The following is a 144,179-nucleotide window of genomic DNA, read 5'->3' on the forward strand; positions in this document are numbered from 1 at the left end:
TATACCCTCCACCTCCCCACCCCACTTCTCCCACACCAACAACCTTCCCCATCATTGCGGCGTACTCATCGCACTTAATGAACACATTTTGGAGCACTGCTGCACCACATGGATAATAGTTAACCCTTTAGTTCACACTCTCCCTCAATACATTCAGTGGGTTATGGCAGGATATATAATGTCCAGCATCTGACACTGCAATATCATTGAGGAAAACTCCAAGTCCCAAAAATGTCCCCACATCATATCTCTTCTTCCTTCTCCCTGCCCTCAGCAACTACCATGGGCACTTTCTCCACCTCAATACTACAATTTCTTCTATTACTAGTCACAATAGTTTTATAGTAGAATGTCTGTAAGTCCACTCTAATCCATATTTTATTGGTCCATTCTGTGGACGCTGAGATGGTGATGTCCACTCCACTTCTATATCAAGAGGGGCCTTAGATTCCACATGGATGATGTATATAATTCTTCTGCTTGTAGTTGTAGGCACTCTTGATTCCCTCGTGTGGTGATTGACCATCTTCACCTCTCTGTTAGCTGACCTGGGTAAGTCCAGCAAAGCGGAGAGTGGGAGTTGCAACTCTGCTGAGGCTCAGGGCCCAGATGGCACACGGGCAGTCCAGAGATTCAAGTCCCCTGAGTATACACCATCCCTAGAGCCAACCATAGGTTCAGTAAAAGTGACAGAAGAGGCATGTGTAGAAAGGTCACTTCTGAGTCTAGCTCCATCACACTCAAGAGCACAAATTCCAAAGTAGGGTCCTCTGACATGGCACAGTACTCCAAATCCATCTGCCATGGATTTGGCCATGACCATATAGCCTGTGGATCTCCATAGCCTTCAGCTGAACCAGTACCTAAGGTTATATCTACTTTGGCGTTTTCTGAGGTCCTGCTGAGGTATGTGTAAGCGCAACCTCTCTGATGACCTCCTGACTCTTTTTTGAAGAGTCTTAGCCATATAAACTCATTTGTCTTTGCCATTTCCCCCTTTTACTCAAGGTCAAAAAACAGCTTTTAACACATGGTCTTACATGTAGGCTGAGATATTCTGCTGGTCTGAGTTGATCCTTTTATTCAAGGTCTCTTTCTAGTTACATCACCAATTAGTAATTGGTAATAATCCCTTGACGCCAGGAAGGCTCATTCCTGGGAGTCATGTCCCATGCTGGGAGGAAGGCAATGCATTTACATGCTGTTTGGGTTAGAGAATGGCCACATTTGAGCAACATGGAGGCTCTCAGGAGGTAACTCTTAGACACCCTGCAGCTCTAGACCTAGTGCATATTTCAGGCACACAGGCTCATAAGCATACTCATCAGTATCAAGGGCTCATTATTGGACCATCCTTCCTTGTTGGTCTTTGCCATTGCACTTGGGGGATTATTGTTCCATTGGGGAATGTGACAGAGCTCTCCTGGGTAGAAATTCCCCACTCCCTCATTTGACATTTTTATATCCCCTATTTATGTGCCCTGGAGAACTCCCTCCCAACCATGTGCCCCCCATCAATAACACCCCACACCAGTGTTCCTCCCCTGCCATAGTTGAACCTATCTGTGGTTCAAAACTTCTTCAACAATGAAGCCTAATATATTGCCAAATTCAAATAATAGGAAATTGAAATATAGTGATGGGTTTAAAGTTTAGAAATAGAATACACACTAATTTAGAAATACTAAAATAAAGTAAAAATAAATTGGTGTATTAAAAAAATGAAAAATATAATAAAGCTTTGTTTTTAATATTTTGCCTTTCATCACTATAATATGCGTTGCCCTGTATGTACAGTGGCAAGACATTTTCTTTCATTTCTTCCTCAGTGTCTACATCCTTTCCTTTTTTTCTCTAATTTTTAATTTTGTCTTCAAAAAAGTTTAGATCATAGTAATTCACACATACAATATAGGGAACTCCCATATATCCAACATAAAACCCTTTTCCCCTTTCCCCAGCAATGTTCTTTTCACATGTTCATGTTATATTTGCTGCAGCTGATGCACAGATTTTGAAACAGCTATCAAACATGGTTCTTTTTTGGTTTACATTATGGTTTATATTTTAGACTGTACACATTAAAAAATTTTTAGTTTCCATATGCTTTACATTATGGTTTACATTTTAGCTTATAGACTTTTATACACTTTTGGTGTAAGTTAACTTGTCCTATATCCATCATTACATGATCTTGTGGAGCATTTCCATCGCCCACCAATTGCCCTGCTTCCATCTATTCTATACCTCTCTTCCCTTCCTCTCAGGGCCCACAGTGACAATCAATCTTCCCTACTTGAGGGACCAGATTTACAGATACTTGCAACAATGCTGAGGGCTTGACATAAAGACTGCCCTAACTGATTGGGAGCCCCTGATCCTCTCGAGAGACACAATTCCCTCTGAGAATATCAGGTCTCCCCAGGATGTGAGTACACCTTCACACTCATTGTATGGGTCTACACCCAATGATATAACACACTATGACAAAATGAGCACTCACACACTTCCTAGAATCCTGCCCCCGTACCAGAGGCCCCCTTAAGCACCTTAAACACGTAATCCTTCCTTATTTGACCTCATTTTTAAAAGTAGCTGTGGCTGAATCCATGCGTTTTAACTTTACAGATAGGTCTTTACTCAGAATCTGATATATTTTAGAGATCGAGTTATGTCTTTTACACTCAGTATATCCATTCTTTAATGTCAGAGTTAAAAAGAAAAAGGAAGGAACTTGTTTGTTTTGTTGTTGTTTTTTTCCAGTTGCCACTAATTACTACTATCCTGGCTAAAAAATAGCTTGGAAAATAGATGATTAAATTTCATTAGAAGTATTATAAGCAGTCTTTCCTAAGGACCCATGATTACATGATCTGTGTTAAAATAACCTAGTCTTTTAGAAGTTTTAATGTACCCCATGGTCTGCTCCCTCTCTTTATTTCATACCCACATGCCAAGGGCTTAATTTCCTTATCAACATAAGCAAGAGCTTCAGAGTCTTTCTGTTTTAGTTTCCTAGACTGCTCTAGCAAATACCATGAAATGGGTTGGCTTAAACAATGGGAATTTATTTGTTTGCAGTTTTGAGGACAAAGAAATGTCCAAATCAAGGCATCTTGAAGGCAACGTTTTTTTCCCAAAAACTGGCTGCCACAGTCCTTGGCTCCTCTGTCACATGGTGAGACCCATGGCAGCATCTGCTGTTCTCTCCTTGTTCTTCTTGGTTTCCTTGATTTCAGCCTCTGACTTGCAAGGCTTTCTCCTTCTCCATATATTTGTTCCATTTTCTCCATCCTAAATGAGTGGGTCACATCTTAACTGATTAACCTCATCAAAGTGTCCTACTTACAGTGAATTTTATAACCACAGGGATGGGTTAGATTTAAGAACAAGTTTTTATGGATACAGTTTCAAACCACCAATTTATCATGTGAATATAATTAGTTGGGGCTGTGAGATAATCTTTCCTCTGGCCGGTTTTAGGTAACTAATGGAATAAATTTTGTGTACTGACTCTACCCCTGGCTATAGCTTATTATTTTGTATTTATAGTCTTTGACCTCTTATTTTTTAGTTTATTTCATTCTTTCCAACTCACTTCTATAGGCCATTTAAAATCCTTTTTTGAAATAATGAGGATTGCAAAAAATGTCTAAAGTCATGTTATAATTCTAAGTTTTCACAATATGTAAAATTGATTTACTTGTATACCTAATTTACTAACAAGTTGATATAACAAGTGCATTGTAAATAATTTGTTTGGAGTTCTAAATGCCTTCTCTTGATATTTTAGTGGTGCTTAAATAAAAAACAGTACACAAAAGCATCTTTAACCTTTTATTTGCCTGAAACATGGCTATAGAACTAAACTTTATGTGTAGAAAAATAGTTCTCTGAGAAAATTTTCTGAGTTTCATTTTAAGATGGCAGTAACACATCTCATCCACCATACAGTGAAAGTGAGTCACATTCCTTGCCTATTTCATCTGGTTAGTGGATAGTAAGAGGGGAGAGTCTACTAACAGGAAAGTATTACTTATGCTTTTTATGACATGCAGTGAATGTACAAAGAGAACGAAGATCAAAACTTTCTCCAAAAAACCCTGGCAGGTGCTTCCCAATACAAATTTTCCTGGTCTGGCTCTTATTTAAAATGCCTGGCTTGTGGAGGACAGGGAAGAGGGAATTTTGCGGTTAATGCAGTGGAATTGTTTACAATGTCATATTTAGTTGCTTACTTGCTCTTCTCTCTCTCCCAGTATTCTGAAACACTTCAGGGCAAGAAAATATGTTGTTAATAATGATTTCCACAGTTCCTATAACAGTGTCTCACACATGTAAATGCAAAATAAACATCAGCAATCAATGCATGGTCGATGCAGAGGATCATAAATAGGATGATAGGGATGAAAGTCAGAGAATTTTAATGATAGGGATTCATGAAGATTAGAAATGACAAAAGTGTGGAGGTTCTTTTTCCCTGGTTATCTCCCTAGTTGCCCTCTTTTCTCTTTGGTGGCCTCCCATTCTCATATCTATACCCCATACAGGTTCCCTTCCCAGCAGACAGTGGTGCCACAGTAGCCACTTGAGTTCCTGTGACTTTACTAATAGTACCAATGAGGAAATGGACATAAGAACTAAGTCTCCCTTTTATATGTCTACCTTTTGGGGTTAATATTTAGGTTAGGAAGGGTAAGCAACACCCATGCTGCTGAATCTATCTGTATTCAAGACTGATGTAAAATTCAATTGCATTTCAGTGGGAAACCCTGGATCTGCTTTTCTGAGTATTTCCTCCAGATGTTGGACTAGCTTGGTGGATCAGAAGTGAAAGTAAGGTGGAATCAGGAGAGAGATTGCAGGTACAATAGAATAGTGTTCCCCAGTTCAAGCTGAAGGGTGTGTATGTGGGGGTGGGGGCTTTGTGTGCATATGTAGGTGTGTATGCATGTGTATGTATGGGTGTGTATAAGGAAAGGATATTTGCTTCTCTCTGCCATTCCAGTCTATCCTCCTCCCAGGTGCTTTCTTCACCACCTGTTGCCACCTGGTGGTCTCAAGTTGCATTTTTGCTTAATAGAATGAAGTTCCATATACATTGGTGTCCATAAAGGGGTGAGTAAGAGGAGATATGGTCTGTAGAGTCCTTTACTGCTTCATCTTTATATTCCCTCAGTAGCAGAGAGAAGTTGGGTGTATGCAGTATTGAAGGCCAGGATACAAGAAGCTGAGAAGGAAGATTTATTATGACTGGCCGTACTCAGTGGACTCCTATCCTAATAGAAACTGAGCCCCAAATAGGATTTTTGGGTCCCTTTTATACAGAGGATGTAGGAGTGGGGAGTCAAATGCACTGATATGCAAAAGTACCTTTTTGTTAGTTTCTTCAAGTGTTTTATTTATCAGATAGGTTATATCCTCCAGATGAGCTTGAATTAACACATACCCCCCACATTCCAGGTAAGCTTTAACACATACCCCACACATTCCAGGTAAGTTTTAATTAATACATTTAGTTTGCATCTTACCAGAATATCTAAAGCCTATAGACTTTGGCTTTCCAGGGACCTAGGCATACTTGGATATAGAATAAGTTTGAATTTATGCACAGCCCATATTACCTCCCTCCTTTGATGCCTGCTTAAAGTTATTAAGCTTCAGCATTACTATTGTCAGAGTCTCTCTGGACTGACTGGTATGTATATAGAACCATGAGATGGGCAGCTGTCTGCGTTTTTACTATATCATTTATTAAGGGCATGTATTCTGTTCAAGATGAAAGGGAGGAGGCAAGGAAGTATGGTGCATCCTCCTATGAAGAACGCAATTATTCTCATTAGAAGCTTGAAATTGTCTGCTATTGACTGCCAGTTTCCAAAGGGATTACTTAAATTCCAACCATTCCACGTCTGCACTGGAACATGAGCAGTTTTTACCATTTTGCTTATAATTTCATCAATAACTTTTCCAGTGTTGTCTAGTTTAAGGCAGCAATTAGAGAGACTGAATTTTCTGCAAACTCCCCCTTCAGCTATCAAGAGACAGTCTAGGGCAAGATGGTTTTTATAGATAGCATTTCTGAATTTAGTTTGCTGTTGAGCTAGTAAGTTTAGAGCATGGACAGTTTCATTAGTTGTTATTTTTACCATGGCTTGTAAGTGGATGATTCAGTTTAGCATATAGGTAGGGGTTCGATAACCCCACATGCCATCCTCTGCCCAAGTTGCTGGCCCATAGTATTGGATTGTCTGCTCAGGGGGCCATTCTTTACCTCCCCAGGTAATGACAGCCCTTTTTTCTCTTATGGTTTAGTATAATGGCTGGCTTAGCTCTTTCCCTTCTGCTAAGGGAATGAGGAGGAAGGAGGGTACTGAGCATACAAATACCACACCTATCCAGTACAGACCATTTGGGGCAGTAAAGGGATCCTTTGCAGTGGAGTTCCACACTGTGATTAATTTAGGGAAAGTACTATTTATGAGAATGAGGTCAGATTCATTCCACATTCCCCAAGGCTCCATATTGGTGGTGTAATTTTGGAATTTTCCCCTTGTACATGTTAGGTTTCCAACAGATACAGAGGAGTTTAGGCAAGCCCTTGAACCACAATATATTCCTATGACAGAAGGTTTCAAGGGTCACATACTATCTCGGGGGATGACTGGGAGGCCAGTTTCATTATATGGTTGACTGTAATTTTATTTTCTAGTTTCCCAGGGCCATTGGTCTCCCATATCAGTACCTCCACATATGTAGCAGGAGGAAACATTTATGGTTGCCCCTACTACTTCACCTAGGTTTATAAAGAGGTTTTTTTGCTTGTGGAATGGAAAAGGACTTTTCCATTTCTTCATAGAAGGAGTGGAACACAGTGTGGGTTTTACTTGTAAGTGGGTGTTCCTGATACCCAACCCAGGTGTAGGCTCCTGGGTCTATTTCTCTTCAGTCAATCCAGAGGCCCATTTGGACTCCCTGACTGCCAGGATTCAGGGTTAAGGATGGTGGAGTTTAAGGGGTTACTTTGACCGCATGGACAGTTAACCAGGGCCATTCATTTGGTGAGGATGGCTCTTTGTTTAGTTGTGTCTGTGTTCCAGTTGGCTCAGGTGACACAGAACTAGTAGGGGCAGTAGTATGCACCTATGTATTTGTACCAAAAGCCCCCTCCTTGGACTGCACTTTTCATTTCTGAAGCACACATATACTTATTGTTATGAATATATTTCTGCTTCCAGCTGAGCCCTCCATATTTGGTGTTCCATGGTATCCTGGAGTCTGTAACTTGACACGCATCAAATAGGAGGGACACTTGTTGGTTTCAGCTAGTGACTGGGGTGGAGTTAAATAGCTCTCCATTTTGATTAAACACTCTTATTTCTTATTTATGGGAGACTGTTGGGGGCTTGGGGTCATAGGTTATTTGGCTAGCTATGTTACAGACACTATAGGAGATTCCCTGAAACTGGCAGGTGGTTATATGGCCCTTGCAGGTATAATGGCTATGATATATTAATGTGCTATTGACATGGGCCCCGGTTCACACTTTTTGGATACATGGTTCACACTCTGTGGTGCCAACCTGGGACCAGGAGAGGGTCAGGGCTAGGAGGAGGGAGAATAATGAAAGGGGCATTGTAATTGGGATTAAACTGGATTCCTATTCTTTGGCTATGTGTAGGCCAATCAACTTCTGGGGTGTGATTGGAGCAGAGCTCAGTGTTCCTTCCTCAACCTTTGGCTGTGTGTGGGCCAGTCAGTTTCCAGGGTGTGACTGGAGAAGGACTTGGTGTTTTGTTCTTCCACAAGATGAGTTTGGTTGAGTTGTGGGTATCTGGAATACAGGTCCAGGACTCTGGGGCAGCTCACTTGACCTGGCTACAGTGTGTCCATGGGGTAATTTCAGCTACTTTAACTGCACTGGGAGTGGATAAAATGACAAGATAAGGTTCTCACCATCAAGAGGTTAGTGGAGCTGATTTCCAGTTTTTGACCCAGACTTCATCTCCGGGCTTGTATGGGTATATGGAGCTGCTTAAGCTAATGGAGGCCCTTTCTTACACCCAGTGATGCAGGTTTAATAGGGTTTTTCCAAAGCTGATCATTTGCTGAGCCATTGATAAGTTTCCTCTTTCTCTGCGATCCCCTTCTATATTTGGGATTAAGGGGGGGGGGGTGTCCCAAAGAGGATTTCATAAGGAGTTAGGCTTAGCTTTCAGCTTGGGCTGGCCCGAACTTGTAGGAGAGCACTTGGGAGTACTTGCCCCCATGTTAGTCCAGTTTCTTGGCAGACTTTGGCCATATAAGTTTTTATTGTATGGTTCATTCACTCTATTTTTCCTGAGCTTTGAGGATGGTAAGCGGTGTGCAGTTTCCATCAGATGTAGTGTTTTGGAAATCTTTTGAGTGATTTCAGAGAAGAAGGTGAGTCCGTTGTCAGAGCCAGTTGAGTGGGGTAGCCCATATCAAGGAATGATTTCCCTCAGGAGAACATTGGCCACTTCTTCAGCTTTTTTGGTTCAAGTGGGGAAGGCTTCCACCCAGCCAGAAAAGGTGCAAATGAGGACTAGGAGATATTTATAGCTTCCAGATCGTGGCATTTCAGTGAAATCAACTACTAGATCTTCAAGAGGCATAATGCTGATTGTTTGGATTCCTGGGGCTCCTGTGGGTTCCTGGCAAGGTTATTCTTTGCACATGTCATGCACTGCTGGCATATGGCATCGGTGATAGTGGCTAGACTTGGGATGTAGAAGAATATTTCTAACACTTCTTTAAGATGTTTTTTTTCCAAGTGTGTGTTTTTTGTGGTAGTCTTGAACTATGGTTGTGGCTAATGTTTGAGGCATGACTATTCTGTGATCGGGCAGTGTCCACTACCCATTTGCTCCTAGTGTACCACTCTCAGAGAGTATCCACTATTTCTCAACTTGAGTATATTGAACTTCCCAGTGATTCAGAGTTTGTGGGATGAGAGTAGGCAGTGTATACTGGAGTTTCTGATAATTAAGAGGTTGAGGAATGAGGGCAGCAGCCAGGTTTTCAAATAGGGACCCTTCCTGTACCAGTCTTTTTGCTTCAGCATCTGCCCTCTGATTTCCTTGAGCGACAGGGCTGTGGCTTATTTGATGTCCCTTGCAGTGCATCACGGCCACTTTGATAGGTTCCCAAACTGCTTCTAGTAGTTCCAGAATCTGTGTACCATATTTAATACTCTTTCTTCCTGAGTTAATGAGTCTTTTTTGTTTGATAAGGCTCCATGCATGTGCAGGGTAAGAAAGGCATATTTGGAGTCTGTGTAGACGTTAACCTTGGCCCCAGCTACAAGTTGTAGGGCTTGGGTGAGGGCAATGAGTTTGGCTTTCTGAGCTGATGTGTTCTCCAAGAGGCGCTGGGCCTCTACTGTAGTTTTGGAGGTTACTACAGCATATCCCACTTGCTGGGCACTGCCCTGAATAAAGCTACTTCCATCCATGAAGAACTCCATGTCGGGATTTGGTAGTGGCTGGTCTTGGAGGTCTGGCCCACAGGAATATACTTCTTGCAATGTTTCCAGGCAGTTATGGGTTGGAATTCCTGGCTCAATGGATAGCAGGGTAGCAGGATTTAGGTTTTTTTTTTCACAAGTTCCAGTTGGATGGATGGATTTTCACATAATAGGGCTTGATATTTAACCAGGTGACTGTTAGTAAGCCAGTGTGATTATGATTACTGCATGTGGAAACCAAACAATTATAGGCTGCCCAAGAGTTAATTTTATGGCTTCTAGTGTTAGCATTGCTGCAGCTGCTACAGCTTGCAGGAATGAGGGCAATCCCTGGGCTACAGTGTCCAGTTGTTTGAAGAGATAAGCTACAGGTGTTTGCCAGGAACCCAGTACTCCTACTGTGATGCTTTGGTGATTATGAACATAGAGGTAGAATGGTTTACTGAGATCTGGAAGCCCAAGGCTCAGTGTTTCCATCAGAGCCTGCTTGAGAGTGGTGAAAGGGCCTAACTGTGGGCTTTCCCAGAGCAGGGGATCATGATCTCCCCACTTTGTGGCTTCATATAAAGGGCATGTGAGGACCCCAAAACTGGGGATCTAAATGCAGCAGAATCCAGCTTCTCCAAGGAATTCTTACAACTTTTAGTGAGTGCTGGATTTAGGGAGGCTACAGATTGCTTCCTTTCTTTCAAGTCACAATTCATGGAGCCCCTGTGCTATTTTATAAGCTTGATATTTGACCTGAGGTGGACAGATTTGGGCTTTTTTCTTGGACACACAATAGCTTTTTTGTTGCAGATGTTTTAAGAGGGCATGGGTTCCACTAGCACAGTCTTGGTAGGTGGGACTTCCAAGGATAAGGTCATCTACATATTGGAGGAGAAAAACAGTTATGACTTTCTGGTTTAAAGGATTTCAGATCATTGGCCAGGGCTTGTCCAAAAATGGTGGGCACATTTTAAAATCCCTGAAGGAGCAGTGTCCAGGTTAGCTGTTGCTTTTTGCTGGAGCTCGGATTGTGCCACATAAAGGCGAAAATCGGTTGGCTCCAGGGCACTATCCAAATGCAAAGGAAAGCATCTTTAAGATCCAGGCATGGAAAGTAGACTGCTGATGAGGGTATCAAACTGAGGAGGGTGTACTGATTAGGCTTTGCCGGGTGGAGGATTATGACTGCTGAGTTAACTATTCACAAGTCCTGGACTGGGTGGTAATTCCCATCAGCCTTTTTAACTGGGAAGAGTAGGGTATTCCATGGAGACTGGCACAGCTTTAGTATGCCTTCATTCAGCAATCTCTGAATATGTAGCTGGACTTTTTCTTGTGCTTCACATGGAACTGGATATTGCTTTATGTTCACTGGCCTGGCTGTGGGCTTTATTTCAACAATAATTGGAGGAATGTCATGTGCCATTGCCATTGGGTTGCTCTCTGCCCATACTTTGGGCACATCTTTGAAGGGGAGCCATGCAGCTGTAGATTGGCCAGCTTCGCTGAGGCAGAACCGTCTGATTCCTCCTGCAGAGGGAGGGTTAGCACTATTTTCGGAGGGTTTGGTGGTCCCAGTGTTATTGTGGATTGCCCTGTGGTGTTAAAGGTAATTTGAGCCTATGGTTTAGATAGCAGTTCTCAACCCAGTGGGGGGACTGGGCATTCTGGGAGATACAGAAATTCATGAGTGACTTCCTTACCCCCAATGTTGCAGGTCCTGGCTTAGCGGAAGGGTTGCTAGGTGCTTTTACCAGTTGTCCATATGATAGTGGCTTGTCTTTTTGATAATGGCCTAATTGGCCTTGTCATTACAGAGTGTTGAGCCCCAGTGTCGACCATCACATGTATGGTGTGGCCCCCAATTTGGACTCCAACCATAGGATCCATGGGGCCGAGAGAATAGGGGCCCAGTCTGTCCTAATAATCTCCATCAGAGTCTTCTATTCCCACAAGTCCAATGAGCTGATTTGCACATTTTCCTTCTGAATTTTTGCAAACCCAGGGTTTAGTTTGCAATGCTGTGCTAGCTCTCCTGGCTAATGCTTTGGCCACATTTTTTGTGTCGATGGGGTCGAATGGCCTGTTGGGGCACTTCTGTTTCCAGTGCCCCTCCTCCTTGCAGTAAGCACACTGATTTCACCTGGAGGTTGGCCCCTTTCCCTCCTTGGGGCAGGGGTTTCCCAGTTTACTTTCCTTGACACAGGATTGCTTTTTTCAACTATTGCTGCTGCAAGAAGGTCTGCTTTTTTTTTTTTTTTTTTTTCATTTTCCAGTGTTCCTCCCTCCTGGTTTCTACATCACAGTTGACATAAAACTTGGTGGCTAATTACATGAACTGAGAAATATTCATAACAGTGAACCCATCTAACTTTTGTAGCTTTCTTCAGATGTCAGCCTGTTATTGGGCAACAAATGCTGATTTGACCATTGTTTGGCTTTTGGGAGCATCTGGGTTAAAGGGCGTGTGTACAAGAAATACCTCACACAATCTCTCATAGAATTGAGCCAGACTTTCATCAAGAGTTTATAGGATTTTTCTTTGATTATTAATTACAATAGTTCATGATATAGAATATGCATTTTTTGGGACTTGGAGTTGTCCTGGGTGGTGCTGCAGGGACAGTTACCAGACATTGTATGTCCTCCCATGGCCCACTGGTGGACTGTGGGAGAGTGTGGGCTACGGTGTGGACCACTGACCATGAGGTGCAGCAGTGCTCAGAGATGTATTCACCAAATGCAATGAATGTCTCATGATGATGGAAGAGGTTGTTGTTATGGGGGGAGGAGTGGGGTGAGGGGGATGGGGGGGTATATGGGGACCTCATATATTTTGAACATAACATTAAATAAATAAATAAAGCCCCAAAACAAAGAGTTTATATGATTTGAGTGTTTTTTGCCTTGTTTACTGCTTTTCAGCTCCCAGCTTCGAACCTTTCAACTAAGGCCCTATGGAAAGTTTCTAGTTGGTTGAGCCTGGTCGTGTCATTGTGATCCCATTGGGGGTCCTCATCTGGGAACTGTGTGCAGGCATATCGGTCACTGTCCAGGGATATTGCCCCCAGAGAGATCATAGCAGAGAGAAGTTGGGTGTTATGTGGAATTGAAGGCCAGGACACAAGAAGCTGAGGAGGAAGATTTATTATGACTGGCTGGACTCAGCGGACTCCTGTCCTAATAAAAACCAAGCCCCAAATAGGATTTTTGGGTCCCTTTTATATAGAGGATGTAGGAGTGGGGAGTCAAACAGTCCTTATATGCAAAAGGACCTTTTTGTTAGTTTCTTCAAGTGTTTTGTCTGAGTATCAGATAGGTTATATCCTCCAGGTAAGTTTGAAATAACACCTATCCCCACATTCCAGGTAAGCTTTAACACATATCCCCCAAATTCTAGGTAAGCTTTAATTAACACATTTAGTTTGCATCCTCCCTGAACATCCAAAACCTTTAGAGTTTATACCTCTCAATTGGCTTTCCAGGGAACTAGGCATACTTGGATATAGAATAAGTTTGAATTTATGCACAGGCCATATTAATACCACCATACAAGTCTGTATCAAAAAGTCAGTACTTACAGAAAAACTGGAAGTCCACTAGAGAGAATTACAATAGCAAGTTTACATAACAAAAATGAAAAATTAGATTTGAAGTGCCTGTTTAAAAGAACTTCCACCACCAAGTCTCTGGAATTTCAGACTGACCACCCATCCCCCAGGCTCCAGACTCTGACTGCCTATTATTTTATTCATCCCCACCTTGATCCTTTCTAACAGTCTCCTTTCCCTTGCTCACCATATCCCCAAAGTCTTATTTTGGCCTTGTATACAGTGGTTTAATTATCACTTTCTCTCTTGTTCGTAATGCTGTAATCTTTGAGCCCAAAACAGTCTAGCAAGGTCGAATTAATTTAATCCTTAAATTAATACCTGAATGACTCATTCATTAATATTTTTATCAGGCATTACTAAATTTGAGTTTGGTGCCAGGCATTGTGTTAGGTACTGAACATACAAAGGTAATAACCAGACATTAAGATGTACCCAGAGAAGTCATACTCTAAGAAAGAGAGAAAAATGGAAACAAATAATTTAAAGGTATATGATACAGTAGTGGTAGAAATATCCACTGGACACTGTATGCAACTAGAAAATCAGTAGTAAGATTCATGTTTGGCTTCCCAGAGGAGATGGCAACTAAGATAAATGTAAAAAAAATTAAGGCTTAGCTAGAGGAAGGGGAATGATGGTCGTGGGAAGGATAGGAAATAAATAACTTTATACATGGAGTCAATTCTTGAAGGGGAGAAATAGCATGGCCTGAAAAAAAATGAGTACAAGAGATTTATTGCCAGTGGAATAAAATTTTGGAATAAAGGACTCATGGGAACAAGAACTGAGAGTGAAAGCAGAGATAAGCTTATGTTTCCATTAAGTTTATGTCACATTGAGTAGCCTGGACTTTATACTATAGATATTTTAAGAAGGGGACTAAGTAGATTAGTTGAGTAGTAGTGTTTAGAGATGGACCTGAGGGGAAAAGAAATAGAAGTCAAGAAGCTCTGTTGATGACAGCTAGGTGAGAGGTGTGCAGTACTTGTGCTAAGACAGTGATAGTAAGGATGGAGGGTGAGGAACTGTATTTGGGTATTATTTAGAAGATAAAATCTGGATATACAGTGTAATGGCTGGGTGTGGGATTGAAGGGAAAAGTTATCTAAAGAAGATCGCCTGTGGTAGTGACTATCAGTGGATATTATGAGAATGGAAAAGATAAGTTCCTTTCAGATCCTTGGGAGAAATTGCATGCTTTCACATACAATGAAGCAGGTCCATTTTTTATGGAGAAAATTTGGCAACTGTCCCTTTCAAAATATGTTGTTAGGTTGTTTTTGGAATCTGCCCAGGACAAAATTGTATGCTTGATATATTGCTCAGTATTTAACATGGAATACATCAATATTTCTAATCACAAAAAATATGCTATTAAGACAAGTTCAATGCTTATCTTAATTGGCTAACAGATAATCATGTTCATGGTGCTGTTTAATCCATGAGCATTAACAAGGTAGAGGTAGGTTTTATCAACACTGACATTTGTTCGGATCCCTAGCCCTTGGAAAATAAGAATTTATAGTCAAAAGCAACACTTTGTTAACAGAAGTGTGTTAACCTTAATTGTTTCAGTCTGCCAGCATTCTAGGCCCTCACTGCTCAATTGTGCTCCATGGACAGTGGCATCCTTATTGCTTGGGAGCAGTTTGAAGATGCAGAATCCTCAGACACATCACAAATCAAAATCTACATTCTAGCATAATTTCCAGGTAATTCATCTGGGCACGAAAGTTTGACAAGCGCTTACCAAGGATACTGGTTCAGCTGAACATCAGAATTATGTAGTGACTTCTAGTTTCTGGTAATGGTAGAGAATCTTGAATCAGAAGTTTCTGCCTGCTAATGGCAATGATAAACTCTGGGAAACTTTCAAGACATAGGCAAGCAACCAAAACAGTCACATACTGGAGGGATTAGACTCTTGAAAGAAGAGCACAGGGAAAGGTCCACATTTATATAACTTCTCCCTGATCATACTACCCAATTAACACAATGTGCTGGCAGATAAAGGTCAAGCACAAAGCTAGAGTCCTATTGACCTAAGAAGTCAGAGGTCAAGGTAGAGGGATGCCACCGTGGCTGGAGATGGAGAAGATATCACAAAGTAAGGAATCACAGAAGAGTCCCAAATCTTCATATAAACCATTCTCAGATCCTTGGCTGATTTCTAAAATGTACTCAGAAGGGTTGAAATTCCAAATAGCAGAGGGCAAAACAAGTGAAAGGTTAGAAAAGCTTAGCAGAGATTTCAACTGCAGGTACTACAAGGGAAACAGAATTTGTTAATATTTTCTGTTGTTTGCATTTATTTTGTTGTTTTCTGACTTGACCTTTATTATTTCCTTCCTTCTACTCACTTTGGTGTTATTTTGCTCCTCTTTTCTAGCTTTGTCAAGTATAAACCTAGGTAATTGATTTCTTTAACCCTTTTAGCTACATCCAGAAGTTTTGATATGCTGTGATTCATTATCATTCAACTTGAAATATTTTCAAATTTGTCTTGTGAATTTTTTTTGTCCAATAGATTACTTAAATTTACGTAATTCAATTTCTGATGAAGTTTCCTAGACAGAATTTCATTGTTATTTTTTTATCTTTTTTAAAATTTAAATTTTTTTTTATTTTTTAAATGTATTTCTCTCCCCTTCCCCTCTCCTCCCTGCCCCCCAGGTTGTCTGCTTTCTGTGTTCATTCACTGTGTGTTTTTCTGTGACCACTTCCATCCTTATCAGCAGCACTGGGAATCTGTGTTTCTTTTTGTTGTGTCATCTTGCTGTGCCAGCTCTCTGTGTGTGCGGTGCCATTCTTGGGCAGGTTGCACTTTCTTTTTTGCTGGGGGGCTCTCTTTACGTGGTGCACTCCTTGTGCATGGGGCTCCCCTATGCAGGGAACACCCCTGCGTGGCACAGCACTCCTTGCTACATCAGCACTGCACATGGGCCAGCTCCACACGGGTCAAGGAGGCCCAGGGTTTGAACCGCTGACCTCCCATGTGGTAGGCAGATGCCCTATCCTTTGGGCCAAATCCGCTTCCCTTCATTGTTATTAATTTCTAATTTAATTCCTCTGTGGTAGGAGAATATACACTATATGATTTTGATGACTTTATGGAATGTTCTTCTCTATCTCTGGTAATACCTTTGGTCTTGACGTCTCTTTTATCTAATATAATATAGCCATCCCAGCCTTCTTTTAATTACTGTTTGTGAGATCTATCTTTTCCCATCTATTTACTTTTATTTATCTTATTTTTAAAGAAGGTTTCAATTACATAAATGTTACATCGAAAACAACTAATTTGAGGTGATGACAGCATCACTCTGATAAAATTGAAAGGCACTGAGTGTACACTTTGAATGGATTGTACAAAGCATGAGACTGTTTAACATAGGGAATCCAGTGGTGGAAGATGGACTGTGGTTACAGGGCAAATATGAGAACATTCTCTCATGACCAACAACAAATTTATATAATACTAAAATGGTGTGTTAATAATCAGGTGAGTTAGGGGGAAATACATCAAATGTAATATATGGGCTACAGTTAGTAGTAATATTTTGATGATACTCTTTCATAATATGCAACAACTGTTTCACAACAATGCAAGGTTTTGGTAGTAGGGGGATATGTAAGAACTTTGTGTGATGATATGTATGTTGGTTTTGTAGATTCACAAATATTACTATACATTTATTGTATGTCTTCTATACACACCAGCAAAAGATAACAGTAATTTTGATATGAGAGTAGGGTGCTGCCATAATAAAACCTAAAATGTTGGAATGACTGACATTAGGCACTGGGCTGTCAGGAGACTATCAGTGAAAGCTTAAAATGCCTAGAATAAACTGTTAACAGAAATCTCACGATATTCATTAGGTCAGCTTGTGAGGAATTTCAGGAAAGTGAGGCAATATTTTGGAAATTGGAGGATAAGTCATCCTTGTTACATAGTGACAGAAAGTTACCAACGCAGTCTTGATTTATTATGTTTGAAAAGAGAAAATATACCTAATGAACTGGATGCTCTGCCTAAGCAGATTTCCAGCCAAATATTTGAATGTGATAGTTGGTTTATTTTTGCTTCTTAATGTGACATGCAAAAACAGAAAAATAAATTTTAAAAGCATTTAAACATGAAAGAGCTAGAACTTAATGGTTTTGAAGTTTCTTAACCACTACAGGCAAAAAGCTACTAAAATTAAGTACAAGTCTTGAAACAAAAATAAAACCAGGGTACTAATGATAAAATCATAGTTTGGGACCTAATCAAGGAACTTCCAATATTTACCTGTCTAGATTTTACAATTTCTATGAACTCCTTTGGGATAGTGACTTTCTTTCACTCTCTATAGCAGGCTATAGCAGTTATTCTTTTCTTTTCTTTCTTTCTTTTCCTTTAAATGTTACATTAAAAAAATATGAGGTCCCCATATAATCCCCACCCCACCCATGCCACCCCTTCCAAATCAACAAACTCTTCCATCGTTGTGGCACATCCACTGCAGCCGGCAAATACATTCTGGAGAACCGTTGCAGCACATGGACAGTGGGCCACATATAGTGATTATTCTATACCTGCCCTACCATAGTATATTGGGTTTGTTTGGGACAGTTAACATGTCTTTTTAGTTCTCTAGGTCTACAAATCAAAAGGAACTGTGCTCCAACAGCTATATTTAAGGATCAGCATCCAAGAAATAATATCCACACTTGGATCTGATTTAGATGACAAAATTCTGACCTTAGAGCAGGTGTTACAATGCTATAAGATATATGAGGGTTTTCAAAAGGGAGAAATATATTTTACATGTGGGAAGAATTTAAAAGTTTGTGGCCAGTGGGTGGACTGTGTTAGTTTTAAAAACTTGTATGTAAATTATCTGACACTATTCTCCTTAAAAGGAAGCTTTTCATTTTCCAGCTATTGAGTGTGGACTGTACTTAATGAATAGATTATGGCAGAAATTATGGTAATTTATGCCTGCTCTTAGATTATAAAGACATTGCAGTTTCCATCTGGCATAGACTTTCTAACTTTTAGATCATTCTTTCTAGGGGAAGCCAAGTACCTTGTTATGAAATTGATCAGGCAGCACATGTAAAGTACCATGTGGTGAGGAAATGAAGTCTCTGGTTAATAGCAGCCTAAAACTAAGGCCTTTCAACTATCACATAACAGAATTTGGATATAGATTCTCTCTGGGCTGAGTCTTCAAGTGAGACTGTATGCCAGCTGATAGCTTTACTGATATTTAATGAAAGATCTTTGTAAGAACCATTTAGCTATGCCATTCCTGCATTCCTAACACACAGACACTTTGAGACAATAAATGTCTGTCGTTCTAAGCTTCTACGTTTTGGGGGTAAATTTCTATGCAGCATTAGATACTTAATACAAATACTTATATTAGAAAAGTAAAAAAGGCTGAAATTATTAACTTCTGCCCACTGAAACTTCTGTTTGTTTAGTTTAGTGGTAAGCTAAGAGTTGGCCAGAGATTTCCTTAAAATGCCTTTACCAAGGGGCTAAGTGTGTTAGGGCATTGCTTTAGAGCCCAAGTGGTTTAAGAATCTACGTTATCTTTCATTACCTGCTTGTTTAGTACTTCAAGGTCAGGTACTGCTGAGAGACTGGAACCATATCAGGTCCTTCTTGGGCTTGCACACAGCCTCGCACATGAAAATGTCCTTCTTCAGTCAAATGACTATGTCAGAACGTAACAAAACTCTCTATAGACATATCATTTCATATATCTTTCTTTATAGATTTGTCCAGGTTCTTGTTTGCCTCAACTGGTATTGCATCCTCAGGTAGCTGCAAAGTTTAAAAAAATATCATTGATTTATTTCTGATAAACCACCACAGAAGTAGGGCTTTTTCCTATGGAATGATCTCTGAGTCTGATTCAATAATGATAATGCTCTATAAATGGGTATTTTCTAAATTGCTTCAAGGCAGGTATAATAGTGACAATGGAAGGACTTTTTGAGGAGTTAAAAAACTGGTCTGCTCCCTCCAGCAGTTATAAGGCTAATATTTTTCACCACTATTGTGGTTGTAAGCCTGCTTATATTCAATGCTACTATAAAGCCCTTAAATTAGATTAATAAGTAACTCCTTGGAGACTGTAATGGGAACAAGGCAAGTTAAAAAGCTATAAGCCCTGTGTCCATACTGAAGCTCAACAGTTTTTGTTTTTCTTTTAAAACAATATTCCTATTGCTGTTGTAGTCCATTAGTTAATTTCCAGAGTTCAGAAAGTTTATTTTGACAATTTTTTGCTAACATTTCCATTTCTTTTATGAAGAAGCAGATTTACAAATGTCCTTAATGCAACACTCGGGAAGCTCACCTCCTCCACCCAGTCAAGTCTTAAAAATATAAATTAAATTAATCAATTCTTAAATTCACATGGAATTGCAAAGGCATAGAATAGCACAAAAAAATGAGAAAGGAGAGAAAAGTTGGAGGAATAATACTGCCTGAATTTAAACATTATAATGCAATAATAATGAAAAACCATGTGGCACTGCTACCAAATAGGTCACTGAAACAATATAGAGACACCAGACATAGACCCACAGGTCTATGTACAATTTATTTTCAACAAAGATCCAAAGGCAATTCACACTATATATAAAAACTAACTAAAAAATGGAATATAGAACTAAAGATAAAACCCGAAACAGAACTTCTAAGAAAAAATACATGAGAAAACTTTTGTGATTTTAGGTTAGGGAAGATTTCTTAGATATGACACCATAAGCATTCTTTGTAAAAGAACAGTTTGAAAAATTGAATGTCAAAAATTAGAAGTTTTTGTTATTTGAAACAAATTGTTAATGAAAAGAAGTGCTTTATAGTCTGGGAGAAAATATTTACCAATCTTACATATGATATAGAATTTATATCTAAATTTACAAAGAACATTGATACAAAAAATAGATAAAACAATAAAATTTAATATGAACAGGCATTTCACCTTTAGAAAAATAAAAATTAAAACCACTGTGTGTTACTACTACACAACTATTTGGATGCCTAAAATGAAAAGCTTGAACATACCAAATGTTGGCCAGTATGTAAAGAAACTAGAACTCGCATACTCTGCTGGTAAAATTGTAAAGGATGCAACCACTTTGGAAAATAGTTCGGTGGGTTTTTAAAGAAAGCTAAACGTATACCTTATGATGTAGCCATTCTGCCCCAAAGCATTTGCTGAAGAGAAATAAAAGCCTTTACCTATACAGAGACCTGTACATGAATATTAACAGCAGTTTTATTTTCAACAGCCCTAACCTGGAAAAACTTCAAGTGTCTGTCAACAGATGAATGGATATAAAGTAAATCATCAACAAGAAAAAGAAATTAACTATTGATATACACTTCAAAATGGATAAATCTCAAAATAATTACACCTAATTGAAGGAAGACTACAAAGATTATATACTGTATGGTTCAATTAACCTTAAATTCTAAAAAATGCAAACTAATTTATATTGACAGAAAACAGAGCATACTTACGTGGATAGTGGAGGAGTGGAGGAAGTGGAGAGAGGAATAATACATTACAAAAGGACATAAAATGGTGAGGTGATGATTGCTAATTGTCTTAACTGTAGTAATGGTTTCATTGGAGTATACATATTACAAAACTTATCAAATTGTACACTTTAAATAGGTACAATTTGTTATATACTATCATCTCGCAATAGAGCTCTTAAAAATATTAAGCCATATGGACAAATTAAGTATATATATTTATACATATGTAATTGAGGAATGTGTTAAAATAATAACCCTGGATTAATAAAAAAGTGGATAGTATTATTAGTCATCATGGAAACAACTTAAAACCATAATGACAAGGTGACAACTCTGGAATCACAGCATGAAGAGTTAACTCTGCAAACACTTTCCCAAATAAAACAGAAAAATTTATGATGAAACCATAATAAATGAAAATTAATTTTTTTTAAAATTACAATCTCTGGAAATTATCCCTTAGGCATTTAGAAGCAGCCCAAGCTTGCTTCTAAAATGGAGGCTTCATGTCAGGAGATGTAAACCAAGAAGATCAGGGGCTATTGGCCTCTTCCATCATCCTTGTCATAAAACAGGAGTGTCACTCTGAGAGAAGTGAACCACTGCCCCTTCTCTCATCTCTGCAGCACTGGCTCAGAGATTTCACCCAGGATAAGAAAATAGCTCCAAAGTTCTCTCAAAGGGAATTATTTTCATTTGCAAGAGAGTATAAGAATGTCCGATATTAAAGTGCTCTTTAATTTAGAGGAGGAGTGGACATCACCATCCCAGAATCCTCAGGATTGGGGAATGGATTATGGACTAGAGTGGATTTATGGGTATTCTGCTATAGCCTTATTGTGATTCTAGCAAAGGAAGAAATTATATCATTTGATGTGGAGGCAGTGGCCACATCAGAACCTGGAGGTTATGAGGCCAGGGAAAGGGAAGACAAGTGTAATATGGAGCATTTTTGGGACTTGGGAATTGTCCTGAATGACATTGCAATGATGGGTATAGCCATTATATATTTTGCTATAACCTACAGAATTGTGTGGGAGAGAGTGAAAACTGCAATGTAAACTATAAACAATGCTTAGTGATAATGCTCCAAAATATGTTCATCAATTGCAATGAATGTACCACACTAAGGAAGGATGTTGCTAATGTGGGTAAATGTGGGCAGTGTGGAGACCAGGGCATATGGGAATTTTCTATATTTTTTATGTAATATTTATGTAATCTAAATATCTTTTCTTAAAAACTAAAAATAACTTTAAAAAAGAGTCCTCTGAAAAACAGAATACTTTAGTGGCAACCAATTAAGAGGAGGCTGGTGGTCTATGAGCACAACAAATAAACTGAAGGACAGATAGTTTACTAGAAAACAAAGAAAAGAAACAGCTAAGAGGGCCCCTTCTGAAGTCAGAACAAGTCTCAATGACTGAACTCCAAAGACTATTGCTACCAAGGGCTCCAAATATAATTGGATCAGAGTATGAAGAATTTTATGCCCCAGGGCATTGTCTAAAGCAATAGAACAATCAGCCAACAAGTAGTGGAAATAAACAGCTGGGTGTTTACACTGTAAACAATTTTATTGTAGACAATTTAACAGAGATATCAGGGGAAAAGATAGTAAAAGAGCCCTTTCAAACCATATGTCCAAGACTGCATTCTCTGAGTTGTGACATCAGAGACACTGCAGCGGAAATAAGCTTTACTAAAATAGTCCAGCCAAGTCACTAAACAAATAAAAAAGAAACAACAACAACAAACTCTGAAGAAGGCAGATTGATTAGTAACCAGATTTACTAAAATATCTTATCTGAAATGCATCATTTTCAACAATAACAAAAAAGAGATAGGCAAAGAAACCAAAGAAGCAATGCAATTTAACTACAGGAAAAATTATGTAAGTAATAGAAACTGTCTGTGAGGCTCATATGTCAGACTTAACAGTCAAAAACTTCAAAGTAGTCATTATAAATAAGTTCAAAGAACTAAAAGAAAAGCATTTAAATCAGTAAAAGAAGGTTTGATGACAATGTATACTCAAATAGAGAATATACACAAACAGAAGTTACAAAAAGTAATTACAAATGTAAATTCAGAGTTAAAAGATACAATAACTGAATGGAGAATTAGCAAAGGGAGTCAACAATAGGCTTAAAATGGCAGAAGAAAGAGTCATTGAATTTGATGTAATCTATATAAATTATAAAATTGAAGAACAAGAAGCAGAAAGAATAAAGGAAAATGAACAGCTCTTGAGAGAAATGTGGGACATTCTTAAGTACATCAACATACATGTAATAGGAGTATTGGAATAAAAGGCAGGAGAGAAAGGAGTAGGAAAATTATTTGAGGAAAAAATGCCTGAAAACTTATAAAATATGATAAAAATCATATTAATCTATACATCTAAGAAGCTCAATGAATTCCAAGTATGATAAATTCAAAAGAGATCCACATTCAGACATATCATAGCAAAAGAGAAAATCTTGGAAGCAGCAAGAGAAAAACATCTCATCACATATAACAAACTCTTAATAAGATCAAAAGCTGAAAGTAAAAAAATATTAAAAAATAAAACTTCTAACCGGTAATTTTACATCCAACAAAACTCTTTCAGAAAACAAAGATGAAAAATATATTCCCAGATAAACAAAATCAGGAAAATTCATTACTAGCAGACCCACCTTACAAGAAATACTAAAGGAAGTTCTTTAGGTTGAAACCAAGTGCCTCCAGACTGTAATTCAAATCCACATGATAAAACAAGAGCATTGATAAAGTTAATTAGACACTATAAAATTCTTTTCCTTTCTCTCTTATTTGATTAAAAAATCATATAAAATAACATATATAAAATTGTATTGTTGGGCCTATAAAATATATAAATGGTATGTATTTTACATTAACTGTATAAAAGCTGCATTGGAGTAAGGAAATGGCACTGGATGGTAACTTGATCCACAGACAAAACTGAAAATAATAAGAAATGGTAAATAAGAGAACACATATAATGCTAATTATAAATATATTTTTTCTTTCTTTTCATCTCTCAGCTTCTTTAAAGGGCAAAGTGATAGCATATAGATTATATATGTATGCATATTTATTTATAAAACTAATAGCACAAAAAGGGAGGAAAAGAAATTTTAGCGATATAACATTATTCTTTTATTGAGATAAATTCTAGAAGTTTTAAAGATTTCTTTTAGTTCATATTTGAAGCTTAGTGGAAAGAATTCACTGTAGTTAAATTATTATACATTGTTTCTGTCTATAGGTAAAACTCCATCCTTAATTAGGTATTATAAAGAAATTATATAGAAGAAGCAGAAATCTGTTCTATTTCACTCTCTGATTGAAGAGTACCATATCATAATTAATATTTTTATTTCCTAAGGAAGAATATTTTATACTTTACCTTGGGATATTGATCTCTCAATCTGGAGGTGTGGAGATATGCTTATTTCTTCTACCAACTGACTGAAGAAGGGGGTGGAATTCAAAGTAGCAGGAACAAAACTGGAGGAGATTTTACCCTGACCCAGGCTAAATCTGGGATGGTTTCAGTTGCTGGAGATTCTTTAGCCTCATCACATAGGTAATAGGTCCTTAGATTTCAGTTTGAAGATAAATATATTACTTCCTTAAAAGAGGAAAATGAGTTTAGGTCCAATAGGTAGAAATTCATTTAGAAAAATATATGTGACATTTTAGAATATCCACAGATATATCTAAAATATTTCTACAAAAGTATTGCCTATTTTAAGGTGTAGTAAATATCACTCAAATCTGACCATTTTCACAGAGGAAGCTATTTCTGATTCTTAAAGATATTGGCAATCCCTGACCATAAATACTTTTATTCAATGTCTACAGAGAAGCTTTTTACTTAAGGAAAACTATACAATAGAGACGCATTGCTACCTAATATCAAAGTATGAAACTAAGAGATAGGGTTTTAGAAAGTGAAATTATCACCACTGACCCTGAATTCATGAAACAATAGGCATAGAGAGCATGATTACCTTATTTTTTCTAGATTTCATGATAAGCTATCTATTTTTTTCATCAGGACCTATAATTTGATATCACTGTTTATCTAAGAATTTTTTTTTTCATAGAACTATCTTTACCAACCTCAGAGATTTTTCATGCTGTTCATATTTAGATTTGCTATAACTGAAGCAACACCTTAATCAAAGTAAAGTGAGAGTGACCAGGATGGTGATAGTCAAATAAAGTTAAATTGGTGGGAAATATAGCCTTTATTTTTTTTATCTCTATAACAGTTTTGCATTTAAAAATCTCTTTTATCTGATATTACTATTACTACATCTGCTTTTTTTAATTGCTATTAGCATGGAATATCTTTTTCCTACCTTTACATTTCAGCCTGATTTTGTCCTTGCCACTAAGATGAGTCTCTTGTAGATAAAAATAAATGGATCATGTTTTGTTTTGTTTTGTTATCCATTCTATCAATTTATGTCTTTTAATTGGGGAGTTCAATCTATTAGCATTCAGTACCACTAATATGACAACTTTATTTATTTCATCCATTTTATCCTTTGGCTTTCTGTTGTCATAACATTCTATTGTCTGTCTTTTAACCCTTTCAATGTTTCTCACTTATGGTCTTCATTTCTACAGTCTTCTCCAGGGCTCTACCTTGTCTTTTCCTTTCAGGCTGTAACACACCCTAAAATATCTCTTGTAGATTCAGTCTCTTGGTACCATACTCTCTCAGTTTTTGTTTGTCTATAAATACTAAACTCACCTTCATTTTGGAAGGATAGTTTTTGCAGATAAAACATTCTTGGCTAGCAATTTTTCTCTTTCAGTACCTTACATGTATTATACCACTACCTCCTCATCTCCATGGCTTCTGACGAGAGGTTGGCACTTAGCATTATTTAGGCTCCTTTGTAAATAATGCATTGCTTTTACCTTGCTGCTTTCAAAATAGTCTTTTGATCTTTGGGCTTTGACTATATAAATAGTAGATATTTCAGAGTGGGTCTACTAGGATTTATTCTGTTTGGGGTATGTTGTCCTTCTTCAAAACTGATTATAGGCCTTTCATAAGGATTGGAAAATTTTTAGTCAGTATTTCCTCAAATATTCCTTCTACCCGGTTTACAGTCTCTTCTCCTTTTAGGACACCTATAACATGTATGTTTGTGCATTTTGTGTTGTCATTTAATTCCTTAAGATCCTGTTAAATTTTTTGCATACTTTTATCTGTTCCCCTATCTTTTAAAGTTCAAATGTTATGTCTTTGAATTCACTTATTCAATTCTTCTAACATTTCAAATCCATTGTTATAACCTCTAATGTATTTTTTATTTCATCCATTGTGTATTTCATTATAATACTATATATTAATAAAAGGGACAAGTCACCAAAGAGAAGTAACAATAATAAAAATTTATACACCTGACATAGGTGCCCAAACATACATGAGACACATATTGGCAAAACTGAAGGGAGAAATAGATGTCTCTACAATAATAGTTGGAGACTTCAGCACTCCACTTTCACCATTAGGTAGAACATCTGGGCAGAGGATAAATAAGAAAACTAGAGCTTAAATAATATGATAAATGAACTACCCCTAATAGACATTATAGAGCATTACAGTCCCAAACAGAAGGATATGCATTCTTCTCAAGTGTTCATGGATACTTCTCTAGGATAGACCATATGTTGGGACATAAGTCAGATCTCAATATATTTAAGAAAATTGAAATTATGCAAAACATTTTCTCTGATCAAAGTAGAAAAGTTGAAAATTAATAACAGGCAGAAGAAAGGGAAGATTCGCAAATAAACGAGATTAATTAATATATTCAAGTAATCAGTGGGTCAAAGAAGAAATTGCAAGAGAAATCAGTAAATAGCTCAAGACATGAAAACAAGAACACAACATATTGAACTTATGGGTTACAGCAAAGACAGTGCTGAGAGGGAAATTTATAGTCCTCAATTCTCACATTAAAAAAAAGTTGGAGCTAAGATGGAAGATCTAACTGCACACCTGGAGGGATTAGAGAATTAGAAAAGAACTGCAAACCAATCCAAAGCAAGCAGAAGGAAAGAAACAATAAAGATTAGAGCCAAAATAAATGCAATGGAGAATTTTTTAACAATTAGAGAAAATCAACAGAACTGAAAGTTGGTTCTTTGAAAAACTTAAGAAAATAGATAAACACTTTCTAGATTAAAAAAGAAAATATAGAAGATGCAAATAAATAAGATTAGAAATGACATTACCACTGGCTTAGCAAAAATAGTAGTTTCAATTGTGGGGAATTATATCCTTCTTTCTATTATTAAGAATTTTAATTCAATAACTCTTTTAGTAATATAAAAGAATGAAACAAAATGACATCAGATTTGATTTCTTAGTATGACTGTATTATATTTGAATTTTATAAGCTTTAGAGCTGGGTATTCCCTTTGGACATTGCCCATTTCAAAATTAGCTGCCAAATTCAGATTAGGAGGCATACAGTTTTCAAGAAGATGTTCTCAAGTTGAGTTGCCTCAAATACTTGGGTTTGTATCACTAATATATCTTCTTATTTCCAGCAGTCAGTTGATTGGCAAAATATTTTTAAGTGAATCAAGTTTACAGATAAAGAGTGACAATTGCAAATTTTATTTATCCTATTAAAAATTATTTATTTTATGCCATGGAACACTGAAGTTGGTATCCCTTTCTAATTTTTGCTAGATGAGAGAGTAACTTTCCCTGGTAAGAAAGCTGTGAATTTCACTAACGTCCTTAGAGTAGAAATGGAGATGGGACATAATACTGCAGTGTGATATGCAGAAAGGCATAGATTTGGGGTTAGGTAGTTCCTTAAAAGAGGAAAATTAATATAGGTCCAAATATAGCTATGTTTGATCCTTGACTCTATCATTTGTGGACTGTGTGGCTTTGAGCAGTTACTTAACATTTGAAGCCATTTACTCATCTGTTAAATGGTGATAATACTGACCCCTGGGTTATTTTGAGTAATAAGTAAGATAAATGTGTATAAAATATTGACCATGTAGGTGTTTAATAAATGTTTGTTAATATTAGTTTCTTTTTAAAAAATTATGTGCAATTTTGACAAGGTTATTAACTTGGGAAATCATATTAACATGTCAGATACTCAGTTTGCTCATTTTAAAAATTGGAGCAGTATTCTTAAACTATTCTGAGAACTTTTAATTAAATAATATGTTTGAGCGTGTTTTGTAAATGAAAAAAATACCTGTTTTCTCTGGAGATATATTAATATTTATTGTCCCAATTGGGATAATAATGATAATAACTGACATTTATTGATCAATTATGTCCTAGGTGCTTCATTTAATCCATAAAACAAACCCATAGGCTGTTAACTTTGAAACACTTCTATCTATAAGTTAAATATTACTGTTATTCAAATTTTACAGATTAGGAAACTGAGTCATGAAGAAATAACACACTTAATAAAGGTAGGAGACAGGTTTAATAAGGGGGTTATTTAACTCAGGATATGCCAGCTGGTTACAGGACGACAGCCTTCTGATAATGTGGTGGGGGAAAAAAAACTAAAGAAGGTGAAAAACTTCAAAGAGTGAAAAAGATGAAGGAAAAAAATGAGAAATATACAATGTGAAATAAAAATACTAGATAATAAGAGCAATAAATCACAATGAAAAAGAAAAAAAAGCTAAACCAAACTATGTATTACATGTCTATTTCCCCCCAAATTTGTACTACAGGTAAGAGAAATCAAATACATTATCGTCTTACCAAATAGCTATAAAGACAAAACCAAAAAATGGAATAATTAGAGATGAAAAAAAATTATATATTTAAATATTATATGTAACTATGTGTGGGGTTGGCGAGAAAAAAGTTTAAAAATTTCCTTTATTTTTTCTTTACTTTTATAGATTCCATTTGTAAAAAACTAAAAGACAAGTTGCTGTTATATTAAAAAGCCCCATGGAAACGTTCAAGACACTGTTCTTAACTGAAAATTAAGGTACCAGTAATTGGTGGAGAGGGGTCAAGGTGACCTTTGTTTCCTTGGACATCCCAGGATTTATCCTAATGATGGAACACTCCGAACGGCAGAACAGAAAATCTGAGAAAGACTCAGGAAACAAAGTAGGTTTAATGTAATGTTTGATGGGGAAAAAACATACAGTAGGTTTCTTTCTCTAAAGCCTGTTTGAAAAAGATGAAAGAAGAGGACAATCACATAGTTCTCCTCTTGTTTTTTTTAAATTTTACCTCTGTGTCATGCTTCCTTGATTACTTTTACTTTATTAAATGCAAGCCAGTTTAGTACTTGAGTATCTCTATAGCAGTGTTTTTCAAGATGTGTTCCACATACCATCATCAGACTCATCTAAGATGTTTCTTAAAAATGTATATTCTTATTCACACTATCAGATCTCCTGCATCATCTCAGTTTCTGATAGCAATGCTGGGGAATTACTCTGAGTTTATGTGGAAGTCAAACCTCTAACATTTCTTTTTTTTTTTTTTAAATATATAAATATTGAGAGAATTTTTTTTTTAAGATTTATTTATTTTTATTTATTTAATTCCCCTCCCCTCCCCCGGTTGTCTGTTTTCTGTGTCTTTTTGCTGCGTCTTGTTTCTTTGTCTGCTTCTGTTGTCGTCAGCGGCACGGGAAGTGTGGGCGGCGCCATTCCTCAGCAGGCTGCTCCCTCCTTCGCGCTGAGCGGCTCTCCTTACGGGTGCACTCCTTGCGCGTGGGGCTCCCCTGCGAGTGGGGCTCCCCTACGCAGGGGACACCCCTACGCAGGGGACACCCCTACGCAGGGGACACCCCTGCGTGGTGCCGCACTCCTTGCGCCGCATCAGCACTGCGCATGGGCCAGCTCCACACGGGTCAAGGAGGCCCGGGGTTTGAACCTCGGACCTCCCATGTGGTAGACGGATGCCCTAACCACTGGGCCAAAGTCCGTTTCCCCCTCTAACATTTTTTGAAACAAAGCAACCTGAATTGTACTTCCCTCTGACAATGGAGGGTTAATAGAGCTAGAGTCAACAACTGGAGAAAGGAAAAAAGAATTTAACTTATTCATTTTCTCTCAAAAATAGCAGCTTCTATGAGGGAGTAGGGTAGGGAGCATAGACTCTTGGCCCTTCTAGTAGATGAAATGAGTCACAAGATTATAGACATAATGGACTTAGGCTGGGTTTTGGGCATTCATATTTGGTGTATGCAGATGGTAGGCTTACCCCAGTTCTCACCCTACTGGTCCAGGTAGTATGCCTCAACTTCCCTCAGTTTCTTGATGGGCACTTTTTTGTGAATGCATCCCTGCCCTGATGTGTAGGGGGCCTACATTTTTTCAAACCAAGAAAGGTATTACTCAAGTTATTCTTAGAGTATGTCTGCTTTAAGAATGATATTAAACTCTGCTACAATCAGAAATGTAACCTAAAAGTGCTTAAAGAAAATATAGGCATTGGTAGTAAAACATATTGAGCGCTAACTATGTATCAGACACTGTTCTAAGCACTCTCATGTAGTCCTCATAGCAATCCCTTGGAACTCATGTTGCCATTGATGTTAGGCAACTTGTCCAAATTTGTGTGGTTGCAGCACAAATATCAAAATTCAACTAGTCTTTTTCTCCAGACAGCACTTCTAATCAACACCCCATACTACCTCGTCAATAAGGTATTGTCTATTTGTGACATCCAAGTGGAAATTATATGAGAATATATAGAAAATTTTGACAACAAAATTGTAAAATGTCCCTATGGGGGATAAAATGATAATGAGCAAAGTTATGTGAACACTAAACTGGGAAAGATACTTACGAAATATATGACAAAATATATTAACAAATGTTAACATACTTTTCATACAAAGCGTATTAACAAATCATGAAGAAATTGTTAAACATTTCAATAGGAAAAATGATCAGGGCAATAACAGGTAATTCACAAAAGAAGACAATATCTTTAACCTCAAAGAAATGCAAATAAAATGAGGTTTAATTTTTAGCCTATTACATTGACAAATATTAAAATGACTGACACAATTGAAGGACAGCGTGGTTTGGAAGAAACATTCTGATACCCTGCTAATGGTAGTCTAAATTGGTCCAATTTTCTTGAAAGGCAATTTGGCAACTGAATCAAGTGCTTTAAACATATGCCTTCCCTTTGGGCCAGTAATGCTCTTCTAGGAATTTATCCTAAGAAATAATGAGGCAAATGTGCAAATACGAAGGGAGAAAAATGAATTGGAATCATCCCAGGAGTCCAGCAATAATGGATTTGTTAAATAAATTATATGCAGTTTTAAAAAATGGCGATACAGAAATATATTATGATGTAGGAAGTTATGTATTAAGGGATTAAATTAGCGTAGTCTATTCAGGAAAACAGTCTTGAGGAATAAACATCTTCAAGCTAACAGCTGTTTATTTATTTGAGTGGGTCATGAGATTTTGAAAATGTTTCAATATTATTCTTTTAGTGTATCAGTATTTTCTAATTTTCAATGATGAATAAATAATTGCTTAAAAATAATTTTAGTAAACAAATCTATAAAGAAGACACAAATACAATTCACAATCTCTTCACCCAGAAAAACCTTATTGATAAATATTTCTAAAAAATAAGCTACGCACATGTTTAGAATATTCAAATAATTGTTTTAAAAAGTTTATAATGAGATTCAGAACTTTCCCGTTCTGCTCCCCTGTCCCTCTACTAAAGATAATTATTGTGAACAGAATATTATGTATGGTTTTGTTAACTTTTTAAGGAGAAAAAAAAGTCCTTCCATCAAAAAAAGGAAAAAAAAAATCCAGTGATTCTAAGAATGTTAGTTAGCTCAGGAAATAAATCCAACCTTCTGCTACCCTTTAGCTTTTGTCTAAATTTCCAGGGTTTCATCCCATTAGCTTTATCCTTTCCTTCCACTCAAATAAAAGAAATATTTTAAAATTCAGTTTTTCCTACAGACTGACTATACCTTCATGCCGTTGCACTGTTGATACAGTTGCATCATTCCACAAATTATCCATGATGCCAAAAATTCTTCCCACTCTTGCACTTGACTCAGGAATTGAAATAGAAAATTGAATGCATTTAAACAAATTTAGAGCTGTAGTTTCTGTGCTAAAAACAAGTTTTCACTTTTTTTTAGTGTTGTTTCCTCAAAAGAAATGATCATCTCATGTCCAAAGCATTGACTTTCTCATGAAGAAAATTTTGAGTGGGTTCTTATTTTCATGATGAAAACATTCAGATTTGAATTACTTCATCAAAAGGAGATGACTCATGATTAGGCAAACACAAGTACCCAGATCAATATATGGTGAATTTTCAAAAAGAAATTACTTCTTCTATATTTGAGGGCTCTTGTGTATGTATTTAATTCTTCACAGGTAAAGTTACTGACTACATGAACTGGTAAATAGTTATTTTGCATTGTGAATAAACCTTCTGCTAGAAAATATCAATTTTTTTACTCCAAGAATTTTTCATTTAAACTAACGAAAAAAGTAGATTTTTGTCAAATTTTTTTCAACAAAGCTTCCAAGTACTCCTTAGCTTAAAAAAGTTCGCAAATATCAGACCATAATAACAATCCAAGAGTTGCAGGTTTATAAGAGAAAAGTTAGGTGGTCCTGCTGCATAGTTGCATATGGCTTCATAGCATAGATTCAGGCTGGGGTGTTTGACTTCCTGTGCTGCATAACCAAGAGGCACCATTGCATCTATTAAATGCTCATAGACTCATGACCAATGAGCATAGCTGCACAAAGTGCTCTTGACTCTGACTGGAAGATTGGAACTTCAGCTGTCTATACAATAATCTCGTAACTCTTAGAATACACCATCATGGCTGTCACTCCTGTGCCCTGGATTCTGGATATATAATGCTAGAGTTAGATATTTTCAGAAAATGAAGAGCTGCTGTCCCTAGTTTATAGAGGACAACTTGCAAAAGTATGCTGGTGAAAGAATTCCCACCTGCCTCTTCAACCGCAACCTTTATGTTCTCCCTTTTGTAGTTGTCGGTTGAGACTAAATTGTCTACAAATATATAAATAACACATTGAAGCAGGGCTTATCAAGGACTTTACTTTCAATGTGGGCACTCAGTTTCATTAGAAACAACCTCTGCAGGGACAGTTTGGCTTATATGTGTATTCCCTGAGACTGGCCTCTCTTCTCCTGACCTTCTGGAATAGTTACAGAGAACTGATTTATCAAAATCATTCCTCTGAGGCCTATAACCTCACGAATAAGTGGAAGATGTTGACACCCTGTCTATATCCATCACCACTTATTTTAGCCTCCGTGCATTATGAATCCACCATGGTCTGATGTCAGTTTATGTCTTTATTTTAGCATCACTGCATAAGGTCTTTGAAATACTATATTCTGTCTATTACCTTTTCATTGATGACGAGGAGGTATCTATCCATCAGATACTGGAAAACTGTATCTCCTCTATATCATACTGATAAAATATCTTTCCATAATTTAGCTCAGTTATAATAACTCACTCCCCTCTCCTAGAAAACATGCCTTGTCAAAATAATCATGCCTTCTTCTGCCTTTACAATAGCTGGGATGCATGGAGTATACACTGCACAATCCAGGGGACGCTATTTTCAAGGAAATATAAACTTCACCAGTGGAGTTGAGCAACTACAGTGCTCTTGCTGGACACTTGTGCATATCTCACCTACCCAAGACTTAGATGGCCAGAAAAGGTATCCTGGAAGGCATAAAGAGTGGTCATTCTGATAAATCCAAGTTCCACCAAGTTTCCTTTGTCACTTCCCTATTTGTAGTACTTACCACACTACGGCATAATTGCTGCTTTTACTTACATGCTTCCACAGCTAGACCCAGAGCTTCTTGAACACAGGTATTGTTCACATTCTATCAACAAGTGGTAGCAAAGCACCTTCCATATTACAAGTCCATTTGGTGAAAATACAACTTCAAAGACATTCAATGCTGTGCCAAATAGCAAGAGAAGGAGGCAACTCTGGGAAACAAGTCTCAAACAGCAGGTGCCATATAATTCTTTTCCCAGCACAAGTCATGTGTTTAGGTCATGGAATTGTGAAAGATGAAAAAGGCCATCAACCCTCAGTGTTTAAAATCCAACCACCCCTCCAAAAGTATGCAACACATTTTCTATGGTTCTTTGAGATGCCCTGCACACCAAATATTCTATTTCACAATAGAAGAGTTTAGGAGGTAAAAAGCACAAAACCTTGGAAAACCTAATGAGAGGTATTTGGGCTCCTTTCTTAATGTGCAGTGAGTTGCTACAACAGTGCATCATGGGAACAAAGGTTCAGGGCACAACAGTAACTTTCAGCAAATGATCCCTTTATTACTTGCACAGAATAAAGGATTCAGAAAGGGCAAATAATCTCCTTGTCACTTACACAGTGCAAAGAGTCAAAGAGAGCAGGGCAAGAAGTCCTATCATGGCCAGTCTCCTGGAGTGTCCAAAAGCTGTTCTGGGTTGGTGTAGACAGATGGCAGCTCCATATACCCAAATTCATGCTAGAGAAAAGAGACCAATCTATACTGTTTGACTGTGTTTTTATCCTCCTCTGGGGGAGGGAGCCCTGCTAGTGGGAATTCCTGTTCTGATAAGCATCTGGGCTGCTTGTTCCAGTTCCCAGGTTTAATGTCTAGTAGGGCTTTTCCATTAGACTTAACATCTCCCCCAGGTTGTGGAATGGCACAACATGACAGAAAAGGAGGTGGGGGTAGCAGAAGGCTGGAGGATGACCACTTAGTGTGTTTGCTACCTCTTCCGGGAAGGAAGTGGGGGTTGGGCGATGGCTGTGATTTTCCTAACACCTGACCTGGGTCATGTATTATCTCAGTATCAAAGCTGAAGTATGCTTCTTACACTCACCTACACATACATTCTAAAACTGAAGGCTTCTAAATTTTGTCCTGCACGCTTTAAGAGAAAATTGAATGCCACTTTGAACTGAAGGTAAAGGCTCCTGACTAGCTAGAGTATAACCAGTCATGATGGAGCACTTCACCTACTCAGTCAGTGGAGGCTGCAAATTGTCTGTTCATGTGAACCAACAGCACCTCAGAGCATTGGACTGGTTCAGCAGTGAGCCAGAGAAAACTGTGATGAAGTGAAAATAATCTGATACACAAAAATGCTCTAAGTCGTTCTAATGGTAGAAAAATGTTATGGTTGGTGCAAATGCAAGTCATTACTGGAGGCAAATGACTGAACTAAAGAAATTTGATTTCCCCTGGATTTTAACTTCATGGGTGGTTGCATGGAGGAAAACTCAATATATCTCTGAGACTTTTGCCTCTCTGTCAATTTGACTGAAATCAGCCTATGAAGTCCAAATGATTTCATTCCGCAAGAAACTAGGAAAATATTTGTAGGCAGCATTTTGAATCAGAATTCAGAACTCCTTCAAAACTATGGTTTATTTGTCAGATTAGATTTTGGATTCATAATAATTTCAATTCTGTATAGATACAAATAGGAGAATTTTATCTTCAGCCGAGGTTGATCAGTTTGGTATAAAACTTGGAGATGATATGAGCTAGTTTCTGGAGGTAGAAAAAGTAATATAAGGGAGATCACTAAAATAAAACTCCTGGTATCTAATCATGTTTTAATTTCAGTTCAAGGCTGACAGAGACATGAGTTTCTTGGATTTACTGAAAGATTACCATGTGTATTAGTTTCTCAATTGCTAAAGCAATTACCACAAAGTGGGTTGACTTAAGTGTGAATTATTTGGCTCATGGTTCTGCAGTTAAAAATCCAAAATCAAAATATTAGCAAGGCAATGCTTTCTCCCTAAAGACAGTGGCATTCTGAGGCTGGCTACCTGCAATCCTGCCACTTGGCTTTTCTAGCAACTGGCACATCACATGGCTATTTTTTTCTCCTCTCTCTGCTGGGTTCTTTTGACTTCCAGTTTCTTTCTCTTCTTGGGGCTTCTCTTTCTAAGGTCAATTTCCTTGGCTTACAGTGACTTCAGCAATATTGGATTAAGGCCCACACTCATTCAGTTTGGACACATCTTAACTAATAACTTTTCCTAAGGTCCTCTTTACAAATGGGTTCATACCCACAGGAAGAGGGGTTGGACCTGAACATGCCTTTTGTGGGGGATGTGATTCAATCCACAGTACAGTCTAGAAAGGATCATGAATTAATGAGACCACAAATTATATGCGTTGGTGTGCTGTGGCTAGACATTCTAAAGGGGAAATAGAAAGAACATTAAGATGTGTGCACAGTAGTGACCCCCTGAGCTTTATTCCAACAGGGAAGCAGGCTACAATTACAGATTGGAAGTGAAATGGTGGAGAGTTGCTCATATAAATGTTAAACTACATCAGGCCATTGTCATGTCTTTTCATTTCTTTTATCCTACAAACCAACTTCACACTTCCTCACAGTGTCCCTGTGAATCAGTCACTCTAGGATTATTGTTTTCTCATAGAGAGGTGACTTGCTTATTGTGAAACACCTAAAAAAACAACAAAATGGAATATAAGTACTTTTTCCTGAAGTTCTTACTTCAGTTGACCCCATATATTTCCTAGAAGCTAGTATATTCATTTCAAATCACAAAAAGAATACTTTCCTTACATCAGGATCTACCTTTTTGTAAGAAGATAATCATGCAGAATATTTACTTTCTTATTGTCAAGACTACTTCACTAGGCCAGTTCCCTGTAAATACCGAGTGAGGATTTTGGTCTCTTCCTTTAACTACTGGTCCTGGCTTAAAGAAAGACAGAAAGAGAAACAACAAGAAGGGGTCAACCAATTAGGATACTTTAGTTGTATCACAACTCCAACTGGCTTAAATAAAAAGGTCCTTAATTGACTTTTGAAATGGAATCCCAGAAATAGGATGGGTTTCAGGATGACCCTAAGTCAGTAACTCTAGCTCTCCTTTGCTGCAATTTCTCTGGCTTCTGTTCCCTTCTAAGTAATGATCACATCCTCAGGCTGCTTCTCCTACAGAAAGTGCCTGTAGTGGTTCTTGCCTTCACAGTCACGTACCACAATGTCTGGAGTAAGAAAGAGAATGCTTTTTTCAGAGACCACTAAGCAAGTATCCTGAGGTCCACCACGGGCTATTTAGTTTACTTCCTAATCCTTGGACCAATGATTGTGGACAGAAAAATGGAATATGCTGATTAACATAAGCCAAGATGGTCACCATTCTAGCTGAGTAGAAGTTGATATATGATATCAAAAAGAAGAAGAAAAATTATTCTGGATAAGCAAGGCAAGGAAAGAAAGAAAGAAAAGAAAAAAGAAAAACCTGTAGTAGCAGTTCTCAACTTTGGCTGTGCATTAGAACCACCTTGGATTCTAATTAGATAAGGATTTACAAATCCTTATCTTCAGACAATATTATAAATTAGAATTCCTGGGGTAGGGGAAGAGGGCAATATTGTTAAGGCTTCACAGATGACTCCAGTGCACACCCCAATGAAACCACTGCATTGCATGGGAAAAGTTTATTACAGAAAAACAGAGCTAGACATCTGTTAGCTTCTCTCCTCACCTGGGAATTTTGAGGGAAGAGGAGTTGGTTTTACTCCCAAATCTCTGGCAGCTTAAAGCCATCTGAGCTGACAGTTGTATTTCCCCTTACAAAGTGGCTTAAATGTAGTGGAATTGTACTTTTCTAGTTTGACAATGAGCAACACAAAGCTTATAACAGTGGCTAAATCTCATGTGGGAAGGACAGAGAAAGCGATTGTAACCACTGTTTTTCCAGAGTGGCAGAGAATATAGGGGGATTATGGTTGGGTTTAAACACTGTCTTTCCCTTCACCATGAACGTTTGTAGAGTGAGTAACTGTGAGTTCAGCATAGACAGCTGCAGCCTGGCTTTGTCTGTTTTTTTCTCTGAGACTCATCACTATCCTTTCATCCATTTTCTTCTCATTTTCTCACTATCTGTTTCTACTCTAGATTCTGTAGTTTCTCCCCTGAAGAATTTCACAAATGAATCAGACCAGAAGACTGAATAACAACAGAGAGAAACCAAAACCCTCGTCAGATTTGCAATTTCCTGTTTTACATGCCATTTAGTTTTTGTAAAAGTGGGAGAATAAAATATAAGATGTGTTTTTCTCTCTTGTTTGAATTATAAAACTGCTTAGGATTTTATGGAAAGTCTTAGTTGCCCTTTTAAGTTATTCATTTTATTTATGTTCAGAAAATATTTTCCTACAAAAAGATCAGCTGATATTGGCCCACGATTTTTCCTAAATTTATTCATTCATCTATTAATTTATTCATACAACAAATATTTTAATTTATTTTAGAGACACTGTGAGCTTACAAAACAACATGCCTACTGTACAAATTCCCATACATCACCCCTCCACCAACACCTTACCTTGCTGTGGTACATTTGTTACAGATTATGAAATAACATGATCACACTATTACCACTAACTATGGTCCATAGCGTACACTGAGTATATATATTTTTGTACACCCCCTATTTATTAACACTATGTATTAGTATTATACATTTGTTATAGTTCTTTAGAGAATACTATCATATTTGTACTGTTAACCACAGTCCATCTTCTACCACGTGGTTTGGTTCACAAGTCCCATGCCTGTACATTCTATCCAAAGTATACACTCCATGGCTCTCACTTTCATTGCAAAGTTGTGCAGTTATTGCTGCAGCAAACCTTTGAGTGTTTTCCTTAGTTCAAACGAAAAATTCTCATAACCCCCTATTACTGACCCTTAGCATTGGTATTGTACCTTCTTTGACATTGGTGCAAGAATATTACAATATTGCTGTTAACTATTGTATGTAAGTTACATTAATTATATTTTTCTCATTCATCACTATTTTTACCACCTTGTAATAGTGACATACATTTGTTCTAATTCATAGAAAAACATTCTTGTATTTGTGTTATTAACCACAATCGTCAACTACTTAAGGGTTCACTATGTTATTCAGCCCCTAGATTATTCTCTAGCTTTCTTTCAATTGACATTTACAACCCTAGGTTACCCATTTCAGCCACATTCCCATTTATAAACAAACCATGTTAGTAATATGCACTATAATGTGTTGTCATCAACCCTATCTATTTCTACACTTTTACAGTCAAGCTAATTGAAAACTCTGCATACATTAAGCATCAGAACCCCTTCTCAGTCTTCTTCTTTTCTCTCAGTAACCATAGTCTAGGTTTTAACACCATGATACAACAAAATTTTTGAAATTCTAATATATGCCAAGTAATATACCAGGTGCTGGGATAAAGCAGTAATTTAATAGAGAATAATAAAGTCCCTGGCCTTATTAAGTTTATATTCTAATGAGGGTAGGCAATCTATAAACATATATATAGAAGGTTAGGTAGTAATAAACTTGATGTAGAGAAATGAAAGGCAGAGAATCTTGGAGGAGTGTTACAGTGGAAAAGAATGGAAGCTATCAGTTATTATTTTAATAGAAAGGGGAGGGAAATCCTCCCTACTAAGATGATTTTTGAAGAGAGGCCTAAAGGAAATGATGGAGCAATACATAGAGACCTAAGGAGATGTTTTCAGGCAGAACAAATAGCAAGTGCAAATTCCCTGAGTTAGGGAAGTGCTTGAAGGAGGAAGGAATGGTGAGGCTTATAAAACTGGAACAGAGTAGAGGAGGAAAGTGGTTGGTCAGACAGAAAGGGCCAGTTTATGTACAAACTTAAGCACTATATGTAGGACTTTAGCTTAATTTGATTGAAATGGAAAGCCATTAGAGAGTTTTGATAAGAGGAATGAAGTGATCTGACATATATTAAAAGAATTTTCCTGTGAGAAAAGGCTTTGGGGGACAAGGATGAATTAGAGAGAGTTACATATTTATTGTTTAATCATTTTACATTTAAGCTTGGGTTATGTACTAAAATAAAGCTTTGCTTGTATTTGTTTAAAAATACATTTCCTTTTGGTATGCAATGTTCCTTTGCCATATATTAAATTCTCATTCTAACCTTTAACCTGCTTTAGGTAATTTTATTCAGTTCATTGAACTAATTATTGACTATTGTACCAATGCCTTAATTATTGAGTTATTGTAGCTTTTGTTTTACAGTAATAAAAACCCATGTTTCCAGTGACTAGTTGATCAAACAGAAAATGCACATCATATATTATTACATTGCTGACAGCAAATATACAGTAATGCATATAGTTATGTTCTCTGGGTGGTAGCATAATGGATGATTTTTAGTTCATTCTTTAATCTCATCTATAGCTTCTAAATTTTCTGTGATAATCATATATTCAATTTTATGTTTGGACAAAAATGTTTAAACATTAAAACACAAAATAAGTCTCCTTTCCCTTACCACAAATGCTTGCTATTAGTTTATCCATAATACTTGTATTATTTTAGTAGTTAGAAATGCCTCAAAAGAAAACCTGATTTCTCAATAAGTTAAAGCCTCCAACTCATATATCTCTGCCAACACAACATTTCAAAATTGAACATCTAATGGGCAAATATCAAACTCAATATAACCAAAAAGAAATTTCAATTCCCTTCTTCCCCAAACTACTTTCTGTGCATTTACCTAATCCAGTAAAAAGCACTATTCTTCACCAGTTATTTTTGTGTCATCCTTGAATCCCTTTTTCTCCTGTGTGAGCACTAACTTAAAACCTTAAGCAAAATCACACTTTTCACCACTCAAAAGCCACCACCTCCTACTTCATCTTTCCCTGCTACACTCTGTTTTGCACACAGCAGCCAGAGTGATGCCTAAAATAGCTGGTCAGTCACCCGTACAAACATTTCAATGATTTCTTTCACACTAAGAATAAAAACTCCAAACCTCTGCCAGGACCAAGTAAGTCCTATGTATTTGTTGAGGATTGAACGATCTCCCACAAAAGGTATGTTCCAACTTCAATCCTTGGTCCTATAGGAATGAAACCATTTGCAAAAGGGACTTTTGAAGATGTTATTTGTTAAGGTATGTCCAAAATGAATGGGGGTGGGCCTGAATCTAACATGGCCGAAGTCCTTATAAGCAAAGGAAATTGGAGACAGGAGGAGACACTGTTTTAAGAAAGAAGTTAGAAGGCAATGGGGCTTGGAAGAGAAAGGAGAATGCTGCATGTACACTGCCTTGTGATGGAAGGAGAATGCTGCATGTACACTGCCTTGTGATGGGAAAGCCCAGGACCAAGGATTGCCTGCAGCCAGCCCCATTCTTCAGGGGTACCAGCCCACCATCTTTAGGGAGAAAACATTGCCTTGTTGACCTCTCAGTTTTGGACTATTCCTAGTCTCAAAATTATGAGCCAACAGATTTCTACTGTTGAAGCCAATTCATTGTGTGGTACTCATTTTAGCAGCTGGGAAACTAATAATGTTCTTTTCCCTGGATTACTCCAAACTGATTACCTACTTCTCTTTCCTCTCCCTCATGAGTCCCCATCTGCACTTGCCTTCTTTTTGTTTCTCAACATTACCAAATGCATTTCTCAAGACATTTGCATTTGCTGTTCTTTCTACCCAGAATGCTCTTCCATCAATTATTTGCATGGCTTTTTCCCTCACTTCATTCCATCACTGCTCAAAATATCACCTTTTCAGAGAAGATTTCCATAGCCAGTGTTTAAAATAGCACCCTGAGTCATGCCCATTTCTTCATTCAAGTTATTTTTGCTCTAAGGACTTATCACTATCTATTTATGTATTTTTCATTGATTTTTTAATTACTTCCCACTCCACTTGAATAAGAATATTCTAATACTCAAAAAATGATCTTATAAAACAGCGGAAGGCACTCTATTTTACCCACAATGTATATTGGGAAGAAATAACCAAAGGAGAGATATTGAAAAATCCTATCCCTGGTTGTATGACAATGACTAGAAGCCACACAATTTCCAAATAAATTGCTATGTGCAAAATTCTGAGCATAAATAAAAATATTTAATTCCTTTCTATTAGTTTTGTCATTCATACAAAAAATAAATTTACTTCAAATTCAAGAAAATAGTTACTTATTTTTTGCTTTTAAATCCATACTTATTCTTATAAACAAGAAAAACACTCAGCTCTTTGTCCATAATTCAGGGTCATCCTCTCTTTCCCAATCTTCAAATCTTCAACACTTCTCCTAAATGTTATTTAGTTTCATTTGCTTCTCCAGCTTCATTGTGTGCAGAGTGTATCAGTCAGGGTCCAAGGCAGTAAACAGAAACCATTCAAGGTATTTCAAGCAGAAAAGAGCTTAATAAAGGGAGTTAAACACTGAAAAATTTATTTATACAATTGATAGAGTGGAAGTGTGCCATACTGGACTTTTCATTTTAGAGTTATGAGACTTTGGCTGTGACTTAGAGGTCCAGAAATTGGACTGATGTCACTACTGCCTCTGCCAGAGCCACCTTCTGAAGCAGATGACAAGAAGTGAATTTCTGTTCCAGCTGGTCTAAAGTGTTCTGACTGTGGTATCTTGCTTGTATGCCATCTCCTCTGTAAGGTATCAGATACTGCCTTCTTCACCTTTCAATTTCATGTAAGGGTGAATCAAGGGAAGAACTTAAATTGCTTCTAGAACCTAAGTTGACAGGCAGATTGGATAATTTAGTTCCTCATATGATATGGTTTTAAGGCCTTTCAAATTTCCAGTTGCTTCCTTCAGATAATATTTCAGCTTCTAAACATACTTGGAATTCCTATATTTCAATATTTCAATATTATATTTGACAGCAATGGTTTGACCCATGTAGCATATTACATCCTTTATTCTAGACCTGATATTCATATTGAAGCAGCTTAAAATTACCCTCAGCTCCCAGCCATATAACTGTGTTTGCATAAACCGATGTCATAACAGGTCTCTCCGGGAATGATTTTTTTTAAAACCAAAGTATGTTATTTTACATCTGTTCATATTAAATATCATTTTACTAGTTTTAGTCATCATTCCAATCTGTCATGATTTCTTTGAACTTTGATTCTATCTTCTTTTCTTTTTATTAGCTATTCCTCCCATCTGTCTATCATCTGCAAAGCTTATAATCGTGCTTTTACGTCTTTGTTCAAGTTGTTGATAAAAATGTTGGGTGGAACAGATTCCCATAATAGTGCACATAATACTAATATTTTATGTTTGCATGGTGCTAAAACATTCACAAAGTACATTCATATACATGATCTCATTTGAACTATAATCCTGGGTGGTAGGAAAGGCAGCCTTTTTGTTTTCCCTTTCATTTTACAGATAAAGAAATTGATACTAAGAGAACGTTAAGTCATCGAGCTACTGGTACAGAATACTATAACTTAAGTGTTTTAAAGAGGTTTTTTTTTTTTTTTTATAGTCCCAATAAACTAAATTGGAATCCTCATAACAGTATTCTCATTTAGCCTATATTCGTGCATCTGTAATCAATTTCATGAAGCAGAAAGGGCTAACTGCACTCTGCTGGAAGAAATGAAGTAAAAACAGGTAGGGTAGAGAAAAAAGTTCCTACCCCATAGAAGTGATGGGGGAGGAAAACTGATGTCAGAGAATCTCTGACTCTCCAGCTACCACACACCTCTTCTTTTGGAACGAGGAAGACCAGGAAAGATGATGGAGAATCTGTTTGTTGGTAATCAGAGCCATGTGGGGGAATCTTCTCAAGTGAAATATATTGGGCCATGTGTTCCTGTTTGGGAGTCTAACCCGGGGAGGGGGCGTGTCTAAGAACAGAAGTTGATGGTGAATCTCACTGATTGAAGAAATCAATGCTAACAGTCAGCTTCCAATACCTGAATTGGGTAATACTCTCTTCTTTTGTGAGCCTTGACTCAGTCCACTTCTATGATAGTTCATCCACAAATGATACACAACAGTGAGAGAAATACATGGCAATTTACTTGCCTTCATCAGAATGACCCTGCTCTCTAGCAACCAAGGATGGAGGTGTAAAAGGTTTTGGGTATTAAAGCATAGCCCCATCCTTCCCTGGCTAAAATCATGGTAATAACCAAGGGAATCGACAGAGTAGGCATCTATTAGGTTGAAACAAATAAAATTGTGAATATTTGACTATTTTTGACGGTGACAATATCATATGGTCTAACCCAATACCTACTGCTAATATCCGGGAAGATTTTAAAAGGATGAGGATAAGGAAAATATGCCTAAATGTTCTACTGTAACCCCCTTCCTTTTAAAATGCCTATGACAAAGAAATGGTTTTAGCTAGGTTTTGTCATTTAGTTAGGCATATTTTGGATGAATAATATTTTAGCTCACAAATGGCTTAGCAAATCAATCAGGTAATCTAATTAAGGGAAAATATCAAATAAATCCAGTCAAGTAGGTATTGAGGATTTTGTTTGTGCTGGGCACTAGAGTAGGTGCTAGGGATAGAGAAAAGAATAAGATAAAATTCCTGATTTTCTGAGTTCCTAGAAAGAAAGAGAGAGGTTATAAAAGTACAAATAAATTGCAATATGGTATATTAAATTCAATGAAGAAAATATGGGAAAATAAAGGGCACTTTTCTGGGCAAAGAAGTGTAAGGAAAACTTTCTAGATAAGATGACAACAGATCTGGGGTTTGAAGAATGAATATGTTAGCCACGTAAACAAAATGATAAAGAATTCCAGGCCATAAGAGTAACTGTAAAAAGGCAAAAGTGTAGGGATGGGGGTAATGTTGAAAGATGAAGGCAAGTTAGGTGGGCATTCAAAATTTGGGCATGTTTTCTTTTAGTGATGGGTTCACTTACTTGTAATGTTAATCAACATGATCCTAATGAAAATCTTAAGTATCTATAAAATTTTTAGGAGTTTATATCAACACTTCAATATTCCCTTATGATTTCTTTTTGCATTTAATTTCTTTGTGTTGTTAGATTTAAGGAACTAAGAAGGCAAATTAAAAATAAAGTTGTGCCTTGATTGAGTTACTGAACTATTTGCATAGATATGTACGTTTTAAAATAGAGCACAATATCAAAACAAACAATAATAAGCCAGCCGTACTACACAGAGGTATGATCACACAATTTAAAACTCAATATTATTGTGCATATATGAAATCTGGGTTCTAATTGCTCAGAGGTTTTTTTCTCCCCAAACTCAAATCAATTTCATTCTTCATCTTAAAGTTGTAAGGTTCAACCATATTTGAATTAGCCTTTAAAAAGTCATAAGTATTTTCTCTGTATGAAAATTTCCCCCATATCTCATAACTTGAAAATGACTAAAGCAATTTACCCACTAAAAAGGGGGAAAAAACCCTCTTTGTTCTTAGACAAGGGCAAGGGAGTTTGAGTATCAAAAGATGATTTCTTTAAAGGAAAGGCTGAACAGGATAAAGCAGAAGGTAATACTGGATGTTGTTTTGAAATGCTAACAATAGCGTCCCTTCCTACTTGCCTTTCTAGTAGCATGTCTAAAATAAAGCTGTCAGGGGCTAACATCCCTTGGTCTCTCTGCAGACTTTCTTACAAAAGCCATAAAGACCCAGTGTTCTCTCTCTATTCTCCTCTACTTTAGAATAAGAAAAACACATACGATTAAAAGGAAGGTTAAAATCTAAGCCAGGCAACAAGGCGATGGCTGAAAGGGCTTGCTCACCCTGCCGTGTAATGAAAGATGTTGGTTCTGAGGTGGAACTTATGCTTTGTTGGAGACTCCTGGTCACATAGAGGTTTGCAATCAAAGAGAAGTCAGAGTCTGATGTGGTTGAGAGCAAGTGGTAGTGCCTCTGTCACATTGCTCTCCTGTGATTCAGAGACTGTGTACAGGCATGTGTATTGAAATGGGAAGCCCTGGGAAGTCCCCAATAGAAGACTTCCAGTCATGTTCTTCCAAGGCAGTCAATTCCAAAGGGACTCAGGGTTCCTACTACAAAGGCATTGTGACTGTGACTCATGGCCTTTTCCTGTTATTCCGTTGTTCCTACCCACAGTTTCCTTTGCTAAACAGCACACTGACAAACCATTTCATTGTGCACATTAATTTAACACATTGTGAGGGAACCTCAAAGTCTAAACTCTTTATGAAATGGGTTTGATTAACAGATATAGACCACTTAAGCTCTATACATGAATCAGTCTCTTCTAAAAATGATCTTGGTTTTAAACAAGGATATATGTTGATATTAATAATTGTATATATATTAAAGTCCCACATTTTGAAATATAAAAGCATATTGACTCTCCACAGGAGCGACCTGGTGAGATTATATAGTAGTATGAAGGTGTGGCTATAACTGAATATTGCCTGCTGGACAACATTAAATACTATTCACTAAAATGATGACAGACATGAAATTAAGGAGGCAATATGTATGGTAACAGTGAAGACTGAAAGTAAGGAAAGAGTATTTGGCAAAGAAGAATTAGAGTTCATGCAGTCACTGATTCAAAGCTTGATACAGCGAGGTTGGAAATTGATGCAGATCTAGTGTAAGTACAGGATCTGGGGAGATAAAACTGTACTTGAGTGAGGTGGTTTAATTTTTTGTAAACATGATGACTTGTTGTTATTAAGCTGACCGAACAAAGCTAAATTGTCCTGTTTAATTCAGCAGCCCTTGACACTATTGTAAGATTTTATTGTGCATTAAACCATCCACCTAGCCTAAGCCTTGGGGAGGAGGGTGACAGCTAAGAGCATTATACAATTAAATAGGCTAAGAAAGAGTTGAGAGAAGGAAATGTCTATTGGGGCAACTTCTTAAGTGATTCATTCCCTGTCCCATCCCCATTTGCTTGGTCTTTGAATTGAAACATCAGAATAATGCCTGACATTTAACAGAGATGAGGTACGAGTACCAAATAAAAATGAGTAGTGATTTCTTGTTCATCAGGGAAGTCAGTGAAAAATAAGAATGGTCAAAGAACACCAAAGAAGACCCTTTACTGAAATTCACCTGTTACTATGTTTTGCAACATTTGCTTTAACTTTAAACATATTTTAAATAGGAGAAAATTCAGATGTTCCTCCCTGCTTGAATTTCCTCTAAAATGACTTTTCTGAAACATCAAAAAGAGGTGGTCCTGTTCCTCTTTCCATTTTTTATTTCCTTACTTTAATCCCAAGCCCAATACAACCTTATTTTTCTTTGCTAAACTGGCAAGATGCTTTGTTCTCTGACATTCTAATGGAAACTACCTCCCAGAGCCAACAGGATCCCAACTTTACCCAAGGTCATTTCCTGAGCTTGCCTCCCTCTTTACAAGCTCACAGTACTTTGTTCAGGATTACTGAGCTCTCTGCTCTAGGAGTCCTGCTTCTATACATTCTGCCTTCTTAGAGTCTTTTTCTTTCCCTAACAGCTCCATATGCTTGCTCAATTTTTACCCTCAGCCCCCACAACCCTCTCTCCTAACGCTGCCCTCCCATTTGGAAGCAATCCTCCCCCAGTTACTTAGGATTAAAAAATATCCTCATTCTGTCCACACTTCTGACCTGGAACTGTGTCATTCTCTCTCCCGTTGGAAGCTTCACATTTGCATTTTATCACATCCCTCCCAGCCCATATGGGGTCACCCTTCAATCTTCTTATATTTTTAGAGAAAGGGAGGATTTTGTTACAAGCGTTAGTCTGATATTCATGGCTTTTCAGCTGAAAGTTTGGTTTTCTAGTGACAGGCTGCAGCAGAGATTGAAAAGTGGATCATAGCTATTGTCAAGGAGAGAAAGTATTGCTCAGGATTCTAGAAGCCTTAGCCTTCCTTTTCCTCCTGTGTGTTGACACGTCAGGTAGAGTGTGAATTAGTGATCAGTATAGCTGAGAGGAGGAAATACACCAAGAGAAGAGAGAACCACATTGACTTTGGCTAGAATCTTCTAAATCCTAGTAGCATCTTCGCCAGTTAAAATTATGGAAACCAATTGCAGGTCTAATAAATTTCTTTGCTAGGAAAAATTCAGGGTGTTACTTTTGACATTCCATTATACATACTTCAGTAGTGACTAGGTGTTTAAATATAAGTACTGCTCTGGCCATCAGTTTACTTGTCTTTAAAATGAGGGTGTTAGATTAGATTATCCCAAAGATCTGTTTCACTCTATATTCTGTGTGTGCATGAACATTCTAAAACATTTTGGAAGGTAGAGGCAGGTACCCCTTCCTCACCAGAAGAAAGAGTCTAAATGGGACTCGAAGTGTACTTTATGCTCTTTGTTTCTCTCTGGATATCTAGCAATAATGAACAGAAGTTATTTAACACCCAAAACAACTAGTTGCTTCTGCCTTCCATTGGAAATTGGATAAAATAATCTTTATGTACTGCTCCTTTCCTCTCATTAAGATTGGTTAAAATTATAGAAAGTAAGGAAATCTCAAAGCTTCTTCCAAAATTTTTTGTTGTTCATTTGAGGGGTCTTGAAGTCTGTTGCTTTGCACAGTCCACTAATGAATCTTGGGATATTCAATAGCAGGCCCTGAGCTATTAAGGTGGTGGAAAGCCAAGTTGTTCTGTATAATGACATGAAAGCAATATTCTCTCTGAGAGAATAAGGGAAGAAACCCCAGAATATGGTGAAGCAGGGAGTTTTTAGAGAGCTAATTAACAGGTTGAAACAAAAATCCATCACCTCTGCCCGTCCATGAAATCTGCTCCAAGCAAATGTCTTAAGTGAGAAGATTCGAGTGGAAAGAATAGAAAAGTTACAAAAAAGTGAGAACTGCATGGATCCAGAGTTCATTGGAAGGTAGAACTCAAAGCTAGAAGAGACAATCCTATGGAAATTTGCATTTTGGTATGAGTATTGACATTTGGATTTGGTATGAATATTGACATTTGGATTTGAGAACATAAAGGACAGGTCTTATTTACCCAAGTGCCCTAGCTTCTAAAGAAAGTCCCCATATAGCTTCTGTTTTTTTGCCTGAAAATTGTAGGAAATCCAACATATGTGAACATATTTGACCTTTAAATGGGATATAATCAACTGCCAGGGCTTTATGTGTCAATTTGACGACAAATTAGATAAAAATCCATAATATAGCACTGTAAAAAGAGGGAGCCATTTAAAAGTCATAATTTTATCAATAACCTAGACTTTCTCCAACTTTACCATAGTACTTTTTGCCAGCTATAACGTTGGAGTGATTGTATATGTTCTAATATACCAACATACTCAAAATATTTTTCACTCCCTTGGAACCTTAGTATTGTTTAGGATGGTCAATATTAGATGGTCAATACTTGATAGCATAGCTTTTGAAAATAGCATTACCATTTATTAAAAAATATATTCACAGTGCTATAGTACAGTTCCTGACACATAGTAATTCTGCAATAAATATTAACCATGGCCAATATAATTTTTTTTTTTTGGAAGTTTGGGGCCAGGGATTGAACCCAGGACCTTGTATGTTGTTTTTTTTCACCTGTTTTCTTGTTTGTTTTTGTTTTTTAGGAGACACTAGGAACCGAACCTGGGACCTTCCCACGTGGAAAGCAGGAACTCCTTGAGTCACATCTGCTCCAAAAGCCAATATAACTTTTGCACTATTATTTTGAATAACAAATATGACCTTTTATGCAACTATTATCTTGTTAAATAATAATAATATTGCAAAGTGATTACTATTATCCCACTTTTATAGATAAAGAGTCTGAGTTTCAAGGAAACTACATGCTACTTATTTACCTGTATTTTAATAAACAGCAAATGGCAAAATTCAAACCCAAAATACATGTGCCTTCCATGATATAAGATTTTCAAATTCAGCCAGGATACTGCTGGTTATGAGGTAATTATAGGTCCTACATAGACAAACATTTAATATAATTAATAGACACATTAATTTTATTGTTCATTCCAAAGAATATTTCTCTTTTTTTCTTAGCAATTGTTTTTTTGTCTTTTTTTTAAAAAGATACATAGATGGCACAAATGTTACATTAAAAAATATAAAAGATTCCCATATATCCCCCCACCTCACCCCAACTTCTTACACATCAACAACCTCTTTCATCATTGTGGCACATTCATTGCATTTGGAGAATACATTTTGGAGTACTGCTACACTGCATGGAAAATAGTTTATATTATAGTTTACACACTCCCCCAGTCCATTCAGTGGGTTATGGCAGGATATATAATGTCCTGCATCTGTCTGTGCAATATCAATCAGGACAACTCCAAGTCCTGAAAATGCCCCTATATCATACCTCTTCTTCCCTCTCCTGCCCGCAGTTAACTCCTGTGACCACTGTCTCCAAATCAATGATACAATTTCTTCCATTGCTAGAGCCATAATAATTCTATAGTAAAATACCAATAAGTCCACTCTAATCCATATTTTATTCCTCCATCCTATGGACCCTGGGATGGCAATGCCAACTCTGCCTCTAAATCCAGAGGGGACTTTGATCTCACATGGCTGATGGATGGGATTTTCCTGCTTGCAGTTGTAGACTCTCTCAGTTCCCTGGTGTGGTGGTTGACAATCTGCACAACCAAAGAATATTCCTATATTTCTAATCAATGCCAATAGATTTCTAGTTATAGCAGTGAATATGAGATGTTTGAATGTCTATTAATGTGAAAATTGACATCCAATTAAAAACTGTAATTAATAATACAGGTGATACTCAGAGTGGTTGAAGTGGTACTTGAAAATACTGCAATGAATCTCTCTTTTTGGATTTCCCAACTTTCTCTCTTCAGTAACTCACTGACAATTTAGGGTCCAGAGAAATCCACTCACATTCACACATATGTTTTATTAAAACATATTAAAAACTGTTTTCTAAAAAAAAATTGTTATTATAAAGGAAATACCATTTTTTTAAAAGTTTTATTTTTTTAAATTTTCTCATGCTTTTACATGGCCAGTCACTTGATCCCCTGACTGGCTGGTCCTTACTGTATTCCCAACTTAAGATGTCCCTTTGTTGGACCCCTCCCTGCTTCTGTCGTCTCTTTTATCTCGGATAAAGCTCTACACTCAGGCCCTGACTAATCCCCTGCCTCACTGTGATGATTCCAGGCATACGAGCAAGATTGTTGTCTGAGCTCCTTAGGGGGTTAATCCATTCCAGAAGATGAATTTTATTTAGGCCATTACTCTCCTAGAGAGACTTTTCATGCCATAACAACCTTACTTGGGTAAATTAATGGGTAAATCCCTTCCCACCTACACTTGCTTACCTGTCTGTGGTAGGCATGGCTCCCAATGATCCTCATTTCCTGATGTTCATTACCTGCACTTGGGACAGTGGGCTGGACATGGGACTTGCTTCTAACAGATAGACTCTGGCAAAAGTGATAGGATGTCACTTCCATGATTGGGATACAAAACACTGTGACTTCCGTTGTGCTGGATTCTCTCCCCATTGACTTCTTCACTGCATGCTTTGATGAAACAATCTGACGTGTTGGAGAGACATACTTGGCAAGGAACCGACGGTAGCCTCTAGCCCATAGCCACAAGGAACAGAGGCCTCCATTCAGTCTAATAGCCCACAACAAACTGAATCCTGCTGATGACTGTGTCAGTGAATTTGGAGTGGATCCACCCCTAGTTCAGCCTCTGATGATTATAGGACCAGCCTGCCCCTTGGTTGTAGCCTGTGAGAGACTTTAAAGCAAAGGATGCAGGTAAGCTGTGCTTAGATTCTTGACCTAAAGAAACTGTGAGAAAATAAACGTTGTTTTAAGCCACTAAGTTTGGGGGTAATTTGTTATGCACCAATAGCTGACTAATGCACTATCTTACTACATTATGGGGAGAAATAAAACAGCCATAGCCTAGATTTTCTCTGTACTCATGGCTGTATTTTACTTGGTCAGGGAGAATTTGGCATCAAATATGTCTCATTGACCTTTTACTTTCTATAACATATTCCCCAACTCTAACCTGCCCCTCCCCCAGTTATTTCCAGTAGGAACACTGGGTGTTTTTTTCTCACATTTACTTATGAATAAGCTCTGTCGGTTATAATGAGGTTTCTACAGTTTTCTTCCTTGACTGTCCAAAGCCCATCTGCTGCTGAGCCATCTGCTCCTGAGTTCTGGTGTCTCTGAAGTTAGGAAAGGATTTCTTAGCTCTATCTCTGGTAAGGAACAATCTAGTTTCCTCCACTTCAGGCACTTCTGCCCTTTCTGGGCACTGACACAGAGGTTTTAGAGACTTCAAAGTGTGAGGACAACCTGGGAAAGTCTCTGGAGTCCTTGATGAGCAGAAACAACTCCAAATCCTGGGCTCTCTTAGTTTATATTTATTTTAGTTTGCTAAAGGCTGCCAAAGCAATATACCAGAAATGAGTTGGCTTTTACAATGGGAATTTATTAACTCATGAGCCTACAGTTCTGAGGCTATGAAAGTGTCCAAATCAAGGCATCGGCAGAGATGTTTTCTCCCTGAACCCCAGCTGTGTTGATCAGACACATGGCAGCATCTACTCATCTCTCCCCTCTCCTCTGGGTCTCATTACATTCAGCTTCTGAGAAAGGGGCTTCCTCTCAGCTTCTATGCTTTCTTGATTTCTGCTTCTGGGAAGAACTGGGCTCCTGTGCTGCTTTTTTCTTTATCTGTGGCATGTTATTCCTCTGTTTATGAAGGACTCTAGTAAGAGATGTATGACCAAAACTAGGTCATGCCCTACTTTTGTAATCTAATCAAGAGGTCCTATCTGTAGTAGGTTTACTCTCACAGGAATGAATTAGCTCTATGGACCTGATTTTCTGGGGTCCACAAAAGCTTCAAATTGCCACAGTATTTTAAACTTTTTTCCCCCTTTATTATATAAGAACTTAAAATCATAAGTATTCTTCTACATTCTTCTAGGTGCATCCCACAAATTTTGACATTTTATGTTCTTACTATTTTTCAATTCAAAGTATTTTCTGATGTCTCTTATGATTCTTCTTTGACCCATGGGTTATATAGAAATGTGTTTAATTTTCAAATAGTTGGGGATTTTCTAATTTCTCCTTTAATTCTGTTATTGGAGACATACTCTAAGATTTTAATATTTTTTGAGTCTTGTTTTTAAATGTGTCAAGATTTATCAAATGGCCAAAATGTGGTCTATCTTGTTGAATGCTCCATATACACTTGAAAATTATGTGTATTCTGCTCTTATTGGGTATAGTGTTCTCCATGTGTCAGGTCAAGTAAGTTGAGTGTTGTTCAAGTCTTCAATATCCCTACATGAGATTTTTTTCATCCTTTTACATTCAATCTATCAACATCTATACATTTAAAGTGTCTTATAGATTGCACAGAGTTAGGCCATGCTTTGTTATTCAGTCTGCCAATATCTTTCTGAAAATGTTTAGACTACCTACATTTAATGTGTTTTTCATTATGGATAAATTTCAGTTCAGCAATTTGAAATTTCTTTTTCTATTTGCTTCATTTTTTTTTTTCATTCCCAGCTTCTTTTGTGTTAGCATAGTATTTTAATTATTTTATTTTCTTTCCTGTTTCAACCATACCATTTTGTTTTATTTTCTGGTTATTACTCTGGGTTTTGCAATATATCTCTTATTTATCATAGTCTAATTTCAGGTAGTATCAGAATACTTCACATATAGAGAAGAACTTTACAACAATATACTTCACTTTCCCTCTCACATGCTTTGTTCTATTGGGGTTGTACATTTCATTTCTACATATGTTAAAAATCCCATAATACACTATTATTTTTGCTTTAGTCAATTATCTTTTAAAGAAAGTTAGTAAATGTCTTTAAATGTAGGTAAAGAAAAAATATCTTTTACATTTACGAACACATTTAATAGTTCTGTATTTTGTATTTTTTTTGTATATTTGAGTTTCCATTCTGCATCATTTTCTTTCAGTCTGAAGGACTTTCTGTAATATTTCCTATAAGGTAGATCTACTGGCATTGGGGCAGATCGACAGGCATTGGCATCAAAATTTCCTAGCTTTTGCTCAGAATGTCTTTCTTAACCTTGACTTTTGAAGAATATTTCACATGTATATTTCTAATATTCATATTTTTTCTTTACATATCTTAAAGATATAATTCCACTGTCTTCTTGCTTGCATAGTTCCCAATGTTAAGGTAGCATATTTTAATATTTTCTCTTGCTGATTTTAAGATATTCTTTTTCATCACTGCTTCTCTGTGCTTTGATTATATGTTTTTGTGTAGCTTGTTTATCTTGGTTGGTATTTGTAGAGCTTTTAGGAGTCTTAGTTTTTTCATATTCATAGTGCATTTGCAGTTTTCATCATAGCCTGAGCAATTTTTGGCACTTTTGTTTACATATTTCCTACTCCCTTCCATTTCCAGGACCTTATTTCACATAAATTAGGCTCTCATTTTTTTCAGCCCTTCTTATCTTTGTGCTTCAGTTTAGGTAGTTTCTATTATGTCTTCATATTCACTGATCTTTTCTTCTTCCATGTCTAATCTTCTATTAAGCCCATTCAGTGAAGCTTTAATTTCATACATTTCATAGATTTTTTTTAATTTAGAAATTTATATATACACACACACATATATTTATGCATGCACACATTCTGTCTCTTTCCCCTATCGTCTATTTTTCCTTCAAATCCTTGAAAATATTTTTAAAAGCTTTTATGAACTTCTTTCTTGTTTACTAATTCCAACACCTTGTTCTTTTCTGGCTTTGAATCCATTGGCTGAATTTTCTCCTGATTATGGGTGACCTTTTCCTTCTTCTTTTATCCTAATAAATTTTAATTGTCTATTAAATGATATAGAAATTACATGTTGAGTGTCTGCCTTTCATTGTCTTCCTTTCAAAAGTACTGATACTTGTTTTGGCGTCTTTCTCCTTTGATCAGTTGGAAATCAATTGTGTCCCAATCTTGTGTGGTCTTTGGGAATAGTTCAGATTATAGTTCTTCAGTAGCTGTTCTTTTTCTGGTAGTTGTTCTTGCCCAGTTTTGTGAAAATCCACTCTATGCAGGTTTAGTTTAATATTCAGCCAAAGCTTCAAGGAATCCCTATGCAATTTCTGGAGCTCTTTCTCCATATAGTTTCCTCCTCTCTGGTATGCTTCCCTGCAATAGTTAGACATGTTAGCTTCCTTCAACTCTGATCTGTCCTTTAACTCAGCAAAATAATTGTGTTCTTAGATTTTTCTTCCCTGGTCTATATTCTGGAAAGTGTCTCTTGACAGAAAGCCTAGACTACCCTAAGGTATCTCTCATTTGTTTACCTTCTCTCAGGGTTTAGTCTAACTCTACCTATTGCACAATTTCTGAGAACAGTTGTTTTATATGTTGTACAATTTGATAGTTGTTTACAGCAGAAGGACAAGTGCAGCACCATTTATTCCATTAGGGCCAGAACTTGCCCCTCCGCCACTTTTATTCCCAGACAGAGCTTCCCTGTGCACTACTATGTTAGAATAAATTAACATAATTTTTTTCAGTTTTCACATTTTCTTAGAGTAAGACATGAGTTCATGGGGATTCAGTTGGAAAGCAACTCCAGGTTACAGATGCCATGTTATACTCACAGTCACACTTCCCTGTGACAAGGGTGGCTTTGTCAATGGGCCAAGGCTTCCGTCTGCCCCTTTCCTCCTTTAGAATAAGTATCCTCCCAAAGGGCCCTTGATTCCTCATGCAAATAGACTCTTGGCAGGCCAGTGCCACCAGACTGCCAGGCACTACCAGATATGTCTGCATGCAAGCACTGGATATGGCTTAGGCTTAAGGATTCCGACCCAACCCTTTTATGCAGTTATGAGCTTCTTTCAAGCTTGATTATATCATCTATATAATAAAACTTGGCTTATCCTTCTTATTTTTGCATATTTTCTTTCTTCTTTCCTCTAGAAATTTTTTTCTCTAGAAATTTACCTACAAGAGATATTTACCTATATCTTAGGCAAATGTCCTCCCTAAAACAATAGTTGTTAAATGTTAGCAAGCCAAAGAATCACACAGGAAATTTCTAAATATCAAGATACAGATTGTCTCTATTTTTCTAACATCAAATCAAATCTCACACCAAATTCCTCTATTTCCTACGCTAAGGAAAATTCATTTTCTGTCAGTGTTTGTGATTGTCCCTTTCTGGAAGATGATATGGTTGCTATGGCCTCATTGAAAGTAGAAATTTGGGGAGAGCACTCTGGGTTTAGGGTCATATATGATGTTTTCATTTTCTAAGACTCCTTAGTACCTGAAGGGCAGTAGCTCTGTTGCTTTTGTGCTAGACTTGGGCAGAAGGACTCCTGTACTCCTCTCCTATGGTCTATTATCTATGGGTGTACCATATAGCTGGCCCCTATCCCCCCAATATTTGCCACCTCCTTAGGCTGTATCAAGGAGTAGGGCAAGCATTTCTGCTCTTTTCAGGACTCCTCTAGTCTTCTGGTCTTGGCTAATCTCATCTGCCTCTGCTCTTTTTTCCCCCAAGCATTTGCCTTCCTTCTCAAAGGCATGGCATTATTACTCATATTCCTGAAAATAGGCATTGAGTTGATAGTGTCAGTCTTTAGTCAACTTCACCTTTCTCTTTGCACTATAATCAGTCCTGAGGTAAGAGGACACTAACATCTGCCTATCTCTTTAGAATAAGGCAGTGTAAATTTAAAAAGTGATTCATACACAAACCAATGTCTCAATAAAGTATGCTCTGCAGTGGTTTGAACTATATACTCCAAATTTACACATGTTCTTAGTCTTAACCTGCATTTATGTGGGTGTAATCCTATTGTAAATAGGATCTTTTGAAGATGTCTTTTTTTATAGTTAAGATGTGACCCAACTGATTGATGTCGGGTTTTAAATCAGATTCCTAGAGACGTTATAAAGAGAAAGACGCTGGAAGCCAGTGTCAGAGAAAGCCACAGGGAGGAGCCAGAAGCCGGAAATCATCAAGAACCTGGAAGAGAAAGAAGACATTGCCATGAGAAGGGGAGCCACAGAACCCAAGCATGGTCAGCCAAGCAGAACACTGCCCACCCCAGGGAGGAAGCAGGCCTTCCAATCTCTGGAACTGGGAGCCAGTAAATTCCTGATGTTTAAGCCAAAACCAGTATGTGGTATTTGTAATAACAGCTCAGAAAGAATAAGACACTCTGTCATATGTAATTTTTCATCTACATCTAGTCAGTTCCTAGTGGTTACTATGCTGTTTCCTAAACTGTTTATAATATATAATATATATTTGAATTTTTTACATCTATATTATTTTATCTTTTATAATATTATCTTTACAGCTTGCTGCACTTCTCAAAGAAACTGAAATCCATTTGTTCAATGGGATGGGGTCTGAAGGAGATGTTCAGATTGGGTGATTATTAAAGAAATTTAAATTTCCTCCAATAATTTTGACAAAAAAGTGAAAAGATCTCGTAAAATGTTAAGTTTTTAAATTCAAAAAATATGAATTCAGTATCTACTAGGGGTACAACATAGGACACTATTTTAGGTATTGTAGGTGGATTCAAAGATGGTCTCTACTCTTTAGAAGCTTGTATTCTGACAGACTGTTATCCCACAGAATGCATGCCTCCTACTCTCCAATTTTACACTTTTCTCTCTTTCAACAGTTTCTCTTTGCATCCCCTCCCTGCCTTTCTGTCCTGCTAAATGGATTCCCTCCTCACTTCTCTATTCCATTCTGCATATCTGCTCAATTATTTTCCCACTGACTGTTCAATCTGGTTAGTCAGAGTTTCTTCTTCCCTTAAGTCAGCCCAAGCTAGCTTGGTGGCCACCTAGCCCCTTTCTGGTTGCTTTTAACTTAATTCTCCTTCTTTAGTGCTTTCATAGTTCAGCTTTAAAATTAATAACTCACAGCAAAGTACAAATGTGTATGTGTGTATGACACACACAAATGTGTATGTCACAATAGAGTTCTATAGTAGACAAGAAGCTATTATTTACATGTTACAAGTTGATTCAGGCACAAAATGATAAAACCATAGTTGAGTAGGAGAAAGTGAAGAATAGAACCAAAGCATTCCAGCCACCAATACCAAACCCTTTTCAATTGACAACACTATCTTTTAAGACTGTCATGGACTAACACTCATGTCCAACACCTTGGACCACACTGCTCTGACCTGCAAAGGTCAGGGTCGTTCATCTATTACCAGAAAGATAAGATACACATCTTCTAGCCATATAAGCCTTTTCTATGACTCTGAGGCTATCACACCAGGTAGGATTTTCCCTTCTCCAGGGGAAGAAAATGAGCTTTCACAACAATGACAACATCCTTTCAAATTCTCCCCTTAGGCAGGTAATGAGTATGCTTTCTCTTTTTGAAATTAAACACCATAGTTACAAATATGATTTATTATAATATAATATCCTGATTTTAAGCTTGGTTTTCTAGAAATTCTTTTATGGAGTACCTTAGCCCAGTCTTTCTCAACTTGTATACCTTCCCAGCTTGTGGACCAAAACTGAACGTTCTCTGATTTGGCTTTTCATTGTGTGCTATTTTTTGAGATGGGTAAATATGGCACATAGTATTTGGAGGATAATTCATTCAAAATAAAGTATTTTGTATATGTGTGTGGCCAAAACAGGTCTCCCCTGGCTGGATAACAAAGGACTGGCTGACCTAAGTTAATTAGGATGATAAAATTTGGTAAGATCCAGAAAGGAATCAGTCTGGTAACCTGATTTTGGAAGGCAGGAATCAGACAGTCAAAGATACATAAATAAGAACAGTGGGACAAAGGCGAGTGGACACTTGTCTGGGACATGTACTAAAACAAGCATTGTTGGCTGTACCTTGCTTTTACATGCTGGTGTTCGGGAGCTCTGGATGAGGTTAATGGGATAGAACAAACTACATCAGATGATTATACTATTGGGGAGCATTTCTTATGTCTCCTGTCATGGAAAGACAGTCTCTATCTAAATGCTCAAGTACTTTTCACCTTTGCTTCAGAATATACAATGTCTTTCTTGTCCCTACAACATTAAATTGAAACAGTTCTACCTTCCTATCCTCTTCTTCTGGTCTTGCTCTATCAAGCTGCTCTTATTTATAACTCTTTCCACATACCCAACCTCAACTTCTACCTAGTACGGCTCTCCTCCCTCCTACTCTCTTGAAACTCAAAGTTATCCACACCTCTGGTCCTCGATTCGTGATACTCCCTGACATTTATTGTTCTTCCAATCTACTCATCCACATCTTTCTTTCAAAGCACAGCTCAAGTTTCATCTTGTGGAAACATTTTGGAATACCTGGGCTTGCACCCACCTTTTTTCTCCTGAACTCTTTCTGTGCTTAGAGTTTAACACAAAATAGTAGGCAAGGTTTTGTTGTTCAGTGCCATTCATATTGTTTTAACCATTTACCCTCTTCAGGTCAGGAACTATGTCTTACTTGTTTCCCTTCTGCTAAGGCCTTGCATTTTCTGAGGACATAATAGCTGCTCAGTAAATAGTTGATGATATGACCAGCAAATATTGCACTAGTAAAAGATAGTGCCCTGGAGTTTGGCAGGCAGCTGGACTGTACAATGAAAGAGAAGGTTCTCTTGGCAAACTGTCAGTTGTGTTTGCACATTTTGTACATTTCTACACTGATGAAATATATTGGATGTTGTATATGATAAGTTAGTATTGCAGCTGTCTTCTTAACCCATATGGCATTTTTGGTTATGGACTAAATTCAAGATTCCACTCAATGAAGAATGAAATTAAGTTCCTAATATGAAAAGGAAGATGTCATTTCCCCCAGTAACAGATTAATTTGATCTTCAACACTGAAGTTAAAAACCATGGAGATCTCTATCCAACATACAGAGCTGCCCTTTGACTCTGATATAGTTTCTACTTTTTCATTTGTGACTTTTCCCTACCTCTTTATCTTACTTATTTTGCTCTTAAGGTATAATATAAAAACCTTTCCTAGGAAATGCTGCAGCTCATTATGTAGATCATATGACCATAGGTTTTATATCTGTGGAAGAATACTTTGTTTAGGCTACCTCTTCACTTTATAAATAATTCATCTGTCACAGTCTCCTTATATAGTCTATTGAAAATTAATACCTACCTTTGCCTGGCTACAAGAGAAATGTTGAAGAGTGTTTATAAGAAAGTTTATACTCCTTTAAGTTAGTTGTCACCAATGGAAGTGTTGTCATTACTTCCTATTTATGCATGTGACAAGGAGAGTGGATACATTGTGTGATTTGTTCAAGGTTGCATATATAATAGATATAAAGTTATCAAAACAAGAGAGAAGGGATGAATGCACTGAAATGGTCTCCAAACCAGACAGGGGTTTTCATTACTCAAAAGAATTATAAAATAAACACCAAACAACAACACAGCAAAAAACATTTTCTGCACTGTGTGGAGGGTTTCCATTTTTGTTTGTTTGGTTTAGAGTAAAAGTATACCTGGAACATTCTCTTCATTTCTTTCTGCAATTGTGTAGAAGTTTACTTCCAATAAACTCCTACTCCAAACTCACCTACTTCTGAGATTTATCGAATATCCTCTGGTCATAAATGTGACATGTTGCAGAAGAAAGAACAAGGATGCAGAACCACACTATGGCCATGGCAGTGACAAACTCCAAGCCCCAGTTTCTTCCTTAGGAAAATAAGGATAATAAAACATTAGTTTTTACTTCACAGGGTTGTAACCATAAGATACAGCAAAGGAGTACTTGTAAATTAGAAAAGACCATGCAATTCTAGTTATTATTTTTATCATCCTTCCTTTGCTCCATAGATTATGCCTGACCTTAATATAGTACTCTGTTTGTACTATATTAATGTGTCCATTTGCAAATTGCTTTCTGAATCTTTCCAGCCCTTTCCATGACTTATAAACTCTACAAGGACAGGACTATGTCTTCTGTTTCTTTTATATCTAGTATCTCCTGCATCAGCAATCAATACCACCTTGAATTTAAAGTGCCCTGAGAAGCTAGTGATGGAAAATGACTTTGGATCATCCGCAGACTATGACATCAGCAATCTCAAAAGCATGTTCCAGTCAGAAGAGTGAGGGCAGGAACTAGAAAATAGGGTTGTAAATTGTAGCATCCTCGAGATGAAGCCAGAGAGCAAATGGTTATTATCATTAGCAACAGACATTAGGGGTAAAGGCAAAGGAGATAAAAAGATTTTATTGCATTTATGGACAAAAGCATAACTTCCTTACTAATTTAAACATGCAGAATTAAATGTTTAGCAAATGGGAAGCTGTGGCCCCATGCACGCCTGTGCCTTGTTCTCTCTGAAGTTTATATTCCTCTTGGGTACTTCACTAGGAACACATTGCCCCTGGCTCTTCTCTAAGGACGTGGTCTCTCCCTTGTATGCTCAGACCAAAATACACACAAAATTCCTTTTGTATAGTTGTGAGCAGCAGGAAATGTCAAAAAGTTTAGTGTGACAGTTTGAGATTATTTATGAATTCCAAAAAGAGAGATTATGTTTGTAAACCAGTCTTTTCCTCTGGGCGTGATCCCTAGATTGTATTAGATTCAGCTGAGATGTTTCTGATTAAATTAAGATTAGGGCTTTGATTTTACCACATCAGGAGGGTGTAACTCAGTTTAAGTCCCCATCCCCTTGCTGGGCTATATAGAAGAGACACTCACCACTCAAGAAGATGCATGAGAAAAGAGAGGAAACTCCATAGACACAGAAGAGGAGAGAATTTTGATCCTGCAGCCCCAGGGAGAGATGAGCCATTCACCTGATAGTTTGCAGCCAAAGAAAACAGAACAGCTGAGCAGTTAAGGCCCGAGCACAGGCAGGGACTGCCCACCGTCTTGCTTCAACATGTGGCAATTGACTTCATGAGAAATCAACCTTGAGTTGAACTCATTAGGGCCTTATAACTATAAGCTTTTATACCAAATAAATACCCTTTATAAAGCCAACAGACTTTCTGGTATTTTGCATTAGCACCTCTTTGCCTGATTAATACACTTAGTAAAAGCATTAAAAGAATAAGAGAGAAGTGAAAAAATGCAAAAATCTCAAACCAGTGTATGCTATATAGCATAGGTTCCCAGCCTATGAGAGATGCTAACTTGTTTTCTAAGGTCACAGCCTGGACCCTTCTAAACAGATAGATTCACTTCTTGCACCAGGAGTTGCTACAGCTTTGCAAGACTCGTGTCTTGCTTTCTCCCTTTCTAATTTCTATGTGGTTCTATATGGCAATGCCATCTTACATCCTTTTTGGTCTCTGCTACTTGGTTATGACCTTTGATGTCAAGACTAAGGGAGGGACTTCTGCCTCTATCCCCATGTCAAATGCCCTTTTACTCAGCTTTTAATATCATCTGAGAGCAGCTGTGACAGTATGAAGCTGGGTAAATCCCAGAAATAGTCTGTTCTTAAAGCTAACCCATTCTCAGGCATGTCAACCTAATGTAGATGGGGACTTTGGTTAGATTTCAGTTAAGTGACCTTCCTTCTGATTGGATCACTGTAGTAAGGCATGACCCACGGTACTTCTTAATCCTCTTCCTAGAGTCTTTTTATTCCTGAGGAATAAAAAGAAGCTGTGGACACAGGATAAAAGCTACAAAGATAAAGAGAAGACTCCAAAAGTTGACAAATCTAGGAGAGGAAAAAGCTACAGACAGAGCAGTCCAAAGCTGAAGGCAATGAGGCCCGAAGAAGGGAGAGATGAGCATATGCCACCATATGCCTGATCGCCCACAGCTGCAGCTCATGAGAAAGGTTCTCCTGATGATGCTTTGATTTTGACACTTTAACTGCCTCAGAAATGTATGCTTTTAACATAATAAATTCTCATTCTAAAAGCCAACCCATTTCTGGTATATTGCATTGGCAGCATTTCAGAAACTAAAACAGCAGGCTTTTCTACTGGCCAGTGATGTAGCTTATGTTTGGGACTCCACACATTTTACAAATGAGAACTGTTCAACTCTTTTGCATAGATACCTCATTTTTGCAATAAAAATTACATCTCTACTGCAAGAATTATACACAGGCAAAAATAAAAGCTCCTTTTTGTCTTATTGGAGAAGTTGTATGTTTACAGAATAATGTGGATAACATATAGGATTCCTATACACCACCCCACCACCAGCAAGTTGCATTGTTGTGGAACATTCATTGTAAATGATGAAAGAACATCATTGAAATATTACTGCTAACTATAATCTGTAACTTATATTTGGTGTCTTTTTTTTTCATTAACCACCCTATTATAATACCATGTATTAGTTACAAATGAGGAAAGAACTTCATTTTTTTTCATTAACCACCCTATTATAACACCATGTATTACTACTGCACACTTGTTATAGTTCATGATAGAATATTTTCATATTTCTACTGTTATCCCTAGTCCATCATCCTTGACAGGTTCACTTATACATTCCCATGCTTTGAATAATCCATCCAAAGTGTACACTCTCTGGATCTTAGTTTCAGCCCATAGCTGTGCTATGATCACCTAAGATTAGAATGTTTTCATTGATGCAGAAAGAAAAATCCCACACTCCTTTATACTCCCTTTTGTTGACCCTTAGCATTGATACCATACACTGTTTGCACTGATGGAAAAAATATTACATTACTGTTAACTAAATTTCTTAAGTTAAATTGTATTTTTCCTTGAATCACCATATTCTTAACCACCTTGCAATAGTGACATACATTTGTACTAGTTCATAGAAGAACATTCTTGTATTTGTACTATTATCCATAATCATCACGCACTGAGTTCACTATGTTACATAGTTCCTAGGTTATCTTCCAGCTTTCTTTCTTTCCTTTTTTGGCTCTCTTAATCTCTTTTATGTATTTATTTTTGTCTTTTTTTTTTTAATGTTACATTAAAACAATATGAGGTCCCTATTTACCTCCACACCCCTCACCACACTCCTCCCATAACAACAACCTCCTCCATCATCATGGGACATTCACGGAACTTGGTGAATATATCTCTGAGCACTGCTGCCCCACATGGTCAATGGTCCACATTATAGTTTACACTATCCCCCAGTCCACCCAGTGGGCCATGGGAGGACATACAATGTCCGGTAACTGTCCCTGCAGTACCACCCAGGACAACTCCAAGTCCTGAAAAGGCCCCCACATCACATCTCTTTTTCCCGCTCCCTACCCTCAGCAGCTACCATCACCACTTTCTCCACGTCAATGCTACATTATCTTCGATTACTAATAACAATAGTTCATGAATAGAATATCAGTAAGTCCACTCTAATCCATACTCTATTACTCTATCCTGTGGACCCTGGAATAGTTATGTCCACTTCACATCTATATCAAGAGGGGGCTTAGATTCCACATGGATGATGGATGCAGTTCTCCTGTTTGCAGTTGTAGGCACTTTTGGCTCCCTGGTGTGGTGGTTGACCTTCTTCAACTCCATGTTAGTTGGTTGGGGTAAGTCTAATAAACCAGATGGTAGGAGTTGCAAGTCTGTTGAGGCTCAGGCCCTGGCTATCACATGGGCAGTCCAGAGATTCAGGTCCCCTGAGTATACGCTAAACCCCAGTGCCAACCATAGGTACAGTAAAAGTAACAGGAGAGGCCTGTGAACAAAGATCACATCTGAGTCCAATTCCATCACACTCAGGAACACAAACTCCAAAGTAAGGCCAACTGACATGGCACTGCACTCCATCTGCCATGACCATAGAAACTGTGGGTCTCTGTAGCTCTCAGAAGAACCAACATCTGGGGTTGTATCTACTTTGGCTGTCTCTGGGACCCTGCTGAGGTGTGCGTAAGGGTGACCCCTCTGATGACCTCCCAGCTCTTTTTTGGAGACTCATAGCCATGTAAACTCATTTGTTCTTTCCATTTCCCCCTTTTATTTAAGGTCAAAAAGTATTTTTAACTCCTGATATTACATGTAAACTGAGATATTCTGCTAGTCTGAATTTACCCTTTTATTTAAGGTCATTTTCTAGTTACATCATCAGCTGGTACTTGGTAGTAATCCCTTGGCACCAGGGAGGCTCATCTCCAGGAGGCATGGCCCACACTGGGGGGAAGGCAATGCATTTACATGCTGAGTTTGGCCGTAAGACGGCCACATTTGAGCAACATGGAGGCTCTCAGGAGGTAATTCTTAGGCGCCCTGCACCTCTAGGCCTAGTTCTTATTTTAGGCATACAGGCTCACAAGCATGGTCATTAGTGTCAAGGGCTCATTGTTGGACCATCCTTCTTTTTTTGTCTATGCCGTTGCACTTGGAAGATTGTTGCTGTGTCATTAAGGAATGTGATAGAGCTCCCCTGGCTAGGAACTCAGCACTCCCTCAGTTGTTGTTTTTAACTGTAACCACTATGGAAATATCCAAACATTTTTATGTACCCTGTATATATGCCCTGGAGAACTCCCTACCAACCATGTGCCCCCTGTCAATAACAACCCATACTAGTATTCCTCCCCTGCCATTGTTGAACCTCTCTGTGATCCAAAACTTCTTCGAAAATGAAACCCAATATATTGCCAGGTTCCATTAATAGTAAAATGGAATATAGTGATGAGTTTAAAGGTTAGATATAGAACACATACAAAGTTCGAAAAATTAAAGTAAAAGTAAACTGGGATATCAAAAATTTAAAAATTAAAAAGCTTTGTTTTTGAGATTTTGTCTTCCATCACTGCAATAAGGGTTGCCCTGTATGCACATTGGCAAGGCAACTTCTTCCATCTCTTCCTCAGTGTCTATATCCTTTCTTTTTCTTTTTCTCTAATTATTAAGCTTGTCTTCACGAAAGTTTTAGATCACAGTAATTCATATATACAATATTCGGTACTCCTACATATCCAACATAAGACACTTTGTCCCTTCCCCAGCAATAATCTTTTTACATGTTCATACTGTATTTACTGCAACTGATGTACAGATATTGAGACAACAGCTTTCAAACAAGGTTACACGGGTTTACATTATGGTTTATATTTTAGACTATACAATTTTCTAAATTTTTAGTTGTCTTATGTTTTACATTATGATTTATATTTTAGCCTATAGGCCCCTATACATTTTTGGTGTAATTTAACATGTCCTATATCCATCCTTGCATAAACTTTTGGGACACTTCCATTGCCCCACAGTTACATTGGTTCCATCTATTCAATACCAATTTCCCCCTCCCCTCAGGGCCCACTGTGACAATCTGTCTTCATTGCTTGAAGGGCCATGTTCAGAGATACTTGCAAAATGTTGAGGGCTTGACATGCTCGACTGCCCTAATGCATTGGGAGCCACCATTTCTCTCAAAAGATACAGTTCCCTTTATTTAAGAACATCAGTTCTCCCCAGGGTATAGGTATACCTTCACTCTCATTGTATAGGTCTCCATCCAATGATATAACCCACTATCACAAAATGAGCACTCATACACTCCCTAGAAGCCTGTCCTGTGTCAGATTCTCCCCTTTCAGCATCTTAAACAGGTAACCTTCTTTATTATATTTTTGAAAAAGTTTTCTCAACATTATACTCTCAACCATATACCTGAGAATCTCCTATGTTCATCTGTTTCCCCACCCTACCCCCATTTCTTGGGCCATATTACACATCCTCCCATCCTTAGCCCCCCTCAAGCCTGCAAAGCCTCATCCAAAAATATCCCTATGCCCCCATTTTATCCTTTCCCTGTACAAATACTTACCTCCTGCTTATTGTAGATTTCACCCAGGTAGGTGTCAGCTCAAAACCTTCCTCTGCCACCCAAATTCCTTAAGCCTATCATCCAGTCTCGCTCAATTTTATATCATTGAAGTCAAGTAGTATTTGTCCTTCAATGCCTGGGTTGCCTCACTCAACATAAGGTTCTCAAGGTTCATCCATGTTATCACATGTGTTTGTACTGTATTCGTTCTTAAAGCTGAGTAGTATGCCATTGTATGTATATACCACATTTTATTTATCCATTCATCTGTTGATGGGCATTTGGGTTGATTCCAACTTTTGGCATTAGTGAAAAATGCTGCTATGTACATTGGTGTGCATAGTCGGTTTGTGTCCTTGTTTTCAGTTCTACTGGGTATATACCCAGCAGTGGAATTGCTGGGTCATATGGCAAATCTATGGCTACTTTTTTGAGAAAGCTCCAAACTGTCCTCCAGAATGGCTGGATACTTCTGCATTCCCACCAGCAGTGGATGAGTGTTCCCATTCCTCCTCATCCTCTCCAGCACTTGTACTCTTCTGTGTTTTTGATAGCTGCCAGTCTTATGGGAGTAAGATGGTATCTCATTGTAGTTTTGATTTGCATTTCCGTAATAGCTAGAGATTTGGAGCATTTTTTCATGTGCTTTTTAGCCATTTGTATTTCTTCTTTGGAGAAGTGTCTGTTCAAATCTTTTTCCCATTTTTTAAATGGGTTGTTTGTCTTTTTATTTTCAAGGCATAGGAGTTCTTTATATATGCAGGATATAAGTCTCCTATCAGATATATGGTTACCAAATATTTTCTCCCATTGTGTAGGCTCTCCTTTCACTTTCTTGACAAACTCCTTTGAGGTGCAGAAGGTTTTAATTTTGAAGAAGTCCCATTTATGTATATTTTTGTTTGCTACTCGTGCTTTTGGTGTGAAGTTCATGAAGCCATTTCCTATTACAATTCCTGTAGATGGTTCCCTACATTGCTTTCCAAGGTCTTTATGATCTTGGCTCTTATATTTAGGTCTTTGATCCATCTTGAGTTGAGTTTTGTATAAGGTATGAGATGGTAATCCTCTTTCATTCTTTTACATATGGATATCCAGTTCTCCAGGCACCATTTGTTGAAGAGGCCATTCTCTCCCAGTTGAGAGGGTTTGGTGGCCTTATCAAATATTATATGACTGTATATATGAGGAGCTATATCAGAACTCTCAATTCAGTTCCATTGGTCTGTGTGTCTCTCCTTGTGCCAATACCAAGCTGTTTTCACTACTGTAGCTTTGTAGTATGTTTTGAAGTCAAGTAGTGTGATTCCTCCAATTTCATTTTTCTTTTTCAATAAGTCTTTGGCTATTCAGAGCCTCTTTCCTTTCCAAATAAATTTCATAGCAGTTTTTCTAGTTCATTAAAGAATGCTGTGTTGATTTTTATTGGGATTGCATTGAATGTGTAGATCAGTTTTGGTAGGATAGACATCTTAATGATATTTAGTCTCCCTATCCACAAATAGGGAATATTCTTCCATTTATTTAGGTCTTCTTTGATTTCCTTGAACAGTGTTGTGTAGTTCTCTGTGCATAAGTTTTTTACATCTTTAGTTAAATTTATTTCTAGGTATTTGATTTTTTAATTTACTATTGTAAATGATATTTGTTTCTTGATTTCCTCCTGAGATTGCTCATTAATGGTGTACAGAAATGCTACTGATTTTTGTGCATTTATCTTATAACCTGTGACTTTACTGAACTCATTCATGAGTTCTAGAAGTTTTCTTGCAGATTTCTCAGGGTTTTCTATGTATAGGATCATGTCATCTGCAAATAATGAAATTTTGACTTCTTCCTTTCCAATTTGGATGCCTTTTATCTGGTTCTTGCCTCAGTACTCGAGCAAGTACTTCTAAGACAATGTTAAATAGAAGGGGTGATAGTGGGTATCCTTGTCTTGTTCTTGATCTTAGAGGGAAAGATTTTAGGATTTTACCATTGTAAATGATGTTGGCTGTGGATTTTTCATATATACCCTTTATTATGTTCAGAAAATTTCCTTGTATTCCAATCTTTTGCAGTGTTTTTGTCAAGAAATGGTGCTGTATTTTGGCAAATACTTTTTCTGCATCTATAGATATGATCATGTGATTTTTTTAATATGGTGTATTGCATTGATTGATTTTCTTATGTTGAACCATCTTTGCATACCCAGAATGAATCCCACTTGGTCATGGTGTATAATTAGTTTAATGTGTTGTTGAATACAATTAACAAGTATTTTGTTGAGGATTTTTGCATCTAGGTTCATTAGAGAAATTGGTCTGTAAATTTCCTTTCTTGTGGTGTCTTTGTTTGGCTTTGGTACTAGGGTAATGTTGGCATCATAGAAGGAGTTAGGCAATGTTCCTTCTGTTTCAGTTTTTTGGAAGAGCTTCAGCAAGATTGGTGTTAGTTCTTTCCGGAATGTTTTGTAGAGTTCACCTGTGAAGCCTTCTGGCCCAGGGCTCTTCTTAGTTGGGAGGTTTTTAATGACTAATTCTATCTCTTTACTTGTGCTTGGTTTGTTGAGATTGTCAATTTCTTCTTTTGTCACTATAAGCTGCTTATATGGTTCTAGGAATTTGTCCATTTCCTCTAAATTGTCCTTCTTGTTGGAATGTAGTTTTTCAAAGTATCCTTTTATGATAGTCTTTATCTCTGTGGGGTTAGTGGTGATATCTCCTTTCTCATTTCTAATTTTGTGTATTTGCATCTTCTCTCTCTTTTTCTTTTTTAGTTTAGCTAAGGATTTGTCAATTTTATTGATCTTCTCAAAGAACCAGCTCTTGGTTTTGTTTATCTTTTCAAGTGCTTTCTTATTTTCTATTTCATTTAGTTCTGCTCTTATCTTTGTTATTTCTTTTTTTCTTCTTCCTTTGGGGTTACTTTGTTGTTGCTTTTTTTACTAATTCCTCCAAATGTGCAGTTAGTTCTTTCTCTTTTTTTGATGTATGAATTTATGGCTATGAATTTGCCTCTCAGTACTGCTTTTGTGGCATCCCATAAGTTTTGGTATATTGTGTTATCATTTTCATTAGTTTCAAGGTAGTTATTAATTTCTTTTGAGATTTCCTCCTTGAACCACTGTTTTTCTAAGAGTGTGCTGTGTAATTTCCATATCTTGATGTGAAATCTGGGCCTCTGGCCCTTGCAGATTTCCAGCTTCACTCCACTCTGGTCAGAGAAATTATTTTGTATGATTTTGATCTTTCTGAATTCATTGAGACTTTCTTTGTGGCCTAGAGTATGGTCTATCTTGGAGAATGACCCATGTGCACTTGAGAAAAATGTATATCCTGCTGTATTTGGGTGTAATGTTCGGTATATGTCTATTAGGTCCAGCTCCTCTAATATACTGTTCAAAGTTTTTGTTTCTTTATTGATTCTCTTTTGAGATGTTCTGTCGAAAGTTGATAGTGGTATATCAAAGTCCTCCACTATAATTGTAGAGGCATCTATTCTTTCACTTAGTTTTTCCAGTGTTTGCCTCATGTATTTGGAGGTGTCATTGTTAGGAGCATAAATGTTTATGATTGTTCATTCTTCTTGAAAGATTATCCCTTTCACTATTATGTCGTGTCCATCTTTGTCTTTCACAATTGTTTTGCATTTAAAGTCTATTTTGTCTGATATTAATATAGCTACTCCTGCCCTTTTTTGGTTAGTGTTTGCTTGTAAGATTGTTTGCCAGCCATTCATTTTCAACCTCCTTGAATCCCTGGGTCTAAGATGTGTTTCTTGTGGATAGCATATAGATGGGTCATATTCCCTTATCTAATCTTCCAATCTGAATCTTTTAACAGGTGAGTTTAATCCATTGACATTCAGTGTTATTTCTTTCAAGGAATTATTTATGTTGGCCATATTTTCTTTGCCATATTTTGTTTGTTTTTTCCTTCTCTTTTTGTATTTTTAGTTGCTCTTACACTCTCCTCCAACTCTGCCTCTCCTGTTTTTTTTTCTTTCTTCCTGCAGAACTCCCTTTAGTATTTCTTGAATGGCAGGGTTCTTGTTGGCGTACTGTCTTAATTTCTGTTTATCTGTGAGTATTTTGAACTCTCCATCATTTTTGAATGCTAGCTCAGCTGGACAGAGTATTCTTGGTGGGAGATTTTTTTCTTTTAGTACCTTGACTATGTCATACCACTGCCTTCCTGCCTCCATGGTTTCAGATGAGAAATCAGCACTTAATCTTTGTATGTGATGGTTCTCTTTTCTTTTGATGCTTTTAGAATTTTCTCTTTGTCTTGAGCATTGGATAATTTGACAAATATATGTCTTGGGGTAGGCCTGTTGGGATTTATGCTGTTTGGGGTGCATTGTGCTTCCTAGACATGTATATCCATCTCCCTCTGTAGATTTGGGAAGTTTTCAGCCATTATTTCCTCCAACACCTCTTCTGTCACCTGTCCCTTCTCTTCTCCTTCTGGTATGCCTATGATGCATATGTTTGTGCATTTTGCATTGTCATTCAGGTCCCTAAGTCCCAGCTGGATTTTTTTTCTATCTTTTTATCAATCAGTTCTACTACCCATTTGATTTCAGATGTACTGTCTTTCACATCACTAATTCTCTTCTCTGCCTATTCTAATCTACTGTTATTTGCTAAGAGCATATTTTTGATTTCTTGAATTGTGCTGTTCATCACCATCACATCCACTATCTTTTTGTGTATGATTGCAATTTCTTCTGTGTTCTCTCCAAGTGTTTTCTTCATATTCTTAATCTCTTCCTTTACTTCATTAAATTGGTTGCTAATATATGTTTTGAGGGCTTTAGTTATTTGTTTGATGTTCTGCTCCTCTTGCTGGTTTTTAGTTGTTTATTGGATTGGGTCATGTTTCCCTGACTATTGGTTTGGTTTGTAGTTTTTTGTTGTTATCTGGTCATCATTTTATCTTGACAGGTTTAATCAGTTCCTTAACTTCTTTGTCTAGTCTTGGGGTTTAATTAGTTGTTGTTTTTGTGTAAGTGTTATGTCTTCTCTTTGTCACTTTGTTCTTCTTATTCTATTTTCTTGTTGCTGGCTAAGTTCACTTTGAAGGAAAATATTAGGGCCAGGGAAAGCAAAATGAGTAAGAAAAGAAAATGTATAAAGTAGTATTGATAATAAATGTTAACAGAGGAACCATGTGAGATCTAGGAGAATGGATATTAGACTCATTTAAGCTGTGTAGAGTTATAACAGTAAGTACAGTACCTATAATTAGATAGTCAACTGACTATCGGGAGGATTATAGTATGATTAAAAGGCCAGTGTTTCCATGAGAGAGGGAAAGGGAAAAGTAAGACAATAATATAAAGAGTGAATAAAAGACAGAAAACAGAACAAAGGTATTAGAAATTAAAAGTCAGACTATTTGGGGGCCATACTAAGGGAGGTGGAATGTAAGAGAAACAATAGATGATGGAGGATAGAAAGATGTAGAGGAAAGGGGATAGTATTGGTGGCCAAAATCAATACACACAGAAAAGATGAAATGGAGGATAAGGAAACAGCAAATGTGAAGTGCTCCCTGCAGCACCTATTATATAAAATAAATAAATAAAAAAGAAGAGAAAGGAAGAAAAAGAGGAAAAAAAAGGGGGGGGGTGAAACAAGCAAGAAAAAGCAAAAGAGGAAAAGAAAAAAGGCCTTGGGTGGATAAAGAGGAAGAACAAAAACAGGAGACAATGAAGCAATAACAACAGCAAATGAAAAAAACACACAGAGTTTCAAGCTAGGAATCCTCTTTGTAGTTAAATAAAACGCTTAGGGATCTGAAATTCTCCCTTTCTCCCTTCCTCACTTCCCTCTCTCCCAGGGCAACAGAAAAGTTGCATGAGGGGTCCAGTAGGACGTTCAAGTGGGTCCTTGGTGAATCAACTCAACACAGAAGACAGTGACTCTATTTCCAGTGAGAGAGCACCTACACCTCACCAGAAATTCCAAATATGCTATTGGAAGCTTGGAAAGCATTCCTACAGTCCCTCCCCCTTAGGTGTGCTAGGTGAGGGCTAATTGATTTTCTGACTCCACCTTTTCCCAAACCAAGTTTCCTATTCCAGGGCGTTTAGGTAAACTGGGCTTTCTCAGCAGATTTGCCTCTCCTTTTTTCCCAGTCTCTCCGCAAGCCAGCTGGTAGGCTCCTCCAAGCTCAAAAAAAAAAAAAAAAAAAAAAGCGGAGGGCTACGGTAATCACAGACCTCAGACGGACCTCAGGGTGCACTGGATTCGGGAATGGGAAGTTCGGGATATTGCAGACTCAAAGTATGTGAGTCTGTGGAAAATGGGCTATGGGGATTTAGGGGACATGGACCTGGAAACCACGCACACAGTAAACATGGGGTTTGGGAATGCCGCAGCACAACCAAGAGTTTTCAGGGATTGCGGCTGCCGCCAGCCCTAGGGGGAAGCGTCCTGCCCACAACTTCTGACCTCGTGTCAGAAACCCAAAATTCTACCTCTTGCAAGAACCTCTTCTATCACTGTTTCACCAAATCAACGTCCAGACACCTTCTGCCCTACAAGCCCCCGAAACAACCTGTTCCGACAGGACTCCAACCCTACTCAGCTGCTTCTTTGCAGGAGAGATTATGAGGTGCACTCACTCAGATGCCATCTTGCCCCACCACTCCCCAGCTTTCTTTCTATTGAAATTTAATACCCCAAGGCTAGCTCTTTTAGCCACAATCACATTTCTAAATCAGTGTTAGTTATATTCACTATAATGTGTTACCATCAACTCTAGCCATTTACGCAGACTTACAATCAACTTTATCAAATGTTCAACATTCAGCATCACCTCCTTCTTCCCAACCCACATTCTATCTCATAGAAACCTCTATCCTACATATTAACTCTATGAGTTTACTCATCATATTTAGTTCATATTAGTGAGTCTGCACAATATTTTTCCTTTTGTGTCTGGCTTATTTCAATCAACATAATGTCCTCAAAATTAATCCATGTTGCCATATGCAACCTAGCTTCATTTCTTCTTACAATTACATAGTGTTCCATCCTATGTATATACCACATTTTGTTTATCCATTCATATGTTGATGGGCATTGGTTTGTTTTCATCTTTTGGCAATTGTGAATACTGCCACTGTAAACATTGTTATGCAAATGTCAGTCTACATCCCTGTTTTCAGTTCTTCTATAGATATTACTGTTATCAAGATTTCTGGATCATACAGCAGTTCTATATTTAAAGAAGCTCTTTTCTTTACACTGGAAAAGCTTATTTTTACCTCTCGAAGATAATGGCATTGCTTTTCAGTAAACCCTATAAATTTGAGGTTTTGGGTTTTCATGTTTTCAGTATCACTATAAGCTACAATTAAGCTACATTAAGCTAAATTACTAGTCATTGTCAATTTTAACTCTATATGGGACCTATAACATGTTGCTGCTATAACCAAGCACCATGTTAAATGGAAAGTCATTTGATTTCTGTCTAGGACTCTATCAGAAGTATCAATGTGTCAATAATTAGTACCTAGTTAAAACTCTTTATGATATATCCAAAGGACTACAATGAAACTGAGACAGAGAAAACTCTTAAAGAAACATTAGCAACTGCATGAGAAATCTTTTTAAAAAGTTTCCTTTCATAATCAATTCAGTATCCATCAAATTTTCATATGTGGAGGTATTCAGAAAATATCTGTTGAAAAGTGAAGTACATCCAGAATTTTTATGCTTTTCTGTAGGTTTTGTATATAGGAAAGGACACAGTTGTAAGAAAATTTTAATCTCCATTTGTTGACTAATTGAAAATCTCATTGTCTCTATGGTATATGCTTACAATGGCAATCAAGTTGTTCTGAATATTAATCCCTTCATAGTCATTGTGGTTTAGCACTCAGGCTTCCATGGATTGATTGAATAAAGGAGATCATGGATCAAATTATTTTTTCCATACTAATAATACACCAAGAGATCCTGGGAGGTCCCTTAAATATCATAGGAAAGAATCAAATTTTGAAATCAATTGGGAGAGCAATGAAAGAGAATTACACCCTTTTTTTTTTATCATGAGCACATATAGCTACTCTCTGGAAAATGAAGACAAAATAATTGCTATTATCAGCTAGTAGCAATACAGAAATATCTTTGAAACTGAAATATAGCATTTCATGATATAAGGAAGAAAGATGAAGACAGAATTCTGGTAAGAATAAATTATCAAACTCTAGACATAAAGAATAGGTAATACTATACTGTTAAGAAATTGGGACATAGGAATATTACTTGCTATTATAGTTTTTTAAAATGTTAATTTGTTTGTATATTTCCTTCCATTAAAACCTAATATTAATGAGGCAGATATCTTTGTTTTGTTCCCTGACATATACCAAGTGCCTAAAAATGTCTGGTACCTAATAGGTGCTCTCTAAAGAAGTTTTAAAATGTTTCAAAAGATAATTTGAATTTTGCAAAATAGTACCAAGCTATTAGATTATAAGGAATGACTTGGTTGCATTTTACTCATACACTGCCCTAGTAAATATTTGTCATGGTGATGGAAGCCATTGAATATGCCCCTAAAAGTCAAGAGAGAGGGTGGACAATTGGATGGGAAGCAGAATGCATTATTTAAGTTCAAAGATCTTGAAGGTTGGGCAATGGGATTATGAGAAGAGCAGGGTAGGTAACTTGCAATTTTCTGATTTGACCTACTGCTTCCCTGGACAATGATGGTGTTGTGTATGGTGTGTGTGTGTGTTCTTGTTTTCATGTTTAACCCCCTTTTTAAGAATATGTGAGACAAAAAATCAAGGCAAAAATATTTGTAGGTTTAATATGAGTAACAGGGCTGTCCCTAGGGTACATGTGGCCCCACTCAAATGTTTTATGGGAGCCCATACTTATATAAACAGTTTGAATTTTTAAAAATCTTCTCAAATTCCTGAGTTCACCAATTTAATGAGTGATTTAACAAAGAAGATTTATAATCATAAGTAGATAAGAGGTACTTACATATTTGTTTATTTTCTAGTCAGTGCCTGTAAAAATTTTCATAGTGCATGCATACCATCTCTTCCAGCTTAGGTCCAGGGCTATTCTCTTCATGTTCATTCTTTTCAAACGAACTGTTCCTGGTTAATTCCATATCTCCCACAATGAGGAAAAATTAACAGTGCCCTCATTATTCACAATTCCATGGCTCTTTGTGAACTGCTTGTGTTGAAACAATATAGATCTGGCTTCTGCAGTTCCCTAATACCATTCCACTCTCACTAATTCCATCATTAATCTGGATTCTGATCATTCACTGTACTGCCATGAATACTGACATCTACAGATTTTAAAAAGGTTGTTGAGAAGATATTTGGAATACGGTGCACCTGGAGCATGCCTTTATGGACTACTTAAGTGTTCATCTTGTCTTGGTATGTTATCTCAGTGAGTGGAGACCAACACAATAAACAAGAAAACATTAAACTTCAATCCTGGGGAGTCCTGCTATGTTCCCATTTAGAGGGACAAGAATCTCTTGAGAACATAGGCAGTGCCTGATAAAAGAAAATAGGTAAGTCAAGGCCTCAATATTATTGCAAGTAACAATGAGCCTTATTCTTCAAAAATTGAAACTTAGTGCTTACCATAGGTTCCAAGGGGAGGGAGGGGGAAGAATAGAACAGATGGAACATAGGGCATTATTAGGGCATTAGAAATGTTCTGCATGACCTTCCAATAGTGGATACAATCCATTTTAAATTTCATCAAAACCTATAAAAGTGTATGGTGCAAAATGTAAACCATAGTATAAACCATTGACCATGGTTAGTAGCAATGCTTCAATATTGTACATTAATTATAACTAATGTGCCATCCACATGTAAAATGTTATTAATAGTACAGACAGGGACTGGGGCCAACACGGGTCCAGGTCAGGACTTGGGGTGTCCATCTTGGATAGCACGCCTGGTTTTAGCCAGTCTCAGTCACTAAAGGAGGTCTTAGGAAATACAGTGGAAGGTATTTCAAAGTGTGGGTTCTCTGAACTGCTCCACTTACCTAGATCTAAGGGCTATATTGGTGTAGCAGTTTAATATTGTTTATGAATTCCCAAGAGAGATATTGATTATGTTTGTAAACTGGTCTGTTCCTCTGGGCATGAAAACCTTTGATTGATTTAAATGCAAAGGCATCATATTTACTTGATTAAATCAAGATTAGGGCTTTCATTTTGCCATACCATTAGGATGACTCAGTTTAAGTCCCCACCCCTTTTGTGGGCTATATAAACAGATATTCAGTCAAGAAGACAGAGGAAGAGCCTTACTCAGAAAAAGACATGACAGAGGAGAGAACTTGGTTTTGATGCTGGAGCCCCTGAGAGAGATGAACTAACCACTTGATAGATTACAGCTCACCTTGTGAAGAGAACAGAGCAGCTGAGATGCCTTGGAAAGAAACGAGTCCTCCAGCCTACAGCTAAAATGAGAAGAAGCTGGGCTGACAGAGCCTTACGAGGAAGAGGGAGGCTAAATCTTAGAAGAGGTCGCCCACCATCTTGCTTCAACACTAACAATAGATTGGGTGAGGAAGCAACCTTGGGTTCAATTCTTTTGGGCCTTGCAACTGTAAGCTTCTGCCCTAAATAAATGACCTTTATAAAAGCCAACAAATTTCTTATACTTTGCATCAGCACCCCTTTGGCTGAATAATACAGGTTTGAATAATAACCTGCTATGAGTAACTAAATACATCTTGGTTCCAAATATAATATCCAAGTAAGGGAGAACCTCTGAAGCCACAGAGATAAGGCTATCTGATTATATGAATTTGAAAGAGACTTTAGGACAACTGATAAATTGATTTACAGTTTTCTTTTAGAGGTTAAACACATGGCTAATTACCCATGATTTCCTCTACAGTTGAAAAATCTTTGAATCTGCATTAGAAATTGAAAAATTTTTGTCTAAAATATGGACTTAAAATTTGATCTAAAAGCTTATATGCTGCTTCCTTTGTTTGATATGATTGTTCTGATGTCCTAGGGAATTAAAGAGAATTTTAAATGGACAGGGATTCCAAGTAGGGTGACCAACCATTCTGGTTTGTCAGGGACTGAGGTACTACATGGGACTTTTAGTCTGACAACAGAAAAAGTCACAGGCAAACTGGGAGGAGTCAGTTACCCTACTGATAGGTGATAATCAACTTTGATGCTACTGGTCAAATGAACAGAGTGATAGAGTTCACCTTCAACTAGCATTCTTGCCCCAAAGCCTCTTGTTTTTAGCCCCCATCTTTCTTTCCCCTTCTTATTATTTTGTAATCCCCTAATGTCTTTCTTTTTTTTTTCCTTTCCCTCCCCTTCCTCCACCCTGCTGTTTTTGCTGTCCGTGTCCATTTGCTATGTTACCTTCTGTATTTTTTTTTCTTTTTGACTTCTCTTCTTGTATTTCTCCTCTAGGATTCACCAGAATTCAATCCTAGGGACTTCTGATGTGGACAGAGTTTCCCTGTCAATTGTGCCACCTCAGTTCCTGGTCTCTGCTGGCTTCACCTTGACTGTCCCCTTCATCTCTCTTTTGTTGCATCATCATCTTGCTGCATGACTCATTTGTGCAGGCACTGGTTTACTGCACAGGCACTTGGCTTACTGCACGGGCACTTGCCTCACCATGCAGACACTGGCTTGCTGTGTGGGCACTGGCTAGCCAAGAGGGCACTCTCACGGGCACTCAGCTTGCCATGCGGTCACTCAGCTTGCCATGTGGACACTCATGTGGACACTCAACTTGACAAACAGGCACTTGACTTGCCATGTGGGCACTTGCTTGGGCACTCGGCTCACCATGTGGGCTCTTGGCTTGCCACATGGCACTTGCCTTGCCGCACAGGCACACTCTCTCTTCTTTTTTACCAGAAGGCCCCAGGGAGCGAACCCAGGTCCTCCCATATGTTCTGTTGAGGCCCTATCACTTCAGTCACATCTGATTCCCTTTCTTTTTTATGTTTACTTTCCCAGTCTTCCATCCCTTAAGCAGTTACTCCTTTGCTCTTTGATTATTCTTTCTCCCTTTTTTGATTTGCTCTTTCTATGTTTTGTCTTCTTTGTTATTTTCATTATTTCTTCATTTTATTTCTTCTTTTCTTTCCTTTTGCTTTTCCAAGTTTCTCCAATTTGTCTCTCTTATCCTACAATTCTTGCAAGTGGCCAAAAGAGGGCTATATTGCTCTAAAAATTATTTAGCACTCAAACTATTCATATATCATTATTTTCATTTTTCACACTTATTGAATAAAGTTTAATACCACTACTCTTCACTTCAACAGCAGCTGAATTAAATTATTTACAGAAATTCCAGTGAACTATAGACCAGTTACCTTAATGTTGATTTCCCACCAATTTCTAGAAAATATTATTGAACAAAGGTTTGTGAGCAACAGCAAAAGAAAAAAAAATGTTAATAAAAATCAATGTACCCTGTGCCAGAAATCTCCCTGGGGCAGACTTCTAGGGAGTGTGTGAATGCTCATCTTGTCATAGTATGTTATATCAGTAGATGGAGACCCATACAATGAGAGGGAAGGTATCGTACCCCCATCCTGGGTGGGGGGGGAGCTGATGTTCTCCAAGAGAGGGAAGTGTGTCTCTCAAGAGCACGGGTAGCTCCCAATAGGGGAGATCAGTAGCAAGTCCTCAGCATTGTTGCAGATATCTATGAATCTTTCCCTTCAAGCAGTGAGGCTTGATTGTCACTGTAGATCCTGATGGGAGGGGGAGAGAGGAATAGAATAGATGGAAGAGGATGTAACTTGGGGGCAATGGAAGTGTTATGCAAGATCATGCAATAATGGATACAGTCCATGTTAAATTTCACCAAAAATATATAAAAGTTTATACTCTAAAATGTAAACCATAATGTAAACCATAATGGAAACATGGTTAATAGCTATGTTACAATATCTGTACATCAGTTGTAGCAAATGTAACATCCACATGGAAAAATATCATTGCTGGGGAAGGGGGAAAAGAGTTTGATGTTGGATGTATGCAAGTCCCCTATATTCTATATGTGACTTTACTATGACCTAAAACTTCATTGAAGACTTAATAAAAAAATTTTATAAAAAGGATGTAGATACTAAAGAAGAAATGGAAGAGATTGCCTTGCCACTGTACATACAGTGATGAAAGACAAAAAGTCAAAAAAGTCTGATACTTATCATTTTTAATACCCCAATTAATTTTTTAATTTATTTTAATTTTTCTAAATTATTATGTATTCTATTTCTAATCTCTAAATCTGGCATTACTATTTCATTTTCCTACTAATTGAATTTGGCAATATATTAGGCTTCATTTGTGAAGAAGTTTTGGATTATAGTGGTTTGACTATGATAGGGGAGGAGAGGAGAACTGTTGTGGGGTGTCACTGATGGGAGATGCATGGGTGGGAGGAAGTTCTCCAGGGCATGCATATAGGGTATATAGATATGTTCGGACATTCATTGGGTATTGTCATAGTGGGTAGAGGTACACATGACAACTGACGGAGTGTTGAGATCCCATCCTGAGGAGTTCTGTCACATTTCCCAGTGGAAGAGCAACAATCCCCCAAGTGTAAGGACAAAGACCAGTGAAGAATGGTCCAGTGATGGGCCCTTGATACTGACAACTATGCTTATGAGCTTGTGTGCTGGAAATTTCAACTAGGCCTAGAGCTGCAGGGTGCCTGAGAGTTACCTCCTGAAAGTTTCCATGTTGCTCAAATGTGGCCTCTTTCTAAGCCAAACTCAGCATGTAAATGCATCACCTTCCCCCCAGCATGGGACATGACTCCTGGGGATGAACCTCCCTGTTGCCAAGGTATTACTACCAAGCACCAGCTGGTGATGCAAGTAGAAAAAGACCTTGAAGAAAAGGGGAAAATGGTAAAGACAAATGAGTTTATATGGCTAAGAAAATTCAGAATGAGTTAGGAGGTCATCAGTTGTGACGTGTTTATGCACATCTCAGCAGGAACCCAGAGACAGCCAAAGTAGATATAATCCCAGGTAGTGGTGCTCCTGAGGGCTATGGAGACACCCAGGTACTACAATCATGGCAGATGGCTCTGGAGTTCACTGCCTTGCCAGTGGGCCCTATTTTGGAATTTGTGCTCCAGAGTGTGATAGAGTTAGACTCAGATGTGACCTTTCTACACATACTTCTTCTGTCACTTTTACTGAACCTGTGGTTGATGCTGGTGTTGGTGTATGCTCAGGAGAATTGAATCTCTGGACTGTCCATGTGCGAGCTGGGCCCTGAGCCTCAGCAGAGTTGCAACATCTACTCTCCAGTTCACTGGACTTACCCAGTTCCACTAACAGGGAGATGAAGATGGTCAACAACCACACCAGGGAACCGAGAGAGTCTACAACTGCAAGCAGGAGAATCCCATCCATCAGTCATGTGAAATCTAAACACCTTTTGATTTAGAGATGGAGTGGACATCGCCATCTCAAGGTCCTCAGGATGGAGGAATATAATATGGACTTGTTGGTATTCTACTATAGAATTATTGTGACTCTAGCAATGGAAAAAATTGTATCATTGATGTGGAGACAGTGGCTATGGGAGCTGCTGAGGCAGGGAGAGGGAAGAAGAGCTATGATATGGGAGCATTTTTGGGACTTGGAGTTTTCCTGAATGATATTGCAGGGACAGATGCAGGGCACTATATATCCTGCCATAACCCACTAAATGGACTGGGGGAGAGTGTAAATTACAATGTAAACTATAATTCATGCAGTGTAGCAGTCCTCCAAAATGTATTCATCAAATGCAATGAATGTGCCACACTGATGAAAGAGGTTGTTGATGTGGGAGGAGTGGAGGGTGGAGTGGGGTATATGGAAACCTGATGTTTTTAATGTAATATTTTGTGTGATCTATGTATCTAAAAAAAAGACAATAAAAAAGAAAAAAAATCCATGTAGATTTACCTAGAGCAAGTTATGCAAACATTAATGAGTTACCATTTATGACAGAATTTCTAGATGGATGAATAAGAATATACCTGTTTTGATTTCATCATTTGTTGTGATTTCATTTAGTGTCATCTGGATAGAATAATGAAACATATGTTGGATCACATAATCTACATATTATTTGGAGTCACAACTAGCTAATAAAACATGTACCAACAAAGGGATTGATATATCACAAAGTCTACCAGTATGGAGATCCCTAATCTCACAGTTCTTGGTGTTCAAACATTCATTGGTATTATGGACTGAAATAACAAAGAACAGCTTCTTATATGTATCAATGACAAGAAAAGAAAAAGAAACAATTAATATAATCGTGGCTCTCCTATTATCCAAGGCCTCAGTTTACTTCTTTTCCAGATAGAAGATAGAAAACAAAAGAGAGCATGATGTATCACATAGGAAGGATGTTTATGTTCTTGGGCTAAAAGTGTAATATGTCACATATGCCCAATGTTGCATTGATCAGAAGTCTGTTGACCAACTGTAACTGCAGGAGAAGGAGAGGTGTATTTGTGGGTTCATGGGAAAAAGGAAATGGTATGGGTGAATACACAGTGGCTTTACATGTGAAAAAATATGTAAGCTTTTAGTTCATCATAAGTTTATAAGCATCATCAGCTTAATGAGAGCTTAAAAAACAACTAAAAATAAAAATAAATCTCAGATTAAAATAATGTACCAGATTCTAAATTGTTAGAAGTTTCACCATACATTTTTTAGCTTGAGAAAAATTGACATAATTACCATATTTTAAGTGGAAAATGTTTGAGGTAATTTTTGATTCACATCCATTTGTAATAAATAATGCAGACAGCCCTTGTATACTTTGCCAAGTTTTGCCCAATGGTAACAATTTTCAAAACTATAGTATAATATCACAACAAGGATATAATGACATCATATTCAGATTTCACCAGTTTAACATGCACATATGTGTGTGCACGTGCATGTGTGTGGGGGTTCTATACACTTTATCACCTGTGAAGTATGGTCAAGATACTGAACAGTTCCAACACCACAAGAGTCTGGTGTTGCCATTTTATAACTTCATCTCCCTCCCTCTAGCACTCTCTCTTCTGTCCTTAACTCTTGCCAACCATTAATAAGCCTTCCATTTCTAAAATTTTGCCATTTCAGAAACTTATGTGAATGGAATCATGCAGAGTGTAATATTTTGGGGATTGGCTTTTTTCATTCAGTATAATTCCTCAGAGATTAATCCAAGTTGTTATCTGCATCAATAGTTGTTTTTTATTGCTAAGTAGTATTACACGGTAAGTATGTACCACAGTTTGTTGAAATATTGACCTGTTGAAGAACATCTGGGCTGATTCCAGTTTTAGACTTTACAAATAAAGCTGTTACAGACATTGTGTACTGGTTCCTTTGTGAAAAGAAATTTTCATTTTAGTGGGATAAATGCCCCAAAATGCAATTTTTGGGTCATATGCTTATTGCATATTTAATTTTATAAGAAACTGGCAAACTATGTTCCAGAGTGGTGTACCGTTTTACATTCCCTCCAGTAATGTAAGAGTGATGCAATTTCTCCTCATAGTCACCAAAATTTTATGTTGTCACAATTTTTTTTATGTTAGCCACTCCAATAGATGTATAGCAATAGCTCATTGGATTTCAATTTCCATTTTGATTTGAACATCTTTTCATGTGTTATTTGCCTTCTGTATATCCTCTTTAGTGAAATGTCTGTTCCTATCTTTTGCTCATTTTCTATTGGATATTATTTTTATTGTTGAGATTTGAGAGTTCTTTATATATCCTATATAAAAGCCTTTTGTTTGGTATGTGTTTTGCAAATATTTTCTTGTCATCTATAGCTTTTCTTTCCATCCTATTCATGTGGCTTTCATAGAACAAAGGTTTTTAAGTTGTATGAGATAAACTTTATCATTTTTAAAAAATTGTGAATCCTGCTTTTGATGTCAAGTATAACAACTCTTGACTTAGGTTTATATATTATATTTTCTTTTTACAGAAGTTTTACAGTTTCAATTTTTACATTTAAATCCATGATCCATTTTTAATTAGTTTTTGTGTAGGTTGTATAAGTTGTGTGTAAGGCTTAGATCAAGGCTCATTTTTATGACTATGGATGTCCCATTGCTCCATTACCCTTTGTTGAAGAGGCGATCCTCCTCCATCGAATTGCTTTTTTAACATTTGTTAAAAGTCATTTATACCTATCTGTTTGGGTCTACTTCCAGATTCTCTGCGTGTTCCATTGATCTATACTTCTATCCTTCTGTCAATATCTCTCTGTCCTGATTACTGTAGCTATATAGTAAAGTAATATTGGATAGAGTGATTTTTCTCACTTTTTTCTTCTTTGTCAAGATTGTTTTGGTTATTACAGGGACCTGTTCCTGAGAATAAACTTGCCTATATATACCAAAACAAAACAAAACAAAACTGAAAAACAACTTAGGGAAGTGGCTTAGGTGACAGGGCCTCCACTTACCATATGGGAGGACCTGGGTTTGATTCCTGGTGCCTTCTGGAGAAAAAGAAGAGAAAGCATGCCTGCATGGCAAGCCAGTGCCTGCATGGCAAGTCAAGTGTCCATGCCGTGAGCTGAGTGCTACCAGTGAGTCTCTGCATGGGTGTCTGCACCGTAAGCTGAGTGCCCATGCAAGAGAGTCACGCAGGAAGATGATGATGCAACAAAAAAGAGAGGAAGGGGATGTCAAGGTGAAGTGCAGCAAAAACCAGGAACTGAGGTGGCACTATTGACAGGGAAACTCTCTTCACATCAGAGGTCCCCAGGGTTGAATTTCGATGATTCCTGGTGGAGAAAGATGAGAACAGAAGACAAAAAAGAGAAATAGATACAGAAGAACACACAGCAAATGGACACAGACAACAAAAACAGCAGGGTGGGGAAGGGGAAGGGGAAGGAAAAAAAAACCCAACAACTTAACTTGGATTTTGATAGGAATCACATTAAGCCTATAGATCAGTTTAGGAAGAATTAACATCTTTACCATGTTGAGTCTTCCAGTCCATGAACACAGTATGTCTCTCTATTTATTTAGGTATTTTTTAAAATTTGTTTCATTGGCATTTTTTATTTTTCAGCACACATGTCCTTAATATATTTTGTAATGCATTTGTTAAAACTTTAAGTATTTTATTTTGTTTCAATGGATTAAAATTGGCATTGTGTTTTTAATTTTGGTTTCTGCATGTTCTTTGTATTATATAAAGATATAATTGATTTTTGGGTTTTGAACTTATATCCTGAGACCTTACTGAACTCACTTATTAGTTCCAGGAGTTTTGTATATTTCTTGGGATTGTCTATGTAAACCATCGTGTCATCCCCAAATAGAGAATTTTATTCTTCCCTTTTCAATCTACGTGCATGACTAGAACTTTCAGTACTATGTTGAATAAGAGTAGTGAGAACACACATCCTTGCCTAACTAGCATATTTTAAAAGTACACTGTAGAACTGGCATTTATTCAAAGTAACAGGACTTGGTTGGGTCTAGCAATCAAGGCTTTGTTGAAGTGGCCTGGATTGTTTAATGTCGGTAACCATAACAAATATTAATATTAGAAAGAATATTTTGTAGAAAAAAGTAACTATTTTATGTTCCTCATGACACTGGGTAAGATTTGGAGAAGGCTGCAAAGAGGAAGATTTTGGCTGAAGAAGAAAGAGCATTATGATAGGAACTCTTTCCAGCATTGATGAAAGATGTTTCACAGAGGACTGGTTCTCCTTACGGAAGGTTTTCTAACTAGTTGCTAGCTATAAAGAGGGACTGTATAGAAAGTGCTCCTCCCTGAGTCAGAAGAGGCCCCCAAGCATCTTTACCATTTTCCATTCTAATATTCTGGGATTCTATGATCGTCCTTTTCTCTTTATTTCTTCATTATAATTCCTTGTAGAATATTATGTCTTCTCCAACTTTTTTGACTCTGGACTTCTTGGATTGAATGATATAGTATCATGATTTTTATAGGTCAAAAATTGAATACTGGCTATTTCATGTGGTTTTTGTTCAACCTATTATCAGGTGGCATAGTGAAAAGACCACGAGCTAAAGAATCAGACCTGTATTCAAAGTCTGGGCCTGTCTTTTAGCAGTTATGTTTGTTGGAAAAATGTTCGTCCCTTTGGTTTTCAAATCTGTAAACTGAGGTTACAATTATCTTTCAGGATTGTTTTGATTATTAAATGAAATGTTGGAGCTATACCTTTGCTGATAATTACTGTTATCTGCTAAACCTAATCAATGAAGGAATTCCAAGGCAGAAATCCAAAGTAGTTATGGCAGATGCTCTAAATGAGAAGTTACAAAACCTGTCCAGATCTAAGATTCTGACGGTTAGTCTGGGTTGGAGCCTCATTAACTTTATTTTTACATTTTTTTATTATATAACATTTTCTTTTATTTACTGTGATTTTAATCTGAATCAGAAACTTCGTAACACACAGCTTCAGCTTAATCAAATTCTCTTTTTATGATGTCACTTTTGTCTCCTATACAAAACCTTCCCAAATTCTTCCCCAGTCCCCCCCCCACCCCGTAAGATGAAGCCCCACTTGTAATTACAAAGAACTTCATTCACATATGCTATTTCACATTGTAATATCTTATAAAAAGTTGGAGGCCTCATATCGAGGGCAATTAGGAGTGAAGTTTTGCCTTTACCGAAATCTTAACTCGACTTAGTCTAATTCTAAAATGCCTTCTTTTAATTGTATTTTTAATGAGCTCAACGGGTATTTGAAATGTGCAGTCACGTTTGGGAGGCCTCCCTAGAGAGCAACAAATGTCCTCACTTACTTTAAGTGCTATGATTGTTTATCAGTTTCTGTTTTGGGTATTGTTTCGTTTTAATACACTCTCATGATTCCTTTACTCTGTACTTTCTTCTCAGAGAAGGCCTGGGCTCACCTGATATGTGGCTTCCTTGAGTGCACAAGGGAAAGTCTTTTGTTCTAGCATCGCCCTGTGAATCTGCCAGTTTTGCTCTGCATTCCAAGGGGAACAACTTCTTAATTAAAAACAATATTACTTGGTTTCCTTCTATAAAAGACAGTTTCCATGAAAAAGACAGTTTCCATGCAATCCACTTTCTCATTAACTCTCTTTCTTTAAGATGCTTGAGTTCAGCAACATCCTCTCTGTCAACTTCTGGATAAAAAAGATGTTTCTTGGACTGTTCCATTGTCTGGAACTGCCATGGCAAAACAATCCATGCCAATAGCCCAGACTGCTGGGCTGCTGCTAATAGCTCCCCGTTCCTTAGTCTGGTATCTTGTTCAGATACTGTAGCAAAAGCTATTACTATCTGGGGAGAAATTTAAGTGTCATCTTGGTGGCTTGCAGCCAGCATTCTGCCCTGAAGAAGGGGTCCTTGGGCACAATTCAGAGTCTAGTAGGTACAGAGTTGTTCAGGGATCTTTTCCCCAGTGTAGTTAAAACATACATTTTTTACCTTCAATTCTGAAAGCCTAAATTTTATTCCAGAACATATATTCATCTGGGTTAAATCTAGCTCAATCTAGAAAAGGAAGCTTTCAAGGAAGTTGTTTGTGCTGTACAACTAAACATTGAAGTTAAATTAGGTGGGGCTTCCAGGCAGGCTGTAATAGAAATATTATACCCAAATAAGTGAGCATGCTACTTTATTCTTGTAATGTTGCCATTCAAATTATTGTTTAGGTCCTAGAGTTCATTTAATTCTAACATCCACCCCATCAGGAATCTTTTCTAATAACTACCTTTAGAATGTCATCAGAGCTTCTGATTGAAAACTGCCTATTGATTGGAAGCTCACTGCATTATAAGGAAACTTATTCGGCTTTGGAGTTCCCTAATTTTTGAAAAGTATTTCTAAACATTAATCAGTGTCTCTAATATCCAACCAGTTATATTATTTATGCTCTGCAAAAGTACACAGAATAAATTTAATTACTCTTCTCTACGGAAACCATTAAAATATTTGTTGATAGTTATGTCAGTCCATGTCTTCTCTTTTCCAGTTAAAATAACCCTTGTTCTCTATCCTATATATGTCATAATATTAAGCAACAATATAATTCTAATCGCCTTCTTTATAAATTACCTGGCATCTTTTAGGTGCTCAAATCATAAACATGATCTGATCAGGGAACACTACAGGGGATTCTATCCTTCCCTACTCTAGATTCTATACTATACAGCTTCTTATCACTTTAGCATTTTTGACAGCCTATTACTATGAATTCCAGTTAATTTCCAATAAGCTAAAACCCTCTATGGTTTTCATAAGAACTGATATTATCAATAGTTACAAAGTTACAAAGAAAAATGAAATTAGTTTAGATTGTGCTTTTAGTTCCAGCTCTGACACTACTTTACTTTATGATCTTAGGTATGTATTTGGTCCTCTGTTTCTTCAATTTTAAAATAGAGGATACAATTAAGTTATTTCTATGGATCAGCCAGCTTGAATGTTCTGTTACTTAGGTACCACTAAGTATGCCTCATGCAGATGATTTTTTTAAACCAAGAATGTAGAATTTTTCATTGATCTCAACAAATATTCATTGTTGTGGTGGTATTTGTGTTAATTACTATTTCTGTTGGTATTACCTTTTAAAATTTGGATCCAGTTACACAGATATGGAATTCAATTATTCTCTGAGAAACTCCTAAATGTAGAGAGAAATAAAATGTCTTTGACATGGAGGAAAGAGAAAGCACTTTTTCAATTAAGACTCCTTAGGAAAGCGTATCACTACTATGAGTGTTAGGAAATAAGAGATGTATTAAAAGGATTGGAATTGAAACAATTGTGGATGTTCATGAAGATGGTTATGGAAGGCTGTTGCCTCTGTGTCTGGTACTGGGCCTAAAAACTAGTTGAAAAACTGAACATGAAGTGGGGCAGAATGGAACAAACTGAAAACTGGAACCCATGTGTTCAAACTGGAGCCCACATCTGTGTCTCACTATCTCAAACTTTGGTAATGTAGTGACTTGCAGAAGAAGCTAGAACCCTTTGCCAAGGAACTAGACATGCACCTAGCCCAGGACTTGGATAAGTTAAAGCAGGAGTTATGATGGGAGCTGGAAGGGCTGCAGGCCCAGCTGCGATCCCACACCAACAAGGTAAATTGCATATTAGCAATGAATGAGCATGAATTTGAGAGGCTAAATGACCCCTACCCCAATCTTTGCTTCCTCCTTCAAAATCTCTCACATCTTTTCTTGTGGTCAACCCTAACCAAGGACCATAATGGAAAAGGACTTCTGAGAAATGTAGCTCCAGATTATCCATGTTAACACAGTACAAAACCACTACAATAATCATGTTTTCCGACAGCTTTAGAGAGTATTTGATGGTCTAAGAAAAGTAAATATGGCGACCCATAAAACAAATGTGAAAACAAAGTGATGGAATCAATTGCTTTGTTTAAATAATGAAAAGTAATAGTATAATATTGAAGGTCGAAAATAACATTTCAATATTGAAGTAAACATGTTAGTCAATTTCTCAGGAGCTTCCAGGAAAACAAACATATATATATATGTGCAAATAGTATGAGATTTATTAGCAAAATTGACTCATGCAATTATGGGGCTGGACAAGTGTGAATTCCCTAGGGTAGGCCACAAGCTGGGGACTCTGATGGTTTTCTATAAACTCCCTGGGAGAAGATGACTGGCTGAAGTAGAGATGGAATTTCTTCCTTCTGTATGTCTCTTCTCTGTCCCTTTTAGTAAAGGCTAACAGTGGTTCCACTCATGAACTTTCACAAAAATCTTATTGGCTCTGTGTGTAGTTTACAGGGGTCCAGATCATCAGACTATAGAACCTTCCTCACTTAGCTTGTAAATATCCTCATCCAAATATCCAATTACAATTTTGACTTTCAGTCCAACATCAGAATATAAATTTGCCAAGTTCCCTGCCACTTTATAAGAAAGATCATCTTTCTTCTAATATCCAATAATGTAGTCATAATTTTCTTCTGAGTTCTCATAAGAAGTACCTTTAGCATCCATATTTCTACCAACAGTCTAGTCTTTTACTGTCAAACACCCTCTACTCATTACCTAATTCCAACGTCATTTCCACAGTTTAGGTATTTGAAATGTCAGTACCCCAATTTCTGGTACAAAAAACTCCTTTAGTTTCCTGGCTGATAAAGCAATACCATACAATGGGTTGGCATAAACAATGTGATTTATTGTCTCACAGGTTTGAGGCTAAGAAGAGTCCAAGATTAAGACGCCATCAAGGTGTTGCTTTCTCCCAGAAGTCTGTGGTTTTCTGGGGCTGGCTGCCAGTGATCCTTGGTTCTTGACTTTTTTGTCACATGACAGTCTCTCCTTTCATCTCAGTTCCATTGGCTTCCAGCTCCTAGCTACTCCCTGTGGCATTCCCTCTGTGTGTCTGAATTTCATTCTGCTTATAAAGAACAACAGTAACAGGATTAAGGCCTACCCACTTCAGTTAGGCCACACTTTAACTGAAGTACCCTTATCAAAAGGTCCTATTTACAATGAATCCTCACCCAAAGAAATGGAATAAATTTTGGAATGTTTTCCTGGGGTTCGTCCAACAAGTCACCATAGCACATGAGGAAGTTTTAACTAATAAACTTTCTATTCCATATAATAAAATGCATCAACAAACAAAAAATGACTATATGTTAGGATATGTGTGGCCTATGAAATCATATAGGCTCTTCCTACGTAGTACCACTGGAATATTTGTGTATATATGCATGTGTTGGGGGAGGGGGAGAGTTGAGAGTGGGGATTAAGGCTATAGAATGATCTTGTCCTGTGTAAAGAATTAACCTTAGGATAAGCAAGGGTCATGGCAGTTTTCCTTCTTCTGAGCTTTCTCCACTAATCCATCCATCCTTTGGGTGATTCCCTTTTCTCACTTCTAGTTTTAATTTGAATCCTTCTCTACTAGTGTTCATTCTACCAAATCTCTAGATTCATAGTTAGTGATTTCTTTTTAGCTGATATTATTTTAGTTTGCAGTCAATATTATTTTCTTACCATGGAAAAGTCTTTGATCCGCTATAGTCTCTCATTGTGGTTTCAAACAAATGGGGATATAATTGCAAGGTGTCTTTGTCCTGAGTAGATATACTAACATTTAATTCTAAAAACAACTGTACTATTGTCAATACTCAAAGAGCCTTCTTTAGTCCATGATTAGTTCTAAGAGATTTTCAGTATGCTTCTAAAATCACAGAAGCTCATGGTATTCTGTTCTTATAGAAGGTCAAGGTGAGATTTTACAGTTTATACTAAATTTTATTTTTTTAAAAGATTTATTTATTTATTTATTTCTCTCCCCTTCCCCGCTACCCTGGTTGTCTGTTCTCTGTGTCTATTTGCTGCGTCTTCTTTGTCCGCTTCTGTTGTTGTCAGTGGCACAGGAATCTATGTTTCTTTTTGCTCCATCATCTTGTTGTGTCATTTCTCCATGTGGGTGGTACCATTCTTCGGCAGGCTGCACTTTCTTTGGCGCTGGACGTCTCTCCTTACGGGGCACACTCCTTGCACGTGGAGCTTCCCTACGCGGGGACACTCCTGCATGGCACAGCACTCCTGGTGCACATCAGCACTGCGTATGGGCCAGCTCCACACAGATCAAGGAGGCCCAGGATTTGAACCGCATACCTCCCATGTGGTAGACAGATGCCCTAACCGCTGGGCCAAGTGTGTTTCCGTATTTTTGGTTTTAATTATTCATTTGCCTTCAGAAAGTCTAATCAACTAAAACAGTGGAATTCTCTTAAACTTCACAAAATAATTTGGGAAAAATGTGGAGGAATATATGGTTAATCACTTTATATTTGATCTAATAGAGGCAAAACTCATTTTCCACTCTTAAGAAACCAACATGTCTGGTAGGTTCCCTGAAATCTTACTGTTTTAGTTTCCCAGGCTGCTTAAAACAGATACTAGGAGATGGGTTGGCTTTAAGCAATGGGAATTTATTCACTTTGGGGTACAATCTGGGAAAATGACAAAGTCAAGGCATTATCAAAGCAATGCTTTCTTCCTGAAGACTGACTGCTAGTGATCCTTGCCTCCTCTGGCACATGGCAGCATCTGATGGTCTGTCCCTTATCTTCTGGGTTTCGTTGATTTCAGCTTCTTGCTTCATTGTCTGTCCCTTTCTTTCTCTTGTCTCTGTATTCATTTTGTTTATAAAGGCTTCAGTAACAGGATTAAGTACCATTCTCAATGAGGTGGATCATACCTTAACTAAAGTACCCTTATCAAATGATCTGACTTACAAGGGGTTTATACACAAAAGAATGTATTAGATTTAAGAACATGTTTTTCTAGGGGTCAAACTTCTAGGGGTCAAAGCTTCAAACACCATACTTACCTTTATGCTTCACCATCTTTAGCTTATTGCTAAATCTTTCCAGACTAGTTATTCCAATGATGCTCCTGGAATTATAAACAATTCCAGATACCCAGAACTTCCTGTTCATTGTATGTCAAGATGCTGAACAAAAGCATCATTTGCTATGCTGTTTTGCCAGATAAGGAGTTGAAAGGGTCTTAAAGGGTTCAGGAGGTTATTATAAACAACTTACAGTTGGAGGATTGTGATAAATAAAATTTAGGTGCTGATGATCTATTTAAGGCTTCAGGAAGGAATTCTTTGAGCATACTTATGTAAATGACAGAAAGTGCTGGTATTTATCATCCACTTAGCTTTGACAGATGTTTACTAAAACAACAACAATAACAACAGCAACAAATCAAGTAATTTTGGACAGCCATATTAGTTATATAACATTTCAGTTCCATTAAAACTTCTGTATTCTGGATAAATTTTAGAAAAAAAGTGCATTCTTCTCCACTCAGTTAAGATCACTTAAAATTTTCACCCAAGACTATGCCATGGTAATCAAGGTGGGAGATAAGTGAACTTTTGCTAGAGTAAGAGAAACGATAGAATATCTATCTTCAAATACCCTTAGTACAAAGTGATGGAACATCTAGGAACATCTACTGATACTATTTTTTTCTCTTAGTTATTAAAATCTTCAACTTACATGTGTCAACCTGACAACTTAAATTTAAAATTTGATAACCCTATAGAACTAATGTATTTTATTCTTCAAGTATGAAATTATATTCAATATTAAGTACTCCCTGTGGATTTTTACAATACTACAGACTTTACAAAGAATAATAATGTATTAACTTATTTTAAATTTCTTAAAATAAAATTCCCTTATTACCATTTTTCAAATGAAAGGAAAAAAGTTAAGACATTTTTTGAACTCTACGATCAGTGGTTATCTACCTTAATACCTGAGCCCAACTCTTGAAATGAATGCTGAAGCAGGTTGCCACGTACAATCTGCAAGGTAAATCTGACTTCATATCTCTCTCTAACTTAAAAACTTGTGTTATATAAAGGTGATCAGCTTGACAGAAACTTTGTTAATAGTTTTCAATGTGCAAAAATTTTACAAAAAAGATTAAGTGGAAGGTGGAAGTTCATTCTTTCCACTTTGTCTTGGGGATGACCTATCATGTGCTGTGTCAACATCTCTCCTTGTTTACTAGTCAGCCTAGTTAGGTCAAAAGTTGTGAATTTTTATGGCTAAGAGATTTCAAAGTGAGTCAGAAGGTCATTCCAGAGGTTACACTTATGCAAGACTCAGTAAGAGCTCATTGACTATCAAAGTAAACAATGTCTCCAACAGTGGGGCTATTGAGGGCTCTAGAGACATCTAGAAACTATAAGCAGGGCAGACAGCTCCCAACTTTGGCACCCTGTCAGTGGGCCTTATTTTGGAATTTATGTTCCCCAGTGTAACAGTGTTAGGCTCATTTATAAGTTCCCTACACATGAGTCTTCTGACCCTTTTATTTGAACCTATAATTAGTACTATCCTTTATTAATATATGTCCCAGAGACTTAAATTTTTGATCCACCCATGTGCCAGTTGAGCCCTGGATTTCAGCAGTTGCAACACCTACTCTTCAGTTCATTGAACTTACCCAGGACAACTAGCAAGGAGATGACAATGCACAATGCCCATTCCAAGGAATAGGGAGAGTCTGAAACTGCAAGCAAAATAGTTCCATCCATCAGTCACATAGGATCTAAGCCCCTCTCAATTAGAAATGAGTGATCTTCACCATCCCAAAATCCTCAAGTTTGGGGAGTGAACAATAGACGAAAATAGACTTATGATTATTCTATCATAGACTTATTATTTACTCTAGCAATGGAAGAACTCTTATTCTTGATGTAAAGGCAATGACCACCAGAGATTCTGAGGAGAGGGAGAGGGAAGAATGTGTGTATATGGGGGCATTTTCAGGACATTGGATTTGTTCTGCATGACATTGCAGTGAGATACATGCCATTGTATATTTTGTCATAACTTACCAAGTTGTGTGGGACAAAGTAAAAACTATAATGTAAACTGTAGCCCGTGGTTAGTAGCAATGCTTCAATATGTGTTCATCAATTGTAACAAATGTACCTCACTAATGAAGGATGTTAATTTTTTTGTGGGAGAGTGTGGGAGGGGAAAGGAGTGGGGCATATGGAAATCCTTTATATATATATATATTTTTTAAAGATTTATTTTTATGTATTTAATTCCCCTCCCCTCCCCCGGTTGTCTGTTCTCTGTGTCTTTTTGCTGTGTCTTGTTTCTTTGTCCGCTTCTGTTGTCGTCAGCGGCACGGGAAGTATGGGTGGCACCATTCCTGGGCAGTCTGCACTTTCTTTCGCGCTGGGCGGCTCTCCTTACGGGGTGCACTCCTTGCGCATGGGGCTCCTCTACGCGGGGGACACCCCTGTGTGGCAGGGCACTCCTTGCACACATCAGCACTGTGCATGGGCCAGCTCCACACGGGTCTAGGAGGCCCGGCGTTTGAACCGCGGACCTCCCATGTGGTAAACAGATGCCCTAACCACTGGACCAAGTCCGTTTCCCCCTTTATATTTTTTTATGTAACATTTATGTAATCTAAAGCTTCTTTAAAAATTAAAAAAATATATTTAAAAAATTGTGTTAGGACTACTGACCTGAGTAGAACTATTGAAGGGACAATTCTGTATGTCCCTTCAATACATTAATTAGCTCTACAGGGTTACCAAGTTTTAAATGTAAATTGTCAAGTGGCAATATATTATGTATTGTAAAGCCTAGGACGTGGTAACATTGTTTTTGTTTGCTCATGTGATGCATCATCAGCAATCTGTCTGCAGATGAGAAGCACAGAAGTGGCAGGAAGAACATTAATCTTCAATCTGCTAGATTAGAACTAGTTGCCTAATTATGGAGAACAATACTAATTAGGTTAGTAAAGAAAGAAATGTCAGTTATTTCCCACCCTCAAGCCTCCCCCAAACAACAAGAGTATCACATGTATTCTACTGAGGATGGGGTGAATCAGAGGAAGATATCATAGGTACTTATGAAAGGTGTCAAAGAAAAGGAAAAGTATGTGCCTGAAGATTTTCTGTGACTTTTTTGCATAGTTAAGTGTTTGGACCACTTTGAAATGTTATGTCTGCCAGCTTTTTAAACAGACCAGAATTAGAATTATTCATTATTGTTTTTTATATAATTGGATCATGAGGAATTTGAAAAGGGTAGGGTATGGACTTCTTTTGTTTTTCATATAGACACAGAAAAAAAGCTGGATTTATTACTTTCCTCTTCAAAGTATAGTTATAAACAGATGGAATGCAGGGGTCAAGTAGACAAGTTAAAAGGAAAATTGGGAGGGAAGAGTAAAAGTTATAGTTGTCCTCAGATAATCTGGGCTACAAAGTGTTATGTGGTAACATGTTGAGAGCAAATATGTAAAACAATGCCTTTGGGGAATCATGTAGGAATAGTTTAAATACATTTATACCTTTGGTCTGAATGAATGAAGGTAGAGAGGAAAAAAGTAGATACAATAACTAAGAATGTGATTCAATCTAATGGGCCTCAGTTGAGGCTTGAAGGAAGCAAATTTAAGATAAGAAACATGTTTTTTTTCCCTATTGTCTTTGCCAATTCAAGGAGTTTGTACTGCCTCATATACAGAAAAAAGCCACTGGAAAATATAGATAGAATGATGAATAATAGATTCTACCATTGCTAATAATGGTACTTTACATTTGCATAATGCTCAATGGCTTTCAAAGCACTTTCTTATAAATTAGCTTATGTGATTTTCACAATCCCTGTGAGATATATAGGACAAATATCATTTTGCTGACCTTATAGGCAAGGAACTTGAAATGATATTTAGAAATACTTAATTGTCTTATCCCCTGTCACCACACTCTGAAAATAGCTGAGCTTGTACTTGTTGTTGACATATACTTAGATTTTCAAAATGAAATAATAGAGGGTATTGTTCTGTCAGGGGCAGAATCTTAGTCTGAGAAAATTTAGGTCTATTCAATGATGTTTTTGATTTTCCCATACAAGGCTGGAAAGGAAAATCAAAGAATTTGGTGCTCTGAACCATTTGGAACCACATCCTGGCATAGGATGGCATTCTGGCTCTTCAAAACTCTGAACTACTGGAAATTGAAATATCAGGATGGAGTATACTTTGTTCCAAGAAATAAAACACTGGAGTATTTGCAGGACTTCTAAACACACTTCTGAACTGGGACTATGTGGCATTTTTCAACCACCCTGGCCAGAGGTATTGCAGACTACTATGTGAACGTGGCAGGCCAGCACTCAAGTAATTGTTCTGCTCTTTACTGCCATTTACTGCATGCCACATAATTTTGTCAATAATCAAATTGACTTGTTTAAATTAAATGAATAATGATATCTGCTCTTTAGTGTGATTGCAAGATGAAATGATGGAAGTAAAGGTATTTTACAATCATTGGTTGCCGTTATAAATATTGCCCCCATTGAGAAGTCACTCTCTCTCTCTAGAAGTCATTTCTAGAATTTCTAGAACTGCATTGCATTGAGGCAAGGATAGAAACTTTAGCAAATTTTTGTGTATACTATTACCAACTTTTTTGCTCTTTCTGTAAGTCTGCTGGAAAGGTTTTCTGGGCTGAACAAGATGACAGCCCCTAATGAGGAGAGGGAGGTAGAAACAGCACCTGCTCTTACAGCTGCAAAAGTTGCTGACACAGGACCCAGTTGGAAAAGCATTGAATGGAGTACGGTAATTTGGTGGAGAAAGGCAAGAGAAGGCAGAGCAGCATGCAATGAGGAATGACTCAGAGAGTTTACCCTACCCAGAACTTAATTCTACTGGAGTTCTTTTTGGCGTTTTTGTCTTTGTAATTGGAAGCTTGATATCAGCAAGAGAAAGAAAAGAGTCTCTGATGAACCCTCAGATGGAGCGCTTTGTTTGAAAAAAAAAAGTAGCAGAAATAGAAAGAGAGTTGTACTTGCATACAGAAAAGAGGCACAAAGAGTCGATGGGCATCTGTAGAAAAAGGAGGTCTAAATAACTACAGAGGAAGCAACTCCACTCAGTAGCACCCTGGGGATCTTAAGAAAATGTCCTGCTTTGTTTTGTTCATATTCTTGAGGCAGAGACTAGCAATTTAGCACTAAAAAACTACAAAATATAGAAAAAATTACTTCATTCAGCATCTAAGCTTATTTCTAGCCCAATAAATTAGAATCTGCAGCTGGCTTACAAACAGTCCTACTGCAGTCCTAGTATTGCTTTATTGATTGCTGCAGGATCAAAAAATATTTAGAGAAATTAGTGCTATATTATTCACATTTTAAAAATAATTTTATTGAAGCACAATTTACGTACAATACAATTTACTGATTTAAAATATAGTTTTATGAATTTATCAATTATAAACACCATATAGAACATCATATATAGAATATTTCCACAATAACAAGAGTTCCCTCAAAACCTTTTGCAGTCAATTTCCTATCCCCCCACCTGACCCTTGGACAATGGTGATCTGTTTCTATCACTATTATTTTCCTTTTTCCAGAACTTTATAGAAATGTGAGTATGCAATAAATAGCCTTTCATTTTGAGATTCATTAATGTTGTTGTCTGTATAAGTTAGATCCTTTCTATACCATGACATATTTATCCATTTACTAAGTGATGGGCATTTGTGTTATTTCAGTTTGGGGCTATAATGGATAAAACTTCTATGATCATTTAACTACAAGTCTTGGTATGGGTGGATGTGTCTTCATTTCTTTTGGATCAGGGTCTACAAATGGGATTGCTGAGTTATATGCTAGTATATATTTGACTTTATTAAAAAATTGCCAAATGGTTTTCAAAGTGGCTATACAAAACTTGGAAGTATCAATTTTTAAAAAAATTTTTAGCTATTCTAGTGGATAAGTTGTATCTTATTGTGGCTTCTATTTGCATATAACCCAATTACTAATGATGGCGAATATTGTTATTAATATATTACCTTTGGTGAAGTGTTTTTTCAAATCTTTTCCCCATTTTTATTACTTTGCCTTATTATGATTGAGTTATAAGATCTTTAATATACATATTCTGGACATAAATTTTTAATGAGTTATAGTTTTTGCAAATATTTTCTCCCAGAACGCTGAGTGCCTCTTTATCATCTTTACTGTGACTTTTGAAAAACAAACATTTTTAAATTTTATGATTCCAATTAAGTTTTATTTTGTGATTCATCTTTTTATTGTCCTTTATAGAAAACTTAGCCCAATGTCAAAAAGATTTTCTCTTATCTTTTCTTCTATAGGCTGGATAACTTTTTAATTTTCACAATTTAGGTTTATGATCCATTTCAACTTACTCTCTGTTTATTATACAAGATTAAGGAAAAGGTTTGTTTGTTTGTTTACTGATAAATATCCAATTGTTCCAGCATCATTCATTGAAAAATTATCCTTTTCCCAATGAATGACTTGGCATCATTCTGGAAATCAATTGTACAACTATATGTGTATACATTTCTTACTCTGCTTTCTGTTCCATTCACCTAAATATCCACCTTTACACAAATACTACACTGCCTAGATTACTGTTTTACACTAATCTTGAAATAATATAATATGGTTCCTACAATTTTGTACTTCTTTTTTAAAATTTTTGTGGCTAATCTAGATTATATGCATTTCCATATAAATTTTAGAATCAGCTTGTCAGGTTCTTCAAATTACCTCTTGGGATTTGCTTGAGATTTCTTTGAATCTAGAGGTAAATTTGGGGAGAGTTGACATCATAATAAAATTAAGTCCATGAACATGGTATATCTCTCCATTTATTTAGGTTTTTAAAATTTATTAATGTTTTGTAGTTTTAGCCATAATAATCTTGCATATTTTGTTGCCTTGTTACTGACCAGCAGGAGAAAGCATTCCACCTTTTTACTATTAAGCATAATGTTAGTTGTAGATATTATATAGATACCCTTTAAGATTGCTATTACTTTTTTTAAATGAATGAGTGCAACTATTGAGATAATCTTATAATTTTTCTTTTTCATTCATTAAGATGGGAGACTTATATGGGTTGATTTTTAAAAAATAATAAAATAACGTGGCACGTATGAGATAGACTCTATTTGGACATGGTGTATTATAATTTTTATAATTGCTGGATTCAATTTGCTAATGTTGGGTTAAGGATTTATTCATCTTTAATCATAAGGAATATTCCTCTATAGTTTTACTTTTTGAATGATTTTTCTGGTTTTGCTATCAGGATAATGCTAACATCTTAAATGAGTTGAGAACCTATCTATTTTCCATAAGTATTTGTGTATAGTTGGTACAATTTCTATCTTCAGTGTTTAGTTTTGTTTGTTTGTTTGTTTTGTAGAAATAACAGTGAAGCCAACTGGGCCTGGTGTTTTCTTTATGGGAAAGTTTTTAATGATAAATTCAATTTCCTTAGTAGTTATCAGACAATTGCTACTCAGTTTTTTGTTTGTTTGTTTGTTTACTTGATTGTATTCTGGTAGTTTGTGTGCTTAAACATTTATATAAGATGTGGGTTGTATTGTCACACTTCTGTTCATAGTATTCCCTCATTGAACATATCATGTTAGTAGATGTCCAATGATGTCCCTCTCATTCATTTTTAAATTTTTCTTTAAAATTTTTTTTCAGACACTCTCATTGCTCCCCTCTCATCTCTTGGTGACCTATAATCTTCTATCCCTAAAAATTTGCTCTTTGTTATTTGAAATCTCTTATAAGTTATGCCACCTATTTGTCCTTATGTGTCTTGCTTATTTCACTGAAAAAAAAAGAGTTTTTATGTTCATGTTGCAGGATGTCTCAGAACTTCATCCTTTCTTTTTCCCAAGTAATATTACATTGTGTATATGTACCACATTTGTTTTGCTCATCCATTCATTTGTTGATGGACACAGGTTATTTCAACCTTTGGCTAATGTGATAATGGTGTAGAAATGTCTGTTTGAGGCTTTGTTTTAACTTTATTTTGATAGATACTTAGAAGTAGATTGTTGGGTCATATGGTAACAGAATATTTAAATTTTGAGGAACTGCTATACTTCTTTCCACAGTTGCTGCAGCATATTACATTCCCAGTAATAATGCATTAGAGTTCCAATTTTTCTGCATCCTCTCTAACACTTGCTAGTTTCTCTTTTTTAAAAATAATAACCATTGTTATGGGTGTGATTTGGCTTTCATTGTGGTATTGATTTACATTTCCTTAATGGTTCATGATGTTGGACACCTTCTCACATGCATATTGGCCATTTTTCTATCTTCTTTGTAAAAACGTGTAGTCAAGTTTTTGCTAATTTTGTAGTTGAGTTTTTCATCCATTTTTGTTGTTTTGTCCTTTATATATTATAGATATTAAACACAAATCTGATATATGATTTGCATTTATTTTCTCCCATTCTGCATGTCAACTACTTACTTTCTTGATAAACATTTGATGAAGTCAAGTTTATCAAATTTTCTCCTTGTTTTTCATGCTTTTGGTGTTATAACTAAGAATCAACTATGAATATCAGGTCATGAATATTTGCCCTATATTATCATTTAAGATATTTACTCTTTTAGTTTTTACATTTTGGTTTTTGATCCATATTGTGGGAGATAGGGCCTCCTTCATTCTTTTGCATATGGATATCCAGCTTTTCAGGAGCATTTGTTGAAGAGACTGTTTTTTTCCCATTGCATATACTTAATGCCCTTGTCAAAAATCAATTGACTGTAAATATGTGAATGTATTTCTGAACTTTACATTCCATTCCATTCATCTATTTGTCTATCTTTATGCCAGCACAACATTGTTCTGATAACTGTAGCTTTGTAGTGCAATTTGAATTGGGTAGTTTGAGTTCTTCAACTTTTTTCTTCTTTTTTGAAGTTGTTTTGTACATCGAGGGTCTCTTGCAATTCCATATGAATTTGGGGGTCAGCTTCTCCATTTCTATAAAACAGTCTATTGGGATTTTGATATGGATTGCATTGAATCTATAGATCACACTGGGTAGTATTAACATCCTAAAAATATTAAATGTCCATTCCATGGACATGGAATCACTTGCTGTGCATTTAGTTATTCTTTAATTTTTTTCAGCAATGCTTTGTACTTTTTGGTATATAAATAAAAGTTTTATACATTTTTAAATTTATTACTATTTTATATATTTAGCTGTTATTATAAGTGGAATTATTTTCTTAACTTCCTCTTTAGATTGTTCATACCTAGTTTACAGGGACATAACTGATTTTCTTCATTTTGATCTTGTACCCTGCCATTGCTGAATTTTTTATTTAGCTCCAAAAGTTTCTGATTGATTCCTTTGGACTTTCCATGTATGATACTATGTTGTCTGCAAATAAAGATAATTTTATCTCTTCCATTACAATTCGGACAATTTTCTTCTTTTTTAGTTTCATTAGTTTATTCTGAGGTATTTGAATTTTTTAAATAAATCAATTTTATGATACATATTAATAAAGCATAAATCTACCCAAAGTGTACAATCAATGGTTTTTGGTATAATAACTTAATTGTGCATTAATTATTTCAATCATTTTTAGAGCATTTTCATTATTCCAGTAATAATAATAATAAACAAAAACCAAAGAAAGAAACAAAGCTCATCACCTCTCAGTTTCTATGCTTTCCCTGCCATATATACCTGCTATTCTGCTTCCTTCTATCTAGGTTATATGTATTTCTATTTTGTAAAAACAGTCTTATATGTGCAATATCACCATATTTGCATTTTACATGAGGTTTCACTATGTTATACATTTCCATGTTTCTTTCTTTAACTTTCCTTCTATTAATATACATGGCCTTAGATTTTTCCTTTCAACCACTGTCATACTCCTTTAACAATTCTACTAGTCACAAACACAGTGATGTGGCCTTACCATTTCCATTCATTTCCTAAGATTTACAAGCAAACTTTTAGCCAATTCTTTACAGATTAACCCTCAGTTTTCCATTCTCTACCCTCCTTCTATTTTTTGATGACCTATATTCTAATTATTAACTCCATCAGTTTACATAATAGATAAATAGTACATGCATATAATACTTGTCGTTTTGTGTCTCACTTGCTTCACTAAACATAGTGTCCTCCAGGTTCATCCATGTTGTCATATACCTAATGACTTCATTTCTTCTTCCTGCTACATAATATTCCATCATGTGTATATACCACAATTTTTTTATCCATTCTTCAGTTGATGGGCACCCGAGTTGTTTCCAACTTTTGGTAATTGTGAATAATGCTGCTGTGAACATGAGTGTACAAACGTTTGTTTGTTTCTCTCCTCTCAGTTCTTCTGGGTATATAACTAGTAATGGTACTACTGGATCACATGGCAAGTCTATATTTAATTGCCAAACAGTCCTCCCCAGTGGTTGTACCATTAGACATTCCCAAGAAAAGTGAATAAGCATTCCTATCTTTCCACACCATCTCCAGCATTTACAGTATTCTGAATTTTTAATAATGGCCAGTCTAATAAGTGTGAAATGATATCTTGTTGTAGTTTTGATTTGCATTTCCATGATCACTATTGAAGTTGAACACTTTTTTATGGATTTCTTTGCCATTTGTATTTCTTCTTTGGACAACTGTCTTTTCAAGTCTTTTGTCCACTTTTTAATTGAGTAATTTATCTTTTTATTGTTGTGTTGTATGATTTCCTTATACGTCATGGATTTTAAACACTTATCAGATATGTGATTACCAAATATTTTCTCACATTAAGTTTACTTTTCACATTTTGACAAAGTCCTTTGTGGTGCAAAAATGTTTAAATTTGAGGAGGTTCCATTTATCTATTTTTTGTTGTTGTTGGTTATGCTTTGAGTGTAAGGTTTAAGAAACTATGACCTATCACAAGATCTTGAAGATGTTTTCCTATATTTTCTTCTAGGAGTTTTATGGTTGTTGCTTTTATATTTAGGCCTTTGACCCATTTTGAGTTAATTTTTGTATAAGGTGTGAGATAGGGGTCTTCTTTCTTTCTTCGGGATATGGATATCCAGTTCTTAAAGGACCATTTGTTTAATAGACTGTTCTGGCCCAGCTGGGAGGGCTTGGCAGCCTTGTTAAAAAATCACTTGACTGTAGATGTGAGGGTCTATTTCTGAGTTCTCAATTCATTTCCATTGGTCAATCTGTCTGTCTTTATGTCATTGCCATGCTGTTTTTACCACTTTAGCTAAGTAATATGCTTTAAAGTTGGGAAGTGAGAGTCTTCCAACTTTCCTCTTCTTTTTAAAGACATTTTTTGGCTATTCAGTGCACCTTACCCTTCCAAATAAATATAATTTTTGACTTTTCATTTCTGCAAAAGGCTGATGGGGTTTTAGTTGGGATTGCATAGAATCTGTAAATCAGTTTGGGTAAAATTGACATCTTAACAATATTTAGTCTTCCAATTCTGGAAAGACGGCATCAGATTAGGCAGGCAGGGCCCAACTCTCTCACAAAACCAATGGAGAAAGAGCCAAAAGTTTTCTGAGGTACCTTCTTTGGGGATCAGCAGACCAGGACAGTGTTACACAACTACCAGGAGGGTGGAGTGACAGGGAGACAAAGAACCTGAAACAACAAATATGAGTTACTAAACACTATGGCAGCTGGGAAGGGTTCCCCTCCCAACCCCCAATATATATTAAGTTGGGGTAAAACCCCTGTCTCACTGCAGCTGACTGAGAGGGGAATAAACATTTTTCCCTCATCAGCTGTTACAAGGGAAAAGGGAGGGAAATTCAGGGGGTTTTCTTTAGTGAATTTGGCCAGAAAATCCTGCTTTGAATGTTGGTTCTGGCCAGACCAAAACACAGGAAAGTAGATATTGAAATACCTCTGTAGAAAGGTGCACCAATGAGCATCATCTGCTGGACAGTTTGGAAACTGCATGGACAAAAACTGCTTTTGGGTCTCTCTGTACCCTCACTCCTGGGAGAAAATCTGCACCCCATTAGTGAGTCACTGGCCAAATTTTGATAACTTAAGATGAGTGATTTTAAAGGCTTAGAAGTGCAACCAAATATCAAAGAAGAGCTGTGAAACAACAACAAATAAGAAAGAAATTGGTCATCAGAGTACATTCACTAACATATTCAGATGCTGAGACAGAAGCAAAAAATTACAAGCCATACTAGAAAACAGGAAGAGATGGCCTAGCCAAAGGAACAAACAAAATATACTGAAGAGATACAGGATTTAAGACAATTAATCAATGATAATCACACTAAAGATATTAGATATTAAGAAGACAACAGGGAGCATAAAGAAAAATTTGAAAGCTTGCGAAGAAAATTAAAAGACCTTATGGGAATATATAATATGATGGATGAGATTAAAAATACATTAGAGGCACATAAGGGCAGACTTGAATTGCTTGAAGACAGAATTAGTGATTTTCAAGACAGAATATCTGAACTGGAAAAGACAAGAATAGAAAGAGAAGAGAATGGAAAAGTAGAAATGGGTTTGAGGTAATTGAATGACAATGCAAAATGCACAGACATATGTATTATTGGTGTCCCAGAAAGGAAAAGAGAATGAAAAAGAGGCAAAAAAATATTGGAGGAAATAATGACTAAAAGCTTCCTAACACTTATGAAAGATATAAATATCAATATGCAAGAAGGACAACACACCCCAAACAGAATAATTCTGAACAGACCTGTCCTGAGACACCCTCTATTCAGAATGGCAAACATCAGAGATAAAGAGAGAACATAGCAAGAATAAAGGAAAGCATCACATACAAGGAAACCTTGACAAAGTTAAGTGCTGATCTCTCATCATAAACCAGGGAGGCAAGAAAAAAGTGGTATAAGGTTTTAATGTACTATGGCAGTTTAATATTTACGAATTCTGAAAAAGAGATAAGATTATATTTGTAAACTAGTCTGTTCCTCTCGTCCTGATACCCCTTGATTTAAATTCAAAGGTTTTATATTTACCAATGAGAATTCAGTTTTTTTTTTTATAAAGGGTATTTATTTGGGATAGAAGCATACAGTTACAAGGCCATAAATAAATTACTTCCCTCACCAAAGTCTGTTTTCATGTGTTGGAGCAAGATGGCTGTCGGTCTCTGTGAGGGTTCAGCCTTCTTCCCTCTTCGGCTCCATGGTCCTAGCTTCTTATGGTCTCAGCTGTAGGCTGTTATAATACTTGTCTCTCTCCTCATATCTTCCCAGGCTCAGCTGCTCTGTTCTCTCTACAACATCAGCTGTAGACTACCAGCCTCTTTCTCTTTCTTGCACCTCTGCTGTGTGTTTGGAGCCATCTCTATTCCTCTATATTCTTCTCCTGTGTATTTACTTCCTGGGGCTCCAGCATCCATACTCCAACTCTCTCCTCTGCTGTGTTGCTTTCTCCGTGAGTCCCTGCCCACCAAAGGGGTGGGGACTCAGCATCCTACTGACATGGCTGAATCAAATCCTTCATCATAATTTAATCAAGTAAGAGTGAAACCTCTAAATATAATACATCAAATGTGCCCAGAGGAACAGATCAGTTTACAAACATAACCCAATATTGATTTTTGGAATTCATAAACAAGATCAAACTGCTATAATCATATTGTTTTTTCCTCTGTTCTATGTATGGCTTGTTATATTGATTGATCTTCTTATGTTGAACTACCTTTACATTCCTAGTATAAATCCTAATTGGTCATGGTGCATAATCTTTTACATATGCTGTTAGATTAAGTATGCAAGTATTTTCTTGAGAATTTTTGCCTCTTTGTTAATAAAGGAATTTGCTCTATAATTTTCTTCACTTGTGACCTCTTTACCAGGATTTGGGCCAGGGTAATGAATTAGTAACTATCTCTACTCTTGATTTCTTTGGAAACATGTGAAACAGATTGGTATTAATTCTCTTTTAAACGTTTAGCTAAATTCACCAGAAAAGCCATCTGGTCCTGGACCTTTTTGGAAAAGAATTTTCAGTTTTAATTAAAGAAGTTGTGTGTTACAGAAAAACAATTCTAACAAGAAACTCTGTACAAATTAAGCTTTAACTCCCCATTACCTACCTTCACCCTTGTGCCTAGTAACCTGTGTTCTAGTTTATATTCTATGAATTTGATTATTCTAATTATTTCATATCACTGAGATCACATCTTATTTTGATTTTTGGTATCTGGCTTATTTCGCTCAGCATAATATCTTTAAGGTTCATCAATGTTGTTGCATGTATCAAGGCTTCATTACTTTACATGGCTGAAACATTCCATTCTGTGTGTGTGTGTGTGTGTGTTTATCTCACAAACTTTTATCCATTCATTGGTTGCTTCCATCTTTTGGCAACTGTGAATAAGGCTGCTATGAATATCAGTGTGAATATATCTGTTTGAATCCCTTATTTCAATTCATTTGGGTATGTACCTAGAAATGGAATTGCTGGGTCATATGGGAATTATATAATTAATTTTCTAAGGAAGCACAAAAATGTTTTCTATAATGGTGGCACCATTTTACATTCTGACCAACAATGAATAAGTGTCCCTATTTCTCCACATCCTCTCCAACATTTGCTTTGTTCCATTTTAAAATAGTAGCCATTCTAGTAGGTGTGAAGTATTACCTCATTGTGATTTTGATTTGTATGTCCCTAATGGCTAATGATGTTGAGCATCTTTTCATGTGCTTATTGGCCATTTATATATCTTCTTTGGAGAAATGTCTATTTAAGTCTTTTGTCCATTTTTAAAAAATGTGTTGTTTGTCTGTTGTTGGGTTGTAGGAGTTCTTTATGTATTCAGTGTGTTAAAATCTTATTGTTTATGTGCTTTGCAAATATTTTACCTCATCCTGTCAATTATCTGTATACTCTCACGATGAAGTTCTTTGATGCACATTTAAAAAAATGTAATGAAGTCCCATTTATCTATTTTTTCTTGTGTAAACAAGAATATAGCACACCTTATGCTATAAAAGTCAAAGAAACCACTGCCTAACTCAATGAAGTGAGGTGCTACCCTACTTTCTCATCTAGGAGATTTATAATTTTAATTCTTGCATTTAGGACTTTAATCCAATTTGATTTAATTTTTCTATATGGTGTGAGATAGGGGTCCACTTATATTCTTTTGTACATGGAGGTCCTATTTTCCCAGCACTATTTGTTAAAGTGACTATTTATTCCACATTGACTTGGCACCCTTGTCAAAAATTATCTGACTGATACCCAGCAAGATGACAGCAGAGTAAGGAGCTCCTAGAGTCAGCTCATGCTACAGAGCAGTTAGTTATCACCCAGAACTATCTAAAGCACCTGTTGGGGGCTCCAGGAGACCAAAAGAGCATCCAGCAATATCCTTGAAAGAATGGAAGGAGGAGATTGACCATCTGCAAAGAACATTTGTGAGTAGAGCACTCTACACTGCAGAGGCCAGTGCAACTAAGCCCCATCCCCACCTCTGGCAGTGAGGAAGGTGGGGGAACATATGCCAGCCTTTCTGGCAAACTACAGGCCATCCCAAGGAGGCCAGCGATCATCCTACTCTGGCAGCACAAGCTGCCTCAAGAGCTATTCTGTGGCTGGAGTTGGAAGCTCCATTTCCCAAAAACAGGGGAGGAAGGGATGGTTGGCAACAAATTTCAGCTACTGATTAGTGAATTTGGCTGGCTAAAGTACAATCTTAAGAACAGCTAAACTTTGAACCTGTCCAAGTCAGAAAGAAGCTGGTAGCTGTGATTTTGACCCCACCCCTGGGATGAGGGGAAGTATGACTGGTTGAAAATTCAGTGATGGTAGGGACCAGCTTCCTTCCACCCAGATCAGATTGCAGCCCTAGTCTAAGCTTCAACCTTACCTCTGAGAAGTAGGAAGCTGGCAGAAGCTGCACCAGCCTTTCTAGGTAACTGCAGGTATTATATTTTCAGTTAGTATAGACTGAATAGTTTGAAGTCTATTGGGGCAACTGCAGCCATTTTGGACCCTCATGCCATAGACTGCTGCTGACACACCTGCAGCACCATCCCTGCCCCTGGTAGGGGAGGAGGAGCATGAAACTTCATCAGTATCTCTGGGCAACTCTAGTCCTGACCTGCATGACTTGGATTATTACACATGGCTGTGGCTCTATCCCTACTCCTGGCAAAGGAGAAAGTTGGGAGAAGTTTCATTAGTCCTTGGAGCAATGCAGGCAACTTTAGCCTCCACAACTTACAGTACCAACTATAACCTTCTCTCCTACTACACAACCAGTCAGGAAGAGAAGGCAAGAAAGCCCTAAAGAGAGAAATTGCATCCAGAATAAATACATCTAGTAAGCCAGAATCCAAGACACCAACAAAAAATTACAATCCATACCAAAAACAGTATGATATAGCCCAGTTAAAAGAAAACAATAAGCCTCCAAATGACACAAAGGAGTTGAGAAAACTAATCATACATGTTCAAACAAATATCCTTAATACATTTAATGAGATGGCTAAAAAGATTATGGATATTAAGAAGATACTGAATGAGCACAAAGAAGAATTTGAAAGCTTACATAGAAAAATAGCATATCTTATGGGCATGTAAGGTGCAATAAATGAAATAAAAAATACATTGGGATCATATAACAGCAGATTTTGAGGGGGTAGAAGAAAGGATTGGTGAGCTTGAAAATGAGCTTTGAAAGCAAACAGAAAAGAAGAGATGAAGGAAAGAATGGGAAAAATTGAACCAGGTCCCAGGGAATTAAATGACAGCAAGAGACATGCAAACATACATGTCGTGGGTATCCCAGAAGGAGAAGAGAAGGGAAAAGGGGCAGAAGGAATATTTGAAGAAATAATGGTAAAAACCTTCCAAACCCTATTGAAGGACATAGATAACTGTCCAAAAAGTGCAACTTCCTCCCATCTGAATAAATCTGAACAGACCAACTCTGAGACACATACTAATCAGAATGTCAAATGCCAAAGACAAAGACAGAATTCTGAGAACAGCAAGTGAAAAGTGACACATAATATATAAGTGATATCCCCAAAAGATTAAGTGCCAACTTCTCATCAGAAACCATGAAGGCAAGAAGACAGTGGTATGATATATTTAGGATACTGCAAGAGAAAAACTTCCAGCTAAGAATCTTATATCTGGCAAGATTGTCTTTCAGAAATGAGGGTGAGTTTTGAATATTCACAGATATACAGAAACTGAGAGAGTTTGAAACTAAGAGACTGGCTTTGCAGGAAACACTAAAGGGTATGCTACAGTCTGAAAAGAAAAGACAGGAAAGAGAGACTTGGAAGAGAGTCTAGAAATGGACAGGAAGCAGATTTGGCTCAACAGATAGAGCATCTGCCTACCACATGGGAGGTCCAGGGTTTAAACCCAGGGCCTCCTGTCCCTTGTGGCGAGCTGGCCCACATGCAGTGCTGATGCATGCAAGGAGTGCCGTGCCATGCAGGAGTGTCCCCCACACAGGGGAGCCCCACATGCAAGGAGTGCACCCCATTAGGAGAGCCGCCCCACCCAAAAAATGTGCTACCTGCCCAGGAGAGGCACCACACACATGGAGAGTTGACATAGCAAGATAACACAGCAAAATGAAACACAGAAACCTGGTGCCACTGACAAGAATAGAAATGGAGAGTATTTCAGTAAAAAGTAGCTAAAATTCTCAAAAGAGTGGTGAAAATAAAATATGACAGATAGAATCCAAAGGTCAAAATGGGTGAATTAAGAACTGCCTTTACACTAATAACATGGAATGTTAATAGATTAAATTCCCCAATCAAAAGACACAGACTGGTAGAACAGATAAAAAAAAATATGAGCTACCTATATGCTGTCAGCAAGACTCATCTTAAACCCAAGATGGAATTGTAAGGCTGGAAAAAGATATTCCATGCACGCAGTAACCAAAAAATAAAGCTGGAGTAGCTATACTTATATCATATGAACTAGACCTTTTTTTTCACAATTTAAAAGGTTGAATTTTATTCTGTGTACATTACAGTTTAATAAAACTTTCATTAAGAAACAGAAAAGGCAAGCCATTTTAAAAATTATTGAAGATTCTTATTAATTTATTTCCATGTAAATATAATTTCTTCTTTTTCTTTTTTGTTCTTGCTAGAGTGGATTATAGTTCAACCAAAATGATGCATTTTTAAAATTTTTTTAATTTTTTAAAAGATACTTAGATAATACAAATGTCACATAAAAAATATAAGAAATTCCCATATACCCCACTTCCCCATATCTCCCACATTTCCCCACATTAACAAAATCCTTCATAATGAGGTACATTCATTGCAATTGAGGAACACATTTGGAGCATTGCTACTAAGGGTGGATTAATGTTAAATTGTAGTTTTACACTCTTTCCCACCCAATTCTGTAGGTTATGGCAAGATATATAATGGCCTGCATCTGTCATTGCAATGTCATTCAGGACAATTGAACTAAACTTTAAAAGACACTAGTAATGGGCAATCTGAGGAGAAAGTCAAGGAAAAAATTCCATTTACATTAGTGACTAAAGGAATCAAATATTAAAAATAAACTTAACCAGGATGTAATGCACTTGTATTCAGAAAAGTACAATGCATTTTATAAGAAATTTAAAAAGACCTAAATAATAATTGGAAGAACATTCCCTGCTTATGGATTGGAAGACTAAATATCATTAAAAGGTCAATTCTACCCAAACTCATAAACAGATTCAATAAAATCCTGATAAATTTCCACCATTCTTTTTTAAATAAATGGAAAACAAAATTATCAAATTTATTTGGAAGGATAAGTGTTCCTAAATAGCCAGAAACATCTTAGAAAGGAAAAGTAAGGTTGGAGGACTCTCCCTTCTAGCCTTTAACTCATATTACCTAGCTACAGTGATAAAAACAGCATGGTACTGGCATAAAGACAGACACATAGACCAATGCAACTGAATTGATGGTTCAGAAACAGACCTTCACATCTTTGGTCAAGTGATTTTTGACAAACCTGTCAAACCTACCCAGATCAGGCAGAACAGATAATTCAACATATGGTGCTGGGAGAACTAGATCTCCATAACCAAAAGAAAGAAAGAAGAACCCTATCTCACACCTTCTGCAAAAATTAACTCAAAATGGATTTTAAAAAGCTAACTATAAAAGCAAGAACCATAAAGCTTCTAGAAGAAAATGTAGGAAAACATCTTCAAGACCTGGTGGTAGGTGGTGGGTTATAAAGGAGAAAAGAGGAGTACTGAGGTGGACTACTGATGCTTAGTGTATGTAGAAGTCTTAATTATCTTTACCATAAAATTGTGGAAATGTAGATTTGATGGTAACACATAAGAGTGAGTAACAGCTGGTCCATAAATAGCAAAGTGTAGTGTAGGGATCTAAATGTCGATTAGAAGACATCTAGAGAATAATCTAGGGACTCAATAACACAGTAAACCCAGAAGTGGGTGAGAATTGTGGTTGATAGTACCATGCAAGAGTGTCCTTTGTGAGCTAGAGCAGATGTACATCACTATTGCAGGGTGATGGGAATGTGGAGAGGCATGAGAAAAATACAACTGGAGTTACCAATGGGCTGTGGTTAACAGCAATACCGTAATATTCTTCCATCTATGCCAGAGATGTACTGGGTTGATAATGGGATAGTATAGAAAAAGTGGACCAAATGTACACTATGGACCATAGTGAGTGGTAATAGTCTGATGATATTTTCACACAATCTGTAACAAATGTTCTACCATGGTGTTGTATGGGAATTCTGCACATGTGCATTTTTTGTAAGTTCACAACCTTAGTAATAAAAACATATTTTAAAAATTAGGGAATAAGATGTGGCTTAAGCAATTGGGTTCCTGTTACCAAATAGGAGGTCCAGGGTTCGATGCCCAGGGCCTCCTGGGGAAGGCAAGCTGGCCCACACAGTGAGCTAGCCCATGCAGGAATGCCTCCCCACACAGGAGTACCAGCCAGTGTGGAGAGCTGACAGCAAGATGACACAATAAAAAGAAACACAGAGGAGAGACAAGAAGAGACTTAGCAAACCAGGGAGCTGAAGTGGTACAAGGGAGTGATCACCTCTCTTCCACTATGGAAGGTCCCAGGATCAGTTCCCAGAGCTGCCTAATGAGAATACAAGCAGACACAAAAGAATATACAGTGAATGAACACAGAGACCAGGCAATGGAGGGAGGAGGGAGAAATAAAAAAATACTTTTAAAAATTAATAATAGGGTGGGCTGGAGGAAAACACAACAAATGTAAGATGTGGAATATAGTTAGTAGTAAGATTTTGATGATATTCTTTCATAATTTGTAATAGAAGTCCACAACAATGCAAGGTGTTGGTGGTGGGTTGATGATGTATGGGACCCCTGCATGATGTTATGCATGTTTGCTTTGCTAATTCACAACTTTTACTATATACTTATTGTTTACGTATGTTCATGTATAAATTATATACAAATAATAATAATAATAATAATAGGGTGGTTTGGGGGGGAAATATGCCAATTATAAGATACTTTGGTTAAGAGTAATATTTTGAGTATGCTATTTCATCATTAGTTAAAAATGTTTCACAATGATACAGGGTATTGGTGGTAGGGTGAGGTATGAGAGCCCAGTATGATGTTATATATGCTTGTTTTATAAGTTCACAACTACTACTATACACTTATTCTTTATGTATGTTTATGTTTGAGTGATATACTTCAATAATTAAAAAAAAAACATCAGTTGGTTAAGATCCTGGAGGTCCAAGCACACTTAGCCATCCATTTACAGAAAGCAGGAACAGAATAATGGTGGAGGAAGGGCAAAAAACTCAAGAAATCAAGATAAAATACATTATTTTAAAAATTAAAATTAATATGAATATCCATGTTAAAATGTCATAACTTTAAATAAAGACATAATTAATATCATTGATTTTTCCTTTCACTTCAGGACCCAAAGGGTTCTGGATGGCAACAAGTGGCTATGAAACATAATGTTTTTTGGTTTGTGGGGATTTATTTTTTGTTATTTTTTTAAGAAGGAGGAATACATGCTGTAGAAAGATGGTGATATGGGGGATCTTTTTAAAATTACAAATTTCACAAATGCAGAAAACAACAATAACTCTTCTGGAATCCTGTTAAGTCTGAGAAGGAATTGTATCATAGGAAAGTAACTCTCAGTCATAACTGTGCTCAAAATATTCCCAATAAGAGTCACAGCCAATGAAAGTAGCTAAAAAGTACAGCTAGGAAAAAGAAAAAAAGTACTGCTAGATGGTAAGTCCCAATTGATGTTGGACTTCTTTTTGGGCATAAGTGAATGTGCTAGTTCTGAGCCTTTGAGTTCTGCCATTTCCAAGGACTGAACATACCTGAAGTAGCCTTCTGTTCCAAGAAGGAGAGTCTCATGGATCCATGCTATAATGAGCCCATGGCCTGAAACTAGGACCAACCAAGTCACTTTGAGATCATCAGAAGTGCCCAGCCAACCTCCTAGATGAATGAATGAATAATAAATTATTAATATTATTATGTGTCACTGAGAAAAAAATGAACAAATGAATTGGCCATGGAGCTGTGGGTTTGTATCTGTACTCTGTTTTGTTCCATGGGTCTGGATATCTGTCCTTTGTGTCAGTTCCATGCTGTTTTGATTACTGCAGCTTTGTAATAAGTTTTAAAATTGAGTAATGCATGTCCTCTTACTTTCAAGAAGGTTTTGGCTATTCAGAGCCTCTTACCTTTCCACATAAATTTGATGATTGGCTTTTCCATATTTGTAAAGAAGGCAATGGGAAATTTGATTGGGATTGCATTGAGCCTGTAAATCATGTTGAGTAGAAATGACATCTTAATAATGGAATGTCCTTCCAATTATTTAAGTCTTCTTTATTTATTTAGCAATGTTTTGTACTTTTTCACATATAAGTCCTTTTCATACTTTGTTAAATTTATTCCTAGATATTTGATTATTTACTTTCTATTGTAAATGGAATTTATTTCTTGATTTCCTCTTCAGATTGTTCATTACTAGTATATAGGAAAATCATTGATTTTTGACAGTTGATCTTGTACCCTACCACTTTGTCGAAATTGTTTATTAGCTCTAGGAGATTTGTTGTGGATTTTTCATATATGTTATTGGATCATGTTGTCTGCAAAGAGGGAAAGTTTTACCTCTTCTTTTCCAATTTGGATGCCTTTTATTTCTTATTCTTGCATAATTGTTCTGGGTAGAATTTATAGTACACTGTTGAATAATGGAAATGAGAGTGGGCACCCTTGTTTTATTCTGGATCTTCAGGAAAACTTTCAATCTTTAACCAGTGAGTATGATGTTAGCTGTGGGTTTATTTATCATTTTCCTGATATACTTTAGTTCTTTCTCTGTGTTTTCCTTTTAGCTCTTTCAGCATATTGAAGACTATATTTTAAAAGTGTCTGGTGTTTGGAAAGTCTGATCTCTTTTGTTCATAGTTTCAGTTATTTTTTCCACTTCTTTTGGATTGCTCATCATTTCCTGTTTCTTTGTCTGTCTTGTAATCTGTTGTTGTACACTGTGCATTTTAATGATTAAATGTTAACTCTGGAATTTAGTACCTTAGCTGTCTGTTCCTCATATTTGTATCCAGCTAGTGCTAGTGATATGACAGAGATTCCTTGAGTGCCAGGAACTAAACAAAACAATCAAACCAATGCAAAAATACACCTTTCATTTTCTTTGAAAGTTGGCTCTGTGCTGGCTACTGCTTTCCTTCAGATTTTAACCTTCCTGCCAAAATCAGCCTGAGGCAAATGGGTTCACTCACATCTCTATCTTTTCTGGGCACAATTCCTGTCCTGGGCATGATCTCATGGACTTAGGAATTCCCCTGATTACTAAGATCAAAATGCCCCTTTACTCCCATTGATATACACTCCCCCCTCTCCTGGCTGTTCAATTATATGTTGTGAAACTTGTAATACTTTGTCCCAGTCTCCTTTGGTTTGATTGTTTCTTACATTTCTCTAGGTGTCCACAAGCTGTTTCTATATGAAGAGCAAGTTCTATGAAGCCAAGTCAGAGACCAGTGTCCTGGTTTAGTCCTTCAGACTGCTACCTAGTAGACTCGTACAGATCTACAGACACCCACGAATGTGCATACAAGTACTCTGCTTCCTCAAAACGGGAACAGAGACCCATAGTGAAAGCACTGGCTGGCATGCACTGCACTGAAGAGGGGTGGGGGAAAGTCCAGGAAGGGTTCCATGAACTTCTCCTACTATTTTTAACTAAGTTTTTTTCATTAGGTGCTAGCCTTGTTGCAGTCCTGTAACTATTCCCAGAGCTCTGAGGAATATGGCTCTGGCATTTTTTCCTAATTGTTCAAAGATTCTCTGGAGGAATGGAACCCTGTAGCACCCTATGCTGCCATCTTCTTTGACAGAAGTCCCTGTTCATGTTTTCCTTTACTTCATTGATCCTATGTAAGTGAGTTGATCTAAGACCTTTGAATAGTAAATCCAGAGATTGAGCTTCCTCTGGAAAAGTTTCTTTTGAATTAATTTTCCTATAACTGAGCCATACATTTGTCTGGCTCTTTGTATGTTTTGCAATTTTTTTATTGAGAATTGAATATTCTGATTATTACATTCTGGTCACTCTGGAAGTCTAGTTCTCCCACTCTTCAGTCTACCACACCAAGAACAAGAAGAAAAGAAAAGAAAAAAAAGTAAAAAAAGAAATAGAGAAAAGAAAATAAAGCAGCAAAAATATACTAACAGATAATATACCACTCCCCACACACAAATAATATCCCACAAAGAAATGTGCACTGCCTCTCAAAGTCTCTAGTTAATATGTCAGTGGAAACAGCCAGTAGCCTCTCCTGTTCATGCTGAAGCTTAGGCCATTGTCTTTGTTGGTCCCTCAGGAATTTGCTAAAAAAAACACAATTAAGAGAAGAGGGGGAAAAAGTCCCTCCTCTCACTCCCTTAAAAAAAGAAAATAAAGAGGTGCACTGGGTTTTATACCCTAGAAGTTGCTGATATGAGATCCAAAGGTCCTGCTTTTAAGAAGGCTGGTATTTAGGTTGAAGTCTGAGCTGGGCCCTCAGTAATCTGCTAGACCAAACAATACAAGAAAAGATGAAACCCAATCACAAAAAAATAAATAAATGAAAGAACTGGAATGGCTCTTCTACCACTAGCTCTGAGAGAGCTGGGTCTGTCAGTTCAAGAAACATCCACACACCAAAGAAAGAAAACCAGTGGAGAAAGATTTTTTGGGGGCACTTTACCTCATGGGAGGTCAATAGCCATGACTGCCCAGAGGGCCACAACTGAGGTCGTTGTCTGTGTTGGACCCTCAGGAATCCACCTGACCATGAAATGCCCCCTCACTGAAGGGGGGGAAAAGCAGCCCCAAAGGGCACTGGCTCTATATCTCTTGTTGGCTGCTGGTGGGAGACTGCAAGATGCTGCTGCCTAGAGGGCCAAAATCAAGGTCAGTATCCATGCTAGTGTCTCAGCGATCCCCCCAGACCTCAATTCTCAACCCCAATTTTTGGAAGATCAGGTTGCCTCTGCTTGCCCTGACCCCAGTTGGCCAACCTCAGAATCTGGGCTGTGTTTCCGCAAGGCTAAAGAGTGGGGCTATCTCAGTTTTGCTCTTTCACTTACTAAAGCAGAACTCTAGGCAGCCTTTCACATTTGGTACTCCTGTAGTTTTAAGTGCACTATCTGGGTCCAGGGCTATGATCTAGTTCATTCCAATGTCTTTTTTCGGCTCATTCATTTTTTTCTAACAGAGGGAGGACCTATAACTTCCTGCTTTGGCATTTTGCCCCCTATTCATTCTTGATCCCTGTAATTTGTTTTTCTTTTCTTTGTTCGTTTTTGCTTTAATAAGCTGACTGGGGATACATTAATTTTATTTATCTTAGAAAAACCAGATGTTGTTTCCATGGGATTCTCTATTTTTGTTTGTTTCCTGAATCATCAATTTTTACCATAATCTTTATGATTTTCTTTCTTCTGCTTTGTGTTTATATCACTTTTTTTCTAGTTTTTAATGTGGAAATATAGATCATTCATTCAAGACCTTTTTTCTTTTTCTACTATAAGTCTTTGGTGATATAAATTCTATTCTAAGCACTGCTTTAGCTGTATCCTATACATTTTCATATATTGCATTTTCAGTTCAGTTCCAAATATTTTCTTGTTTCCTCTGTGATTCCCTTTTTCCTATGGGTCATCACTGGAATGTTGTTTAACTTACAAATATTTGGGAAATTTCCAGATATCTTCCTTTTATTGATTTCTAGTGTAGTTCCATTTTAGTCTGAGAACACACTTTAGATTGTTTCAATTATTTTAAATGTATCGAGACTTGTTTTATGGCCACAATGTAGTCTATCTTAATGAATCTTCCATGAGCACTTGCAAAGAAGATGTATTCAGCTGTTCTGGGTGTAGTGTTCTTTGAATGCCAATTAGGTTAATGTGGATGATCATGGTGTTCAAACATTTCCTATGCTTACTAATTTTTTTTCCTATGAGCTACTGAAAGAGTGTCAAAATCTCCAACTCAATTGTAAATTTACTTCTTTGCCTTTTTAGTTGTCTTTTCTATGTGTCTTTGTTTCAGATATTTTGAAGCTTGATTATTTGGCACATACACACTTAGGATTGTATTGGCTTCTTGATTAATTGACTCCTTTATCTTTATAAAATGACCCTCTTTATTAGTGGTAATATATGTATTTTTAAATTTACTTTTATGTATTAATAAATCCACTCCAACATTCTTTATTTTAGTTCAGGTTTATAGAGATGTAGTTTACATATAACAAATTTCACAATTTTAAGTTTACAGTTTATGAGTTTGGGAAAATATATACACTTGTGTAATTATCAGTGTAATCAAGAAATAAAATATTGACATCATCCCCCAAATTTCACTCAGGTTACTTTGAAGTCAATCCCCCAAATTCCTTCCATCCCCAGCTCCTGGAAACTACTCATTTGCTTTCTATTCCTATTAATTTGCATTGTCCCAAGGAAATATAAATGGAATCAATAGTAAATAGACTTTTGTGTCAGTAGTATTAGTGGTTATCTCCTTTTAATTGCTGACCAATATTCCATTATAGTGATGTGCCATTATTTGTTTACCCATACACCAGTTGATGGGTATGGGTTTTTCCAATATGGGAATATATTAATAAAACTATATAAGAATTCATGTACTGGTCTTTCTGTAGAAATTTGTTCCCATAAAGATCTGGGCTTCAGGAGGAAATAGCAAATGTCTTGACAGAGCATACAAGGTCAAAGAATTAAGATGGTTAGAGAATTTGAAATCATGGTACCGGTAAACTCAAGGTATCTTCAGTGAATTTGAATTTGACCCTAGAGCAGATTCTGTCTGCTCTGAACAGAATCTAACAGTGACTCATTTAACTGAAAAAATAGATTGATAAACCCATGTTAGGCAACTACCATGACTTTGTATGCATATACTGTTGGGTATATTTTGCTGAGTTACCATGACGACCCTGAAGTTGCCCTGCTCAGATGCCCCTTCATGTGAGCATAGGACATGTCTGGCTGTGCTTGGCTCATAGAAGATGAATCAGGAGGTGATATAATCATACAAATAAGAAAGAAGAATTGGGCTTGTTAATCTTAAGCTGTCTAGAGTGGTTAACATTTTCCCTTGACTGAAAACTAAGCTTCCTGTTTAAAGAGAAAAACATGAGAGTTGCCATTCACAAGGATTTTACATGTCAGTTTTGCAATCAGTATTTTGTCTTCAAGTGTTGGAAACTATCATTAAACCTTTGATCCAGTTCCTGTGTAAGCAGGGGCTGCTCTAAGAGTGTCAGGAGAGCTGACATGGAGATTATTAGACATACTTCAGTCCTCTCTGTCCCACCTGTACAGAATGACTTTCTTAGTGACAATACAAAGGACAACAATGTTCACTATAGCTCCAGGTGTGAGCTCTTGCTCTGTTTCTTTAAAGTGGCTAAAGATAGAGATTTTTCTACCAAAAGAAAAGCAAGAGGAGAAAGACAATGTGAAATCTGAGGGAAAAGGGCAGATGGGAGATCCTCTCAAAGATGAATTTGGTATAAGAATGAGATTTATGGATGAAGTTAGTAAAAGCCTACAAGGGGAATATGTGGTAAGAACATTGATAGTAAACTCATTAGAAATGCCTCCAAAGAATGTCTTAGTAGCAATTCAAATTCTGAGGATGCAGAGGTATGATATTAGCTTCAGATATGGGGCAATATATAGGGCATTTGGGGAATTATCAAGGGAAATTAGAAGATAGCTGTTGGAAAGAAAATGTTATAGGTAAATCAAGAATTGAGAATGTGTATTTGCAGTTTTGAGATTATAAATTAACATTGTAATCTCTTTTATTTGGTATGATGCAGACTGAGTAAAAACAGGTTTTTTTTTTTAGTTTTTTTTTTAATCCCAACACTATAATTAAGATTTCTTATCTGGGATATTGATAACCCTCTGTCAGTCACAAAGATGTGGGAAATAATTACAGATTTCAAGTATTCATACTAATATTTCTTTTTGTTGATAAGGGAGCTAATTGCATAGAGAAATATGAAGTTGGAGGGAGAAAAAGTACATTAACTGATACCAGAATATGGTTATCTTTTTTTTTTTTTCAGTCTTTACCTTTTTAATGGATAAGATTGTGAAATAGAGAAAAACAATTCTTTGGCTGCAGAGAAAAACTTCAATCTTTTCAATTTTGTAGTTTAACCTTAGGTTCACCCGACTTTCTTTTCTCATCATTCATTTTTCCAGCTTTAGTTCTATGTTCAATTCTGTTTCCTTTAGTTCTTTTGGGGGGATTATGCTCCAACCCACCTCCATGAATTCTTATCTCTATGTCTTTCTTCTTTTTCTCAGTATATCTTCCCTTCCAAGCATGGACTGTTTATTATATCTGGAAATATCAGTAAATACCAGCAGAAGAAATGAATAGTGGAAATGGAATTCCAGGGCCACATATTATTCCCATTTTAATTTTCTTCATCCAATACTCTTCTGTTGTCACCAGAATCTTAGTTGTACCTGTTCTAAAATATAGCAACCATTCCCGTAACACTTCCTTTGAGCCAAACAACTCAAGACACAATGCCAGCAGCTCACTTTAAAATATTTTCATGAAGAATGCATACTGAAAAAACTCTTACCCACTCCCACTTTCATGCCCATCATTACACACAGAGTCTATGTGTGTAGTTAGTAATCACAACTACTGTTTATGTTTTCTCTTTTAAGAGCCAAGCACATTGAGTGATTTATATACATTCTTATTTTTTAGCACTTCAGTAGGCAGAATTCTAAAGTTGTCCCTACAAGATTTCCACCTCCTAGATATTTGATAGAATATGTCTGAAGTACTACTTGTGAAGTGGCTTCAAAGATTGAATTGGGCTACTAATCAACTGCCTCTCAGTTAATTTCCCTTAATCTCTCAAATAGGAAGATTATCCTGCATTATCCAGGTCCAAAGTATTCATATAGGCCTTAAAAGCAGAAGAGAAAGGCAGAAGCACCATTCAGAGATATGGTAGAACTGGAAAGCAGCTTCAAAGCATGAGAAGGCTTCTAACTGCCATTGCTTCTAACTGCCATTGCTGGCTTTGAACATGAAGGACATGGGTCAAAAGATATAGGCCAGTGTGGCTGACCTTTAGAAACTGAAAATGACCACTGACCAAAAGTCAGCAAGAAAATGGGACCTAAGTCCTATGACCCCATGGAATGGAATTGTCAACAATCTGAATCAGTTTGGAAGGTGATTCATCCCCAGACCTTCTAGAAAGGGACACCTTGATTTTGTTGCTGTGAAACTTGAAGCAGAGAACCTGATAGCCACACTGTGCCTGGACTTCTGACCTATAGAAAGTGTGCAATAATTAATTTGTGCTGCTTTAATCCCTGCATTTGTGACAATTTATTTGGGCACCAGAGAAAACTACTAAAAGGACTCATAAAAAAACTTATTTTACACTTGTAAATGAGAAAAAGAGCTTAGAGGTTAAATGTTTTGCCCTAATTCTATACAGCTAGTAAGAGTTATTCCTGGGCATCAAGTCTACTAAGCACACAATTCTAGTTCTTCACAATTACCCATATTTGCCTCTAGATGTATTACTTTCAGATGTGGACCAACGGTATATTATGCATGTTTATAGAAAGATGGGGTAGGAGGATCAATATCAAACAGATCATAAGACAGTTGGGAGAAGGATAAATAAAGATAGAATGAGATAGTAAGCCAGGGATGTAGAACAGTTTATTGTTCTATACGAATGGATAGGACAACCAAAGAAAAGAAGATGGTATTTTCTTTCTGTGCTTTTATTCTGGTGGGCAGGATTATATATATATATATATATATATATATATATATATATATATATATATACACACACACACACACACACACACATACATACACAAACACATATACATGCACATATATTTATGTATATATCATGTCATTAGCTAGTAATGATGTGCTTAGGAGAGTGTTGGGAAAGGAACAATATATAAATAGAATAACTTGAGTCATTGTCCTTCATGGATGGCTAAGGCAGGCCATTGGAAAAAATCTTATATGGTGTTTTTACCCTTGTCCATAAAGCATGGTACTTCTGATGAATTTATTGAGTTATGCATAAGATGTCTTAATTAATTTGGTAAATGTATGCACATTTAAAAATGATTCTCATAGATTAGAAAACTCTGAACTCTCCTATGTTTCCTGATCATCATACCATAATGAGATCCCATGGTCTGTGTGCTAAAATGCTGTGTGTTGCTCTCAACAGGGCATCCCTAGAAACATTAAATTTCAGGTTATATATGAGCTATTGAGTTCCAGATTATTTTAGGCTTTTACCTTATCCTGTAATTTCTGGGACAAACCAAATCAAAATCAGTTTTCCTCTAGATAAAAGTGATTGTATATATACATATACACCCACACACACATATACACATACATGCATGCACATGTATATTACATACACACACATGTATACATACACCATCAGTTCTTATTATTTGCAATAGTCATATCCTATAGTGTGAGTGAAACAAAAGACTCATTCCTCAAAGATGGTGCTGAAGTGCTCAAGTAAACAACCACTGAGCCCGCCTAAACTACCCCTGTCCTCAGTAACAAGACTTCTGGAGCCAATCAGCCTTATCAAATTAACATAACCAATCCAGGTCTTACACACCATCCTACCTCCCCTCACTCACCCATATATACCACTGCACTTTTTCAATAAACCAGACCTGAGCCACGAGCCTGCGTCTCCAGGGCGGTTACTGTGTGTTTTCTGGCTGTGTGTTTCCAGAGCCCTGTTCTTCCTTACCTCGCCGGAGGGGAGCAGCAACACTATAGTCACCGTGAACACTGCATTAGTGAATAGTGAAATGTTGCCCTTTGGTGAAATACAAGATTAGTTTCCAACAAGACTCTGGTCACAATATTTTAATCAACTGAACAATAAATAACCTTGTTTTATGTGTTTCTGTTTAAAGACAACTAATTCAGTATATATTGTTGATTCATTAATATTGAACTCATGGCCTGAGCAAAGCTTAGCTAGCTTGTGCACTTTCTCCTGAAGGCACATCACAGTCTCTGAGCTCTTGAACTCTAGACAGCACTTCAGCACTGTGCTCAGGGGCCATTTTAGATGCACATTCTTTTTTTTTTTTTTTTTTTTTCTTTCCTGGAGGTACCAGGGCTGTAAATTGAACCTGGGATCTCATATGTGGGAAGCCAGCACTCAACCAAGAGCAACACTGGCTCTCTCAGGGGCCAATTTAAACAGTGAAATTATTTTTAAAATAGTAAAAAGCATAAAATGTGAGAAACATTGCATTAAACATTCTACAAAAAGGACACTTGTTTACAGTGTAAATGCTGAAATAAGAAGTCAGAGCATCACCTTCTTTGACCTCTACTGGGAGCGTACCACTCAAATATTTTATGTGTCAACTTAGCTGGGTTAAGGTATCCAGGTGTTTGGTCAAATACTAGCCTAGTTGTTGTTGTGGAGGTATCCTCACAGATGGGATTAGCATCTACAATCAAAGAAGATCAGCTTCAGTGATGTGGGTGGGCCTCGTCCAATCAGTTGGAGATCTCAAAAGCATCCAACTGATTGGCTGGGTTCCAAAGAGCAGAAGAAATTCTGCCTCAAGACTACACCCTCCACTCTTTCCTGAGGAACCAGTCTAAGGAATTAGGACTCAACAGTGCACCATCATTCTCACTGTAAATTCCAGCCTTCAGCCTGCCCTACAAATTTGGACTTGGCAGCTTAATAATTGTGTGAGCCAATTCCTTATAATAAAGTTTTCTCTCTCTTTCTCTTTTTCTCTCATACTCTATCTCTAAATATATAAAAATAAACAAATTTTATAAAACACATTTTAGCTAATAGGTGAATTCACTTTTCTGGAATCCCCAAATAAAGAGGAACAACTGTACAAACATATATATGTGTACATATATATTAATTTAACTTCAATACTTCCAAAACCTTTTCCTACAAAATAAAAAATTTTAAAAGTCTCTTCATAGCAAATGTCAAATTTTTGGTTGCCTTCTCTTTTTCATACAAATAAATAGGGAGTGCACCAGCCGATAATCGAAGGAAACTACTGAAAAAGTGTTCTAAATGTTTTTGGTTTTCAGCCTAATAATAGAATCACTTCTTGTTGTCTGTAACAATCATTTGCTAATGATTCCTAACATTTCCAAAACCTTCTGGTTTATACATCACTGTACCTAACAGACTATATTGCATCAAAGTGCTTATTCATTATTTTTAGTTACTTGACTTTTAATTAAAATATACTTTAGATATGAGAGTTTTTCTAGATAGGAATTTTTAATATGATTTACATGATAAATAAATAGGCTCCAAGTGCTCTGTGAAAATACCTGTAATTGAAAACAAAATTGTCTGTGTACCTCTTTAGAGGAGAGAAGGTCAAACATTTTCATAAGCTTCTGAAATGAACCTCCAACTTCCAATTTAATAAGACATACTCAAGTTTCTTTATCTAACTATTCCAATATGAAGCAATGTAAATTTCCTTCAACTAAGTTTCTCTCCTAAAACTAGCTCCCACAAATAAGTTCGTGCATCCTAGATCTGCTCATCACCGCTGGCAATGCTATTGAAGTGATCATATCAACATCCTCAGTATTACAACAACCTGCTGTCAGGGATAGTGATCTATAAAGGGGAGTAAATTGATTTGAAACAAGAAAAATGGATATTTTCAAATATTAATTGCTAAACCAACTGTCATCCCTTAAAATATTAAATGTAACATCACTCTGTATATGTCACTTGGGGGAAAGTTGACGATGATATTGACTAAAATGCAGTAGATAGGATAAACTTAACTCACTATAAACAATGACTCATTATCTTTGGCTAATTTCTTGGCTGCTTATGGAGTTTAGAGCAAGTAAGTTTTTTTAAAAAAGAGTTCAAGTATAATTACACAAACTGCATAAATCTTGTGTACAGCCCAGAAAATTATGACATTTACATGCATCCCTGAATCCTTGATCTACCACTGAGATCAAGATACAGAACATTTCTGCACCCCAGAATTCTCTTCATTTCTTCCCCCAGCCAGTATTCCCTCTCCAAAGTTAACCACTCTTCTGATAATGATCATGATAAATGAGCTTTCCTTTGCAACATGCATGTTTAAATTTGAATGGTGGGGTGAGAGTGTTTAAGGAAAAAATGAGACAGACTTAGAAGGAGTTTCTGGGTAGCTAAGTGTGATCCTCAGAAGCAGAAAGAAGGAATCAAAGACAATTGCTCCCAACTTTTTTACTGCAGAGCATTACGGAAGGCTCAAATAACAGAGGTGGGAACATTTTGCACGTATTATGCTATTGAAAGCTTTAAGACATTTTCAACTTACAAACAGATTGTATCTCAAATGCTTATTTACAGATTCATCATTTGGAACTTAAGGTCTAATTCCTCCATAGAAGCAATGTCCTAAATATTATAAATGATGGTTAGGATCCCAACCTACTCACATAAGTTTTTTATCAAATATGTGCCTGAAACTTTCCACATTTAAAATGAAAAATAAGCTCAAATCCACAATGTACAAATTAAACAAAACAGAAAAAAATGAATAATTGTTTTGATTTATTTTGATATTGGTAACTCAGAAAAGTGCCAGGTTTAATTAGAGGAGATACATGACACTTCTTATTTAGGTTCTGAAACGGATTTTAGGGGCATTTTCAAATACTTCAGAGGAAGTTTTCCTTTAATTTTTTACTTAAATTTTTACTAAAGCAGTTCTATATTTACAGAAAGATCATGCAGAAAATATAGATTTCCCATGTATACCCTCCATACATACAGTTTTCCCTATAATTAACATTTTGCATTAGTATGGTATCTTTGTTACAATTTCTTAAAACAAATAAATCATTACCTTTGGTGCATAGTTTACCTTAGGGTTCATTCTTTCTGTTGCACAGTTCTACATTTAAAAAAAAATGTTTGGTAACATATATACAATCTGAAATTTCCCATTTTAAACTTTCAAGTATATAATTTCAAGTATACAATCATTTATGTTAATTATATTCACAATGTTTTTCTAGCATCACCACCACCCATTATCAAAACTCTTCCATCACCCCAAATAGAAATTTTCTACCAGTTAACTCTCCATTCTCCACCCCCACTTCTGCCCCTGTAACCTGTATTCCAATATCTGATTATGAATTCGCATATTTTTATTATTTCATATAAGTGAGAACAGACAATATTTGTCATTTTGTGTCTGACTTATTTCACTCATGTGGTGTCTTCAAAGCTTCATTGTTAGTCCATGTTGTAGCATGCATCAGAACTTCATTCCTTTTTATGCTGCTGTAGCAATACTGGTACTGTGGCTTCATGCCACGATATTTTTACTGTCAAAATATCACTTCCCTTTACCGTGATACAGGGGAATCACTAACCCTACACCTGCATTTATCCACCATTTATCACCAATAATGAATGTTCAGAGTAGAGACTTTGCTAAAAATAGTCCATATTAACATTTTCTTCCTCCTTATTCAAAATCCTTTTCCTCTTCTGGAAAAGAATTTGAAAATGGTACTAGGAATGGTGCCTTGAAGCCCTGCAGCCACAGGGAGGTTCATTGTTCAAGGGCCCCAGGGCTGTTGTTCTAATATACACCCCTGTACTTGTGCTGAGGCCAAGCTTCCAACGTGTTGCTCCCAACCAATGACTGCGCACAGCTGTATTCCTGACAGACAACCATTTCCTTTGGCAGCTGACTTCAACTAGAGGAGTCCTGCTAGCATTGCCAACCTTCTCTAAACTGAAGAAAAGTAGGAGATTACGCCTAACATTCCTTTCCTCTGTCCTCTTTTGACTCAGGGTCAAACTTGCAACTCAGTCTGACAGTTTTCTTGACCTTCCCCAGCTTTTCTCCCTTTTTCTCTCACAGTTCCCCATAGCAAAATCCTTGGATTTTAATCTCATTTTGGTGCCTGTTTCTCAGAGGACCCAGTGTAACACAGGAATGGTCTCTATTTGGGAGTTTCTCTAAACCTGGAGGGTTAAGTGGGAACAAATTTGGGTCTAGAGGAATGGAAAAAAGAAATACTTATTCTAATAAGGCTCTGAAAAGAAAAAAAAAACTTCATGTCTTCCCTTTTGGCAAGGCTGGGGAATAGAGTATTAGTCAAGGACGTGGGCAGAACTATTCAGAAATAAAAGGAATATGTATTTGATGAGCATTTGTCCATAGTCTTGTCTTCTAGGAAATTAAGCAGAGCAACAGGTGGGTAAAGTGTGGGTTAAACATAAAAGACCATAACATTGAAGCATGTAGAAGGGGACAGGAAATTAAAATGGACTAGCATTTGGATGGCAGGAGCAATAGATAGTGGATAACTTCACAAAGCCACTTTATTCTTTTGGGATTAAAAGGAACAAAGTTCACATTCTGGAAGAAGATCATGGTTAATGTGTTTTGTGTCAGTGGGGGGTATATATTCATTTTCTATTGGGTATTTTAATTTAACACTTATCCATCTAGAACATAAAATAATTGATCCTGAACATCATCACCAGGAAGAGTTAGAAATACAAAATTTGTGACACCAAAAATGAAACTTGAGAACTCTCTGAGTTCTAGGCCTGATGTCCCAGTTCTGAATTATGGGTAAGGTTTGGCTAAGGAGAAAGCCTGCATTTTCTTCTGAATAGGGCATTCCAAAATAAGAATTCATGTCTTTAATTCCAAGCAGTTTTACTTTCTCTAGAAGCCTAAATTTCCAGTGTCCACTGCCTTCATACAATGGTTCCCTAGTTTGGGGGGAATATTTTATGGGAGTACAAATGAAATATTTCAATGGAAGTTAGTTAAAAGTGTGGTGGGGGCACATCCATTACTATTTCTGGAGCATTATCTGGACATACACAATTTCCATGGGTGAACCCCCCAAAATCTATGCTTTTAAGGAACTCTAAGGACCAAATCAATATTCCATAGTATTGTTTTTATTGTTGTTATGACAACTTGTTTGTTTCCTTATCAGGCACTAAAATTTATTATTTCCATTTATTTTATTTGGTGACTAGTAGCTCCATTTTACAAATAGGTCATCAGGAGCAGTTCTTAAATCCATGAAAATCAAAATGTACTTCTCAAACATGACCACAGCTACCTTTCTTCAGCTTTAAATTCCCTGACCTTGGGTAAAGTTCTCAACTCTTAAGGAAGTACACATTTCTGAAGGCATCGTGATCTCTTTATGCCACTGTAAGAACTTAGCATTATAAAAATAATTAGCAAAGAAGTAGAACTAATGAATCAATATTGGAAATAAAACTGAATCCTAAAAGAGCAAACTTTTAATCCAAAAATGTCTGGAAAAGAGAAAAGAAAGAACAAAGAACAGATGGGACGAAAAGAGCATAAATGTCAAGATAGTACACTTAAATCCAGCCATTTCACTAATAGCATTAAATGTGCATAATCTGAACATTCCAATCAAAATAATCAAAAGCAGAGATTGTGAGATAAATAGGGAGACCTAAATATATACTGTGTACAGAAAATGAAATTTTCACAATAAAAACAAAGATAAGTTGCAGTAAAAATATGGAATAAGATATATCACAGAAAACAAATAGCTATAAGGTATAGTGGTTATATTAATATTAGACAAAGTTGACTTTTGGGCCAATAATATCACCAGAGAGAAATAGGAACATTTTGTAAAAGAATAAAGATAAATTCATCGGGAAGATTTAGCAAACCGAAATGTCTATGTGCCTAATTACCAAGCTTCAAAATAAAATAGACCAAACCTGAGAGTTCTGAAAGGAAAAATAAATGAGTCTAAAATTACAGTTGGAACTTCTGCATTCCTCTTTCAGTAATTGGTAGAAGTATACTGAAAATCAGTAAGGGTATTGATGATTTGAACAATTCAAACAACATGAATTAGTAGATATTTTTAGAACTGTACACCCAACACCTGTATAATAAATGTTCCCTTCAAGGGTATATGGTATGCTCACAAAGATAGAGCATATGCTAGGTCATAAAAATGTCTCAATAAATTTCAGAAGATTACAATCTTATTCAATATGTTCTCTAACTACAACAAAATTAAGAATTAGCTCTAGGTGGATTACCTAGAAAATCCATCAATATCTGGAAAAGAGACAATATATTTCTAAAATAACTGATGAGTTAAAAAATTACAAGGGAAAATGAAAAGAAATTTTCCAACTGATAATGAAAGTACAGCATAACAAATTTGTTATGCAGTGTTTAGAAGGAAAGCCAAAGCTTTAAATAAATGCATTAGAAAGATGAAAGGTCTAAAATCAACAATTTCCAATTTTACCTTCAGAAGTTACACAATGAAGAATAATGTAAATGAAAAGTAAGGGGAAGGAAGAGTAGGAAACAATTAAATGGAAAGGATAAAAGTGAAAAAAAATAATGAAATCAAAAGTTTGTCCTTTGAAAAGATCAATAAAATTGATATCTAGTCAGCATGATGAAGAAAAAAAATGAGAAAACACAATTTACCCAAGTTCTAAATGATAGAAAGGACATCATTGGAGATGCCCCAGACATCTGTAATCATAATTGCTGCAAACTGGAAACAATCAAAATATTCATTAACAGGTGACTGTATTAACAAATTGGAACATATTCACGTAATGGGATACTACACAGGAGAAAGAAAAAAACTAGTTACATGAAAAAAATATGGATGAATCTCAGAAGTATACTATACTGAGTAAAATAGGCAGGGGCAAAATGATATATACTGTATAATTCCATTTATATGGTTAAAAATTGGCAAAACTAATTTTTGATGACAGAGATTAGAATAGCATATGTGTGTGAAGGGTGAAAGATAGGGATTGACAACAAGTGATAGGAGAGAAATTCCTGGGGTGATGAAACTATTCAGTATCTTAATCGTGGGGGTGGTTGAATTGGTATATGCATTTATTTAAATTAATCAAATTGTGCACTTTAGATCTGGGTATTTTACTGCATATGTATTTTATCTCATTAAAAATCTTTTCATGAACACAGTGAAAAGTTCTTTTCATATGTTTACTAATTTAATTATAATATCAACCCTATGAGATAATTACCACTACTACTACTACTACTACTACTACTACTACTACTACTACTACTACCTCTTCACAGATGATCAAATTGAGGAAATCTGAGGGATTAAGTAATTTGCCCAAAGTCATACAACTAATAAATGGTGAAACAGAAATTGGACCCAAATGGTTCAGTTCCAGAATGTAAATTCTCAACTGTGATGCTCTATTCACTTTTGAAATTAATTCACATTCTTCAAAAAGATGAAATCCACTGGTGGAAATGAATAACAAAATTAAAAGTCTCATCTCCCTACTGATCCTACTTATTAATCACTACTAATAATTTCTTCAGCTTTCTTGGAGAAAATTTTCTACGCATACACAGGTTTGTATTATATATTGCATGGTGTTGTGTTATGGTCTATCATCCAAAATATTATATAGAGTCAGGGTACTATAATAAAAATTAAATAATTTTACAAATACAGTACTGCAACTTGTATTCTTTCACTTAATGTGTTTGAATTTTTCACTTACTATACTTTGGATATTTTTTCCTCATCAGCACATTTAGCTACACCTCTTTAAGAAATGTTCTAAAGAATTTAATATTATAATGTGTACCATGATATATTTAGCCATTTCTTTATTGATAAACATTTATAATTTTTTAAACCAGTTTTTTACTGATACAAATAATGTGTTAATGAGCATTCCTGTGTTGGCATTTTGAGGTTGTTTTGCCAGAATATTTCTAGAAAACCTTGGAAGAGGAAATGCTGAGCTAAGATATGTGCATTTAAAATTTTGATAGACATTACTAAATATCCTTCCAAAAATGCTGTGCTAATTCACATTTTCTCCAATAGCATAGGAGAGTATTTCTAGCCCAGACTTTTGCCAACACTATTATAATTTTTTAATTTTTGTCAATCTAACAGGCAAAACAATGCTTTCCTAAAATGTTTTTTTTAAATACGAACGACACTGAATGTCTTTTCCTATGTGAGCATTTCTATCAACTGCTTCTTCCTGCTTTATTATTGATTATACATTTTTTCTAATTGGTATTTAGAACCTTTTTCTATCTTAAGGAAAATTCGTCTTTGTCATAAGTGTTGACAATATTTTCCCCATTTTGTATATTATCTATTTTTTCCTACAGAGATTTTTAATTTTCATGAAGTCATATTTAGAACTCTTCTCCACTCTACGTAAAACAAAATTTCCCATGTTTTATTTTAGTACTTTCATTCTATGTTTATATTTAAATTTTTAAACCTTGTTCTTTCTCAAGTTTATTTTAGAGTAAGTACTAAAACAAGGATGCAGATGAACTCCACTTTGCTAGTACCAATGAAGGCCAATAGTGCCAAGGAAAAAAACTTAGATAATATAAATTTTCTCTCATTGATTTAGAATACATTTTTATGTATACTAAATTTCAGTATTTAGTGGTTTATTTCTGGAGTCCCTAGTCTATTTAACTGATTTATCTAGGACTACCCCAGTAAGAGATATTTTACTAGTACTGGTTTACTTTCAATTTTACTGGTTTTAAGGTTAATCTGCTCTTCTCTCTTTCTTTAAATTTTCCTGACTATATCTCCATGCTTTTTTTTTCAGATTAAATTTTATTATCAGTTTTATTTTTTCCAAGTTCCAAGAAAAAAGTTCTATTAATATTTTGATTGGGACAGTATTAAATTTCTAAATAAATTTGAAGAAAATGGACATTTTACGTATTTGGGTTTGAAGGTTTTTCTCTTCACAAATAAGTATATTTTCAAGTTTTATTTAGGTCTTCCTTTATGTTCTTCAGTCATTTAAATTTTTTTCCAAGTTACTGTTGTTACAAATGCCATGGAAGTTTATTCCTAGTTATGTATTTTGTTGTTAAACCTAAAATGGAATATTTTCTTGAATTATATTTTGTTAACAAAATCTGTTGTTATTTGTACATTTGTTAATATGAATTTTAAATTCATAATTTCCTACAGATTTTTTCAGTTACTTCTCTTCATTATTTCAGGTGTAAAATTATGTTTAAAAAATACTGGTAAGCCAAAATATCATATTCAGTATGTATGCATTTTTTTTAGATCTCCAGCCTAAAATGTATTACCACCAAAGTATTGCTAAATGATTGTATTGAGAAAAGGTATCTGAAGGAGTGAACAGGTAACTGAGCTTGGGACACCTTGGCAGAGGGATCCTGAGTCACACAATAGGGCAAGAAAGTTACCGACCAATAGAATCCATTGCTTTAATTAATAATCAGTCATCACCTCTTGTAGTCAGTCAATCAGCATTTCTCAGTTAGGATACTCTATTTACATAATATGTTAATCTGGTTTTCAAACCTTAACCATTGCCCTTGCTCAGAACTAGTCAGAACATTGCAACTCCCAAGGGCAGTGACACAGCTAGACTATATCAAGAGCGGTCCTGAATTCCTGAGCATGCATTCCATCTTCACCCCAGCCAGAAGAACATCAAACTGAACACCAAGCCAAGCTGAACACTGAGTCGTCACCAAGCCAAACTGCAAGCATACCTATCCGAGCTGCAACAATGAACATCGAGCTGCGAGACGCGACACCGAGCTGAACATGCCAAGGCGAGCTGCAACAGTGAACATCAAGCGATGAATCAAGTTTCCATGCACTCGGAGCCATAAACTTCCACTGTCTTGGCCAGGCTTGTGCCTTGGCGCAGGCTTGAGCTATAACACTAAAGGTGCTTCCATTGGCACCTTGGCCAGGCTTGTGCCTTGACCCAGGTTGAGCTGTAATTCTGAAGGTGCTTCTACCGGTGCCTCAGCCAGGCTTGTGCCATGGCTAGGCTTGTGCAGCAACACCAACAGGTGTTTCCATCATCACCCTAACCAGTTTCGAGTTTAATACTGAGCTGTGATTAAATAAAGTTTGATTGCACTGAGGTCATGTTTCTTCATTCTGAAATCCATCCAAACTAAAGAATAAAATTGGTGACAATGGTATCCATATAGTATTCCTACCTTTTAGGAGAATTATTCTAGGTTTCCACAATTAGAAATAATTTTAATCACATTTATAAGGTCAGAAAATAATCTTCTATTATATTATATTATTAAGTGTTTTCACCAAGAGTAAATGTTAAATGCTTTGCATAAGCTAGTGAGATGGATTTGAGTTATTTTTTAAATTGTCCTATTAATATTGGAATCAAAGTTTCTTATTTTAAAAAATTCTTGTTCTATAAATGCTACATGGTTATAGTTACTTGTATTTTAATGCATGATCTAGAATTTTGTGCTAATATTTAATTTTAAAAATTTTGCAAACAGTCTTAAGGAACATTGACTTTTCTTTTTAAATGTCAGGTTTGGGAAATTAGTGGGTTGGTTTTGTGAAATTTTCTTTTTTTTTTTTAATTTTTGTCCATAAAGAAGTTTCTCAAAGAGTTACAGGCACTACTCATGTGACAGCCTCCTGAGTATGTTTCATTTAATTATTTGATTCTTTGATTTTAATTATTGATTGCTATTATTTATTTTTTGTTGCTTGTCATTAAAAAACTGGCCCCTTAAATTTTTTCTTCTTTTCTTTTTTTGCCACTTCTGCCATTTTCTGTATTTATCTTGTTAGGGTCCACCTTCAATATGATTCCCTTCTTTTCCACTGATGTTTGAGATTTTATCCTCCTTGAATTGAGGATTTGATTACTGTATTTTCATTTTTGTTTATTGATTTCATATATAAAGATACCAATCCTATAAGTACAAATCAAGCTTCAGCACATGGAGCTTTGATACACAACAGTTTTACTACACTTATTTTCTAAATAGCTTGTTATTTCCATCGTGACGTTTTCTCTGAACTAAGACGTAAAATGGTAACTTTAAATAGCCAATAATTTTATTTTGGTTATTGTTGTTTGTATTTTTAGTTTTATTGAAAATGGCATCTTCACTATTTTAATATTTTAGATATTATTTTCTTGTGTTATTTTTGGATATAATCAATTTTTGTAAATGGTCTTTGAGGATATCATACCCTGTTTATAAGGGATAGTATATCTATATCTATTGACTGATCAATAGATTAATCGATATATGTGTATGTACAAATATATATTAAAATCATATTATTTATATTATAATATATTTTCATCATGAGCTGAGAACATTGAATGAATATGTCTTATAACAATTTTCTATCTGTTGACATTCTCTTGTATTCCCTGAGTCTTGACTTCCTGTTTGGATGTTATGTTAATTTTTGGTTTTAAGAATGATGGCAGCAAAGTACTCACTGTTAATTATATTCTTTATTATTGAAAATACTTTGCTTTACCACATTTGATATATTAATGCCTTGAAACAAACTTGTCTGAGATGACTATGAAAATAACAGCTTTCTTTACATTAGCATTTGCCTGGTTTATCTTTGTCATCCTTTTACTTCAAGAATTTTGATTCATTTATCTTGGATGTATTTCTTATAAATGGTATATAGCTTTTGCTAATATATCCTTGGTGTATATTTTATCGAGGAGTTTATCTCAATGATATTTGCAAATATTATTTATATGTTATCAATTATTTTGTTTTTAAATTTTTTTTTTTAAAAGATTTATTTATTTAATTTTCCCCCCTCCCCCGGTTGTCTGTTCTCTGTGTCTATTTGCTGCGTCTTGTTTCTTTGTCCGCTTCTGTTGTCTTCAGCGGCACGGGAAGTGTGGGCGGCACCATTCCTGGGCAGGCTGCAATTTCTTTCGCACTGGGCGGCTCTCCTTACAGGGTGCACGCCTTGTGTGAGGGGCTCCCCTACACGGGGGACACCCCTGCGTGGCAGGGCACTCCTTGTGCGCATCAGCACTGCGCATGGGCCAGCCCCACACGGGTCAAGGAGGCCCGGGCTTTGAACCGCGGACCTCCCGTGTGGTAGACGGACGCCCTAACCACTGGGCCAAGTCCGTTTCCCCCATTTCTAAGATTCTTATTCTGATTCAGTGTTTGGCTAGACTCCTTCATCAAGTTGAATTTTCAGGATTTATGTTCATTCTCCTGCCAGAATCCTTGCATGATTCAGATTTGTCAATCTTTTTCTTTCTAAAATAACTTAAATGAGTATAAATACTGATTTTTCCCACTTTTTCCACTCATAACACATATATATTATTCTTATGTCTACCTTGAAGTAAATCTTAATGACAAGAATTTGAGGACCTTTTTTCACTCCTGGTAAGTGAACTCTTTTGTTTTGTTTCCCCAACAGAAAGCCATAAGTGTCTCTCTTTAAATTGAAGTTCAATGCATTAATCAGGAAACTTTCAATGAAAGTGACAGAAACTGAACTTGAACTGGCATTATCAAGAAAGAGTGTTTTAAAACTCACAAACAAGCACTGCAAGGGTTGGAGGATTACGGCTACCCTTAAAGAAGTACTCAAATGTTGTTATATTTTTTTATTTGTTTTCAGTATGTGCTTTATGCCATGTGCTGACAATTATTTTTGTTAGGGGGCAGGGCTATAAGAAAATAGGGATATGATTATAAACAGCTCCATATACACACTTTCAAAGTTAAGCAGCCATAAAGAGAAAGCTGTTCTTTCCTAGCTCCGTACTGAAAAACGTTGTGAGGTCTCTGATTGGCCTGAGGACTGCCTTGCATCTTTGGACCTGTTACTGCAGTCAGGGGTTACATAAACTGACTGAAATGGCTGGATGACATTCCCTCCACTGTGAGCGATAGAGAAGGTGCTGACTAAGATTCCCCATAAGAATTGATTTGGTAAAGCATATTTCAAATTTTGGGTGCTATTTTAGTTCAGAGGAAGAAATAATTGCATACCACATTCAATAAATTCACCAGGATAGCACTTATTGTTTGAGATTTTGATCCAAGTTTTCCCCCTGGAAAAAATGTTTAACCTTCAGATGCACATTTTATCTCCCCCATTTTTGCTCAGGCCCCTTAATCTTTTTCTCTCTGTCTTACATGCAAATATTTATCATTTTCTTATGTCAGGCCATTCAGCCTCTCCTTTATTCATGTCCTCTTCTTTAAATACAATACAATAGGCATTCTCTTCATTCCCAAAAACTTCATCAAAGTATTTTGTTAAATTAAAGAAAGCAAATAATTTATGTATTACAATAATAATGTATACAAAATCTCAAAACATAATTACCCACCAAAGGAAGCATTTATTCTACATTTATACATCAGAGGTTCAGCTAGTCTTAGCTGAGCTTCACTTTAAATTGTAGACTGGGTTCAGATCATTCTCCATGTATCTCTCATCCTCCTTGGACCCAAAATCTATGCAGGACATATTCTTCATGTGTGAAAGGCAGAGATACAATAAAGCAAGTCCAAGTGCAAAATAACTTTTTAAGCCTTTGCTGATGTCATATATACTAACATCCTTTGGTCAAAGCAAGTCAAATGACAAAGACCAAAACAAGGAGTTGGGTAAGTACAGTCCTTCTACTAGGACTGGAAGGCAAGATTTTGGATGTATAGTATCACTGCAAAAGAGTGAAGAATTGAGACTCATGATTCTATTTACGTGTTGAATAATGATCACTATTTGTTGGTTACAGTTACATGTGAAATATACTCACTTCTATCCAAAGACCCCCCAAAAGCCTCTTTTGGTCATAGCAAACACAAGATCCAGGATCAGAAGATCTACATTATCTACAAATGCAGTTTCTTATGATTGAGAAAGATATGACCTGATAAACCACCCACCAGAATCCAAAGTACAATGGTAGATTAGGGATAGGAAAAATCACAGTAAATATTCTCATTCACAAAGAGTAATAAAGGAAAGCACATAGCAGTCATAGTCCATACAAATTTTGAACTCCTGCTGTACGAAGGTTGCCAAGTCCACCTTCCTTGGGAGCATGGACTGTTCTTTGCTGTAGTCTTTTTTTTTTTTTAAGATTTATTTTTTATTTATTTCTTCCCACCCCTTGTTATTTTTCACTTGCTGTAGCTGTTCATCTTCTGAACCCCGGACCTCTATGTGGGAGGGAGGCACCCAATCACCTGAGTCAGTCTGTCTCTTGTCATGTTTTCCCCTCCCTGCATCTCTTGTTCCACCATCTTGTTGTGCCAGCTCATCGCGTCAGTTTGCTGACTTCTTTAGGAGCACCAGGAAACTCTGCTCCCTGTTCTGCTGTGTCTCTAGTTGTGCTTTTTCTTCTTGTATATCTTGTTGTGTCAACTTGCTGCACCTGCACTTCTCACCAACTTGCTGTCTTCTTTAGGAGGCACCAGGATCTGAACCAGCAACCTGCAGTGTGGTAGATGGGAGTTCAGTCGCCTGAGCCACATCTGCTTTCCACTTTGCTGTAGTCTTGTTTTTGTTGCCTGGAAATTTCCCTCTGAGTCACTGCTCTTCACAGCCCTTTATCTGTTATCTAGAAGGTCTTTCCTTTTCCAAAATTCTCCTTAGCCACTTCTGAAGGACATATTGAATGATACACTTTCCTTCAGAGCTGAGGAGGTTTTTGAACCTATTTTCTTCCTGGAGAAAATGAAAGGCTCGAAGTCATTTATCAGTCTCTTGTAGTCCAAACCAGATGTTTTGCCAACATAGCACTCTTTAAAAAACTTGTATTTTCTATGCACTTGAGTCTAGTCAATACCATATTCAAAAAGTTACCACTATGATGATTTCTAAGACATGTCTCTCACTTTAATTGCAATTATAGGTTGTCTGCTATATCTGGCTTCTGGGAAGAACATACTCTTAAACTCTTTAGGCATCTTTTTTCAGCTGAAAGGATCTATTACATGTTAATTTAATCCTTCCAGAGGTCTTAAAAATAGCATTACAGTCACCACATAACTTTGTCTTATTCTGAGTACTTATCTTTTTGGAAGTGCCAGAGAATTATTTTTCCCTGGGGCTATATCTGAATAACCATACATTAATAAGGTAAAAAAAAAAAAATAGTTTTAGTTTCCAGTTCTACAATTCTCAGTATTTCTGGGCTCTTCATATTTCCTCTCAATTCTATTTTTATTCTGGCCAGTTCTTTCCTCTCAAAGAATTCTCTCAAATACAGTTTATAGCAGCTACCTTAGACTTTGTTTTTTGAGGAAGCCACCTCAAAATCTCTTCAATTAACGTGACAATTCATGGGATATATTGTCCATTCTCCTCTCTGCCTTAGTTTCCTAGGGTTACTACAACAAAGTACCACAAACTTAAAATAATACAAATTTTTTTCTCATAGTTCTAGAGGCCAGAAGTCTGAAATCAAGGTATTAGCATTGCCATGATCCCTCTACAGAGTCTGCCCTTGCTTCTTCGTAGCTTCTGGTTGTTTGCTGGCAATACTTAGCATTTATTGGTTTGCAGCTGCAGCACATCAATCTCTGTCTCTGTTATAACTTTATCCTTTTCCTTATGCCTCTTCTCCCCTTCCTATAAAAACAACGGTCATATTGGATTAAGAACCTACCACACCCTCCTTATGACCTCGCCTTAACCTATCTAATTCAATCTGCAATGACTCTTTTTCCAAATAAGGTACTGGTGGTGAGACCTTCAACATAACTTTTTTGTGGGACACAACTCAATGCATGTCAATGGATAACGGTTTTACTAAGTCTATAGCCACTATATACTGTAGATCAACATTCTTCTGCTTCCAATAATATTCCCCACCATTTTCTAATCTCACAACAGATACTTGGTCACCTGCAATCCAGTTCCAAAACCACTGCCACCAATTTTAGATTTTCATTATAGCAACTCTCTCTTTTTGGTAGCTATTTTCACAATTGTGTATCACTAACCACATCAAAACTCAGAAGCTGACAACAATAAGCATTATTTTTCTCATTCATGTAACTGTGGGTTATCTAGATTGAGATTGGGTTTGGTTCTACGCTGCAGGTTAGAGCCAGGTCTGCTCAAGGTGGCTATCATTCTCCTTGGACCAGTACCTCGGTGAGGCATTAGTTTCTTAAGGCTAAGGGCAAGTGCAAGAAGAAACCAAGAAGGCAAATATACAAACTCATTTCAAACTTTTGCTTATATCACATATCTGCTTTAAAAAGTCACATGGCCAAGCTCAAAGAAAAGGGAGAAGTATATTTTTTTCTCCATGAGGCCATTGTAAGGGTATAGAGGGGACATGAAGACTTTCTACTTATAACTTCTACCTGTTTTAGTTTGTTAAAAGCTTCCAAAAGCAATACATCAAAAATAGGTTGGGTTTTAACTTATTAACTTATAAGTTTACTATTATGAGGCCATGAAAGCATTCAAATCAAGGCTTCATTAGGTGATGTTTTCTTCCCAAAGTCTGCCTGTCAGTGATCCTAGACTTCTCTGTCATATGGCAAGGCATATGGCAAGGCACAGCAGTGACTGCCGGTCACCCTTCTCTTTTGGTCTCCATTGCTTCAGCTTCTGGCTTCCTTTGGCTTACTCTCTGTCTCTCGGTTCCATTGATTTTAGTTTCCATTGAAAGAAAGCTTCTGGGGCTTTCTCAGCTTCTGGGGGTTTCTTTCTGGTTCTCTCCATCCTATTAATAAAGGACTCAGGTAAGAGGATTAAGAATCATATTGGGTCACATCCTACTGAAATAATCTAAGCAAAATATCTCACTCACTGGATCCCACTGGAATGGATTAGCTCTAAGGACTTGATTTCTGGGGGTCCAAAAGCTTCAAACTACCACACTACCACAGACACTTATTTTTTAGTTGTTGTTGGCAATAGGAATTTCAGTAGATAACTTTAAAATTATAATTAGGGTTTACTTATATTCAAAACTCCTGAAAACAGAGACCAGTAAGAGGTACACTCTTGAAAATCTCATGTTCAAGCCATATAGACTTACACATATTAATCTTTTCACATATCTTCATTACTTATAGTATCCTTGTAACATCGGATTTCCTATTCCCAGGGTAGCTAATCAGAAGCATGTAAGAGCAATTGTTAAAGTAACAGAGCTAATAGAATAGTAACAATGGCCTAAGTTAAGATCTCCACACATACTAAAAATATCCATATGAAGAGCAAATAAAATCAGCTGTAACTCATGCTTTCAGCATAACAAAGAATACAGTAGTACCAAGGATCATGAATCAGCCAAACTGTATTTTAAGATCAAGAGTATAGGAAAACAGTTTTACTCTATACAAACAAGCAAATAAGTAAACAAAAAAATTCATAAAATCAGAAAATATATCAACTATGAGATCTTGAAAGCCTGCATTCCTCTATATAAAGAGAAAAGAACATTACTACATTACCAAATTTAGTAAGCCACCTATAAGCTTCTAGCCATAAAATTGCTTGTGAGTCTCAGAAAAAAAGACATCACAAGATGAACAAGTGGTCATCATATTAATATATAGTTACTATAGGGAACAACAACAACAAAAAACAATAGAGGTGGCAGACTTGGCCCAATGGATAGGGCATCCACCTACCATATGGGAGGTCCACGGTTCAAAACCTGGGCCTCCTTGACCCGTGTGGAGCTGGCCCATGCACAGTGCTGACGCACGCAAGACGTGCCATGCCACACAGGGGTGTCCCCCGTGTAGGGGAGCCCCACGCGCAAGGAGTGCACCAAGTAAGGAGAGCCACCCAGCATGAAAGAAAGTGCAGCCTGCCCAGGAATGGTGCTGCACACACGGAGAGCTGACACAACAAGATGATGCAACAAAAAGAAACAGATTCCAGTGCCGCTGACAACAACAGAAGGGGACAAAGAAGAAAGACGCAGCAAATAGACACTAAGAACAGACAACCGGTGTGGGGGTGGGGTGGGGAGGGGAGATAAATAAATAAATCTTTAAAAAAAAAAAAAGAAAACAAGAAATAAACATTTTGAGCTAATGAAAAATTCCCCCCAAAAAAGACATGAAACAGAAGAAATCCGTAAATAGCATTAAAATCTAAACCAAATATTATTAAACATGCATTTACAGATACGTAAAAAGAGCTTAAATCTGAAATTCAAAACCTCATACTATATTGGAAAAAAATCATAAAAGTGTGAAATAGTAGACCATAGCCAGAAATAAAATTGAAAATATTTAGAAAAATCAACTTAACAATAAACTCCAAATTACAAGTTACCCAACAGGGGATAATTTCAATTGATTATATAGAACAGAATATTTAGAAAAGGCATGGAAATAACTAAGAGAACAAAAAGGCAATAAAGAAATTGGCTTAAAAAAGGATCAGTGTAAAAGTAATTGATTAATAAGCTAGACAAGAAAAAAATCCAAGCTAAATGGAATTAAAATCTCTGAAATGAACAAAACAATAGACAAGAACTTAAAAAAAAAAACTATTTTCCAGGAAATGAATGCATTTACCTATTGGCAGGGTCTGCCATACATGGAACAATTGACCAAATTAGGCAGTTCCAATGTGAATAGTACATGCTTAGAAATTAATATTGAAGGGAAAAATAAAAACAACATTTCAGGACTCCAGACCAAAAGACCAAGTCTTTTGCAAAAGGAAGAAAATTAGTATTGGCATCAGACTTATTGATGTCAACATATAAAACAAACAACCAACAGTCTCCAGAAACTCAAGGAAAGAAAGTGTGACTAAAGAATTTTATGTCCACCTGAGATGTCATAAAATGTCAAAGTGATAGAAAATCAGATTTAACCAGCAAGAATCAGGGACTACTACATTTTCAAGCCCTTTCTGATACATCTACTAGGAGACAAGTTCTACCCAAGCCAAATGATTTCTGAGGAGACTTTGGCAAAAGAACTAATCATGACCATTGCAAAACAGTGATATAACTGATGTGTTTGGTTTCAATTCAGTTCTGTTACTTTATATATAACTGCTGTGTAATAGGTCATATTCAGTGTGTTTCTCCATGTTTTTCCCTCCAAAATCAAAGTGGGGACAGTAAAGTAATTTGTATAACTACCATATATTCTTGCAATGTAGATGAAATCAACTGAAGAGTCCAAGGAGAGGGTGAGAATAGGATAATAATAGAGTAAGCCCATTAATTATCCCATAGGTAATAGTTGGGAGTCAAAGGAAAACAAGTAAAAGTGAAAACCAAATTTGTTACGTGATAAGTAAGGAACATCAGGAATAAAAGCATTAAAACAGGTACTAGTATCAAACTAAACATGTGAAAAAAAAACCTTCTTAAATGCCAAAAAGAATAAAAAAAGAAAAAGAAAATACCACACAAAGAAAGTAACATAGTAAGTACAAAACATGAAGCAAAATAAACATAAATAAGATTTTACCACATTTAAGCCAAATATTCCATTTATATTACAAAATATAAATGAGCTTGAATCACAAATTAAAAATGATTTTTCAATTTCCACACAAAGAAAAACCAACTCTATGTTGAGCACAAGTAATTCAACTCTTTTTCATACAAATCGCCTAACATACTTTAAAATTTTAAAATTGCAATAGGGATAGTTATTCAGCAGCAGAACGACATTTTCAAATACCAATTGTAAAAATTTATCCTAAAGTGTTATACAAACCCCTGGATAGACAAGAAGTTAATGGTCATTGACATGGTCCAGTAAATTTGCTAATGTGGGGACGAGGGTATACATGTCTTCTCTCCCCAGAAGGGCCTCTTTGGCTTTCAGCAAAGCATGTAAAACCATACCATGGCCTGGTGGAATCTGCAGCATAACCCAATACCAAACCTGGAAGCACTCAACCTGCAATCAACCAACATCCCTCTGAGGACTACCCAAGGAGCTGAACTGGTTACATGGGGGAGTCTTAAAACATTGGGCAACCAAACACAAGCTCTTACAGCAAGGAGTGGGTGCCCTAAGATGTCTGAAATTACTTTTTTAGCTTGTTTGGCAGTTGTCACTACTGCTTGTGCTAAGTGGGAACACGGAAAAGGTACATATTGCTCATCTTTACGTCTTTTAACCCCTGTACTGCTAATCACACCTATTCGGCCCAAATAACAGATCCACCCCTATTTGCTCTCACCTCCTGGTGGGATCCTGAGTCCCCATTATCCTCAAACAATTCAACATGGACAGGAGGATACTGGGTTCCTCCTGCAGGGCCACTAATAAATGAAATTGACTGGAGGTGTTCTAGCATTTGTGTCACTCCTTTAAAGTGGAATAATACCCAACGTAATTGGAATCAAATAAAAGAACACCTTCAAGGTGCCTTCTCCACTCATATAGCAGATGAAGTGGAAGATCTCCATCTCCAATTAGAGTGGCAATTAGGGAATTTAAAAAATCAAACTCAGCAAACTGCACTAAAAATCTTAGCTGAACAGTTACAATGACTGACCCCTTCAACAGGGTTTTCCAATCTATATTTTAAATGGTGAACAAAAATAGGAGGATTAGTTTGTCTCTGTCTTGTTGTATTTATAGGATGCCAATGCTTCTTCCAACTATGGCAACATACTACACAGCACTATGAGTACCTGTCTGCCATATATACTGCTACTCAAATAAAACCACCTGCTCATGAAAGAAAGGGGGGAGATGTGGTTATTAGTTCCATCACCTCGGCAAGGGCATGTTAAATAATTTTAAAAAGCTCATCTGTTCTTGCTTCAGAGCAAAAATAGCTCTGTCCTTGCTTATCTCTGCACAAGCTGTATCTTTTTGCTTGAAGTTTGAAAATGGTTTCCTCTTGCATTTTCTGCTGCTAGATAGGATGTGAGTCTAGGGACAAGGTTTCTTGTTCCAAGACTAAACATCCTTGAGATCCAGCCTCTCCTGCCCCTGGCTTTCTTTTCATAAAGCTTCTGTGATAGAATTAAGGCCCAGTCTCATTTAGATGGGCCACACATTAACTAAAAACAGCATTTTCAGAAGGAACTGTTTACAATGGGTTCTCACCCACCATAAATGGAATTAATATTAAGAACATGTTTTTTTTCCTGGTGTACATAATTCAACTTACCAAAACACCTAAACAGAGATGTGTAGAAAAGTTAAAAATAAAGAGAAGTCAGAAATGTACCAGACAAATGGAAACAATAGGAAAGAGGAAGTGTGATCCTAATAACAGGCAGAGTAGAATCCAGACTAAAACACAACGTATGTAAAAACAGACACTTTACAATCTTAAAAGCTATTAACAGTGAAGGTATAAAAGTTATGAATATCTATTTGTTGAATAACACAGCCAGCACCTTCATGAAGCAGAAACTACAGTATATGCAAAGAGAAATAGGCAAAATTACACTAAGAAAAAGGGATTTAAATACACTGTTCTAGACTGAGTGAAAAACAAAACAACAGATCATGAGCATATCCTATATAAAACAACATAATCAATAACAGGTGTTTTAAATATATAACAAATTTTACATCTACAAAATAGAGAATATATCTTCTGTTCAAAGCTTTATAAAAATGAACAAAAATATAGTCAATAGTACACTTATAAAAATGGTCTTTCATGAATTGTGGCAGGGGCTCCCCATTAATGTAAGGTGTTGATAGTGGGGTGGTATATGAGAATTCTGCATTTTGTGCATGTTTTTCTATAAACCTACAACTTCTCTAATAAAAAAAAATGGCATCTATAAATTCTGTAAATTAAAATTGATACTATAACCATCTCATCATTCTGTAATACAAATACAAAATCAATAGTAACAAGAAATAAATAGGATGAGTTTTGCTTCATGTAATGACAGGTCGTTCATACAAGACAAACTGTCCCACAGATGCAATGATAAACTCATTACAAATATAAAAAACTATTTGAAAGCATTGTG

Source organism: Dasypus novemcinctus, chromosome 4 (assembly GCF_030445035.2).
Source record: "Dasypus novemcinctus isolate mDasNov1 chromosome 4, mDasNov1.1.hap2, whole genome shotgun sequence".
Lineage (NCBI taxonomy): Eukaryota > Metazoa > Chordata > Mammalia > Cingulata > Dasypodidae > Dasypus > Dasypus novemcinctus.